We start from the raw sequence: 144,179 nt of genomic DNA on the forward strand, positions 1-144,179 counted from the left end.
AGTGGCACCTTAAAGACTAACAGATTTATTTGGGCATAAGCTTTCATGGGTAAAAAAACCCACTTCTTCAGATGCATGGCATCTTTATTCTTTAAGGTGCCACTGGACTCCTTGTTGTTTTTGTGTGAGAGAGAGACTGTTGTGCTGTGCAGAGCCAGGGCGGGGGCTGATGTCAGGGGTGTCCCACTCCCCCTGCCTCAGGACTGGTTGCTTCCGGTGGCTATCTCAATTTAGAGATTTGTTGGGGAGGTTTGTTCACTCTCCCCCACCGTACACACTCCCGCAACACACACTCTGTCTCTGTCTCCCCACACACACACATGCTCCCTGACGCACATGCTCCCCCCCTCCCATCACACACTTCTGTTGAAAAGCAGCTGGCAATCTAGTAGGATGTCCATGGGCCCTTGGCATGATGGGATTGAGAAAACTCTAACATGTGATGCTGTATCTGCCCCATGAGGCATTGCAAACCCTTCCCAAAGCACCCTATGGTCAGCTGCACAGTGGATAGCTACCCACAGTGCACTGCTCACTGTGTCAATGCAAGAGCTGCTAATGTGGATGCACTCTGCTGCTACAAGGAGCATACTGTGGACATACAAAAGCAGTTTAATCAAAGCATTTTAATTAAAGCAGAGTAACTTTTGGCGACAAAACTCTGCAGTGTAGACGTAGCCACAAACAGTCCAATCCATCTCCCACTGAAGTTTAATCAAGTAATTTTTGCCATCAATTCTAAGAAGTTCAGAGGCATCTCCCAGCTGATGCTGCTTATATCTTCTCTTCAATCTCTTGGGTCTCAGAGGAGACAACTTTGCCATCAATCACCTCCTCAACAACTGTCTTGATCTTCCTAATTTTATTTATTTCTGAAAATAAAATTGCAGAGTGCTAATTAAAACATTTATATTAAAAGAATAATACATTTTTAATGTTTACTTCAGTAGCTAGCTCTATACTTTTAGTTTTCCAGCCTGTTGAGCCAACATATTTAGAAGGACTCCCTTAATTCTCCATTGGTGTAATCAAGTGACACGTCAGGAAATTTGAAACACATATGAAAAAGAAAAGTTAAATTACTGATCATGTATAATTGTGCTCTTCAGTTTAACAGTGGGTTTAAGAATGAAAGTGCCATTTATTGTAAAATAGATACGGAGCATCTTCTTAAGTGTAAATGATATGCTAATTTCAGTCTGAAGTCAAAATTCTGGGTTTTCAGGTGTCATATTAGTAGAGTGCCTGCTGGTCATAGCTGGGGCAAATGGATGGATACACTTCCAGGTGTTGGAAAAAATCCCTCAGTATGGAAAAGAACAAACAAAATAGTACTGTCTAATTCATGTGTGGGCTGAGCCCAGTTCTAGGGTGGAAGTGGGGGAATACCTATGTAAAAGGGAAGCATGAAGGACAATGCATGTGATTTCTTGAAGAATATACAGCTGAACACAAGGAGGCGCCAGTCCCCTAAGTGTGAATTTGCAGAGGTGACACTAGTAGCTGATTTTTGACAGTAAATAAACTTTCTTTCTTGGTGTACAGAATATGGTTTCTCTAATTACTGAACATCCTGTACATCACCCAGAACTTTTTACAGAACATTGTTTTGAGTGAATCTTTTATTCCTCCTGAGCATATTTTGGTGCTTGGGTTTTGTACAAACTGAATAGTTCTAAGGTGCTTTTAACAGAAACATTACATTGAGAGTTATATAGTCAGACAATTGAATTGGCAATTTTGCTATAAGATTTCACTGATTTAATATTTGCATCTGAAAGACTTATCGCACCTCAATTTGTTTATATCAGCTTAATACATTTTAATGCATTTTAATGCAAATTAGTAGCAACCAAATATAAAAATATGAAAACAAAAATTTAAGTGACATACCAGTCTCAGGCTCTTCTATAGTAGATATCTCTGACTGGAAATGTCTGTTAAATATATGAATGAAACATAATTTGTAAATACAGGTGCTTATTACATTTAAGAAATGTTGAGATCATGATCTTTGTACATTTAATTTGTTCACTTAAGCCCCAATACAGCAAGGTACTTAAGCATGTGCTAAACATTGTTTTTCTTGTTAAATTCCTTGGATTAATCTCACTCACTTCTACAAACAGTTATCTCCAGAGGGAATGAAACAAAGCCTAAGTAAATGAACTTTGTGTCAGGTACTATGAGGAGGCTTATCGGATACTGAACCAATTAACTTCTTTAGTGGCCTGTAGAACAGGAGTGGGCAAACTATTGCCCGCGGGCCGGATCTGGCCCACCAGCTGTTTTAATCCGGGAAGCAGGGTCCGGGGCTGTTCCGCGCAGCTCCTGGAAGCAGCGGCATGTACTCCCTCTGCCTCCTACGCATTGGGGAAGCCAAGGGGCTCCGCTCCACATGCCGCTCCCACCCCAAGCGCTGCCCCCGTAGCTCCCATTGGCCAGGAACTCCATCTGTGGACGGGGCAGCGTGTAGCAGAGCTGCCTGGCTGCACCTCCGCATAGGAGCAGGAGAGGGGACATGCCGCTGTTTCCAGGGCCCACTTGAGGTAAGCGCTGCCCCCATACCGCAGCACCCTGCCCCAGCCCTGATCCCCCTCCTGCCCTCCAAACCCCTCATCCCCAGCCCCATCCCAGAGCCCGCAGCCCCAGCCAGAGCCCCCTCCTGCACTCTGAACTCCTCATTTCTGGCCCCACCCCCAAGCCCGCACCTCAACCCCAATTTCATGAGCGTTCATGTCCCACCATACAATATTAGATGTGGTTCTCAAGCCAAAAACTTTGCCCACCCCTGCTCTAGAATGTCCTCACTGTAGCTGAATGTGGTGACTGACTGTCAGCAGGAAAAAGAAGGCAGGACTCCTTGAAAAGTCCCTTCCACATTTGTGTTATGAGGAATGGAATGGAAAAGGGAGACAGACTTACCTGAGAGTAGCCAACGAGTCAACAGGAAGTGGCAAGACCAGTTGGGGGCACTGACCCGTCTTGTGCACCAGGGGAAAGGGGAGGGTATTTTTACCCCGTACATTCCAGAACACATACTTTCTCTGTCTTTCAATCATTGATCAGCAATAGTTATTGCAAGGAGGTGTGACAATGCAGTAATGGCTGCAGCCTGCTTTACTAAAGAGTGCCACATTGTTTTCAGACCCACTGGCTAAGTCCCAGATTGTCCCCATCCTCTCTCCCCATGCTGCTTTGCAGTGATATCCATGGTGCAAAGGATAATGAAGAGTGCTCTTGTGCTACCAATCAGGCTTCCCCAGAAGCTGAACAGTTAAGTGCCATAGCACATAGAGACATATTACCATATGCAATAAGAGTACTTGTAATTGATCATTTCACTGTTACTTTTTGTGGGGGAAGCATTTGTACTAATTTTTTTAAACACAAATATTTTTCTATTTTAGAGCATAATTACCTTCTCACTTAGCTTGTTTGTCTTTGGCTTTCATTTTCTTTAGTTTCAGCCAGACTTACCACCACCAGTAAAGTAACCAGTGTTAGCAGGAACAAATTTTGGCATGCAGAAGCATCCTTTATCCATTAATTTTATTGAATGCAGGTGTAATTCAACATCTGTCCTCTTTTTACCCCTAGGCAGCCTTTATAAAGAGTATTTAGGATAATTGCTGACTTGACATAAAACTGAACTAAACAACAGACTTCACAGATACTCAGTTCCTTACCTACTATCCTCTCCCTCCAGTAGGCGTCGGTATGTGGCAATCTCCATCTCTAACCGTATCTTTATGTCCAGGAGAGTACTGTACTCAGTACTCTGGCTCTCCATGTCAGCTCGAAGCTGCATTAGCTGTGCCTCTACATTGCCAATTGCAGCCTGTATTTGGGCAAGCTGTGAACCATAAAGTGCTTCCGTCTCAGCCAGTGTATCTTCTAAAGCCTTTTTCTACAGAAGGTGAAATAATAGAGGACTTACTTATTTGTGTTTTAAAATTATGTTTACATTAAAAGACCTTATAGTTTCTGTGTTTATCCAAACAACTATCTGTTAGAGATATTTCCGATGTTACATTTTAGATATGCTTTACCGTACTAAGCTGGGACTGCAATTCTATCTCCAGGCCCTGGAAGGTGCGTCTCAGATCTGTGATCTCCGTTTTTTTGGTTTGCAGTTGTTCAACGTTAATAGCGACTTCACGGTTCACTTCTTCTGTCTGAAAGACAATGGAAAAGAAGGTGTAAAGGCAGTGAACTTCAATTTTAAATCTAGACTGAACTCCTTGTGAGGAGGTGCTGCTGTTATGTGATCAGTGAGACTTTACCTGTTTATCAAAGCGGTTTTTGGCCTCTTGACGATTCTTTTCTGCCATGCTATCATATTGCTGTCGCATGTTTTCCATAATCTTGGCAAGATCAATGCTCGGAGCAGCATCCACCTCTACATTAACTGTGCCACCTAGCTGTTTACGCAGTTCACCAACTTCCTACAAACAATAGCGATTATAGATAATTCCATATTTATGAATATCAGTTAAACTTTTAAATAGGAAGAGAAATGTGTAGTCATGTTAAGACAGAAAGACAGAAACAAATTCAAAATGCATAGAAATAGGAGAGCTATAAAAGACTCTCAGTCACTTTACAAATATTAATTAAAGCCTCACAACACCCCGCTAATGTACTGTTTTTCCCATTTTATGGCAAGGAAAACTGAGATACACAGAGGTGAAATGATTTCCTCAAGGTCATAGTGAGCAGTGTCAGAACTGTGAATAGAGTGCAGGAGTCTTGGCTCCCAGTTATCTGGTTTTGCATTTAGTGGGGGCCCACAGAACTAAAGGATGTTCTTTAAAGGAAGACCATCACGCCTTAATTTTCAGAGCTTCTAAAGTATCATTTTTCTACACAGTTAGAAAGAATGTAGATATTAAAAATTTAGTACTATGACTTATGATTGCTAAGAGGAATCATTTTGTGTTATGGATTGTAACAAAGGAGGCCTAACCTATGTGACATAATTCAGGCTTTCTGTTAGCAACTAACAGAGTAGCAGGTTAATTCCAGATTTCAGTTATGTGATCCTACCTCTTGAAAAGAATGGGAGAAACCAAGATTGGTTAACAGTCATAGTTTTACCTTTTCACTTTATGTCTCAAATTATAAAGGTTATGTTTTTTCAGATTAACCGTGGAATTTTCATTATTCTGAACAAGATTTGCATGTGTAAATGTTTTCTGTGTGTCCTTGAGAAATGTGTAAATTCTAAACGACTTTCTCTGCTGCTCTCACCTCTCCATGGTTTTTCTTGAGGAAAGTCAGCTCTTCATTCAGACCTTCAATCTGTAGCTCTAAGTCTGCCTTTGATAAGGTCAAGTCATCAAGGACTCTGCGGAGTCCAGCAAGATCATTTTCCACATTTTGTTTGATTGCTAGCTCATTCTCATACCTGGAAAAGAAATGTTCATTCCAGCATTATTAATATATAATTACTAATGTGCAATTAATACATAATTACTATATTAATATGTAATTACTTATATGCTTTACTGTGATAAGCTAGGACTGTAGTTCTGTCTCAGAGAATCACTAACTATTACTGTCTCAGTCTGCAAATTGCCTTTTTACTGACTCTTTAGGGACAAACAGTTTAATTCTCAATTTTAACTCCAATAACTTTATTACTAAGACAAGATATACAAGTGTATATGTAGGGTTTCTCTGTAGGAATAGGGCAGGTGGGAGTTATGTAATGTATCTGTTTTGCATTACTATTCAATTTCAGTGATCTGAAGGGGTTCAGTTCCCTCCCTTTGCCAGAAGACCCTGCTGGCTTTTAAAGAGATCACTTGACTGACATGAGTGGGGAGGAGATCACATTAATTCATCATAGAAACTTACTTCATTCTAAAGTCATCAGAAGCCAGCTTGGCATTGTCAATCTGCAGGACAAGCCGGGCATTTTCCAGATGTGCAGCACCAATCTGGAAAAGAAGATGATAGATTGTCAAGTAATCTGGAGTTAGCAAACCAAACCAATATTTAAATGTTATAAAAACTTTGGATGACATTTTAAAATATGGAATCTGTGCCATCAATCAGATTGTTCTGTTTTCAGAAAATCTTGATATCTAGGAATATACATTCCTCTCTAATTTATGGTGTTAAGGGAAGCAAATCTAAGGTTCTTTGTACACTTCGGAGACTACACTATATGCTGTCAGCATAGCCCCTTAGACTAGATGAAGCCTACATTGACAGAAGGAGTTTTTCTTTCAGTGCAGTATGACGACCACCATAATGTTAGTTATGTCGATGGATGTGCATAGCTGTGTCTAGACTAGGGTCAGAGGGTTGTCAGCATAACTGCATTGGTCAGGGATGCAGTTTAACCTTGACCGATGTAGCTATCCCAATAACTTTTCTGTGTAGATCAAACCTAAGTAAAAGAATCTTCCAAAAGGAGTGGAAGGAGAAAGCAAGGACTCAGACATTTTCCTCCTTCCCTTCCCTGCTGAAGTCCCTCTCATTAACTGTGTGTGTTTAGAAGTCTGTGGGTCTACATAATGTGTCAAGGCTCTTGAGAATTTTGGAGTCTGAGAGCATCCACTTTGCATTGCATGCGCCACTCAAACACTGGTGGTTTTCTGAGAGTATTTAGTGCTGATAGAAGTAGGATTAATTCTCCTCTGTGGCTTCTCTTCCCCTTGGAGGGAGGAGGTGGAGCCAATTTACTAAAGGTAGGCGATGCCCTTTTCACAAAAGACCTGAGATCAAAAAGGATGGGACCTCATAGATCCTCAGTTTTTGTGTGTATACATGGCTATGTGCATCGCCATGCTCCACAAACTCATTGCCATAGGTGTAGGGGCAAAGATGTGGGTTTCTCTGTTTTCTCTACGGGTGGGTTTAAACATGAAGGAGAGTATATAGACCATAGCTAGGATAGTTCTCAAAGCTGATAAGAATGCAGGCAGGTCAGTAGCGGCAGTGAGAACTTGTTACTGTATGGGATGAACAAATGCCAGATGGAATGAATAAGAACTTGACTGTTTAAAAAAACCCAGTCAACATTTGTGCAACCCTGACCTGCACCCACTCAATCTCCAATGCACCTTTGCAAGCTTGATATCTCTGCACACCTGCAGTAGCTGTGTGTGCATGCAAATTAGGGTTTGTGTGTTCATTGCAGCTGTGTTCACTCAGATCAAGAATGTGCATACACATTTCTTCAAGTGCATTTTTGAAAATCTGGCTCTAATTTAGTATCAGACTTTTAGAATATCACAGAGTTGGAAGGGACCTCAGGAGGTCATCTAGTCCAACCCCCTGCTCAAAGCAGGACCAATCCCCAAACAGATTTGTGCCCCAGATCCCTAAATGGCCCCTTAAGGATTGAACTCACAACCCTGGATTTAGCAGGTCAATGCTCAAATCACTGAGCTATCCCTCCCCCTAATATGTATAATATAAAGTCTTCGTAATATGGTTATTGGATCTTTGTGTCTGCTCCAAAACCAAACATTCAGGTGTGCCTTAATATTCATAAAGCAGGAGGATTCCATTGTCCACTCACAAAGCTCTGTTTCATCCAACCCTGTCTATGTATTTTCCATGAAGTATATCTTTTTTATTGTTGACATTTTTGTCAAAAGACAAAGCAAATGAAGATAAAAAACAAAAACAAAAACAAACCATTGAAGCCCAGATTACGTTATGGAAAAAGGCATTCTAAACATTGAACTTCTAGTTGTTTGTGATTTGTGTCCCAGTCTTAAATATTGATTTATGTTATTACAAACTATAACCCTGTCTCTACAAAGAATGGTACGTGTATTGTTGACATTTTGCCATTGTTTCAAGCTTATCATTTTCAGAACTGGAGGAAGAAGAAAGAAAAGAAAACTACAAACTGTGAAAGACCAGGGAAGAGATATAAGACATAAAATAGAAGGAAAAATGTAAATAGCATTAGTGCATGTACCCACACATACATTATGTTTTAGTTTGTGTGTGTGTACACGCGCACACATGCATATTTCCCTGCTTCTGGTGGATTTCATTCCCATCTCTAGATACAACTAACGTGTTCCTGCCATGGCTTATTTTTATTCTAGATCTTATCTACGTCTGAAGACCAATTACTTTTTTTTGCCTTTGGAATGCACCAGATTGTACCACAGAGCAGGTGTTTTTTGTAAAGATTCCTGGAGTGGAAAATGCTTGGACTGTCACAAAGAAATTAGGGTCATTTATAAAATATATCTTGTAGGCTGGCCAAAAGGTATGATCCAGACCGCTTGACGCTGTAAACAAGAAAAAAAATTAAAGTCCATAGAAAAATTAAAACACAAACTGTGGGCAATGTTGAAGAGAGGCCTATCAAAATCTCAAGGCTCACATTTGCAATAGAAAAAAAAATGAAATGGATTGGGGAAACCGTGGCAGGGCAATGACTCACTGGAATGGCACCTCCTGCTGGTCATCCTGGGAATTAGCTCTGTCCACTCAGGAGCACCTGTCTCGCTTGCTGCTGGCCCCGTGTCCCTCCCAGACCCTGGTGCCCCTTCTCTTGGGGTTGTGCCCCCTGCAGTACGCAGAACTCTCACTGGGTCTCCTCTCCGCGCGGAACCCCCTATCCCCACCTCACCTCAGTCCTTGGCTACTGCCAGTCACCATCTAGCCCTCGCTCACTGGGGCAGACTGCAGTATAATTGCCACTCATCATTGGCAAGGAGGGTTTGGACCTGTTGCCTCTGCCTACCCTTGGGTTGCCTTCTGCAACCCCAGTACCTTTTAGCAAGGCCCAGGGCCGGCTCCAGGCCACAGCGCGCCAAGTGCATGCTTGGGGCGGCATGCCAGGGGGGTTGCTCTGCCAGTTGCCAAAAGGGCGGCAGGCGGCTCCGGTGGACCTCCCGCAGGTGTGCCTGCAGAGGGTCCGCTGGTCCCGCGGCTCCAGTGGAGCATCTGCAGGCACGCCTGCGGGAGGTCCACCGGAGCCGCGGGACCACCAGACCCCTAACAGGGAAGCCTGCAGGAGGGCCACCGGAGCCGCAGGACCACCGGATCCCCAACAGGGAAGCCTGCAGGAGGTCCACCGGAGCCGCGGGACCACCGGATCCCCCACAGGGAAGCCTGCAGGAGGTCCACCGGAGCCGCGGGACCACCGGATCCCCCACAGGGAAGCCTGCAGGAGGGCCACCGGAGCCGCGGGACCACCGGATCCCCCACAGGGAAGCCTGCAGGAGGGCCACCGGAGCCGCAGGACCGGCGAGCAGCAGAGCGCTCCTCGCGGCGTGCCGCCGTGCTTGGGGCAGTGAAATTGCTAGAGCCGGCCCTGGCAAGGCCTGCAGCCTGAGGGCTCCCCAGCTCCTCTGCCTTTTCCCCAGTCCTGCTTAACTCCCAGCAACCAGACCCATCCATCTCAACATCTAGAGAGAGACTGCCTGTGTGTTCAGCTTCTGGCCCCAGCCCCTTATAAGGGCCAGCTGGGCCTGATTAGGCGGGCCACAGCTGTGGCTGCTTTACTAATCATCCTAGCTGTCTCCACTGCAGCCCTCCTCCGGGCTGTTTTATCCCCTCCAGACAGGAGCGGGGTGAACACCCCACTACAGGAACCCATTTTTATTAAAATTTCTAAGAATTGTGTTTAAAAGGCAGGCCACTTTTTGAAAAACTTTTGAAACAGCTTCAGGAACATCAAAAACCATGATGTAAATGTTACATTATGTATGGTGTCATAAATGTGAATTGTTTATTTCCATAGTTTCCTCCCTCATCATGTCATAATCTTAGGAGCCACACATTCGGTTAGTGGTGATATTTTGACAAGGGAGATTTTTTTTGCAGGTATAAAGATGGAAGCTCATGAAGAATGCCTATAGGTCAGATATTGGAGAGACAAGGTTTGTAAATGAAAGCTGCATCTGGTTTGCTCAGTATAGTAGTCAGAAAGTGACTTCCCTCTATATCCACAATGAACTGGATTTTAAAATAAAGTTTAAAACCTTAATCCACATTGCTGAACATCTTGCTGTCAAAGACCATCTCTTTGGAATGTAATGTTTGTGACACTGGCAAAACAGGGCCCAATATGTAAAATTATGAGACATTTTCCTTTACTGCTACTTTAACAGTTGAAAAAAAGATTAAGTATTAATGTTTTTGTGTAAATAGTAAACAAAACGTTTAAATAAAAAATGACAACTGAAATTACTTGGGGAAATTAGAACAGGAGTACTTGTGGCACCTTAGAGACTAACAAATTTATTTCAGCATGAGCTTTCGTGAGCTACAGCTCACTTCTTCGGATGCATAGAATGGAACAAACAGACAGGAGATATTTATACATACAGAGAACATGAAAGTATGGGAAATTGAGGAGGTTAGTGAATTATGAAACAGCAAAGAGAACTTTAGATTTTTAGATTTCCTCAATAAACAGCACCTCCCAGGTAACAGCCATCTGTTTATTTACTGTTGTCCAGGTGTAAGAGAATAAGAGATTAGATTAAACACACACACACACACACACACACACACAAGAAAAAAAAATCTGAAAGTATTTGTGTGCAGGCCACAAATACATGGCAATCCATAGAGATAACCAAAATGCTATCTTTAATACTTCCTGTTGTGCATAGATAAATAAAATTAATGGATGCTCGGAGACCTTTTTAATAGACAATTTATGATGAGCTAAGAAAGGAATTTTACCATTTACGCTAAATTTCCTGCCTTTTGTAGGTATAAATCTGATCCTTAATGTCACTTTATCTTGTGTTTTTTTTAATTCAGTGATATTAAGAAAGATGTTACTTGTCATTGAATGTTTGGTGATCCAGTCATATGTTGATTATGGCAAACTGTAACAGCACTTTCAAAACCTTTAAAGACTTCTCTATACTTAGAACTTCTGAAATAATTTACATTAAGATGAAGGTAAGTGTCTTAACTTAGAGTGTCCGACTTTCAACAACATTGAGGAAAGAATTAAAAAGTTCTATATTCTCACACTCTGGTTGTGAGTGTGGCTAATTGGCTAGGGCAATATAATGAGAGGCAGGAGACATGTAGTTCTATCCTCACCCCTGCTCCTCCTCTGGTCTATGACTTAGAGCAAGTGACTTCACTTCTTTGTGCCTCAGCTGTAAAATAGGGATAATTATATCTTCTCTGGAAAGCCCCACTTTGAAATCTACAGCTGAAATACCCTATATTGTGTAATTACAGAAGAATTAATTCAGCCTTTATGATAGATTTTGGACTGTTTCCATAGACATTTTTATAGCATCTAAAATATGCAGTCAGTTTACTACATCACAATTTAACCTGAATCTTGCCAAAGTTAAATGGTTAATGAACCTACAGTGAAGCCACAGTGAATTGAAAAAAAAAAAATTCTACAGTTAGCTGACTCTCTTCATTCTCTTATCATTGGAGTACAGAAGCATATAAAGTTGCAAAATAAGGGATACTTTTATGATTTCTTACCTTGTTTTGGAGGTCTTCAATGGTTTTAAAATATGGACTGTGGTCGTGCCTTGTAGTTGAGGAGCTATTTGCATACCACTCCCTGATCTGCTTTTCGAGCTGGGAGTTGGCTTTTTCTAGAGAATGAACTTTCTCCAGATAGGAAGCCAAACGGTCATTCAGATTTTGCATGGTCAGTTTCTCATTTCCAGCAAGCAGGATGTCACTGCTGCTGGTGTTGAGCTGAAATCCACTGCCAAAGCCACCACCAAAGCCTCCTCCATAGTTAGTGCTGGTGGAAATGCGGGTGCCATAGCCACCAGCTCCCCCATAGACACTTGGCGCCTGATACTTTCGGATAGCTGTTTTCCTGTAGGTTGAACCACTTAGATTGGGTGCAGTAGGCTGGAAAATAGAGCTTGTACCAGTAAAGTGGTTTTGGCTCTGGAATGTCATTGGTGGTTTTTGTTTTAATTAACTAAAGCACCACAAGATTCAGAGCAGCTGGAGTGGAGAACACTGTATGCTTCTTGAACCTTTATACTTTATCTGAAAAAGAGGCATGACAGTTGTAAACTCCACCTCTGCTGACACACAGTTTAATTGGGTTCAGCACCACCAACTCTCAGCGTCTTGCCCCCATCATCTGAGTAATGTAACAGAACTTTAATTTGTTCATGTGTGCGCCAGGAAAAGTCCCCAGGTAGTGGGAGCATCTTTGTGATTTTTTTAGAGAAAAGGTAAAACACATTTAAGCTATTGAAAAATGTATTGCATTTTACCTGATGCCACAGTCTCATATCCCTTTTGAAAAAAAACAAAGGAAATACCTTTACTCCTGATTTGTAGATTATGGTATAAAAAAAGCAGAAGTGTGTTTATGTAACCAGGGGCATAAAACTTGGTTAGAGTCAATAATATATTTCTACTGACAAGGCAATAGTCACTGCCCAAGAGACTATTTAGAATAATAGTAGTATGTTTGTGTAAAAAAAATCTAATTAGACAAATTATTAGAAAGGTTACTTTTGTATTTACTGTGTTCATTTATTTTATAGTAAATGCAAAACAGTATTAACATTTAAAACAGACATTAAGCATTTGTGACATTAGCAAAGGTCAGGTATGTTACACATAAACATAATACTGGTTTTAAACAAGAAATTCTTACTATAATTTAAAAGGAACAGACTTTCACTACACTTGAAAATAAAAAGAATATTACCTTGTCATACAATGTAAGTAAATGCAACTTAAATAACTAGGCAAGAGCATTTGTAATCTTGTTTCTCACTTTCATTTCCGTAGCAGCAATTGAGCTATACTGAGGATTAAGTTTAGTCAAGTTATTTTATCTGTAGACATACTTACCTGCCCAGTTAAGCTGGTCTCTAGCACTTTTTGCACTCTTGTGTGGCTGAAGTTAAAGTGAAACAAATAAGCTTTCATTAACTATTCTTTTCATGTTTTATATGTTCAACAGATAAAAGTATATGTATTAATTTGAGCTGTATTTTGGCAACTACAGTAGGTTGTACTCTGTGTATTAATGATTAACATAAACTGATTATGTTGGTATGTTAGTAAAAACCGTTCTGCTTTTCCAGTACACTTGTTTCCTTTATTCAAAACATTGAAAAAATAATTTGCTTAAAAACCACATTTCTTTCCTCCAACCCACCCATGCACACGTATGCACACACTGTGTCCACTTGGCTATTTTCTACAGAAATTTGAAGATTTTAGATTCGTCCCTGTCATTTGATAGAATGGTTTTGTATCCAAATGTTGGTGATATTACATTTCTCCTCTGCACAGAATTGTTGTATCTCAAACAAACAATTAGCCCTTACAGAAAGATATGTTTGTATCATTCAGGACCAATAAAAAGGTAGGTTAGAGTTCGCAAATTACTTAGGTATCTGGCATCCTATGCACACTTTTACTTCCTTTGTTATAGATATATGATAAAAACAAAAGGTTTGTGTGCCAGTAACAAATATTTTCTAATTTGAAAAATGTATTTTTACTTGTACAGTTCCATTTCCATTTATTTGAACTAGAAGAACTACTAACACTGTTGCTGCTGATAAAGAGAGGCGGGGAAGAAAGGAATGTGGCTAGTGGGTTCAGGATTATGCAGATCCACTGACAACCTCATTTAGGGCAAATATGGAGACAGTAGCTGTGCTCTAATAGAAGGTGTGTGGAAGTTGCTGCTGTGGTTTTGGCTTATGGAGGAAGAAAGATTCTTTTGCCCCAGTATTGATGGAGTTCCCTTTTGTAAGGCCTGTTTTCTCTGGTGCTGTGCTAGGAACAGGGGCGAAATTCTGGCCCATTGAAGTTAATGGCAAAACTCTCATGGACTTCAGTGAGGCCAGGCTTTCACACCAGGATTTCTGCTTAAATGTCCCACATCCACTCAGGTGGTGAGTGAGTCCACAATGAGGGTATAGGGTCCGTTTTCTACTTTCACTGCAATGTGCACACAGAACTATCAGGTTTCTATAGAAGGAGACTGACTGTCTTTTAAATCCCATGATTAACCAATTACCAGAATCAGTGGGGCCTTGCTAATAGCAATGATCTTACTAGGTAAACAATTCTGTAAACTGTACATTGGGCACAGGTGCTTATGTGCCAAATACAGGGAGATAAAGTTAGGGAAGAAATGGGTTATTGAACAAATTTTGGTGTCTTCAGAACATGTATGGCGTAGGTACGCACAGAACAGACAGTAGCTCTAGAACCTCAGAGAATTGCAGTTACTTTACCTTATTAAGCAGAACAGTCAAAAAAGCACACTGGGCTTTCATAGTTTAAAGCAGCTGTACCAGATGCTTGTGCTCAGAGCTTGGCAGAGAAAGTGATGGAGCTTGTTATTCAAAACAGTCTCCTTGTTTTCCTGGTGTGGAGGAAAATGGGTAATAAGGCAGCTTCTTGGAGTTTGTAGAAAGGTTTAGGAAATTGCAATAAACTGTGATGGAATTAATTACATGGTCATGCATTAATTGTGACTAGTAGTTCAGGATGACAAGGGTTAACACCACTCCTTTGTGCAGTTGTGCATATATCAAGAAAGTGGCATGTGAAAAACTAGGTAATACCCTAGAGAATGCTATATAGGTTTTAATGAGTTACGAGGATATTATTCTATCAGTTGTTTCTGGTGACAACATAAACCACAAGAGTGAAGCCTAAGATGGATGAAATCATCATAAATTTGTTTGAGGAAGGAAGAGAAACTTTTCATCTGTTAAATGGCAAATTTAGCATAAAAAAAACAAAAGAAAAGGATACACCATTTTCTGTCTTTTTTAATTAACTTTGATAAACTAGTTGGGAAGTAAAACAATAACTACAACCAAAGACCTATTTGCTGCAGACCACAACAAGAAGTGTGAAGTGTTCTGCCTTAGAGGGGGATCCATTCAGGGTTACCTGTCAGATGTCTGTCTTATCCTTTGGGCACTGGGGCTGCTGTAGGCTTTCCCCTTGGTCCCTGTGATACTAATGGTCCTGAGGAAACTGAGGCAAGATCTAGGATTGATGATCATGATAGTCCCTGCATAGGCAAAGCAGTTCTGGTGTTTGGATATGGTGAATCTTTCAGTGCAATCCCCGATTACTTTGCCTGCTCTGTCTGACAGTCTCACAGAACCATGGTCACATCATACACCCAGGCCCAATATTATTACATCTGGCAGTCTCCTTTGACATGATCCATTTCACTAATATTGGAATATGTGCTAGCCCAGAAACAATTGGTACTTTCTTATCAGTTCTATAAGGGGCCATTTAGCAGCAATATCTGCACATTACTCTGCAATCCAGGGCAATACTGTATTTCTCATCCTCTTTATTCATGTTTTCCCTCAGTTTCAGAGCCTCTTCCCTCTTGGGACCTCCACACTGTAATAACTGTGTTGATGGGTCCCTACTTTGACCCCTTAGGTGGCATAGGGAGCAGGTTTCTATCAGTGAAGACTGCCTTTTTAGTAGCTATTACATAAGCTGGAAGGGTAGGGGAGATTCAGGTCTTCAAGGGAGGTCCCTCTTCTACAATGCTTCATAAGGACAAGGTTTCTGTTAGGCCTTATCTCAGATTTCTGGCCAAAGTTGTTTCAGAGTTCCATATGAACCAATTCATTCATCTCCCAGTTTTCTTCCCCAAACCTCAATCAGCCTGGGCAGAAGCTCAATTTCAGACACTTGAAACAGTAAGAGCAGCAAAGAGTCCTGTGGTCTCTTAAACCTGGGTCTCCCATACCACAGGTAAATGCTTAGGACACATCTCTTCCCTGGGCATCTCCTGTTGAGTAGCTTTGGTGCCTCCCTGCTTAGTGTGCAGGCTTTTGTGGATTATATTCTGAGATACCTATCACCCCCTATTCATTGTATAGGGATCCTTGACACTGTGGATCACAGTATCGTTCCAGTGAATTTCTAGGTGCCTAAGTCCCTTTGTGGATCTGGGCCTGTGTAACTTGCAAAGTTAGTTATTGCTCGAAATATGCAGAATACTTGATGCATTGTGTTCTTTAATTTGGATATTACAAGTGTCAAAGTCAGACTCAGGACTCACAGTTTGTCAGACCACTCTGTTTTATTAGTACAGCACTCTGCTAATAACACCCAGATAATGTGAGCACCATGCAAGACACAAGCTATCTTATTTATACAGATAAAAGGGCGAGAGCTTAACAAGATAATGTTCTTCTGTTAATGTTTCACCATTAGCTTAAATGGACTCATTGTTTATGCCTAATGTTTCTTTTCCTGACACCTGTATTTCAACATTTCATAAAGGTACATACAACATTTCTGTAATCCATTCTTATTTTTACAATATATTTCATTCTATTTTCATACAAGCCACTGCCAGACAATCAGTGGAATAATTAGCCAAGTGAAGTTATTATGACTCAAACACCTGCTGCACTCAAAATAAGGTCTCATAAGTATGAACTCTGTTATAGTAGCTTCTCCACTCCTCTCAGATTTAATGTTTTTAATAAACAGATAAAGATCTATTGCTGGTTTCCATAGTTACTGCCTAAGAGATTTGATTAGTTTACCTTGACTTCAACTCTCATAAATAGTCTTCCGTCATTTACACATACCAGTCACACACACAGAGGGTTGAAGTCCAAAGACAATTCACATTGATGAGGGCAGGACATCCCTGTATAAAAAGTTAACGTGATAATATTTTAAATGTTGTTCAGATTGGGTTGGAAAACTTTCAGACTTTGAAAATTGCACTTTATGTGATGATCAAAAAGTATGAGGGAAGTGCAGATTCTCAAAATGTACTTAAAATGTTTAAATTTAGGGCCAATCTGTGAAGGAAGCCACCAGAGAGCTAGCTATTGCTTCCTGATTCTCTGCCTGGCCCCAGGTGCAGGTTAGAGTAACCTAGGAGCTGCCAGAGCACAACAGTCCATTAAGGACAGCCTGCCAGCTAAACATAGGTAGAGCACAGTCCACTCTGACCACACCTCCTCCCTCTCCTTCTTCACCATTTAATATCTGCCCTCTACTATGAAATTGACGTCTTATTACTTGGGCCTTAAATGTCCTCATATCACCCCCTCCCCACATAGAGGCATAAAGAGTGGAGCAGGTGCAACCATCCCTCAGTTCCTTCACCAATACAGAATCCCGGAGGAGTAGGTCTCTGTAGTAGAAGGGAAGGAGGGCAGGTTGTGGAATCCATGTGGACAACACATCTCAAAGAACCACAGTTACTGTATTGTAAGTAACTGTTCTTTCCTCTTCTTGTGATTGTCCACATGGATTCCAGTCATTGTAACTAACAACCAGTTATCTGTTTACTTGGAGATGGACAGTAGGAGTCCTTTTTAAACAATGATTGCAAAGTAGTCCTACCAAAGCAGGCATCTGATCTGAGAATCTCTGCAAAACAGAAGTGTCGTGTAATGGTGTGGACTGAAATCAACATAGCTAATTTACAGTTTCATAAATAGCAATATTCTTCAAACAGGCAGCAGCAAAGGGTACCTGAGCTCTAGAGGAATGAGCCCTAATTTGGCTAGGTGGATCTAACCTGGCTAACTTATAACATGTTCTTAAAAATGAGGAGGCCCATTCTGAAATTGTCTGTGAAGATATGGCCTGACCCTCAACTCTTTCAGCAAAGGCCACAAAGAGGGGGTAGCTGTGTTCCTGAATGATTTTTTTCCTGTTGGTGGTATAATAATTCCTTTACTGTTTCAAGTATCAGAGGGGTGGCCGTGTTAGTCTGGATCTGTAAAAGCAGCAAAGAGTCCTGTGGCACCTTATAGATTAACAGACATTTTGGAGCATGAGCTTTTGTGGGTGAATACCCACTTCGTTGGATCCGAATGTACTTTGTAGGTTCGTCAATGGTTATTAGCCAGGATGGGCAGGAATGGTGTCCCAAGTCTCTGTTTGCCAGAAGCTGGGAATGAGCAACGGAGGATGGATCACTTGATGATTACCTGTTCTGTTCATTCTTTCTGGGGCATCTGGCACTGGCCACTGTCGGAAGACAAGATATTGGGCTAGATGGACCTTTGGTCTGATCCAATAGCGACGTTCTTATGTTCTTATATCACAGAAGCTAGATTAGCGGAGTAGCTCCTGCATTCAGAAATACCTTTACTCATTGAAAATTTATTTGGTGGTCTAATTATTGACCTCTTTGCATCTGGAAAAAGTTTAAAAAAAAAACCCACGAGTGGGCTGCAGCCCCTCTGTGTGTTGGGACCTGGGATGTGAGATTGTGAATGACCTTTTGCCAAGCTGGGCACAGTCTCTAGTATATGTCTTCCCATCTTTTCCACTTCTCCCCAGGACAGTGCAAAAGATGGGAAGGAAAGAGTGGCAGAGATACTTTTCATGCTTTGCTGGCTGAAGATACTATGGCTCTGAGGATTAACCTAGTGTAGGATCTTTGGGTGTCTAGAAGTCTGCTACGGCAAGACCAATCCTCCATCTCAGACCAGACTGGTTTAAAATGAATAGCTGGATGAAATGATTATTGCTTTAATAGACACTTCCCACCCCTCCTCCCCAAAAAATAAGTCAGCAAATAGCACTTGTTCTAATAGCTGTGTAGTGAGGCGGTCTGGCTCTCCGCCGCCCCAGAGGGGCATGAGCCTCTCTGGATGCTAAAGTGGGTGGAGCCAGCAAACTCTGTGCCTGCCCCTCAGCGGTCAGGGTGCAGGACAGAAAGTATAAAAACCCACCCCCAGAGCTCACTTGGCTCTCAGCCACCGGAGCAACCAGATGCTTGTGGTGTAGCTCCCGGTGGGGAGACCACGGCGATCAACAGCCAACCGATACCACCTGAAGCTAGCCCGAGCCCAGAGACACTGCCAGGCCTACCGTGTGCCAGTTACCCCGAGGAGTTGCCAAGCCTACTGTTCGCCAGCTATTCTGAGGAGCGTATGGTACTAGACCCCCTGTGGAGGACACCACTGTGACTCAGGTACCTCTAGAGGGGGAGGAAAGAAGTAGCCCGGGGGAACCCGACTCTAGTCTGGCTGCAGCACTGCCAGAGCCCGTGTCAGTGTGTTGCAGCCAGGATCCCCACTGACACAGCAGCGGGTCTTCTGCCGCTGCTAGGGCCCTGGGCTGGGATGCAGTGGAGTGGGTGGGCCTGCGTCCCCCCTGCCACCCAACTCGTGGGTGGCAGTCTCCCCCTCTCCCAGGCCTTTGGGGCCTACTACTGTTGTTGCCCCACCCTGATCCAGGGCCTGGGCCTGATAATACTGACTGTTTGCTCAGTCTCTGCCTGAGGGCCTGAGCTAGTGACTGTTTGTTGCCCCTCCCTGACTCAAGGCCTGGGGCCGACTAATACTAACTGTTTGCTGCAGGACCATGCTAATTCCCCAACACACCTGACCAATGCAGCGAGGTGGTCTGTCTCCCCGCCGGCTGGAGGGGGACAAGCCCCAGCCAACAAGCCTACAAGCTGGTGCAAAGTCCAGAGTTTAAGTACCATGTTAAACAAGTGAAACATAAAATTGAGTTCCTTCAGGAGGCTTTTATTTGGGTGTGAGTGTCCAACCAAAAAAGTCAAGTCTCTGTAGTATAATGTTCTCAGTGTGTTCAAGAAAGAAAACTTTTCTACAGATCCCAACATAAAATCTTTCTTAGGGCATCAACCCTTATTCCAGTCTTGCCAGGTAATAGAGTACAACATAGTAACCGTATTTTGCTTCTTACATTACAACCCAGGCTGAACTCCTGCAGGAGGTTTTATTGGTGGGAGTGTTGAAAACAAGATACTAAAAGTAATTCTTCCACTCAATTCACCACTGATAAGGCCTCAGCTGGAGTATGGTGTCTAGTTCTGGGCACCACGCTTCAGGAAAGTCCAGAGGAGAGCAACTAAATGATTAAAAGTCTAGAAAACATGATTCCTGAGGAAAGACTGAAAAAATTGGGTTTGTTCAGTTTAGAGAACAGAAGACTGAATGGGATATGATGACATTCTTCATTACATAGAAGGTTGTTATAAAGAAGAGTTGTCCAGTATATGCTGGCTAGCATATATTTATATATGTCATTAATAATATGTATTATCCGTACCATATGCATATTAGTAGGCATAAAGCACAATAGCATTAAGCATATCATGGCAGTTATATAGCCTAAATTGGCCTATACCTTTACTATAATCCTGTTGATTTATACTAAATATTCCAGAGCACCTTGCATTAGTAGAAATAAGCCTAGATAGGAAACCTGTCAGGATCAGGACATATGAGTATTTTACCATAGCAACAGGTTATTATCACAAGCCAAACTGGAATATCCCAAAAGAAGATGACAAGATATATGATTGTTCTACCCTTGTACAAACCTGGAAGTTGCCTTCACAGACCAATACCTGGAATGGTAGTTGTGATGGATTGGATCACAGAAAACCCCCTTGGGAACTACCAACTGATGTGCTGAGACTACTCCTGCCCCAGCTTTCCCTTCCAGCTTGGGACTTTAGAGCCCTGCCTTGTTTGAGCCAGACACGCTAGCCTGCTGCAGACACAGGTCCAGGTCTGAAGCACATCCCCCCAAAGCTGCAGGCTTAGCTGAAAACAACTTAAGAAGTGTACCTGTCTCCAGCACCCAGATGCCCAGTTCCCAATGGGGTCCAAACCCCAAATAAATCTGTTTTACCCTATATAAAGTTTATACAAGGTACACTCATAAATTGTTTGCCCTCTATAACACTGATAGAGATATGCACAGCTGTTGCCTCCCCTCCCCAGGTATTAATACATACTCTGGGTTAATTAATAAGTAAAAAGTGATTTTATTAAATACAAAAAGTAGGATTTAAGTGGTTCCAAGTAATAATAGACAGAACAAAGTGAATTACCAAACAAAATAAAATAAAACACGCAAGTCTATGCCTAATACAGTAAGAAAATTATTACAGATGAAATCTCACCCTCAGATGTTTCAATAAGCTTCTATCTGGACGCCTTCCAGTGTGGGCACCAGAGCCACCCAGAGGATTCAGGAGGCCTGGGGTCTTCGGCGATAATTCGGCAGCGGGGGAGTCCTTCCACTCTGGGACCTGCTGCTGAAGTGCCCTGAAGACCCGTGGCAGGGGCCACCCACTGCTGAATTACTGCTGAAGACCCGGCACTTCAGCCACAGGTGCTACTTCAGTGGTAATTCGGCGGTGGGGGATCCTTCCGCCCTGGAGCGGAAGGGCCCCTTGCCGCTCAATTACCAACAACAACCTGGAGCAGAAGAAGCTCCGGGGGCCCGGGCCCCACAAGAGTTTTTCAGGGCCTCCGGAGCAAATGAAGGATCCTGCTCCAGGGGCCCTGAAAAACTCTCACGGGGGCCCCTGCGGGTCCCAGGGCCTGGGGCAAATTGCCCCACTTGCCCTCCCTCCCCGGGTGGCCCTAGTGGGCACAATCCTTTCCCCTGGTACAGCTCTTGTTCCAGCTCAGGTGGTAGCTCGGAGATTTCTCATTATTGCAGCCCCCTTTGTTCTTATATATCTTTTGCATAAAGCGGGAATCCTTTGTCCCTCTCTGGGTTCCCACCTCTCCTTCTAAATGGAAAAGCACCAGGTTAAAGATGGATTCCAGTTCAGGTGACATGATCACATGTCACTGTAAGACTTCATTACCCACTTGCCAGCACACATGTATACAGAAGACTTACAAGTAAAACGGAGCCATCTACAGTCAATTGTCCTATAGGTGCTACAGTTGTATCCAAAACAAAGATAAGGAAAGTTAACAGAACAACAAGTTAAGGAACTGTGACAAACTGATGGTGTGAATTTTAGTGACCTGTAAAGAGATGTGTAACTTATAAAATCATTCTGTAAATATTACCAACTGAAATGGATATGGTCGGGAGCACAGCTTCTGCATAAGGTGAATGTAACAAATGAACGTAACATAGCTGCACAAGACAGTTTCCTGGAAGCTGCTATTGTATCAAACCTTTTTCCTGTACTACATTGTTGTTGGCTTATAGCAATAAACCTGACGTTGGTGTATTGGTCTCTTGTGTATATTTAATAACCAAAGTGTGGTCAAACAATTGATTAAGCAATTTTTCAGCAATGGTGATACATTGTTCTCCTTATCCACTGAGAACAGGATAAGAAGTAATGGATTATATGAGTCTGATATTTTTTGGGTGCAATTTTTTTATTTGCAAAGAATGTTCACAAAGTTCTGTTTCTGTGAACACAGTTATAATCACTGGGAGATAGTTTCCTTGCTCACAATTTCCCAGCCTGCCTTTCCAGTGAGTCCTGTGCCCCAAAGAACTCTTTCTCTGCTCCCTCTCAAGGCCATGTTCTTCACTGTTTCTCTTGCTCTGAAACGAGAGTAGTTCAAAGCACACTAGGAAACTGTTAGTGCCCAGCAGGAGGGTCCACGCAGACACTTAATTCACAGCAGGCTACTACAGGGTAGATTTACACCTCAGCTTGCTTCACACTAAACGTTCATGTAGACAAGGCCTCACACTCACACACACAGCTGCAACCAATCAGTCTTCCAGCTCCTGCATTTCCAGTCTGACCCCAGGGAGACCCTCGGCCCACGTGGCTCAGCTTCTTCTCAGGCCTTGCTGTGCTTCCAAGGCCTTGGGCAGTGGCTTCTATTATTTCATCTCTTACTGCATGTGATGGGATTTACAGACCCTACACAGAGACTAAGGAAGTGAAAGAGCAGCACTAGGCCAAGAAGGCTCTGCCCATCAGCAGCTGCAGAGCATGCTCCAGTTGGAGGATCTGCTTAAAGTCAAAAGGGAATTCTGACAGTCTAGCAATGAGAAGAGAGAAGGAAAGGCTGCCTGAAGGGAGAGAGCCAGTTTGCAGCTTCTGGAGACAGAGTGATTCACAGGAGAGGGGTCTGTCACTGTTGGTAACACCCCAGCTAAGAGAGTAGGCCTTGGCCCTTTTCCCCATTGCTTCCTGCTGAGAGACGATAGCTGAACTTTGGGAAGAGAACTGGAGAATACTTATTTGACCAACTGAGCTGCTGAAGTTGATTTGGAATTCTCTGCTAGGGTGGGGGTGGGGGCTGTCACCATGTCCCAAACTGAAAAGAGAGCGAGGGGGTTGAAGCAGCCCAGTGAAGGCTGATCAGGTGCACAAGGAAGAGGTTTCTGTGTCTCTCTCCCTTGGGCCCTGGGCTGGGACACAGTAGAGAGGAAGAGCCTGAGTCCCCCTGCTTTCTTCTCTCTTGCCCTTCCTGTCTGAGGAGTGATGGATCACAGCTTGACTGCTAGCCCACTGATCATCAGGGAAGCCTATCCCAGGACTTTGGGAGTGGAAAGACTGTCAAGCCATGGCCTGCCTGCAGGCCTCTGAGTGGACCCTGCTACAAATTGGTGGAAGGGCTATCTAGCCATGGTCTGTGCACTAGGCATGCTGGCCCCCAAGTGGAACCCACTACACTATACAAAGGGGCATTTCATTGCTCTTTCCATTTAGCCTGAATGAAGAGGGCTTAGTACACCAGGTGTGACTGATGGCAGCCATTAACACCTTCCAGCCTAATAGTACCATAAGATGATATGAAAAAAGTAGAGAATTATATTTAAGTAATATTGATCCTTTTTATCCTTATTTTGGTCCAGTTGTTTATCTTCATTGAAATTATTAAAATAGAGGAGCCTGATCCTCACAACTGTAGAAATTAGCAGTTACTCCACTGATGAACTATCTGAAGGCTGCCCCGTGTCATCTGGAGATCAGTGGAGTGTAGGAAAGTTCTGGTCATGCCCCTTCTGCTATAGTCCGATACCAGCAGCCATGATGGGCTGCGATACCAGTGATGAAATCCTGGCTCCATTGAAATCAATTGGAGTTTTGTCACAGATTTCAGTCAGACCAGGCTTTGCACCACCAAAGGACCCCCCTTACCTGGGGGATCCTTCCATGGGCTTTAGATTAGTAGCTACCAGCAGAGTGGCTCAAAGTAGTGTCACTGCAGCTGAGGCTTCGGGCCATAAAAACAGCAGTCCTGCCTCCTGGAATTAAAACATGCGCTCGCCTTTATTAGCTGTCTTTCTCTTCCTCCTGTCTCTGTCCACTTCATTTCTTTCTTTTTACTACTCCTTTTTTCTCTCCCATCAATCTCTTCTCTTTCTCCCCTGACCATTTCTCTCTCATCCTGGTGCATTTGTAGTAATAGTTATTTCTGACTCGAAAGGCAAATGGGAACATTAACAATACTGTTTATTAAGAGAAATTTAACTGCGGAAGCTGGCTACAGTTCAAACCACCAAAAGGAATTGAGAGTAAGTCAACCAATCAATGCAAATTCAAGTTAAGATGTATTACTTCATCAGAATAACTCTCATTGGGTGATTGGTGATCCTGAAGGTGGAACATTGTTTCTTAGCAACTTCTGAAAGTTTACAATTAAACCTTTTTGTGGGTGTTAATATACTACATGCTTCTGTCTTTTTCTCTCCCTCCCAGTAAGCTTCACTCCTGAATATTCCGTAAAAACAGGCCAAAGTTTCATATACAGCAACTACTTTCAGGGAAAGGAGCTGCATAGGCTGAGTGGTTTGTGTCTAGTGAAATAAGGTGTTCACAGAAACATTCAGAGATTATTTAATTTCCTGAAGAAATTTTACCTGGGTGACTGAAGTTAAGTATATTTTAGAAGGCAATGAGGATGACTCATGCAGGAGTCTGCTAACATGTGCGTGCCATTTAGTGTTACTCATCTAGTTACTAACCAACCCGCTGAAGTGCAAGAAAGGGGACACGCCTCTCCTCAGTCCTGTATTCATGCAAATCTTTGTGTGTAAAGTATGCTTTTCTTTTATTGTAAAGAGATAAAACAAAACCTGGCTGACTTTGGGAACTGATAATGGAGTATAGAACCTTTCATCTCAGCCTGTGATAGTTGCCCAGGTTGATCGTGTACAAAAGTCATGGCTCTCTGCTGCCTGTTAGTGGCCTGTGTGAAATGAGTTGCTGATCTCAGTCCACTTCTTAGGTTGGACTTTTGTATACTGAAGAACTTCACTGATGCAGTCTTGAATAGACTCCCTATGTAAATATGCATTCAGGGGAGAAGGGGTTCCTTGTTCAATATTGCAACATATCTCTTTGCAGTTCTCCTTCCACCTTTCTAAATCTCAGCATGGGAGAAGGTTTCTCTCTCTCTCAATATATACTAAGGTGGTTCTTACACAATGAGAAATGGTGCAGGAAAAAGCTTCTTAGGAAATAAGAGGCTATTTATAGTGTAGTTAAGACCTAATCACAAATATGGGTAGGGAACCGTTTGAGTAGGAACAGCAAACATGGTGGCTATTTGTTTTTCCTCTGAGTTAGGAATCGATCATCATGTGTTTCATATCGATTAGTATGCCACATATGGAGGGTAGCTGACATGCAACAAGAAAATGGCTATTTTATTATGCTATGTTTTATCCTTCTTTATCTGCTCTTTGCTGTAACACTATCTCTGGTGTACCATGGTTCCCAATCACCTGAAATCCTGTTCAAATTATTCTTACAATAAGCAGGGGGTTGGACTAGATGACCTCCTGAAGTCCCTTCCAACCCTGATATTCTATGATTTTGTGATTCTAATAATGACACTTCATACACTGATGTGGCATGGAGTGGGGCAGCTTAGATATGTAACAGTGCCAGCTCTGTAGCAATTTCCTATATATTTTATAGCAAGTTAACATGTAATACCAAGATAGTGTTCAGTTCTAATCTTCACCAAGTTATATGATTTTCAACTGCTTTAAATTAAATATTTGTACTGTGAGGTGAGGGGAGAAGAGAACTTGGGACACTTCTCTACCCTGTAAGCAAATTATGTCCCACATCTATGTTAGTCCAAATAGTGCATCCTCAAAATGCCACGTCTCTATCTAATGCTCAGAATGATTATTACTCGTGCCAGCTGTGATCAAGAAGTACCGTGTATTGAAGTAAATTAAGAACAAAGCGAGTGCCCTGCTCAATGGCAACTTCAGGAAGCAATAATCCATGTAGTTTATAGGGGCAGCTCTTCCTCTGAACATACAGACTAGGATGTATTGTTCAGAGCAGGACTGATGAGCGGTGGAGAAGCCGGTACAAATTACCGGGGCCTGGCGGTCCAGAAGGGAGCCCAGGGCCCGGCTTCCCTGGCTTCATCGGCCCTGTTTAGCCAGTCCGCCCTTGCCGGGGGACCCAAAAAGAAAATTTCACCGGGGCCTGAACCTGCTCTCCGCGGCCCTGGTTCAGAGTTCTGTGCTCTAAATTATCCAAGATAACAGAAATCCAAATCACTTGTATAAAATTGCTTTTTTGTAAAAGTAAGCAGAAGTTAGAGACAAAGATTAGCATAAATTGAATGTTTAAGTTAAAAAAACTGTGATAAGAGGTCTTCAGAGCCCCTGATAAAGTCATGGGATGGCATAATAATGAGCTGAAAAATTCTAGAAACAGGAGGAAATATTTGTAGTTGAAATCACCAAATGCAGTGCTGCAAGTGAACATCTGCACCACAGACAGAAGAGGCTGCCTTTTTTACCTTTGCTGTTCTTTTGAGACAGGGTCGGACTTCAGTGACAACAATAACAGCTTAGGGCATCTTAATTAATCTTTTCTCTTTTTCTTCAAAAAAAGGACAGTAAGTACCTGTTTTAATACCATCTACAAGAATGTCAAGCAGTGTTTTTTTTCTATAAAAGACTATGAAGCTAAAGGGAAAGGACCCTTGGACTGAGTCAGGGAATGAAGGAGGTTCACAAACATTTTAATTAGTATTTTGTTGTTGTTGGTTTTAACATCTATGGGTTTCTGCATGCTATTTGTGAGGTATAGGTATCAAAACCAAGTATTTTCCTTTTGGGACTTGTCCAAATCACTCTAACCCACTTGTTTTACATATATATTCATCACTAGAGTCCTCCGCATGTCTTCTTAAATCAGCCACTTGTGGTGTAATTAGGACATTATTTTACAGGAAGAAATCCATGCTGGGACTTGAACATGGCTAAGAAACCAGCTGCTTCCAGTTGAAGCAAATATACTTTGTCATGGTAATCTTATATATATTACTCATGTTTTTTACATCTTAAACATCTGTTCACACTATCCAGTAGACAAAGGGATTAAGGACTCTTACATCTAAATGTTTAAAGTGCTGTGAGAATTACCTTCATAATCTCAAACACTACATAAAAAGTGTTGAGTTTAAAGTACAAATATATTGCAATGATTTTGTAAGCAGCAGAAACAGCTATTATGTAGTCTGCAATTGTTTACGTATCATTGTGCACATTAGAAGCTGAATTAATGTTTACCAGTGGATTAGTCATTCCCTACTCTTTTTGGTAAGTGCCATGGTAGCCTTTAACTTCCATTTAGCAAAACCTCTAGAGATCAAAAGAAGTGACCTTTGTTAATACCTTATTTAGGGTACCTCCAACAGAGCAGAAAACTCACCCCAGTATTGCACTATGCAGCTTGTCTGCCTAAAGATCATGCATCTCTGAGATTGTTCTAAATATGTCTGCTTACTGTGAAATGGAGAAGTAAGGTCTGGACACTGATTATAGATACAACCACTGGGCAGATGTGAGTGACATTCTGCTCCCTCAAATAAAATGTTGCTGTGTCATTTGCTTTCTCATGCACCCCTCAAACATTTTTATTTTAAAACCTTTTGGAAGTCTGTGATGTCCTTCTCTTGGGCCATGCAGGCTTCCAGAAACCAGGTACTCACTCCAGTAACATTTTCAGAGATGGAGTGAGAAATATTTTGTTTCCTAGACACTGGTCAGTTTATGGTCCAGATGCTCTCTGAACCCCCAGCCCCACTGCACCACACCCTTTGTGTCACTCAAGCAGTGTAAAAGGGATTGCTCAGTAGATGTAGCTCCACTATAGCTGACATCTGCACCTCCTTCCCTTCCTACTTGTGGGGGCATGTCAGGGGCAAATAGAGATATATTAGTGGCTTAGCCAGAGTGTGATGTGCTCTGGGTATAATCAGCTGGTGGACAGTCCTTTGAGCAAGTGGAGTTGAGAGCAACCTGCATACTTCTCAAAATGTCACCAGGGCTGGTACAAAATTGGCCCGAGAAGATGGCTTCTTTGCTACAAGCAGTGGGGACTCAAGATGAAATTTCACTGTTAAGAATTGCTCCCTTTCCTCCAGAAATGTGGTCAGAAGGGCTTTTATTCTGTTGCTCCCATCAAGCAGGAAACAGATTTGAGGCCCACCTCCAATAGGACTGAATAATAATATTTATCTCCTATAGAACCTATCAAGAGAGAAGTACCATTAATTGACCGTGTCTCTTTTCTCAAAAGCTTAAGCTTGCTTCCTAATGTTCTCCTATCCAAATGTAGAAAAATTCATAGGAAAACTAGATAGTTCTGTAAACTGAATTTTTTTTGTATCTCTTGATCCCTAGTCATAGCTCAGAGCATTCCAGTCCAGGTCAGGGACCTCTTCTGATTCTTGTCTAATCTAATCTGACAAGTCTAATGTCAAGAGAATGGTAAAAAGCTAAATGAAAACATAAATATTTGCAAAATGGTGCATTGATCATACAAGTCATCCATGGACATAAATTAAATGTATCCTATGTGATGTGGAGTTTACCTAATATACTATATCTTTAGTGGAAAACTCATAAATTACCCATAAAGTCCAGACAATTGTTGGAACTGCTTTTACTTTAATTGTTTTTACTGCTTGTACGCCTTTGAGTTTATGAGGCACATTCAAAGCATTTTAGGAGGCCTTTTTCATTACATATAAAAGAAAGAGATACACCTGTCTTAGCATGGCATGCCTTGTTACTTTGTCAACCATGCACTGGTTTTCCATTAACAGGACCTTGAACCTCAATTATAAATCAGTTAGCACAGGCATCTGATGTGGCATTTTACAAACAACTAGTTGAGATCAGCAACCATAAGAGAGAAACATAGCTTGTGTATGCAGATCATGTCAGGTTAGCAATAAACTTTTTAAAAATTGCTAAATTTTACATTGAGGAATGAAATGTGATGAAACAGTGAAAAACCAGTTAGATCGTAAATTATTTCGGATACCACTAAGCCAAGTTGACAAATGAAGCCAGTAATTAAAATGATTCTGCTTTATAATTCAGAAAGTACAAGTTCTTAGCTGTGCTAGGGGTGTACAGGCCTCCCATTTTTTTCCTCTCCTTGTTTTCCAGTTGATAGAGTCTTCCTTTTTCCAAATGATTCATCCACAGGAATGGGCATCTCCCAGCAAACCTTCAGGGACTTTTGTAAATCGAGGGTGTGGACATCACTGAGTTTCAGTGTTCCAATTCTATTATAATAATGCTTCCTATTTCCTAATGTTATAAAGGTCTCATGTCTCTATTAACTGAATTTGAGCTATCCGGGGTGAGAGGGAGTCTGAGCTAATCACTAAGAATTTTATTTACAGGAAGTTCTAGTCTATCTTGACTCTTCAGTTTCAAAGTTTAAGTGATTCTATTTTCCTGTTTGCTCTTCTCTGCCTCCAGCAGCTAAAGTCAGTGGTAATTTCCATCTTCAGGTACACCGTCATCCAGTGCATTGAAGTTCCTTGTACATTCTAATCCTTACCTTTGACAGCTTGTCTTCCGTATTACAGAACGACTTGATGGGAAGGTTTTCAAAAGCCTCTCAGGATTTAAGAGGAATTAAGTTCGATGGACGCTAGCTTTTGAAAATCACCCCTGTTGTGTTCTGCAGGTGGTTGAAATGGCCATTCTCCATCTCAGATAGACTATCAGAATTACTTTCTAGAAAGAGAACATTAAATAAACCCACCTCAAGACCTGATATGACACTTTTCTTTAGTCAGTACCTATGAAAATCAAACCTTTTTTGCATAGCTGTTTTCACTACTTTCCTTGTAACTTTACTCACACAAGTAGTTCCACTTTCATATTTCCCATACTTTCCATGATAAAACTGATTGAAGTTAAACTGACTGGTCTGTAATTCACCGGGTGGTCCTTATTCCCCTTTTTTATAGATTGGCACTATATTTGCCCTCTTCCAGTCCTCTGGAATCTTTCCTTTCTTCCATGAGTTTTTGTAGATACACCTCTACCCTGATATAACACTGTCCTTGGGAGCCAAAAATTCTCACCGTGTTATAGGTGAAACCGCATTATATCGAACTTGCTTTGATCCATCAGAGCGCACAGCCTACCCCCACCCCACCCCTGCCAGGCGCTGCTTTACTGCGTTATATCCGAATTTGTGTTATATCAGGTCACGTTATATCAGGGTAGAGGTGTAATTGATAATAGCTCAGATAACTCCTTAGTCAGCTTCTAGGACGTATTTCATCTGGCCTAGTGACTTGAAGACATCTAATTTGTCTAAGTAATTTTTAACTTGTTCTTTCTCTGTTGTGGTCTCAGATCCTACCTCCTATTCACTGACATTCGCTATGTTAGACATCTAATTGCTACTGAACTTTTTGGTGGGAACTGAAACAAAGGAGTCAGTTAGCACATTTGCCGCTTCGACATTTTTTGTTATTGCCTTTCTCTCATTGAGTTACAGGCCTACCCTGTCCTTGATCTTTCTCTTGTATGTAATGCATTTGTAGAATGTTTTCTTGTTACCCTTTATGTCTCTAGCTAGTTTAATCTCATTTTGTGTCTTGGCCTTTTTAATTTTGTCCATATCTGCTTGTGTTGTTTGTTTATGTTCAGTTCATCCTTTGTAATTTGACCTAGTTTCTGCTTTTCGTAGGACTCTTTTTTAAGTTTCAGATCACTGAAGATCTCCTGGGTAAACTAGGGTGGTCACTTGCTATACTTCCTCTCTTTCCTATGCAGTGGGATAGTTTGCTCATGTGCCCTTAAATAACGTGTCTCTGAAAAACTGCCAACTCTCTCAAACGATTTTTCCCCTTAGACTTGCTTCCCATGGGATTTTATCTACCAACTCCCTGAGTTTGCTAAAGTCTGCCTTCTTGAAATCCATTGTCTTTATTGTGCTGTTTTCCCTCCAGTCATTCCTTAGAATCATGAATGCTGTCATTTCACAGTTAAAAGAAAACACAAACATAACACATATAGCCTTATATAGCATACATGAACATATCCTTAATTATGTTCCAGTTAATAATATAATACCTGTGTTTCACTTGAATTATAATAATCCTTTTTAAAATCAAACATTTTGTTAGCGAAATACATCCTGTGAAAAAATGATACTCAAATATTGCATAATAGAAATCATAAATATTGTAAACAATCATCTGTATTAGTATTACTCTGAAATCATGTAGTCCTGAATATTAAAATGTTGATAAGAAATATTAGTTAGACGTTTTAGAAATGTAAGCATACATACATTCACATAAAATTATTCTAATCTTAGGTCAAAAACAAAACAAATGCATTGAGATATTGATGATTTGAGCTCTGCTATTGTGCTCTGTGATACCACCAGGTTTAGCCAATAGAACTGTTGCTTTGTATTAAATGGTTGCACTCCTGTTCTATTTCTCATATAGTCGGAAATAATGCGTAGTCAATAGTAATGTATTTGTGTGACATAATTAATCTTTTCTGTGAGTCACTGGATGGGCCCCTTATGTAGCAGCAAGAGATCTGGGTTCCATTCCTTGCTCTGCCACTGGCCTATTATATGACAAGTCATTTCACCTCTCTGTGCCTCACTTTACCCATCAGTAAAATGAAGATAATACTATGTTGTTGTTCCTCCATTTGTCTCCCCTTGAGATATATGGATGAAAATCACTATTTAGATTATTTTTTAAAAAATGTCTACAAGTTTTTTAGTCTAAAGCTTGTGATTCCTTGGTTCTTGTTGGAGATTTCGGTGGTGCAAGGGGTGCTTAAAGCCAACACAGGCAGGCATCTAAGCATTCCCCCCGTGCAAGGGAATCCTTTGATAGCACAGAGCTGGTATAGCCACCTACTTTCCCCCATCCTTGACATAAGGGTTGGGAGGGTAACTATGGGACCAATCCAGACAGTATCATTTAGAGCAGACTTTAGGATTGGGGGAATTGAAAGGTAGTTTAAAAGAATCCAGAATTTTTGTTTAGAGTCAGCCCAGGTACATTCCAGCCCAGGTGCTTTATGTAACAGGCCTGGCTGGTTGGAGCTGCAGAACACTAAGGATTACAGCTTCAATTAGCCTAGAATCACCAATCCAGTATTACCAGTTTTACCCAATTTAGACAAAACATTAAGTAATTTGTTCAAGGCCCTTGGGATTCTTTCTGCAACCAGGCGTAGGGGTGATCACTAACTTGTCCTAACATGCCAGTAAGAAAGGGCTGGGTCATGGGGATTGGATTTAGTGCATTTTAGAAGAACATTTTTCCTACGTTTTTGAGACTTTCACCCTCTTTTGTGATCCTTGTGTCAGTGCAGTCTAAGCAACAGAATATATGTGCAAAGCCATTAAGGCTAAGGATGCGCAGGTATGAAGGAACACAATGTAATTTTCTCCCATTGACATAAGACTGGTCAGACCAGAACTGTTTTGTCTGGTGTGTATGTGTGCTGGGGAGTGCAAATCACATGCAGTTGCTCATGCTTCTCCATGCTGTCTCTCTTCTGTTGCTTCATTTTCCAGTCCTCCTGGCTGAATATTCACTTGTGTTGATTCTATTTGCCAGATCTCTGTTTATTATACTTCACTGTCATCTGTCCCATCACTGTCAGGATTTTCTCCTGATTTGGTGAATGTGCTGATGTGAAATGTAGGAACTGCAAGCCCTGGCCACAGAGATTGTTAGGCTCTCTTTCTCCTCATTACTAGAGTAGAGTTTGTTGAGAATAAATTTTTTCCTGCAATATTTTTTCTGAGAATGAATTGTTTTTGTTTTCATTGAAATTTTTCTTCAACATTTTAATGATTTTTGTTGAGGGGAAAAAATGAAAACCTTAAAACTGAAAATGTTTCAGTTTTTGGCAATCAAACACCCAAAATGTTCAGTTCTCAGTTGAAATTTTTTTGATGACCTCCACAAATTTTCACTGAAATCAAACATGTCCCATGTAAATTTCTGTTTTGATAAAAAAAAGCCATTTTTCATTTTAAAAAATGTCAAATTAAAATTTTTTAACCAGTTCAGCTCACTTGTTCATGAACTCCTAAAATAATATGATTGACCTTGATTCTATTCTTTGATATGTCAATAGACAACTATTTATCTGTCTGTGTTCTTATACAGCACTCATCAACATGGGATATGAGCTTCTGTTAGGAAGGCAAACAGTCAAGTGATGGGTTGGATTAATCAGATCACAGAGAAAATTTGGGAATTCAAAGACGGAGCCTGAAGGATGTATCTGGACAAACTCACTCTAAAATATAGATGAAAAAGAGGAATTTAATTATATTGACTGATGGAAGGAGGATTTTACAGGCAGATTTCTCTACAGTTGGTTTTCAAGAGAAAACACACATTTCCAGAATGGGCATTTCATTAAAATATACTTTGAAATAATGCTAAAAACAATATATTTAAAACCAGACATTTAAAAAGTTGTACACAGGAAACGCCTAATGTACCTTGTTTATATACTTGGCAGGTGTAGGATTTTGTGCACAGTGTCAACCCTTTTCTTTGATTATTATGATGATTGATGATGATGTTACCGTCCAGCTTCACACTTGCCCAAGACACACAAGGTTTTCAGGCCTCTTGGATCTGCCGCCCGCTAGTTTTTTAATGCAAAAAAACAACAACTACCAGTGAAAGTATTTGAATAGAGTTTATTACAGACAATGGGATTTATTGTAAAAGATAAAAGGTAATTGAGACTGACAGCAAAGGTGGAAAATAATTAAATTCACATTAAGTTACAGTCAGTTTGAACAACAATATGTCAGTTATAGAAGGAGGTCAGCAGACTCATGGCCCTGGTGAGAAATGTATAGCACATTCAGTACCAACATTCCCGAGTCATTTTCATTACCAAGCTTTTCTTCCATGTCTTGGGGGGAAAAGAATTTTTCTTTAAAAAAAGATAATGCCATCTAGCTCTTATATAACACTTTTCATCTGTGGCTCTCAAAGTGCTTTACAAAGAAGGTAAGTATTACTGTGCTAATTTTCCGCAGAGAGAAACTGAAGCACAGAGCATGAAAGAGATTTGCCCCAAGGCCACATATTAGGCCATTGGTAGAGCCAGGGCCTAGGATGTGCCTTGCTTCACATCTGCTGGTTGATTTCATTTATGGTGGAGGACACCACCTGCCCATTCACGCTGTCCTGCGTGATTGCTTTGATCTTTCCACTGGTCATTCCAGCGTGTTCTGAAGGGAAGTAAATAAGAGATTTATTAGGCAAGAGGAGTATTGAAAAGAAACCAAGCAGGGGAAAGTTTGCTTTTGTACATAGCTTATGGGCCAGATCCACAGATACGGTAAATTGTCATAGTTCTCTTGAAGCTGTTGGAGCTATTCTGATTTATATCAGCTAAAAATTTAATGCTATATGTTCATTGGCCCTGACCTGACGTAGCCATGAAGAGATTTTCTGAGGTACTATAGTTCATAAATAGGTTTATGGCATGTCATGTGGATGGTGAAATGTTTCTGTCTGAGTTGCTAGTCAAAAAAGCTCTGTATGTTTCACCTTTGGCTTGACATGGGAACATTCTTATGCTGTATATTTAAATTGGTATTGAATCAGGGTACAAACTGATTTCTAGTCTCTGATGCTGGTTTCTGACCCTGCTAGGGCTAAACTGTCAGCTGTAGCTTCCAGTTTTTCACTGTCACTTTGTGGACACAGCTATTTGCTCTTGCAAAACTTAGTATGCACCTTTTATGCAAAACAAACACAACCACTCAGTGCTTGCATATTGAATTTTGGACACCAATACACAAAGGCAGATTTTTTATATACACAGAATTGAGTGATAATAGACACATCCAGACAGTTCACCTTTAGGTTATCACATAAATAAAGATATTTGCCCACGTCTCTAGTCAAAGTGTCTTAATGTGTCTAAAAGAAATATGTGAAAAAGACAAAATTTTGTCTATAGATATGTGAGACAGCACTGACTTGCAGCCGGCCAAACAGCCCAAACTTACTGGCTCAACCAAAGGGGATGCTGCTTTTTAGCTTGCCTTGTGGAGCTGCTGTTCCTGTTGTGGACCAAGAGGGCCTGAGCTAGAGTCTTAGCTGTGGATGGTGTATTTCAGTAACTGGTGAAGTCTGTACCAAGAAATGGCTACAAGCTGGTGGACGCAGCAGCACACACTGAGGATATGTCTATGCTGCAACAAAAAGGTGTGATTGCAGCTCAGGTAGACATACCCATGCTATCTTTAATCTAGCTAGGACAGCTAAAAGTATCAGTGACGCTGCAGCAGGACTGGTTTAATTGCAAGCTCTTACAAGTGCACCCAATCCACTTGGGTATGTATTCATATTCCTAGCCCACATCTAGCTTCACTATTATTTTTAGCTGGGCTAGTTAAATTAAAGATAGTACAAGTGCCTACCTGAGCTGTAATCACACCTCCTATTGCAGTGTTGACAAACTGAGTGAAATTCACCCCTGCATGAGACATATGCACCAGTTAAACCATATCAAAATGTGGCTTAAGTGGGACTTAAGTTGTGCATAAGCTTTGCATAGACCCTCCACACAGGAATAAATTTCATCCAATGTGAATGTGATTAGTATTTACTCTAGAGAACAAAATAAGGAGTTTTTACCTTTAGTGCTTGATTCAAAGTTTTTTGTTATTCTGTAAAGATAATAAAATTAAGGTAAAATAAATGAATATTCTCAGTTCAAGTATCCATTCATATGTCCATCAGCGGTATTTCTAATGTGACCATCATGCCAATATCTAAAGGGCAAAAACAAAAACTGGCCACATGTATTTTTTACCATGAGGGATTTTGCTCTTCACTACTCTTGGGTCCAGCCATTTCTACTTCAAATGCCCTCCTTTGTTTTTTACTGTTGTTGCTTTTGAGGAAAAGTGTATCTTTCATCATGTCCTATAAATGGTTAGTGTTGGGCCCATTGTGGTTTCTGATAAGGAGTTCAGTATTTGGGAGGAGAGTGCTCTCTGGGAGTTTCAGCAGCAGAGCTGTGAATTACTATTACCTACACCTCTACCCCGATATAATGCGACCCAATATAACATGAATTCGGATATAACACGGTAAAGCAGTGCTCTGGGGGGGGGGGCGCGCTGCACACTCCGGTGGATCAAAGCAATTTCGATATAACATGGTTTCACCTGTAACACGGTAAGATTTTTTGGCTCCTGAGGACAGCGTTATGTTGAGGTAGAGGTGTACTAATAAACTTCCTCCATCTGGTTAGTTAATTCCCAGATCTCATGTGTTAGAAGCAAGTTGTGAATTTTAATTGACAGAACAAAGAACTGTGAGCTAAGAGGTTTCCAAATGCAGAGATTCATAGAGTCAAAGAGTGGCTAGACTAGATAATTCATTAGTGAGGGGCAAAACTTCAGAGATGCAGTATGGAGGCAATTGTGAATTTGGATGATTATTCAAAGCCTATTCAAACATATCTCCATTCTTCTCTTTAGACTGCAAATTGGGCTGGAAATAAAAAAATAATTTTAGGGAAATTTCCATCTTTTCCTGAGTCCAAATGAATCACATACAGTGTAAGAACATAGTAACAATTTTGTTTTAGTTAAATTTTAGTTAAATTTATAAATTTATATTTATATTTAGTTTATATATATATCTATATATATATATAGAGAGAGATGTAAACAAATTAACTCTAAATTATCACAGCCCCGAAGAATCTAGCCTAGGTGTTACACAGTACTCAGCACATTTCATTACAAGACTTTGAGATGCTTCAGCTAGTACAGGGTGAATTCTAGCTTTGTGTAATGCATTTCTCATGTCTATGTCTTGGTTTGCTTACCTATAAAATAGCATTAATTAAATGTACTTTCCTTCCTTGGGTATTGTGAATTTATTTTGTATATATTTCTAAAGTTCTCTGAGAGCCTGGGATAGAAGTTACTATACAAATACAAAATATCATAATAATTCAAGTATCCCAATTACTAGACACAAGAGCAATACATGCAGATATTTGTTAAATAAATGTAGTTAATCAAAATAATATTGATGCAAGTTTCACTGTGCAGTAAGTATCTGGGGGTCTTATTATGGTCCACACACATAAAAATACCAATGTTTACTACCATCTTCATGGTGCCCACAAATACTGATTAAACATAAATAAATATGTTACATAAACATAAAGACTCTCCTCTCCTCTACCCAAATTAGGTTAGCTTTGTCTTACCCGTCAGCATTTCCCTCCAGGAGCTGACGATAAGTAGAAATCTCCTTTTCCAGGCGGGTTTTGATCCCAAGGAGGATCTTATACTGATTGTTCTGGCACTTCATGTCTTGGCGGAGTTGACTCAGCTCTTCCTCGCAGTTAGAGATGAATTGTTGTATATTCTGGAGCTGAAATGTGTAGTGAGCCTGGGTCTCGGCCAAGGTACCTTCGAGGGCATATTTCTGAAAGAGCAGAAAATACCAAGACTAGTATCATTATTTATGAAGTGGCTACAGTGTATACTGTACAAAAATACCAGAAGGTGCGGTCCCTAACCGGAAGAGCTTCCAAATGTGAGGCTCTAGTCCTTCAAACATTTAAGTTATATGCATGATTACTCATGTAAGTAATCCCATTGAAATCAGTAGGATTACTCACATGAATAAAGTGTTGTATGTGCATAATTGCAGGAATGGAGCCTAAATCATCCCATCCCTGTTCTCTATGCTCAAAGGGTAACCGAGTCAGTCTTTAAGGAAATCTTGAAATGGCCTTTTGATCCCACCTGACTTGGACTCTGACAATCTCCATAATTATGCACAATCCTCACAAAAAGGTACACAAATGCATTTTTGCATTGTTGACTAATATATGCTGGCTAGCATATCTATCTATCTATCTATCTATCTATCTATCTATCTATCTATCTATCTATGCATTAAACAACAATAACATTAAGCACAAATATTGTAACAGTGATATACCTAAACTGACCTATACAATAATCCTGTTACCGTAGTCTAAGTATACCATAACTCTTGGCATTTGATTAGGTAGGCAGTTGGCACAAACAGAAATGAAACTTGCAAAATCAAAGTCCATTTGTTCTATGTCTTAGTACATGCTAGAGAAGTACCTTCATGGACCAGCACCTGGAATGCTAGTATAAAAAAAAAAAGATAAAGAAGGGACAGAAGAAGAAGTTAGAGAACTGAGACAAACGGATGAATTGGATTTTAGTGATGTGTAAAGAGATGTGTAACCTGTAAAATCATCATATAAATGATACTAGCTGAAAAGTATAACGTGGAGAGCACACCATCTATGTAACATGAATGTAACATCGCTACATAGTATAGCTCTTTGGAGCCTGGTATCATAGAATCTTTTTCCTGTACATATTAATAAACCCAACTGACACTGGTTATTTGGTCTCTAAAGTATATTTCATAATAAATCAAAGTGTGGTCAAACAATTGATTATTCTATTTATCAACAGCAGTAATGTAATAATAATACTTAGCACTTTTCTGGCCTGATTCACCACTGTGGTGCTTCACTTTTACAACAGTATAGCTCCTGTTTTAAATAGAATTACAGTGGCATAAAGCTGCATTCATACTGTGATCAGTCATGCCCTTCTCAGACATTAGCTATCATAATCAATCTGAAATTGGTGTCCACAAGGACTAAGTAAACATAAATAAATCTCAAGTTAAATTTTAGAAATATTTCCTCTTTCTGGATATAACTTTTTAATATGATCTTCAGAGGTCACATTTCTTTTTTCTTAATAACCTTTGCAAAAGTTATTAACATAACATTGACATATCCAGAAATTTTTTTTAGAAAGGTGAAATGTTAAGGTTATATTTGCAGCTCAATTATGATGATTCCTATGTGACTCTCTTTGTTTTTACAGTGGTCTAAAATGAAAAGGGAACAATAGGTTGACGCCAAATGTACATTTTATTATGTAATTAACTTTTTCTAAATTGAAAGATTATATCTGGGGTGTTAGCAAATCACAAAGGATAATTTTTATTAGTTTTAAAAAGGGAGGCAAATATACATGTTATACAATGGCATATCAGAATTTTTCTAACCTTAGATTATTGACTTTGGAAGTTACAGATTTCCACTCTCTGGAGTTGCAAAATACACTTTTATATTTTGTAAATGAGACATTTCTTCGATCATTTTGTCAGTTTTCCTCTTATTATACAGTATTACTCCAAGCTCTCCATGTCATGGACACAGGAGCTTTAATCTCTGGGAAATCTGAGGATAGGGTGACCAGACGTCCCGATAAAATTGAGACTGTCCCGATATTGAGCAGTTTGTCCCGCATCCTGACCACAGTACGGTCGGGACGCCTTTTGTCCCGATATTTTGTTTCGTGCACTGCGGCGAGTTTTTGTTTGGTTGTTTGTTTTTGATTAGGCAGTGGTAACAGGCAGGGGGAGCTCCTTTTCAATTGTTACATTCACCCGGCACACCCACGTCTTCGGCGGCATTTCAGCGGCGGATCCTTCACTCACTAATGGTCTTCGGCGGCAAGATTTATTACCCACCGCCAAAATGCCGCCAAAGACCTGGATGTGGTGAGTGTGACAATTGAAAAGGCGTTCCCCCTATGGCGATCCCGATATTTTGGAGTTGTCATCTGGTCACCCTATCGGAGGAATTCTTAAGATTTTCAGCCAATATTCTTCCTAGTGTGTGTGACTGTTGGTAGTAGGATTTCACATATCATCTCATGATCTTCCAAACCTGATATTTGGACCACTAGGAAAACTCCTCAGCCTTCCCCCTCCCCCTACTGGAGCACCTTGCTGGCTGGTTTCCAGGTCATCTCACTCATTTCTTCCTGTTCCTCCATGTGCAGTCACAAGAAGGGAAGTATCTAATGAATTTTCTACATGGTGGCGGTATAACAGCCTTCTTTGCAAGTGTCCATCAGTTTAAATATAGACAAAAGGGGCCACATTCTGCTTTCATTTATATATAACTCCACAGAAGTCAATGTAGTTGCATGGGTGTGAATGAGGGCAGAATTTGGATGAAAGTATGCATTCCTAGAGAACTTACTGGATAAAAAGTGACCTGCCATTGATTTCCCCAGAAGATACCTTGCTAAATTGTGCCTGCAACTCAATCTCCAAGGCCTGAAGGGTCCGCCTCAGGTTCTTGATTTCACTTTCATTGCTCTGTATTTCTTCTGGGCTGATATTTGCCGCTGGGGACACAGTTGCAGTCTGTGGAGCAAAAGTAGTTGAAAAGTTGACTGATAGTGGTCAATCTTTTATGCAAATAGGGCTCTGTGAAATCAGCAGAAGGAAGTTTTATGTATTCCTTTGTTACCTGCTCTTTGTACCAGACCAATAGGCCTTGGTGGTTCTTTTCAATAATGGCTTCATAATCCTTTCTTATCCCTGCTAAAATCTTGGCCAAATCTTCTTTCGGCACTGCATTCACTTGCACATTGACCTTGAAATCCTTTGATGAATGATGCGCCCCCATATCCTATTCATATTAGCAGAGAAGAGAAAATAAGTAGATACACCTTGTCCCCTTCGTTCCTATTTTCAGTAAGTAGCACTAAAAGATTAGTTTAATTATAGTGAATTAATTGTTATACACACAGTTAACGACTGCTTATCTCACACTAGTTTGATCTGGATAATCTTAAAACACACTGTGATTTAATTTAAAAAGAACAATCTATTTAAATTATTTTTTTTAAAGATTATTACTTTACACTTCCTGCAGAAAGACTTTCACCTACCTATGCTTTGTGGTCTCTTAACTTCTTAGTAAAAGCTTGTATTTTCATGCCACTTCTCTGTTCAGCCAGGAAAGTGCACTGCCTGCACTGACTCTCCATTTATAATAAGGGAACACACATCTATCTGGGTTTTAGCATTTACTCATCTGACTATTTATTTCAGATTCCAGACCCAATGTTTTGGAACACTATTTTATCATATGACACTGTGAGTAAATTATTGTGCAGAATCAGCTGCAACGAAGACAATCATGGAAGCTCCCAAACCATTAGGGAATTCTGACTGGCTGGAAAGGAAGTTGCTTTTATTCCTATTGCAAAATTCCATAATGGAAGAGTTCACTTCCTAAAAAATGTACGTGATTTTTGTTTGTCTACAGCACAATACATATTTAATCTGCAAAATGTACTACAAGCCATCAGGGCAGGTGTGGAGCCCTCTATGTAATAAGAATTCTGTGGGGTTTCTTTACAATGTAGATGGCAGATCCAATCAGTTTTACCTCACCAGTCTCACACTCATACCAGTCAAAAGATTAAACTCTTATAAGGGCTGCCTCATTCCAACCTGCAAACCCCTCCCCCACTTTCTTGCTTTGTAGGCATACTTAACAAAGAGCCTAGAGCTGGAAGTGTGCCTCCTTAGACAAGCTGTATATTCTGATATATTTATACCGAAACTTTTGAGCTGTGGCTATCCCCACTCGGTTGCTGGGCTTCTGTTCACCAGAGACTGGTGCAGACAATCTGCAAGCCCTATTGACTGCTCTTTTTAAAATTAATATTCTGTTGGTGAAAGATGTTCTACTGACCATCCTGGAGACTGAAGTCCTCTATACCTGCAAAACAGGTACAGCATGGACAAGAGCAGGCCAAACTTCCCCCAGGTCACCCAGTAACATGACTCCATGACATGACTTTAAACTGGAGAGACCACCTCTTGGGTGAGAAAATAGTTTGTTTTCCACTTGAGATGGATGATTTTCCAGATAAATTCAATTGTTTTTATGGATCTGCAAATTAGTCTGGCCACAATAAGAGCCAGTATATATCTTTATCTAAAATGTGACTCAAACCAGAGCTCAAAACTTTTTTGGGAGGTTCAGTAAAGTTTGATTAAATATTGTGGGTAGGTAATGTCATGGTGTATTTGACGTGGCCAGAACCAGCAGCCTGCTTCTGCTCCTGATGACTTCAGTGCATGTAGGACTGGGTCAGAGAACTCAACACAAAACGCAAAAAAACTTGTTTTCATACTATTTCTAGATGCAAGACACTTGAAAGAAGTATTGCCACATTTGGATGTTTATCTGAATAGAACTTGAAACCATCCAGATTCATTCAACTCTAATTGTAATTTCACCTTTCAGAGCATGCATAGTATTTATGAAACTATAGCCAAGTTTATAGGAGAAGACTAAAAATTCTGTGTAATTACTAGAGGAGCAGTCAAATGAAAACATATAATTACTGTGTAAACAACATAATTATAGCACAAGTCAAACAGGTTTGGTAAAATTCTCTTCAATGTAACGTAATCTCATGTTTTAAATACCATTTCCAAAAACACCCCCAGAAAAAGCAACACTCAAAGATATGATACTACAGCATTTGAAATGCAGATTGACTGGACATAGTAACGTCATTCTTGATTGTCCTGCTTCCAAAAATTGCTATAATATAGCTTATTAATATGTCTGGGTACACAAGTGAGTCAGCCAATGGAAGTGTGATTTTTTACCATCTTCCCTTTGGATTTCTGTTCCACTTTTTAAAAGATGATGATCACCGAGCAGGATACTTGGTACCTAGGTACTACAATGGATAACAACTAAGAACAACAATATAGCAGTCAGCATGAAAATGTCATGTTGTCAAGCAGTGGCACAGTGCTGTGTGGCAGTAGCAACATATACAACACAACAACAAAGCGAGAATTCAGAGTAGTAAGGTTTAATTGTCAAGGCTTACGAACATTAAGTACTGTCTATTTAGCTATGTTTAGAGCTTTGGAAAAGTAATTAGTTTTTACTTTGGAGGAATTTGTGCAAACATTTTCTTCAGTTTTGATCTGTATGTATTCATTCTTGCCCAAGTCTCTTTCAAACTTTCATTCTGAACTTTGGGTTCAGATGAAACCAAAATCTCAAAGCAAACCTCATTTGCAGAACTGACATATCCAGAGTATGAGGGTAAATCTGGGGGTGAACACACCAGTAACAATCATTTCATACCTTAGGAAACTCAATACAACATTTCTACTATCTGCTTTGCTGACCATAAGCATGAATGGTGCTGTATCAACTAATGATAATAATTATCTCAGTGGTTTTCATCTGCAGTCACTGCACAAATATTATCTAATTATTTCTCACACTATTCCTGTAGGATAGGCAAGTTTTATTATCTTTGTGTTACAGGTGGAGTAAATGAGAAGCAAACAGGCAAAATGAACTTTCCAAGGACATACCTGGGATTAGAATTAAAGAGGTCCAATCCTAATCCACTAGATCATGTGTAATGCAAACTGTGGATTGGACCCAACTCTCGTTGAAGTCAATGGAAAGAGTCCCATTGACTTCAGTGGGAGCACAAGTGGGCCATGAATTATCTGCCTCATTTATAGGATGTAGATATTACACAAACTGGTCCATTCATTAGCAAAACTGTATTAATTAGGATTTTAGGGTCTAGATTTCTCCTACCTTCTCATGGTCTTTCTTCCTGAGGATCTGCTCTTCCTGGATGCCTTCAATCTCCATTTCCAGATCTGTCGTGGCAATGGTCAGGTTGTCAAGTTCCTTACGCAGGTTCTCAACACTGATTTGCATTCCCTGCCTGAGAGACTGCTCCGCCTCATATCTTTACCAGGAAAAAGGAGGCAAAACATGCATGCTGAGAACAGATGAATTCATGAGTTCTCTATGAATAGCATCAAAGAAAAGCAAATGCTCAGGCAAATCACAAGAAAGTAGGCTCTTTTAAAAACATATTCTTTGCTATTTCTTAGAAATCCTTTAAAATGAAATGTCACCGAACCACTCCCCTATATGATAACGAGAAATGAACAAGACAGCATTTTCTTAATTTTCTTGTTTGTGACTAGCACAGCTCTAGAAACAGGGGTTTCAAAACTCAAAAAAAAATAATTGCTATTAGGGATTTTAAAACAGCATCTATAATGTAATGTCTCCTGCAGTTTGCCACAAAGTGATTGCCATACAAGCCAAGTGAAATCACTGTGTGTAAAAATTGCTTAAAAACTAGCTAGTAATATCCTTTAAAACTCTTCAAGTTAGCCACATTTAGGAAGTTGACACCTCCTGGGCAAAAAGAGCCCAGACAAAAACAACACTTGAAACTGCAGTTCTGGAACAGCCTTTGATTCTCTGATTGCTCCCCAATCTCAAATATAAGAGAAACCAAAATCTCTTCCTCGCTATAATTTTTGTGGGGTCAACTAATGTTTCACCAGACTCTCTTCAGAATGCAATAATCACACAGAAATCCTATACAGAACAACATTCCCTTCCATTTAAGAAGCTTCACAGTTCCAATTTTTAGTAGTTCTGCTCAATGAAATAGCTTGGTAACCAGTAATGAGTGATTCAGTTACTGTGGCAACCCCACCGTGGAGACCTGCAAAAGGTAGTGAGGGAGAGGGGCATGTAGGAGTCAGGAAGAATGAACTGAAGACCACAGGAGAGAGAATAATTTGGTTGAACTGGGGGAGAGGATGAGGTGCAGACCAGAGTTAATTTATATTCAGCCTTACCATCTCTACATACTTTTTATGATAAGAATTAAACACCTGCAGTAAAACTTGCTCTTCAGGCCCTGATGTATGAACATAAACAGAGTGACTTGTGATTGTTCAGCAGTCCTTTGTAATCTGAACATTAAGCTCTCATTCTTCTCTCTATTCCTTTTGCTATACATTCATTTTATTGATCAGATGTCACCAAAGAACTTCACCAGAAGCAAGTTTTATTATATTATCATGGACAAAGCCTGGATTTATTTCCTTTCACCCTTCTTACAAATATGAAGAAGCCAAGAAAGAACTTACTTGAGACTCAAATCTTCAGATGCTATTTTAGCATTATCAATATGCAGAAGAATACTGGCATTGGTGATCTTGCCATCCTCAATCTGTAAACCACAGACAGAGAGTTAAGTTCCCACAGATATGCCATATAGTGGATGTCTTTCGCTATTCTGCCATTCCTATTGTTTGAAGTGTGAATGGATTTAGAGTAAAATTTTCAAATGCACCTTAGTGACTTGGGCCCAGATCTCAAAGGTATTTAGATGTGTGTAACTCCTTAGGAGCCTAAGCCTCACTCTCAAAAGTGACTTAGGTGTTTAGGAACCTAAGTCTCACTAAATGTCATCTCTTGCCCATGTTAAGACTACCAGCAATGTGAAATTAGTTAGTGACAATTCCAAGCCTGCTGTAAAGGCAGTAAGTAAGAGCACTAGCTCATTTTACAGAAGATACTGGGCAAGCCATCAAAAGGTAATGGCTTTCAGTCTCCACCAACCTGGGGTAGGTTTGAACGCTGATATGAATGTGAAAGGCTCAGTATTCCGTCCCAAATCCTTAAAAGCAATCCATTCCCTTCAAACCATTCATTGAATATGTAATTAACATGAACTAAGAACTGTGACATATCAAGTCTTTTACTAATTAACAAGGAGGAGGAGAAAAGAGGTAATCACAGGGAAATTTCTCACTTCAGCCTTCGCTAAACACTTAGATGGCAATAAAAAGTGAAAATATTCCTAAAACAGAAATATCTTTATCCAGTGGTTTTTCAAATAAAACTTTCTGTACCTAGTCAGCAAGAAACCAGGAAAAATAAAACATGACAAAAATATTTTGAAGTGCTCCAACTTGACTTTTTAATAGAAAAATCAAGGTGTCCTTGGAATGCATTAATCAATCAATAGCACAAAATATACAGTACTGTATATTCCTGGCCAATTACAGCACATTTCAGGTTTTGCCCTAAGGCATAATGAAGGCCAGCTGAGAAGTACAATAATATCCTAAATGTTTGACAGCCTGGGGTTAGTTATTGCTGGCAGGGAAAAGAAATAAAGATAATAATTGACCCTATTTCCTGAGCTTTATAGATTATACTGTGGAAGAGCCTAATTGAGAGCCAATCCGAAAGCTCCATTAGTGTCTTGAGTTCTGTAGCCATTTTATAATATAGCAAATCAACAATCAAAATAATGACATTGTAAGGGCCTTAGTGTAAAAGAGACTCTGTCCATGGCATCTAAAAAGCAAAGAAGTGAAGGACTTAATCTGAAATATACTAAGTAGGATTTACTGTTATTGCACTGTGGACTGCTGAAGAATGCCAGTTAGGCTACATCCAGACTACCTGCCGTATCGGCTGGTTAAAATCGATTGCTCGGGGATCGATATATCGCGTCTCATCTAGACGCGATATATCGATCCCCGAGCGCGCTTATATCGATTCTGGAACTCCATCAACCCCAACGGAGTTGCAGAATCGACAGGGAGAGCTGCGAACATCGATCCCGCGCGGTGAGGACGGGTGAGTAATCCGATCCTAGGTATTCGACTTCAGCTACGTTATTCACGTAGCTGAAGTTGCATATCTAAGATCGATTTCCCCCCGTAGTGTGGACCAGCCCTTAGAATGCTAGCTGCTGCTGATTTTGGAATGCGGATATCTATCTGCTTAGAACTAGACCAAGCCTTTCCATTTGTTTTACTTTGACCATGAAACAGCTATAATTTAACAACTTTCCATTCCTAATGCCAACACTAAACCCTATTGTTTGAGGCTGTAAAGGTAGATTTAACAAAGTACTAGATAATATGCTGAAAGGCCTGTATCATTTGTACCATATGCATGGAGATGGGATCTGTTAGCTTAGGAAACTGCAAATTCCAGGTTTTATTGTAAGGAGGAATCTTGATTTTGAAGAGCATGCATCCACAGCTAAAATAGCAGTGAAGTCCTCAACAGTGAGGCATGGTCAGGCAGTAAATATTTGCAAGCAGTAGTGTAATACCATAACAATTTTACTGCTCTATGGATGTATGATGGATATTGATACAAGCTCTTTTTGGACCTATTCCACATTCAAACAGAAAATATGGGCACTTTGACTAATACATGATTAATTCATTATGATTAATACATATTTATTTCATTGTCACTCACAATGGTGGCAGTTACGAGGTTAGCTGGAGTTCCTTCCAAAATAAATAAAAATTCTGGATTAAAGCTGTCTGAGGTGCCCACTGTAAATAGCCATCTGCTATCCCACCTCCTCTATGAATGGTATATAAAATAATACATACTTGGTCTAAGAGGCTTGATGCTAGTAACTACTGAATAACTCACCTTAACTGTGAATGGTAGATACAAGAGTTATATTAGTGGTACAGTGCGTCCCTCACTTAGAGCTTTATCCTGATCAATCCTATGATTTGGGTCTTTTAATCTTTCTGAATCTCTCTTTTTTTTTTAAGAAAGGTTCTGGCATGGGTGAATTCTGTAGGTCTGGATTTTCCCCCTGAATCAGAACTTCCCTGGGCTTTCATACAAGATGTGAGAAAATCTGTTTAGCTGGAGACTAAGTATTTATCTCTGGTTTAGAGGGTTTTTTTTTCTTTTAAAATGAATTCACTGCTGAACTGACAGGCCTGGAAACTGATGACCTGTTTTTATCCTCAGAACAGGCCAAGGCAGCAGTAGAACTAGCTTTCCTTATGCGTTGCCTGGGGCCAGTGTCCCTCATCTTCTGCCTGAAGGAAACACCTTTAGCAGTGAGAAGGAATGTTTATTCAATCCCAGGCCTCCTTACCGTAAATCAGCAAAGGTGCCAGTTAATGCCAATGTCCAGGTATCTCTGGAAGAAAGTTCTGAAGGTCATAGGAAATCCTAAACATCCCCATTCCAACAAAAAGTGCCATTTAAAAACTAGTTAGCATTGTTGAGTAACTTTGCTTCTTGCCTTACATGGTCATGTAAAGTTAATTGTTCTGATTAGTCACAGGATGATTACTGAGTTAATTAGGTTTTATTATGTATGCATATTAATATTATTCTTACATTTTTAGATACATGAGTTTGAAAGACATATTGTTGAACGCTAATATGATATAGTGGTAGGAACCATAAATTCACTTTTTAGTTACAGTGAAAACATGCCAAAGAGTATTTGTCAGTGCTGTTTTCATAATTAGAATGGACATTTCATTTTTCTTTTCTATTAGGATATGATCATTATATGTCCCTCCTCCACCACCGCAGAAATCAATGAACGAAATACAAAGGTATCTCTAAGAATAGCCTGTGTGAATGTGTATTTCTGTTCATTCCATTACAAACGTGTTGTGAGCTCTTCTATGTTTCTGTTATTTCCTAAGGCATTGCAAAACCTATCCCCTTCAAAAGTGCTATATTGGGAATGTTGGAGTGTGATTTCAGGAATGATTTCAATACTTGTCTATAAATATCTTTGGTATAGCCAAAGCCTGCTGCAAGGAGCTTCTAGACAGGAGGAAGAACAGTTGTAGGTAATGGTTTCTATGTGGCATCTGCTGTCTGACTCATATTTCTAGACTGCGCACAAGACTTTTATGGTTTTTTGGTATAAAACCTACAAGATTTGAATTATTTGGAAGATTTGTAGTATCTTTGTCAGTGCTCCTAAGGAACATTCATGAATGACTTTTGCAGATTTTCTGAACTTTTAACCCCCCATTCTAGTTTCCACAATAGGCCAGTACTTTCCCTCGCTCCCATAGTCCTAGACAGTCCAATCTGCCGTTCTCCTCCTTTGAAATAAGGCAGTCTCTTCACTTTTCCTGCTTTACAATTTTTCTTTGTGTGATTTACCACATTGGGCATTTAATGGGAATGTTACGCAAGAAATTGCAGATTAGTTCACAAAGTCAGGTAAAAAAAAAAGAACATTTGACAGTATTTTAATTTCTATAATCACAAACATCTATAGACTCTGACACCTCTCTTTCCTTCCACCCTTTCCTATCCCCCTCCCACCTCCTTGAGTGCACAATGGACTTTTATGCACAGCTCTGGTAACCACTTTCATTAATGTTTCTAATATTTTATTTATGCTTCTGTAAAGTAGGGCTGTCAGCCTGAAGGAGTTCCCAGGTTCTACAGAGGGGGGATGCAGAATGGTGCAGCCAAATGCAGCTCTGACTTACCTGTCTTTGCATGTCAGTGATGTTTTGCTCATATTGGTTGAAGTCACGCTTCTTTTCATGAGACCTCTTCTTGTGCCACTCCGAGATACAGCTTTCCAGCTGAGCATTAGCTGCTTCCAGAAAACGTACCTTCTCCAGATAAGCAGCCAAACGGTCATTCAGGTTTTGCATGGTCTGTTTCTCATTCCCATTCAGAAAGATGCTATCCCCATGGCTCTTGCCAAAGGCTCCCCAAGATACCCCTGCTCCAGAGGAATGCCAGAGGGGCCTGGTGGAGGAAATGGAGACAGATGTGCCAATGGCCCCTCCACGTGCACTTGTAGATCTGTAGGAGCTTCCTAGCAGAGCCAAATCACACCCTGCACTACCCCTGTGGGATCCAGAAGAGAACTGGAAATGGCCTTGGCTGGAGTTCATGGTCACATCTATTAGGGATCTAACCCAACGTTTGACTTACTAGCACCAACTGAGCAGTTTCTCAACCTTCCCTAAGCTTTTTTATGCCTTTCCCTGTGGGAGTTTCCTTACGTGAATGACTGTAGCAACAGGATTGTGTCATCATTAAATATGTGTTTCCTCTTGGTCAATTCTGAACCATTTATGAGTCTGCATACACTGTTGTTATTTGGAACAACAACAGCATACCATGTTCAATTATTTTTCTTCTTTTTTCCCCTTCCTCTTATTATAACAGTAAGGTGCGGCTAGCTGCAGTAGGTGTGGAGCAGGATCAGCTCTGCCTGAGTCTAATCTCACAGTAAATATGTTGTGTTTTCCTGTCTATGGTGGGAAGAGTTTCTTGAATTACACAGATTACTAAAGGTCAGAACAGGGTTGGGTTTCCCATGTGTCTTTTTAATAAACAGACTTTTTAAAATATATATAAATGTCAGTATTTTTATAACAAGGTTTAGAATTTTAACTGCATGTTAAACAGCACCTCCTACAAAGCCGTTATGAATGTTTCTAAGAACAAAAAAGGGATAGATCCTCAAGTAGTATAAATGAATGACGCTAGGCTGTGACGAACTGGGAAAGTTCTTAATGTTTTCTCTGAATACTGTGTTGGTGCCTCAGTGTCCCCATGGCAGTTCTTAAGTATCTGGCAGAGCAAAGGGCCAGTGCACCTAAATGCCTGACACTCTGTCTCCTAGCAACTGATGGCCTGGGCCCCTCCTCTGCAAAGGTGCCAGCTGAAGGTGTTGGAGACAAAGGGATCAGGTGACCTCCTGGCCTGGGAAAGGGGCTGGGAGGGGTTGTTAGTCTGGAGCTGGCTGGGGTCAAGGGTGGAGGGCAGACCTGGGGGTCTGGCTCACTGCCCCCCAGAATGGACCCAGCCAAGGGGTCTGGTTCTCTGTATCTACAAGCTCTGTTTTAGACCCTGTTCCTGTCATCGAATACACCTCTGTTTTACTGGCTGGCTGAGAGTCACGTCTGACTGCAAAGTGGGGGTGCAGAACCCGGTGGCTTCCCCAGGACCCCGCTGGGGTGGGCTCGCTGTGGGAAGCACACGGAGGGGCAGAGGATGCTGAATGCTCCAAGGAGAGACCCAGGAGGTGAAGCCGTGTGAGCTTCTTGCCCTGAACAAGTCTGCTCCAAGGGAGAGGAGGCTCCCCAAAGTCCTGACTGGCTTGGTGGGGAGCAGTTCCAGAGCATCGCCCGGTGACTCCGTGACATAGGCCAGTTAACATCAGCTGGAGATCTGGCCCTGTGTTACTAATTGCTTTGCTGCTACATTCCACTTGTTCTTTCATTCTGTGCGGGACCAAAGGAGAAAGGCCTAATTTCCACTTAAATAGGAACTTCATATAACAGGTAGTGATGGGAAAATGTAAAAAGTTTGCAGTTTGAGATTGTGTAAGAGACACTGAAGAATGCTGAATGTTTTCTGATAAATTATGCTCTTTCAATGTATCCAAACATTTCAAAGACAATTTTTACAATTATCACAAGTGTTTCCAAGGTATTTACGTTTTTTAAAAAAATCATATATCAGGTTCATTTGTTCCCAAATTACTCTAAATGTTCCCCTTTACTGCACATTAGTTTTGATGACTTGCACTGAGAAATATATAAAACAACCAACTATTAAACTTCAACCAGGACACATAACTGACCCATTTGTTGGTACATTTTAGATAATATATTAAACTGTATAGCCAGGCAGCAGAGAAATCCATCTTTTTAAAAGCTACCCAGTGCTACTCCAGACCTGGGATCATATGGTGGCTGCTCTGATATATGATTTATTTTAGCTGAAACATAACCTTTATCTTGTCTACAGAATGGGGTGTGAACAATATCCTGGCAATTTCTGCTGCTATTTCAGTATTTCTGAATACGGAGGCATCGTGCTCTGGTAGTCTCAACAAAACATGGGAAGACAGAAACTCTTGTCTTCTATTTTAAGCTCTGCCACTGGCTTACTGCCTGATATTGGGCAAATCACAGTCCTTCTTTGTGCGTCAGCTTCTGCATCTAGTAACTTGAGAATGTAGTTTGTATTGTTTGTACACTGCTTTATGTGTATGTGTATGTGTTTGTGTGTGTATGTATGGGGAAATTCTGTTGCCTGTATTACACATCAGGTCAGACTAGATTATCACAGTGGTCCCTTCTGGCCTTGGACTCTCTGAATGCATGAGACCAGCTCCTCTTTGGGCACCTTCTTTTGAATATTAATGCCTAAGAAAATAATTGGTACTGGGCTGTGTTTTAACAGATTCCCATGTTCTTTTGCTTTTACTCTGGCATTATCTCATACATCAAAGCTACCACAGAAGTTTATTTTTTTCCTTAAAACTGCAGACAAACTCATTGTTGATGAAACCAAAACAACAACAACACTTGCCAAGATTTTCAGAAGAGACTAGTGGTTTTGAGTGCCTCAGTTTTTGAGTGTCCTATTTTAAGGGGTCTGATTTTCAGATTGTGGACGCTCAGCACTTTCTGAATGTCAAGCCCCTCTGAGGTGTCACAAGTTGAGCACTCAAAATTTGACATGCCCCAAATCACAATTTACTTTTGAAACCTTGGCTAATTGCTTTCTGAATGATCTTATGGTGAGTTCTTTTACAACAAGCTGTTCAAGTTTTACCTCAATGAAAAGAAACTATTAACATGCATCACATTCCTCTGACATACCAAAGCATTTGCTCATCTGTATTTATGCATCTGTTCTAAGAAGAGTGTCTATTATAGAACTAAGTGTTTTATCAACTAGCTTTTCTGTCTTTTCACAGGTGTATTGATACTAGAAAGAATAATGTTGTGTGGCCATAAAAATATATATAGTTGAGATCTACCTTCAAATTACTTCCTAAAGCCTTCCCCTTTATTATCTCTATGTTAATAATCACCCTCATTGTAGAACTATGAGTGAGAGAGAGGATTTAAATACAATACTCCTACTTGTCACATGGGCACTCTTCACTAAATTACATCCCTGCCTATCAGCACCTAGAACTGCCTCTCTTCTACTTCATTCTCAACTTTGTACTTCACACATTATCCTTAAGAAACTATTATTACATCATTATTTTGGATGTAATCATCAATTTATCTCCATTAATCTATCATGTGTTTAGACTTGCTCAGGAGGATTAAAATTTCATTTTGGTTTACTTAAATGTAACTTGCTTGGCAATTTCTAATCTAGCCTAAAGGAAAACAAGCCTCACTTCTCATTAGATCCTTAATAGACTTGTAAAAAATTCATGTGTTCTTGCTTAAAGGCTAGAATCACTTAAAGATTTTTCATTTGCCCTTATGAGACTCCTTTCTTGCCGTCGTTACAAGTTTAAGTATGTTTCTTTCCTCTTTCTCTCCATGTCTCTGTACATAATTTTACTTACAGAGCTTCAATGCTTTGCTTATGCTTTTGTCAGCTTCCTCTTCTCCAGAGGCTCCCAAACTGCAACAGGTTGATTACATAGTTCTGGTCCTCTTTATTTTCAGCTGCTAAATTTCATTAAAATAAGCTGTTAGACATTAAAAAGTCTGAAAACTCCTCCTCTACCACCATCTATTAAATAATCCTATGGATTGTCAATGATTACGTAGATGGTGAAAGAACTCATCTGTGCCTAAGCCATGTGTTGTAAATGCAAATAGCTCCTTTGGCGCTATGATAGCCCAGCTGGGATTCTATGGGCTTTGGACACATATCTTACTTGGTATCTCCCTCACATAGTCTTCCCATTCACCTCTGAGAAAAGACAAGATGAGCTGGTTTAATCTGTCCAAATATATTTATTTATGGTTGCTTTTTTGTTCTTTATTTTAGTAGCGTGCAGCAGAAGCACATACTGTGCTCCTAGCCTTAAAGTCAAAGAAAGATAAAGGTACTTATAACAGAGTGCAGAGGCCCTACTTGATTTTAAGAAAGCAAGAAATTAACTCTCAGCATATCTTTGACTTTTGTTCTGATTTCTGAGCCCTCTGTGATATTTTCCTACCATTTCTGACCCTCCCAAACACCTCTCTATTATTCTTTATTCCTTGGGTGTTAAGCTAAGACATTGTGATGGGGTGCTGTACTCAGCACTGGATGGCACTGCCCTGTGGCGGTTCTGTGGATTAGTTCTGCGAGGCTGACACTCCTTCCTGCAGTTGCCCTCTGGCTCTCTCTCCCAGTCTGCAGTTCCTTTCTTGTTCCAGGAGCTGCTGCTGCCTCATCATGGCTCAGCCTTTCAGCTCGGTTGCTGCATGGTTTCCACTTCCAGAGGTAGTCTTTCAAAGTCTCTTTCCATAAGTGGCATCAGGCATTCCTCACATCATCTGTCCTGATTATGTCACAGTGACTCCATCAGTCTTCATATCCACAGCCTGTAGCAATACCACTCTGCAGTGATTGGTAGGGGAACCCAGGCCCACCTTGTACTTTAGATTCCAGTTCAGGGCCCTGTAGTGAACAGTTAAGGTCTGCATCTACACCACCTTACTGCTCTCACCTCTGAACCTCTTCCTACTGTGCTTCTCCCTTCCCACAGGGAGAGGAACGGCAGGCTTCCTCGCTGCTACTTCCCCACACTAGTTCCAGCCTTCTAGCTTTATAAAAGTTCTGGTTATTCCCTCACCTTCTAATTAGCTTCATCCAGCCTAAATCTCTCCTGTTTGTAGCCTAACTGGAGGATTCTCTGCACCTTGAGCTCTTTAAACCACCATCTGAGGACTTCAATAACTCAGACATAGGTTAGGGGTTTGTTACAGGAGTGGGTGGGTGAGGTTCTGTGGCCTGCATTGTGCAGGAGGTCAGACTAGATGATTTGGGACCGGTTTTGGGATGGTTTTGGGACTGGTTCTGTTCAATATCTTCATCAACGATTTAGATGTTGGCATAGAAAGTACGCTTATTAAGTTTGCGGACGATACCAAACTGGGAGGGATTGCAACTGCTTTGGAGGACAGGGTCAAAATTCAAAATGATCTGGACAAATTGGAGAAATGGTCTGAGGTAAACAGGATGAAGTTCAATAAAGATAAATGCAAAGTGCTCCACCTAGGAAGGAACAATCAGTTTCACACATACAGAATGGGAAGAGACTGTCTAGGAAGGAGTATGGCAGAAAGAGATCTAGAGGTCATAGTAGACCACAAGCTTAATATGAGTCAACAGTGTGATACTGTTGCAAAAAAAGCAAACATGATTCTGGGATGCATTAACAGGTGTGTTGTAAACAAGACACGAGAAGTCATTCTTTGCTTTACTTTGCGCTGGTTAGGCCTCAACTGGAGTATTGTGTCCAGTTCTGGGCACCGCATTTCAAGAAAGATGTGGATAAATTGGAGAGGGTCCAGAGAAGAGCAACAAGAATGATTAAAGGTCTTGAGAACATGACCTATGAAGGAAGGCTGAAGGAAATGGGTTTGTTTAGTTTGGAAAAGAGAAGACTGAGAGGGGACATAATAGCAGTTTTCAGGTATCTAAAAGGGTGTCATCAGGAGGAGGGAGAAAACTTGTTTACCTTAGCCTCCAATGATAGAACAAGAAGCAATAGGCTTAAACTGCAGCAAGGGAGATTTAGGTTGGACATTAGGAAAAAATTCCTAACTGTCAGGGTAGTTAAACACTGGAATAGATTGCCTAGGGAAGTTGTGGAATCTCCATCTCTGGAGATATTTAAGAGTAGGTTAGATAAATGTCTATCAGGGATGGTCTAGACAGTATTTGGTCCTGCCATGAGGGCAGGGGACTGGACTCGATGACCTCTCGAGGTCCCTTCCAGTCCTAGAGTCTATGAGTCTATGAGTCTATCATAATGGTCCCTTCTGACCTTAAAGTCTATGAGTCTATGATTGGACCCACTTGGCCTAATGCAGCTCTTGCAGGGCCAGTGTGGGGAGTACACCCCATCACAAGGCTCTTTGAAAATGTACTCCTCATTCTCCATCGACCTGGTCCTTATTTCAGGTTAGGCTAAACAAATATAATAACACAGAAGCAAGAGAGTCGATGGAAAAGGCTGGCTGTACTAGGTACTCTGGTAATTCTTCTCACCAAATATTAGCTGTTAAATAGTGTATTCAGTCTGTGGTTCAAATAGCTCAGCTCCCTCACTTTGTTATATCAACAAGTGAAATGATGACTGATTTAAAATGTTGATTGATCTAATCGAACCCTCCCATGGACAATCAACATTACATACAGAGTCTTAGGGTATGTCTACTGAAAAAGGGAGTGAACAGTGAGGTGACAATGTTTTCAGATAATATTAAATTAGTCATGATAGGTAGCTCCAAAACTGACAGCAAAGAGTTACAAATGGATCACACAAAACTGGGTGACTGGGCAACAAAATGGCAGATGAAATTCAATGTTGATAAGTGCAAAGTAATGCACATTGGAAAAAATAATCCCAACTATACATACCAAATGATGGAGTCTAAATTAGCTGTTATTACTTAAGAATGAGATCTTGGAGTCATTGTGGATAGTTCTCTGAAAACATCTGGTCAGTCAAGAAAGCTAACAGAATTTTATAAACCCTGAGGAAAGGGATAGATAATAAGATAGAAAATATTATAATGCCACTATATAAATCCATGCTATGCCCACACCTTGAACACCACATGCAGCTCTGGTCTCCCCATTTCAAAACAAGATATATTACAACTGGAAAAGGTATAGAGAAGGGCAACAAAAAATGATTGGGGTAAAGAACAGTTTTCCTATGCGAAGAGATTAAAAAGATTGGGACTCTTCAGATTAGAAAAGAGACAACTAAGGGGGGATCTGATAGAGGTCTACAAAATCATGAACGGTGTGGAGAAAGTGAATAGGGAAGTGTTATTTACCCCTTCACATAACAGAAGAACCAAGGATTACCTAATGAAATTAATAGGCAACAGGTTTAAAACAAACATATGGAAGTACTTCTTCACATGCACAGTCAAACTGCGGGACTTGTTGCCAAGGGTTATTGTGAAAACCAAAAAAAGAATTAGATAAGTTCATGCAGGATTAGTCCATCAATGACTGTTAGCCAAGATGGTCAGGGACGCAACCCCATGCTCCGGGTTTCCCTGAATTGCTGACTGCCAGAAGCTGGAACTGGACCACAGGGGATGGATCACTTGATAATTGGCCTATTCTGTTCATGCCTTCTGAAGTATCTGGCACTGGCCACTGTTAGAAGACAGGATACTGATCTAGCTGGAACATTGGTCTGACCCAATACTTTTCTTAAGAGCCTTGGTGTGGGACCTTGTCAAAGGCTTTCTGAAAGTCCAGGTAGATTATATCAACTGGCACTCTTTTGTCCACATGCTTGTTGGCATCCTCAGAGAATTTTGATAGATTGGTGAGATATGATTTCCTAAATAAACATAAATCCCTCCACCAAACAACATCATCTCATCCATGCATTGAGATCCTGCAGTTCTGCTTGTCTAAGTGGCTCTGCATGTGGAACTGGAAGCATTTCAGAGAGTGGTAGCATGGAGGTCCTAAACTTTAATCTCTGACCTAGCAACCTAAATTTGGCCTCAAGGACCTCTCTCCTACCTTTCCCTGTGTCATTGTTATCTACACCTACCATGACCACCGGCTCCTTTCTAACATTACACGTAAGTCTGTCTAGATATCTTGAGAGATCCGCAACTTTTGCACCCGGTAGGCAATTCACCATGCAGTTCTCCTGGTCATCACAAACTCAACTATGTCTATTTCTAACAATCAAATCCTCTGTTACTGTTATTTGTTTCTTCCTGCTAATGAGGGTTCCCTCCCACAGAGAGGGATCCTCAGTGTGAGAGAATACTATGACATCGTCTGGAAGGAAGGTCTATATGGGATTGTTTCCCTCCTCTCCAACTTGATGTTCTTGGTTGTGAATCAAGTGGATACTATGTATATGTCAGATTATTAATAAATATATTAATAACACAGGTAACGTGAGCATCTTAATAGAATAGCCAAATCCTACATTTGGATGTTCAAATAAGCACTTAATACCTACATTATTTTTATGCATTAATTCAAGTATCTGAATGCAAGATTTAGATTGTTTATTAAAGAAAGGAACATAGATTTGAAAACGGAGCTTTTTCTATAGGAGTATTAGCTGCTTGTTTGCTTTGATATGGACCCTATACAAAAAAATTCATCTGGACATTTGGATCATGAGGTTACTGTTACTGGGACTAAAGAGCTGAGGATAAATAGGAGAGAATAAAAAGCCACCCAATTAATTCTGATAGCCTGCAGAAAAGATAGGTGGGGTAAGGGTTACCATTATGCAGGAAATATTAAATAATGTAGATAATATAATTCTCATTTTCATACAGTAAAGCAGATGTGGACATTAATCAAAACAAACAAACTCTTCAACAGATGTCTGGAAAACCCTTTATTAGTGAAATTGCTGTAGCATGCCAGGTATGACAAAGCAGTTGAAGAAGAAATGTGCACATTTGTACTGTACATACTGTCCCGAGTGCAGTATGTTCATTATGGTGGAATGAAGCCCTCGTAATATATACTTTGTGTTGCTTTTATATTGGGCCAGTTCTTGATTAAGAGACAAGATCTGCAATTTGGAATGAGCTATGTGTTTTTTGGCACTAGGTCCCAGGAACAGACACAGAGGAGTCTGGTTTGGGGCACTTTTCACTTACTGCCTCCTCCTCTTGTGGCTTTCTTCTGCCCTTTTCTGTCCTCTCTCCTCCTATGATATTCCTTCACCATTCCCATGTTAATACTAACTATTGACCCAACTGAATGTATACTAAGTGAACAAACACTGCCTCTCAACTCTCTGCCAGTCGCTTCAAATTCATATGCATTACGTTCACCATTTTAAAATAACGTGGTTGAATTGAAAAGACTGGTAGAGAGGGAGGAATTGGCACATTTGTGCACCTAATCAGCATTAAGTTAAGAGCAGAAGAGAAGATAGGAAGAAGAAATTCATTTAGGGAATAGAAAGAAATGAGCATCCCCCATGAAGCAACCTACCTCCCAGCCACTGCTCCCCGTACATTATTTTCCCATCAGCTGGAAAATGCTCCCAAGTACTATACCTAGAACAAGTTTCCCTCAAAAATCATCCTTACTTCCAAGAGTGATGTCCAGTTTTTAGTGTTCAAAATCTGGTTACTCATGATTTTTTATGACGACCTGAACATTTACAGGTTCCCAGAGGATGACAAGAGATGGGACCATTCTTTCTAGAAATAGTCCGGCATTTCTTTCTCTACGTGAGTGCAGGTCTGTGTATCTGCATGTGATTGCTCATATTCAGAGCTGCTACTCTCAATCAGAATGATGGGGTTGTCATTCCTTTCTATTGTCTTGCACAGGTGCTATCTTGAGATAGCATGCATCTGACGAAGTGGGTATTCACCCACAAAAGCTCATGCTCCAAAACGTTTGTTAGTCTATAAGGTGCCACAGGAATCTTCGCTGCTTTTATCTTGAGAGAGCAACTCAAACTGTCTTCTGACTTATGGATTTGAAAACTGGTTCATCAAAAATTCTGTTTTACCCATTGTACCACTTGGGGTCCCTGTATCCACATTAGTATTATATTAATTGTAACAATCTTACACGTCCAATGTTTGTCTCAACATGAACAAACAAAAACATCTTTACAGACTAAACTGAAACAACTGTCTTCAAGGGAGTTTGGTTTACATTAAAAAGTATTGAGAGCACCACCTACTGGTGAAAAATGTAGAACCGAAATGATTCTAAGTTGCTGTTTCAAAATGCAGGGATTAGTGTGGGAAGAGACTATACTTGTCCTGGATAAGGAAGTTTTCTATTCATTTGAATTCTTTACAGTTGAAATGTTTGTAAATGTGTTATTTTATATATGAGACAAGGTGAGTGAGGAAATATCTTTACTGGACCAACTTCAGTTGGTGAAAGAATCAAGCTTTTCTTCAGGAGCTCTTCTTCAGAAGTAAAAAGAACAGGAGTACTTGTGACTCACAAATTTATCTGAGCATAAGCTTTCATGGGCTACAGCCCACTTCATCAGATGCATAGACTGGAACATACAACAAGAAGATATTTATACATACAGAGAACATGAAAAGGTGGAAGTAGCCATACTGACTGTAAGAGGCCAATCAATTGAGATGAGCTATCATCAGCAGGAGAAAAAAAACTTTTGAAGTGATAATCGAGATGACCCATAGGAGGTGTGAGGATACTTAACATGGGGAAATAGAATAGTATCCTCACACCTTCTATGGGTCATCTTGATTATCACTTCAAAAGATTTTTTTTTGATGATGATGCTAGCTCATCTCAATTGATTGGCCTCTTACAGTCAGTATGGCTATTTCCACCAAGTTCATGGGCTTCGGAGGTATAAATGGTGGCCAAAATATTTATGGAGTGGAATAAACTTGAATTAATACAGAGTCAGTTCTTTTAAGGCTAGAACTTAGTCTGCAATAACTCTTATTGAAATGCATCTGAGATTTGCCTAAATAAGTCATCAATAAGGACTGCCAGATTTGGCTAGTAGTTCTAAATCCTGCTGCATACAATTAAAATATTTTAACCAGTACTTACATTTACTTGGTCCTGAAGCAACACTCAATGGTCTGCAATTCTCTGCATCAACCTTAGCATGTAGACTACCTAAAGCTGAACTGAAATGTTCAAGACAGTTGGACAGGTACAAACAAATGCAGCATGCTGTTGCTTCATATTAGAAGATTGATCAAATTCAGCTATTTTATAACAATTGTCTGTAATACAATTACACCCTTTTACAACTGGGATAAAGGTAACTTTTTATATTTTTATTCTGTTTGTTGAAGTTTCCAGTAATATCACTAGCAGTAGATACTGCTGTCACCGTTACCCATTCTTGATGAGGCATCCTTACCAAAGAAACAAATACAGGAACATTATGTAATACACTTTCATCCAGATTTTGCCGAGTTGCACAGGATTTAAACTTCCCTTTGTAGAGGTTTCTCAGAACTAGCAAAGAGCTTTGAATTTTCTTTTTAAAATTCTTCCCAGGTCATATTCCCATTCAGAGTACATCTTCTTTCTTTTGTGTGTATACATCATTGCATGTGTATAAACCATGTTGGGCACATAACATTTTAAATTGCTGAGGGCAATTTATCCACTTTTATAAAGAACTTCAGCATACTCAAACAAAAAACACTATTATCTAGTAAATACAAAATTACTGTTCTCTTTCTGAATTAAACTATTCTGACAGCAGATGGCACTAACAGCTAAGGTTTGTTGTCTGTTGTTTGCTGCACAAAATTAGTGATTGGTTAAAGGGAAGAGAGCTTAGAATTGCTGGCCAGAAATTAAAGCTATTTAGCTTAATCTAATCAAATGGCGATATGATCAGGGAAAACATGATTTCTTGATATCCAGTATAACTTGTCACTGATAACACTCATATCAAGTCTGCTCAATTTTCAAGTCCAAATGGGACTTCTGAGACTGACAGTTTTGTGTGTTAAGTCTAGTGTATAAAAGTTAAACTGCAGCCTTTCTGCTTCATACTCACAGTGGAGTCAGAACACGGCTAGCAGTGAGGCTGATGGTTCACGAGAATATACTCCATCTTACTCCAGGATCGCAATACTGATCTTTATACTGACACCAATGACTGCAGTTCTCTTCATCCTGCAGGCTGAATCTCACAATCTGACATCCAAGAGGACCATTTACTCACAATTTTGGTTCTCTATGCCAGATCAAAGTTCAGACAGCTCTTCCTCTACATTGCTCAACAGACACAGGAACTCTAGTAGCTGGTTGCTAGAATGAGTTACTGTTTCTGCCAAGGTACTTTGCAGAGCAGCATTCTGAGATGAAAAAGGAACATGAATGTAAGGAATATTATTATTTACGCAGGACAAGTCCCAAGCAACCAATATTGCCTGTTCTTTTTCTGAAGTTTACAGACAGATGTAGTCAGTTCTGTTGACTTCTAAATGTCTGGTTTTATAGATTAGAAAATTCCAGATGACCTGTGATATACTTTGCTTCTAACTACTTTTTGTGCAGTTGGCCTGCCCTGCTGCACTTAATTGGGAGGCCCTCCCTCTCAAAACGTGCGTTATTTTGAGAATGGGATAAATATCTACTAAGGACTAGGCTGAGACAGGTGAACTATCCTTACTTGTGTCCAGGGTCTGATTTAAAATCCATGTCATCAGAGATGAATGGCAAGTCCCTTATTCCCCTTGTGCCACAAAGCAACTTGTCAGTTAAAGGCTGGTTGCCATTTCAGTGTAAGAGTGTAAGTGTGTAAGTGTGTAAGAGTGCCATTTCAGTGTAAAATTCTCAGATATATAGATAAATATACAGCGACCAGTTATTCAGATCTTCTGCTGGAATACTGTGTCAGACATATCTGTTAATTCATTTTCAGAAATGTCAAAGGTATTGTGAGTGCTCTGAGTTTTACACATCATGCTGAGATGAGCCTGCAGGTCAATCTTTAGAGCAGATACAGCATATCCTAGCTAAATGATTTTGATCTGGCTGCACTGCATCTGTTGTCCACTGGTGATCACCTCTGTGTTCAGTTCCTCCATCTGAAATACAAATAAGACAAAAGGAAACAGTCAGACAATGGTGGCTCCACTTTACATGACAGTTGGGCATCCTTTGGGTTTGGAATTTTGTGGTGACTTGTCTGCCACAAAATACTCACCTAGGTACAAGTACCAGTTCTAAACTCAACACCAGTTCTTCTCAACTAAGTGTTGTACTGATATCTTATCTCCCCCTCGTTCAGATTGCATGAGGGGGTTGCATCCACTTCCATCCTGATTCTGTTACTGACCCGACAGCAAAGTGGATTAGCTTCTAGTAGAGCTGGAACAGTAAGAGAGTGAGTGTGATAAAGGGATCCATTCATCTGACTGCTCACCAAATGTCTCTTAGAAAGGCAGCCAAGGCCCACATAAATCAGAAATTATCCTTACATTCAGCTCTATTCAGTTCATTATGAATAAAACAAATAGCCAATATCTCATCTGTTTAGAGCATTCCACAAAATCCATTTTCCAGTGCTTAAACTGAATGAGGCAGCCATCTTTATCTCCCACCAGGAATTCATATATTTCATGGCCAGATGGGACCATTATGATCAGTTTGTTTGACCTGCATAGCACAGGCCATAGAATTTGAATTCATCTAAAAAAGACCCCAGATCTGTAAAAGATATATTTCAGAGATCCTTAAAAATGCAAGGAAACCCAGAGGAGTGCTTCTTTAGAGGCTCCATTCTCCAGAGAGACCAATCAACTAATGATTCTGAAAGAGCAAACACATTGTTTTGAGTGGCTTTACTCTGATTTAGTAAATTTCATCTAGGGATGTCAAAATTCTCCACAAAGTGCTTTAATTTGGGTCAGTCTGGATATGCAAGGGGAGGTTCTATAGCTATTTACAGAAACTAACATTTGGACCTTTGCCTGTTATGTCTTGTGAAATCTAGCTGGAAACACTGAGCCTGAACCTTTTCTCACAATGGAGTTATACTGATATAAAACTATTGTAAGTGAGGGAAGAATCAGGCCCCTTCCATCCATTATTAGAGAATGTTAATGGATTTAGTCAGAAGACCAGCAGTCCTCAAATGAACACCTTCTCCAGATGCTGGCAATCTCACCAGTTTTTACTTTGTCTGTAACATTCCTTTTTTAAGGAAAGATTATTTCAAAGAGTGTGGCAAGGTTATTTTGGCTTTATCTGGAGACCCTGAAGTATTTCTCATTAGATGTAGAAGCAACTGGAAGGGTCATCAAAAATTTGCAAATCTTCAACAGAACAGAAAACACATATGGAATATAATAGAAATGTAGATCCATAGAACCATAGAAATGTAGGGTAGGAACAGACCTCAAGAGGTCATCTAGACCATCCCCCTGCACTGAGGCAGGACCAAGTAAACTTAGACAATCCCTGACAGATGTTTGTCTAACCTGTTCTCTAAAAAACTGCAAAGATGGGGATTCCACAACCTCCCTTGGTAACTTATTCCAGTACTTAACTATCCTTATAGTCAGAAAGTTTTGCTAATATCTAATCTAAATCTCCTTTTCTGCAGATTATGGTGATTTCTTCTTGTTCTTCCTCTGTGAATGTAGAGAATAATTGATCACCATTCTCTTTACAACAGCCCTTAACATATTTTTAAAACTGCTATCAGGTCCCTCCTCACTCTTCTTTTTTGAACACTGAACGTGCCTAGTTTTTTAACCTTTCCACACCAGTCAGGTTTTCTAACCCTCTTTCCATTTTTATTGCTCTCCTCTGTACTCTCTCCAGTTTGTCCACATCCTTCTTAAAAGTGTGGTGCCCGAAACAGTTACCTCCTTTGTTTTACATGCAACCCTCCTGTTGATACACCCCAGAATAACACTAGCTTTTTGCAACTGTATCACATAGTTGGCTCATTTCAGTTTGTGAACAACAATGACTCCCAGATCCTTTTCTTCAGTAAATCACTGAGCAAAGAGATCAAACCTTCTGCAGTAGACTGGAGACCAAAAACAATCTTGCTTCTGATGTATGGAAATTCTATATTAATTGACAGTTTAAAATCCTTGTACATCTTTATGATCTTCAAAATTATAAACCCCATCCTAAGAGACAAAGCTACTTCATTTAGTGTTTCTTAATGTTAAAGTATAAAATATTCTATTCCCTAGAGCACATTTTGAAAAATGGAAAATCATGTATCTTTTGTGCCCTATTCATATTCCACTACAATCCAGGGGTATAGTTTGCAAAAGGTGTCTAAGTCCCATTTTCAGAAGAGATTTAACCACTTTGGGCCATATTTTCAAAGGTATTTAGGCATGTAAAAATGCAGATAGGTGCTTAGATTTTCCAAAGCATTTAAGATGCCTAAATCCCATAATAGGAGTTAGGAATCTAGGTGCTTTTCAGAATCCCACTGGGTTCCTATCTGCACTCTTAAGCATGTAAATACTTTTAAATCTAGCCCTAGGTGCTTTTGAAAATGTTACCCTTTATCTTATTGAAAGTAAATGGGTCATAGGCACCTGTGTCACTTTTGACAATGTGACTTAGGTTTCTAAGTTGCTTAGGCACTTTTGAAAATTTTACCCAGTAGAAGCAGGATAGGACCCTTAAATATTGAGTAAACAATTTGTTCCGCCTTGCCATTTTGTATATTTGGGCCTCTCATTCTACCATTATTTTGTTGAGGAATCTGCTATGGAACCATTTTGCCCACTGAAATCATTTAAACCATACATACAGTGTCAAATGATTATGAAATACGTACCAGAAACATACCGAAAGGAATGAATAACAATGGGAACCTAATTTGCTGTGTGAGAGAAATAAGGTTTATTAGAGTATAAGGGGAAAAATTCATTGCATCAAAGAAGATATAAAAGCACACAGAATAAAAGACAGGAAACACAATACAAGAGAAGTCTTGAAAGCAAAAACAAGCTAAAGTGAGAAGATCTTCAGCAAATTCCAGTGACCAGAAGTTCAGTTATAAGCCTTATTAGATTTCTTAGCAAAGGGTACAGAGTATGTTTCTTTTCTCAGTTTCCAGGCCCTGTCCTTGTCTGGATGCTTTGAATCAGTATGTCTGGTGCTGGGCATATTCAAATGTGGCAAATATTAGTGGAAATACAAGTTGCAGATACACAGGGTAGACAGACTGGAACACACATTGGTGCACAGGGATTACAGTAGGATGGACCTGGGTTTGGTTCAATCATTGGCAGACAGGGTCTATAGTGAGGGAGAAAAACTGGTGCACAGATTGATTCTGATGCACAGGCTGGCTTTGCAGATTGTTGAGCACATGGAGTTGTACTCCTTGGGTTACAGGGGTATTTCAGCAGCTTGGTAAAACAAAATATTTTGGATAGATTTAATATGAGGTAAATAGACTTTACAGAAGTTAATGTGAACTATGAAAAGAAAAGTGACAAGGAGTCCTGTGGCACCTTATAGACTAACAGAAGTATTGGAGCATAAGCTTTCATGGGTGAATACCCACTTCGTCAGATGCATGAAAAGAAAGCAACAAAGAATATATATTAAAACATTAAATCCGGAAAAATCTCAATTTTGACAAGTTAGATCCTTTTTCTTTTATATGTGTAAAGTAAAAAATAATATAGGGCAATCAGACAATGTCATTGTGCGAAGTCTTGAAAGGCAAGGGAATTTTCCTTTGGAATAGCTCACCTCGTCAGTCAGGATAAATAGTTTTCTTTTTGCTGAGCCCAGTTACAAATGGTCATTGAGCACCACCAACAGCACACAATTGGATCCCCCTGTTAGTGGAAGGGACAAAGAAAGGAGGGGGGAAATATATGGGAGAATCAGAGATGGAATTATGCAACTGGGGAAAATGGAGTGCGAAACACTATGAAACAATCAGCAATTGGAGACAGCAACTTCATCAGAAGGGTATGTGCTTTAGATAATTAAATGCTGCTTTCAGTTGATCCTTCATGCAACCATAAAACAATTCTTGAGAAAGCCTGAAAGATTTCCTGATAGGCACAGAAGATAAGCACTGGAATGGAAAGCTTCTTAATAAAATATTATTCAAGACTTTCCACTTTTAAAATATACTTTCATGTCCTGTGAGTTTCAGGTACTGTGGACGGGTACTTACTGCCAATAGGTTCATATAGATGTACCTGGTTTAACCAGCAATCATTTGTGGTATACATAACTTGCAGTCCCCTCCTACCAGCAGCTTGTGGTAAGCACTGATCTCACAATCCAGCTGATACTTGGCAGGGACCTTATTTTATACCTGTGTGAAACACCTTTGCATGCTGTTGGTACTATATAAATAGAAAAGTAATAATATTAATTAATATTAATTGATCCTCTTGTATGTGATTTAGAATTTGGACTGTTATAAGACCTTCTATGTACTAGGTACACTTAAGAAAATATTGAAAGAATGAAAGAGAAACTGGTTAGATACACTTAAAAAGTGAGAGGGAACCTTGGAGGGGAACACATTTTCACACTTTTTAAAAAAAAATTTCAACTGGAAAAATGTGCATGTGGGTTGGGGGTGAGGGAAGGGCAGTAAGAAAGAGAGGGAAAAGTAGTACTTCCAGTGGGGAAAAAAGGGAAAGAGTTTAAAAGAGGGACGGGGAGAGAAGTGGGAAACCCCCAAGATCAAAAGTTGAAACATTTCTCTTTTAAAGAACAAAATGTTTTAAATTTGATTTTGTTGTTCAAATTAAAATTTAAAATGAATTGAACATATCAGTTTTATATTTGAATTTTCTTTAAACATTACAATTTTTGAAAAAAAATTCCTTCAAAATGTTCTTGTGAGGAGAAACCCTGTTTTTCCATCAACTTTAGCGTGTAGTGACTCTGGAAACAAATGAAACATTCTGAGTGAGCACAGCCATAGATGTTAGAACTTAGTGTATTGAGGGAAAGTTATGCAATACACCAGATTTCTCTCTTACTCTTTATGAAAACTACCTGGTGATCACTGTCTTCCACATAGACAATCCACATCAGATGAGTATATGGGACTTCTGGTCACCCTTATCCAAAGGACTACTCCTCTAACAGTACAGTACCCCATAATGTTGTACTGCATGGTCAGTATTTGTTATGAGCCCAGCCCTGGTGTGGGTCAGTTGAAAAGGCAGTTGCTGAAATGCACTCTCTTGTTCGGGGAGCATCATTTTATCTTGATACAATCCGCTGGGTGCACGGAAGGTGAGTTCATGCAGTACCATTCTTAAGGCGTAAAAGATGGTGCAGTGACACACTGCCAGCCATATTGGGCAATGAGATTCTCACATTCTGAGCTAGAGTAAGACACAGATTGACCAAAATGCCAAACAATAATGAACCAATAGAACTGGACATTTCTTGTTACTGAACTATATCTTACGGATATTTATCAGATGTTTATTTTTCTTGCAATGAGAAAATATATTTCTTGTATCATACTTTGAAAAGGAAATTGTATAAATTTAATTGCTAAATTTAGAGTTTATTATGCTTTGCAATTTTGAAGTGTTGGCTTTAGTTTTTATTAGTGTTCACATTACGGTATTGTCTAGAGCCCCTAGTTGGACCCTATGTGGAATCAAATAAACTATTTTCTAATTTGTGTGTATTCAATGAACAAAACACACACACAGAAAGGAATGAATAGCAATGGTAACTAAGCTTTGCTGTGCCAAAGAAATGAAGTTTATTAGAAAATTCGCAAGGCAGATTTAGACTGCCTTAGGCACTGAAACAGAATCGGAGACAGGAAATGCAATACAAGTGGCAACAAAAAAGCAGAAGAATATGTTGAAATGGTAAGAAGTTCAGCACCTTCAAGAGAATAGGAGTGAGATTCGTAAAGCCAACTAGGGGATTTAGACACCCATTCCCATTAACTTCCCTTGGAAGTGTGCATCCAAAGCCATGAGGTAGCTATGGAAATCTTAGCCTAGGCTCTTCATGGTAAGTCTTGAGTATAGTGTATTTCTCTACCACCGTTCTGTGTCTTTGTCTTGATGCCTTAAATCAGTGTTTCTGCTGCTGAGGATTTTCAAATATGACAGATTTTAGTGGTAGCCCAGGTTACTGATGAACAGGGACTGCAGCCTGATAGACAGGCTGGTGCACAGGGATTGCAGCAGGCCAGAGCCAGGTTTGGTTCAATCATTGGAACACAGAGGCTGCAGTCAGGAGGAAAAGCTCATGCACAGATTGGTTCTGGTGCACAGTCTGGTTTGCAAACTGATGAGCAGATGGAGGTTGTACTTTCTGAGTTACAGGGGTAGTGAGGCAGCCTGGTAAAACAAAATCATTTTGGATAGATTTAATGTGAGGTGAATGGACTTTACAGAAATCATCGTGAAACAAAAAGTAAGCAATGTGAAAAATGTACAATAGAATGCTATATACTAAATCTAAATCTAGAGAACTCAACTTTGAGCAATTTGGATCCTTTCCTTTATATAGCTGAAGTTTTAAAAAGGGAAAGCTGGGCTGCCTTGGAGTGCAAGAGGATTTTCTTTTATAATTCATTTTAAGGTATGTCTACACTACAGCTGGAAGGTAGATACCCAGGGAGGCTAAAAATAGAAGAGAAGGCATGAGGGGCTAGCTGCCTTGAGTATGATCCCATATGAGACCCTACGTAGATACCTGGGTCAGCTAGCCCTTCCTGCTGCTTATATTGCTGCAGCTACATTTCTATTCTTATTGTGATAGCTAGATCAGACCTAGAGTGGGTATTTGCACTCAAGCCGGAAATGACACCTTCCTGCAACAGGGCAGACATACCCTTAGAGACATAACCTCAGCATCGAGGACAAGACTTCCTAATACGTACCTGCAGTCCTTTCCATCCAGAAGCCTCCAGTACGCACTGATTTCACAGTCCAGCTGGCACTTGGCATCCAGGAGGACCTTGTACTCGCAGTTTTGCTGTTCTATGTCAGATCAAAGTTCAGCTATTTGTGCCTCCCCACCGCTGATTAGGCACTGGAGCCCTGGTAGCTGGTTACTACAGCGAGTTTCTGTTTCTGCCAAGGTGTTTTACAGAGCAGCGTTCTGAGACGGGAAAAAATGTAAGTAAGGGATATTGTTATACATGCAAGCCAGGGCTTGCAAATATGAGTACCCGGTGTTTGCCTGTGGTTTGCAGACAAACCCACATACTCCTGTTCAATTCTCAGTATCCGGAATGTTCTAATCTATAAAAACTGATGATCTGTCACATGCCCTGTTTTTAATTACATCTTATGAAGATGAACTTAACTGGGAGGCTGCCTCTCTTAAAATATGCCTTATTCTGAGAATGGAATAAACATCCACTAAAGACTAGGCTGAGAAAGGTGAACTTTTCTGTCTAATTTCAAATCCATTCCAGGAGAGATGAAATGGCAGTGCCTTATTCTCCCTGTGCCCCAAAGCAACTTGTCACATATGTGTCTGAAGGATGGTTGCAATTGCAGTGTAGCAAAACTCTCAGATATACCAATAAATATACAGCCAACCGTTATTTCGGGCTTCCTCTACAGTGCTGTGTCATATATGCCTGTTAATTCATTTTCAGACATTCTAGAGATGTTGTGAATGCTCTGAGTGTTACACACCATACTGGTTTGGGCCTGCAGGTCAATTTCCAGAGCCTGAACTGTGTGTCTTAGCTCAGTGACCCATGTCTGGCAGCTCTGCAGGCTGTTCTCCACTGGAGATCACCTCCTTATTCAGTTCCTCTGTCTGAAATACAAACAAGGTGAAAGGAAACAATCAGAAAATGGTGGCTCCACTTTATAGGCAGTCTGGCCCCCTCTGGCTTTGGAATTTGATTTTGATTTGTCTACCATAAGATACCACCCGGGCACAGTACCAATCCTCAATTTCACACCGGTTCTTTTCAACTAAGATCTCATACTGATATCTTATCTCTCCCAGGACCTTGTTTAGTTCACATGATGGAGCTGCATCCACCTCCACATTGATTTGGTCACCAAGCTGACTGCGAAGTAGTTTGGCTTCCTGAGGAGATCAAAGAGTCAGAGGTTGAACAATACAGAAAGGATCTTTTCCTCTTATTGATCACCAAGCACCCTCTGAAATTTTCCTGACCCTCTTTGTGGTCTCTCCCTGCTTTCACTTTTCTATCAGAAATGATCCACGTTTTCAGATGTACTGAACCCAGTTCATTATGAATGCCAGTAGGCCCAGTACAGAAATAGAAGCGAATGCCCTAAACATTTTAAAACTGCCACCAAAATCCACTGTGTATCCCAAAGGGGAAACATAATATTCCTTCTTTGTGTGGCGGGGGGGGGGAGGAAATATTTTTGTGGAAATAACACCTTGTTATTGGCTTTGAGTGCAGTTAGTGTAGAGATGTGATGAACAGCCAGTTGAAATTCACACCTTTTCACCTCTCCTCTTTTTTATTTGGGGGGGGGAGGGGAGCAGTTGTCAGTGAGGTTATAGAGAAACTGTGTAGATTATAAATGTATTTGGGTCTATGTCAAGGGCAAGATTTGCTCAACCTTGGAACAATTTAGACAAATAATAGTGAAATATGTGTACGGAAAAAACTATTCAAAGAAGTATGAGGAGGAACTAATAGAAAGAGGTTAGAAGGGAACTCAGCCACCGAGGTATTGAAGAACATTATTCAAATAATGGCTGAGAGTAGGTGAATCACCTCTGCATTTTCTAAGCTTCTCTCTAGAGATATAACATTCCTTTATCTACTTTGTATTTAATAAATACCTGTCAGTTTTCATACCCTAGTCTGTTGCAAGTATTGCAAGTGCTTTGGAGGATAGGATTAAAATTCAAAATAAGTTTCATAAATTGGAGAAAAGGTCTGAAGTAAATAGGATGAAATTCAATAAGGACAAATGCAAAGTACTCCACTTAGGAAGGAAATGGGAAATGACTGCCTAGGAAAGAGTACTGCAGAAAGGGATCTGGGGGTCAAAGAGGATCACAAGCTAAATATGAGTCAACAGTGTAACGCTGTTGCAAAAAAAGCGAACATTATTCTGGAATGTATTAGCAGGAGTGTTGTAAGCAAAACATGAGAAGTAATTCTTCTGCTGTACTCTGCTCTGATTAGGCCTCAACTGGAGTATTGTGTCCAGTTCTGGGCACCACATTTCAGGATGGATGTGAACAAATTGGAGAGAGTCTAGAGAAGAACAACAAAAATGATTAAAGGTCTAGAAAACATGACCTATGAGGGAAGATTGGAAAAAAATGGGTTTGTTTAGTCTGGAAAATAGAAGACTGAGAGGGGACATAACAGTTTTCAAGTATGTAAAAGGTTGTTACAAGGAGGAGGAAGAAAAATTATTTGTCTTAACCTCCGAGGAAGGACAAGAAGCAATAGGCTTAAATTGCAGCAAGGGAGGTTTAAGTTGGACATTAGGAAAAACGTCCTAACTGTCAGGGTGATAAAGCACTAGAATACATTGCCTAGGGAGTTTGTGGAATTTCCATCATTGGAGATTTTTAAGATCAGGTTAGACAAACACCTCTCAGGAATGGTCTAGATAATTAGTCCTGCCACGAGTGCAGGGGACTGGACTAGATGACCTCTCAAGGTCCCTTCCAGTTCTATGATTCTATAATTCCTTGCAAATCTTGAGGGAGCCAAAGGATGGAATAAGGCCCTGAAGCTGAAATAAAAGATGTTGCACGACTTCAGTGATATGAAAATTTTACTCAGTCACACTAACAGGGATGTGGGCTGAGACTCATACACAGATGAAGACTTTGCATTTTAAGGATTACCCTAGTTCAACTATATGATGTTTGAGCCAACAATGACATGAAGGGAACCATCACCAGAGTAGTGAGGCAGCATGGTCAGTTGAAAACTGAGCTTATATGACTGGGTCATGGTAAAACAGATAGGGAATGACAAGAAACTGGGTACACTCTAGTTGATCAAACCCATTTAACAATTAATACTGCTTCACTACTGCAGTCTTACTCACCAGAAGAAGATGGAGACAGATTTCTCATAGCTGTTGACTAAGGTGGAGAAAGCTGTACAGAAGTCCTGGAATATTGAGAGAGCAAAGATAGCTGAGAAGCAAAAATGAAATGTCATTGATATGCCCTATGAGAGAAAGTGAGAGCCATAAATATATTCTCAAAGAACCATGAAAAAAACTGACAAATAAATATAGGGGTATGTCAGCCAGGTGGATGCAAAGAAAAAGTTGCAGAGGTAGAGGTTTAGATTGGATAGCAGGAAAAACTTTTTCACTAGGAGGGTGGTGAAGCACTGGAATGGGTTACCTAGGGAGGTGGTGGAATCTCCTTCCTTAGAGGTTTTTAAGGTCAGGCTTGACAAAGCCCTGGCTGGGATGATTTAGTTGGAGGTTGGTCCTGCTTTGAGCAGGGGGTTGGACTAGAGGACCTCCTGAGGTCCCTTCCAACCCTAATATTCTATGATTCTATTCTGAGATTCTATGAAAAAGACTTGGAACAAACCAGTCTTGCAAAAATACAAAACTAAACCTAAATGTAGAATGAGATCAATGGAAGAACGTGAATGAATTGCACCAAAACAGATACAATTAGTATGGTGCTCGCCTTGGCAATGGAAAATGAATGTTGTGGAAAATACTGAGAACTGCAGAAGCACACTCAGATTTCCAAGAGAAAATAAATGTTGTTCAAAAGATACATTGTGTTCTAAAAGCAGCTAGAATAAAGGCCACTGGGGTCAGAAACAATTAAATTGAGTCTGCTTTTACCAAGCAAAGAAAATACCATGGTTAGAGGGCAAAATTAGATTATGCTTTATTGGAAAATACCTAGAAAATAAACGGTGCTGTAGTGGTGGAACATCAAATCTATACACAAGTGCATGGGCAGCCCAACGAGAGGTGAGAACACTGAATACTCTACAAGTTAAATGATGGAAGGGGGATGGGGAAAGAGCAAAGAGGAGAGGGATGCACTGTGCTGTTGAAATATATTAACTTGAAAAATTGTATATGCTTCTGAGTGTCCAGGATTTAATGGTGTCCCTTCTGTATGATTGTTTGGACTGGTCCCTCGCTGTGGGCTGGCAGGGGCTAATAGCATTTTGATTGCAGTGTGATCAGGTCCTGTGGGAGGGAATGCTGTTACTTTTATATCAGTCCTTCTGGTTGATTGATTGCTTTGAAGGATTTACCGTTGACTCTTTGGAGGAGTTGTGAACAAGGAGACAAACGGGAAAATATTTTTTCAGATAAGCTAATGGAGCTGACATCCAGGAGAGGATTTGCAGTACCTTACTATTGCATCGGGTGTGGTAGGACATGGCCCAGGGCAAGAGGTGCAGGACATGGATCTAACATATGCCATCCCATGCTATCACACTTTCAGGACCCTAGGCTGGGATCCAGCAGAGCAGGAGGTCCTGGATCCCCCTAACAACCCCAAATTCCCCTACACCTAGCCCTAGGATGGGCAGGATTAGGGGATTATCAACAAAGAAGCTGATCCAGCTGAATACCATTCAGGGAGCTCAGAACACATTGAACTAAAAGGGAGATTGGAGCAGCAGGCTCTCACTACTAGGCCTGCTGACTGAACAGCCAGGCCTGCTACACAGTCCTTCAGTCCTTGTATAATTAGGACTCCATTGTCCCACTGTTCTCGGTCAGAGTACTGTTTATTAATCTGTCCCATAAATGGGAATATGCAGAGGACAATCAAAGGAGAAATGGAGGTTACTTACCTGTAACCAAGGTTCTTTGAGGTAGACTCTGCATAGTCACAGACCCCACCCGCCTTTCTCCACTACCTCAGAGTCCTGCTTTCCTATTTCAACGCTCCAAATGACATTATAGGGAAAAGGAACTTCCTGATCTGAAAGGGCATGTCTGTTTCTCCTTTTCAGGAAGTAATGAAGACTCCATATGAAAAGGTGCTAAGCAGGGCTTCAGCTGTTTGGAGGTGGTTATTATATTTGTCCTATTATGTCCCTAGTAAGCCATGGCATAAATGTTTAGTTCTTTAAATCTTTCCTCTTAAATCAGTTTGTCCAGTTCCTTGATCATTTTTTTCTTATTCTTTCCTAAATCCTTCCAGTTTCTGGATATCGTTCCTCCACTGAACTGGTGCCTAAAGGTATATCCCAGGGGCAATCTCAATATACAGGTATAAGCACTGAATATGAAGGGACTATTGCCTTCTTGCACCATGACCTAGTGCCTGTATGTATGCAGCCCCAAATCATACTGACATTTTGCTTCCAAATCACATTATAAGCTCATGTCTAGCTTGCGCTCCTCTATCATCCGTCTCTGTAAGCATTACTGCTTTCCAGGGTGCTCTCTCACCTTCACTACCTGTATTTTAGATGATTTCCCCAGACGTATTAACTATAGCCTAATTTTGTTTTATTTCTGCCGATGTATTATTAGGAGTAGTGTTGGGAACTTAATAGTATATAGAATTAGTCATCTCTCAGTTACTCCAAAAGCGTTCAGAATTAGAGACAATTGCAGGGGGATGTATAATGATAGTAATTTGGTTTGGATTGTCCTGGACACGTGACATGGGTGCCACACCTAACACACAAAACCATGTTGCTGATTATGAAAATTATTTAAACAAAAACTCAACATACATTTATTTCGAGCCAGGAGAGAAATTTTATTATCCAGACTCATACAATATAGTAAAGCTGCTGGTATGCAGTAAAACGAGCCCTTCACCTCAGGATTTAAGAACACATAGTCAGTGTAAAAGACAGAGAGGAAATTATAAGAAAGACACCAAGCTGTTGTGCACTGTTGGATTACACTGTTATGACTATATATTTATCATTTCCATTAGCATTTTCTAGTGTGCATACTGAACAGATTCCTTGTTACTCTGTTGGCAGGTATTTCATGATTCCCTTCTCAGATGCCTCCTGTCATTAGAGCTGGTACAATACAGGTGGTCACATGTTGGTGAAGGGAATCAGTATTTCCTATCCTGGGTCGAAATTACTTTTCCATCTACTGAATCTTCCACACTGATGCGAACCTTACTGCTGCTGCTGCTGCTAAAGGATGCTGTGATGAAGAGAAAGGGAAACAGTAATTACAACTGGGGAAATAAATATACATTCATAGAATGTTTTTCTCCCACTAGAAGCTTCCTTCACTCTCTTACTCTAAGTAAAGCTTACGTAATTTCCATATGAAAATTACATATAAAAATTGGCAGTACCTTACTGTTGGTATGACTCAGCAGAAGCCGATCAAGGGACAACCAGCTCTCCATAATTATTTAGGTTTCAGAGGTATGAGTACAAGTGATCAGGTGCCTACCAGTTTGCTAGACCAGAGATAAAATAATTTTGGTCCTAAAAAAGCTGTGGGGGCTCTGGAGACAGTATGATCAATCTTTGGGAGGAGAAATGGAGATACTGTCTGTAATCCCTCTAGTCAATAGAGGATGGGCTTGTTCAGTTCTATTTTGCCATAAGGATGGTGGTTGCATCTACCAACCTCACAACTAAATGTATTTTATTTCGTCTCTTTATTTCAAAATCCTCCTTACCATCCTTAGGGCTCCATCCCGACAGCCTGTGGAAGAGAAGAGATATGGGATTAAACTAATGAGTCCCACTGCAACTGTGCACTGCGCAGCAGATTCAATCCTACTGATGTAGTCTGACCACTGAACAGCCTCTAAGTTGGAACATGCAAATTTTGTGTACAAAAGATCAGCTGTGAAAAACTGCAGATGCAAAATGGAGGCTCTTTTGAAAATGTGGCCCTTAAATGACCATTCAGTAGTTACAGTGTTTTGGTTGTTATTGATCTTATTGCTTATCCTTTTTTGATAATTCTCAAGGTCCAGTAACAGTAAAGAACGTGAACAGCAGTCAGTACAGCTGTAGCTCTTTAGATTCCTATTCCCATTCTTGACATTTCTACATTTTTACTTCTCTTAAAATTTCATTATTTAAAAAAACAAAAACTAAGAGCTGATTTCCCCCTCAAAAGTAATGCTATGACTAGCATTAATGCCAGTTCTGTTTGTGGATGAGTCCCCAACAAGTGAAAAGTTTATTTAAGAAGTGTTCTACACACTGGAAACATGAGGAAATAGCTTAGAATGACACTGAATAACAGTGCATATTTTCCTCGTTCTATGGAGGAACCAGGGGTGTGACATTTACATGAGTAGTGAGAAGAGACTTTAACAGATGGTTCTATACTAATGGCAATGATTCCCATGCAGCAAGAAACATGCAGGACCTTTATCTATTGCTCATCTTATAGCTCATTATTTAATATGAGTCATTCCCACTTGCATAATTAACGTTTTCATTATCAGCTCATTTGCCTTTGAAGATGGACTTGCATTTTGGCAGCCTTTGGGGTTTTCCTGGACACCTATTGACAGCCCACAATAGGCCCAGTACCCAGTCAGTACAATTCAGAAATCTGCAGTAGTCCTGCTTGTAATGAGGCTCAAGTCCACTTAATTTCAGGGCAGATTCCATACATGACTGTTATAACATATGCCATGTTAACAAGATGATGTCATTCTCATTAGGGTTTTCTTTTGGACATAGTTACGTACTGGGAGTCCTGGCCTTCCAACAGACGGCGGTATGTGGCAATCTCCTGCTCTAATCTGGTTTTGATGTCCAGGAGCATCCTATACTCTTGGTTCTGCCGTTCCATGTCACATCGAAGCTCTGCCAGTTGCTCCTCAATGCTGGTGATCATGGCCTGAAGTTGTGCTAGCTGTGCACAGTATCTTCCTTCTGTCTCTGCCAAGCTGGCTTCCAATCCAGCTTTCTAATATAAAGCAAAGTTAAAGTGGGTTATCGTGCAGATTCATTCTGTAGTAGAGCAAGAGATCAAAGGGAGGCATGTCCTAATAGTGACTTATTGTGTGCATGGAACAGCCACGTACCATGCTCAGCTGGGATTGGAGTTCTATCTCCAGGCCCTGCAATGTGCGTCTCAGTTCTGTAATCTCGCTCTTGCTGGTATGTATCTGTTCGGTGCTGGTGGCTACTTCACGGTTCAGCTCCTCAGTCTGGTAGAAAAACAAATACAGTAAAAAATCAAATGCAAATTGGATTACCAAATGTTTTATTTCCCAAAAGGCAAGTACCGTTCTAATCACCATCGTGGTGCTGCTTGCTTTGGATCTGATTCCAAGCAGTGGTCCAATGGTGAAAAGAGGACTCTTAGTTTCTTACCTAATGCAGAAACTGATCAGCAAATGCAGGAGTGTTGCAAAGAAATAGGGGCCATGATGAGCTGCTAATGCATCAATTTTTTTGTTCTTTGGGATAGCCATACCTGTTTATAGAACCAGGCCTCAGCATCTCGACGGTTCTTATCAGCCAGCATTTCATATTGCTCTCTCATCTCAGCCAGGATACTGGTGAGATCAACCCCAGGAGCAGCATCCATCTCTACGCTGACCTTTCCACCCAGCTGATTGCTGTATTCTTTCATTTCCTACAGAGACATAAGGACACAAAAGAGATTATACTGTCTTCCCTTGTGCACTTTCTGCCCTGAGCAATCTATATAACTTAGCTGGGAAACGTGTGGTTTGAGTTATGGTTATTACATACCTCACTGCCTGCTACCCTTAATTCCCCATTTCATTTTAAATAGGCTCCTACAGCATGTGTAAATCCCTTATGCTTAACAATCCGTCCCAATTTGTAATTAGCTCAGACACTGTGATTTCCTTCCCCAGACTTGAAGATGAGCTCTGAGAAGCTCGAAAGCTTGTGCCTTTCTCCAACAGAATTTGGTCCAATAAAAGATATTACCTCGCTCCCTTGATACAGGTTGCAACATCCTCTGTTAAATTAGAAGTTTTTATTTTCTTTCGTTATATAGAATTTAACTTTAGTATGTATAATTTCTGTTGCATGTATTATAACTTTAATATCTTAACTCATGGGTTCTTTAGCAGTTACTTTTCATGAAGAAATTTATTCAGACACTGAATTTTTGTTTGAATATGTGGTTGAAGCTGAAATTTTTAAATGAAATATCTTGGTTACTTTGGATTAATGTTTATCTATGTATGTGATCTTTTTTTAAATAAAATGTCTGGAAAAGTCATTTTGTTTCTAAATGAATGGGAACATTTCATGTAACAAATGTTGTCTATGGAGTAATTTAAAAATTTCTGACCACATGCTCATGCATGTCAAAGCAGGTACACAACTCACATCTTTAACACAGTTTGGAATCAGAGGGATGTTAGCCTGGGGATTTGTTTTAAGGTTAAAAATATTTTATAAATCATCCAGTTGTGAAACTATCATTCCTGGAGGTATTTTTTGATCTCAAACTGAATTCTAAATGTGAATGGTTCTCCCCACTCCATGTTTAAAGCACTCACTTCCTCATGGTTTTTCTTGAGGAAAGCCAATTCTTCCTTCAGGTTTTCAATCTGCATCTCCAGATCAGCTCTGGACAGAGTCAGCTCATCCAAGACTCTACGCAGGCCATTGATGTCAGCCTCAACACTCTGGCGAAGGAACAACTCGTTCTCATATCTGCAATTTTAAAAAAAGAAACAGACATTTGAAAACGCCTGGCTTTGTATCCTATGTAATTATAAAAACAGGGAATCTTATGCCTGTTGTGTCAGAGAGGAACAGGACAACAGAAAGTCAGAAGAGAGACCAAAAATAGTAAGCTAGAATGTTTGTTCCAATTTTAAAGTATGCTATGCAAAAATTTGTGATAGCCATCTTGATCCTTTGTTGACATTTGACGCCATCATACCACCAAATAAATTGGCATTTTTGCCAATCCCAAGATGCCAGCACCTAATTACAACAGTGATTAGCACTCTAAGACAGACTGACAGACAGATCAGGATTTAGATGCAATGCCAGAACTGTATGTGGGAACTTACAAAATGTCCACCTACTGGGTTATCAGGCTGGTGCTCGTAAGCAGTAAGAAAATCACTATATTTAAAGAGGAAAACTTGAAAATAACAAATGTATTTGGACTTGAACTAGATTTCTGAAGTACAGATAAATATGAGCTTTATGGGTTTGTATAACTAGAAGGGGTTATTAACATCTATAAAAAAGATAATGGAAAATCCAGTTTTAGTGACCTGTCAGTTGTGAAGAAAGGTATATGCTGTTAGCTTTGCCCAGGCCACTACAAGAGAAAATATAATCCCAGAGCTACTTCATTGTAAGAGAAAGTAGTTGGTGGAATCTTAGTATCTTGACAGCAGTGCCCTGAAGACAAGCTCATTTCAGCAGCGTCCCTGAATGTCAGTAAACAGTCACTCTTTGGCTTTCCTATCTAGCTTTCCTCTCCTAATGCCTACATCCTCTGAGAGAGAATGAGTACAAGAAAGAGATTATCCCCCCATCCTATCATGCCACTTCTAACTGAAAGCAAATTTAGACCCTTTCTCATTTTAGTATCTTTAAGTGATAATTTTTTCAGTGAGAATGAACTGTACCAAAAGTTAATAACAGTACAGAAAGCTAAGACATGAGGTATAACAAAACAGGAAAACATCATGATTGGCTTGGTGTCATTGCTGATAACGTTTCTTCTCCCATTTCTTCCTTTAGCATATCTATTCTTTTGCCAGGACTTTCTCTTGTAAATGATAAGGGAGAAAATTCCATCCCTAAACTTGTAAGCAGCGGTTGGGAATCCATACTCTCTGCTACTATGATGAGATATTCAGCTTCAGAAATATTCATTTGAGACAGAGAGCAAAATTAACTTACTTCAGTCTGAAATCATCTGCAGCCAGCCTAGCATTGTCAATCTCCAAAATGACTCTGGAATTGTCAATAGTAGCTGCAAGAATCTGGCAATTGGGAGACAGAAAAAAGATTCCTGTGAATAATGGTGAAAAATGACTGTACAGGGATGGGCGAACTTTTTGGCCTGAGAGCCACATCTGGAGATGGAAATTGTATGGTGGGTCATGAATACTCACAAAACTGGGGCTTGGGATCCAGGAGGAAGTGAAGGTTCCGTCTGGGGGTGTGGGCTCTGGAGTGGGGCCAGAAATGAGGAGTTCAGGATGTGGGAGGGGGCTCCAGGCTGGGGCAGAGGGTTGGGATGCTGGAGAGGATGAGGGCTCCGGCTGAAGGTGAGGGCTCTAGGGTGGGGCCAGGGATGAGGGGTTTGGGATGCAGGAAGGGGCTGTGGACTGGGGGTGGAGCAGAGGGGTTCGAAGTATGAAAAGGGGCTCTGGGCTGAGTCAGAGGGTTGTGGTGTGGGAGAGGTTAGATAGTTGCAGATAGTAAATAGCTACTGAGACATGAAAAGCAGTAAAGAAGGGAGAAGGATTGAATCTGGGTGATAAGTCATTAATCAAAACATGATTTAGGGATTCCAGAAAAACATATTTCATTATATCACCCTTACTCCACACCGTACTATTCATAGCTTATACATGGAAAAATAAAAAAAAGCTAAACATTATTCATATTCTAAACATGGATCCGGGAGCTGAGTGGATAAAGTTTAAAGTATTGTGTCACATTTTGTTACCATCTTAGAGCTTTCAATTAACATTAAAAAGCCTCCATTTTCAACGTGAGACTTTTATTTCAATACAATAAACAGCAATAGCTGTTCCCTTCTTTTCTGCTGGAGTGTTTTTATCCACAATACATTTACTCTTTTGGAAAGAAATTATGACTTTGTAATTCTTTCTAATTGGTTTAAAAAGTTGGAATGTGCAATTCACTAATAACAACAAATTGCTGTAACAATCCCTTCTAAATATGAATGACATACCTTGTCTCGGAGTTCATCGATTATCTTGTAATAAGGACTGTAGTCACGGTCTGGACTAGTGGGACCTTGGTTCTTATACCAGTCTCGGATTTTGATTTCTAGATCAGTATTTGCTTGCTCCAGAGCTCGCACCTTGTCCAGATAGGATGCCAGACGATCGTTCAGGTTCTGCATAGTTACCTTTTCGTTTCCAGATAGGAGGCCTCCATCACCACCAACCAAGCCACCACCAAAGTCATAAACACCACCAAAGCCACCACCAACACCTCCTCCAAAGCAACCACCAGCATCTCCTCCAAAGCCAGAATAAAAGCCACTACTTCCTCCATAGCCCCCACCAAAGCCAGAACCATATCCAGCCCCATAGCTACTCCCCAAGCCACCACCATATCCACTTCCAGAGGAGACGTATCTAGTGGAAGAGACAGAAACACCCCTGCCACCAGATCCTCCATGGATACTTGGGGCTCTGTAGGATCCTCCCACTCGGACTGAAGAAACACGAGAGGAGCCACTGCCCCCACCCCCCAGACCACCACCATAGTTAGAAGAGGTGCTCTTCATAAAGGAAGTAGCCATGGCAGCAGCACTGAAGGATCTGGTGTCAGTTACTCAGCTTGGCCTAAGAGAAGAGAGTAAGTCTTTCCACTGTAGTGGTGCTCCATTTATACCAACCACAGTGGGTGTTATGTGACAAACCCACTCTCCAACCCTCTCCCAAAAGATCTCCACCCTTAAGGATTATGCCAGGTTATAATAATTTTGCTTACTAACACAGCTGGCTGTACATCCCGAGGAGTGGGACTTTTTTTCTTCAGTTAAACAAAAGGTATGATTCAGGATGAATGCATGTTTGTTTTTTCTTGAGGCTACAGTTCTGACACTTGGATTATGTTTTACTTTTTTTTACATTCAAGAAAAGAAAAACCAAGTGAGTTTGATCACACCCAATTTATGCATTAACGAAAACCACTGTAGTCACTTTAAGAAAAAGTCTTCCACAAAAGTGAAGTTTGTTTTATATGAAATTCCACAATCATTTAAAATGCATCTTTAGCAGCTTATCTATTGCTGCTGCTTGTCCTCCCACCCCTTTTAACAAAATAAATCAATCATGGTTTGTTTCCATCAAGACTTTGGAATCAGCTACTTTTTTATTTCTATTCTTTGCTCAGAATCATCCTTAAGGGTTTGGAACCTCAACATTTAAGACATAAATTCATAATCCTGCTGATGTGTGAATCTCAAATGAACAGTGATCAATGACCAGGAGACAGTATTCATAGTTATTAAAATAACTGAATAATTATTGGGAGGTAACAGTCAAGAGAAAACAAAAGAACGAGGATGATACGAGATGAGCGAAGAGTAATTAAAAGGCTACTGCAAAGAAGAGGTGGCAGAGCTTCCCGCTGCTAATTGTTGTGAAGGCTAAACATACTGGATAGAACATTAAACAGAAAGTTTCAGTCAGATAGAAGTTAATGTTTTAATGGTGATATCCACTTGGAAACTGAACACATTTCTGAAAATGAAGGTGCAATCAATATCAAATTGATATCTTAAAAATCACAGCCTAAGGAGTACCTATCAGAAATTATCTTAAGATATTAGTCCTGCATTAAAAGCAGAGGAGTAAACTATGTGTCCCTTTCAGTCCTAACAATTCTCTGATGAAATTCCACAACACAGATCAATCATCTGTTAGTGTAATTGTGCAACATGAACTGAATGCTGTTAAGAAACATCTTTACTTCCTCTGTGGACAGGATGAGACTGAACTTGTGAGATTTATGATGCAATTATTATTTGTTCTATCCTGCTAGAGAGTGTGTGTGTGTGTGTTGAGAGGGAGAGAGAGAGAATGGAAACAAAGTAGCATTGCTCTTAAAACCCCTTTCCCCCCTGCCCTGCATCCCTTTTGTCGCGCTTGAATGACAGTTTCCAAGCAGATTGTTTTTCAGATGAAAGCAGTGTTTTTTATTGGCAACTGGGGGTTAGCATGAGGAGTAGTAGGACATATTACAAGTCAGAATTGTAAGTTTAGGGAGCTGGGAATACTGCCAGTCAGGACTTACTGGCATTGGCAGTGATGTATACGGAGCCAAGTACTGGAAGCAGAGGTTGTACTGTAGGATCTGATGTGTATTGACAGGGAGAAATTTTTCCTGGCCTTCACTTCATAAGCACCAAATGTACATTTAAATCAAACATTTAAAGAAGAACAACAAATGTTACGTGTTTGCTGGCAACATCAATAAAAGAGGTTTCTGTCTATCACAGTTGCCGAATTGGATAAAGATAAATACATTGGACAATGAGATGGGAGGTTTCAGATTAACTGTCCTCAGTATCAAGGTATCACCAGAAAGACATGCACTGGGAACCAAGAACTATATCAACTGCCCCTCTTTGATCCACACCTTAACCATCTGCTTATGCTACTGCCCTCTCACAGTCTGTTTTTTCACCTTTCCTACTCTAGAGAAGAGGCAGTGTATTTCCAAACGTTTCAAACTGACCTTGGAATTAAGCCATGGAGGCTTAGCCTTGCCATGGGCTTGATTGATAGTTTTTAGTAGCTTGCCAAACCTATATATCACCAAGTCTTTAGTGTCTTAAAGAACAAGTTTCAACAAACTCTTCTAACAGTGAAGAATGTTCCATAAACCCCTATAATGTAAGCATGCTGAAACTTACACGCTACTAGGCTCAGTTTAACTCCTACTGATCCTCTAATAAGCAAGGTCAAATTCTGTTTCACTAAAATCCTGGGTTTCAACAGAAGCCTTTGTGGAAAATATCATAGATTTTAAAGGGATACTGGACAGATTTTTCATAATTTTAAATCTTTTTTGCACTTACTGTTCATAATAACCCCTTTGGGAGCTTAAGAATGAAATATGCTTTACTGATTTTATTTGACTCCGTGCACACGCTAGATTGTTATTGGACAGGATCTCATGAACAGTAGGTAGCAGATGCAGCCGAAAAAATGAAAGCAATCTGATGGCAAAACAGCTTAATTTATTCTCCTATAACATAACTCAGAAGAGCAGCCTGACAGAGAGTCAGATGTTTTTATTCCTCCTTCTGGAACATTGAGCCTGAATTTTCAGGGCATATTTCACGTGATCAAGATCCTGCAATCCCAAAAGGGCACAGCAGTTGCAGATCTCAGCCCTTTCCATCTTTCCATCTTCTTCTTCTTGATTTGTCTTTCATTTTAAATGACAAGGCCAGCTTTGTTCCAATAGTTTATAATATTTTTCTCTATATTATTTGTAATATTTTCTTACCAAAGGTGCCAAAAACCTGTGAATTTGGGAGAAGTTCAGTTCTGGATCAAGTCTTTACAGCATGAACCAACTGCTGTTTCTTACCGAGGCTTTCACAATATAGTTCATTTCAGTGAGTCCTAGTCTGAGTGTTTCTTCTTCTTATGAAAGAAAAATGATCAAATTGTCCACAATGAGTGCAGATTGCTGATAAACAATTTGTGTGTATCTATACTTCACAATTCACATTCTGTTGGTTACTTTCATAAGCCTCATAATATTATTACTGGCTCTTGTTTGGATTACTTCTCTAACTAGCCAATATATTATTTTACAGTCAAATAGACAGTGTGAAATTAATTGGCTTTTGTCAAATTGAGCTAAGATGTTGCTTTTCTTGAGTATTCAGATTGGTAAAACTTGAAAAATCAAAAGTTACTTTGGCTAATCAAAGTTCATTTTTGAATTTGAATAAATATTCACTGAATTCACACCCCCCCCCCAATATTAGCTCAGCTCTAGATCTAGCTGTGAATCCTGATATTAACAAATGTGGGTTTCTTTTTCTAGAGACTATTTCTGTTTGTTACTCTTGTTGTATGAACCACTGAAACAATTCTTTACATTTCCCCAAACATTGACTTCTCCCTGTTTCACCACCCTCCTATGTTCAAATAAACCTTTCTTTGAGGTCAGTGGAGCGACACCGTTTTATACCAGCTGAAATCTAGTTCACTGTCTTGTTCATCCAGCACTTTTCTGCAGCTGGGTATGAAGTGGAAATGACTCTACTTAGGGAGTCACAGCAGAGCCTCCCATCCACTGAGATGGTAGGAGCTGTATTGAGCTTGCCACTTGTGGTCTTTGCACACTTCATACTAACCTTTCCCTAAGATTTTATACCTCATGACTTGACCCTTACACTCAGTACTGTGCCTCTGCAAATGAGGAATTCCAAACTAAGCTGTGTATAAACTACTTCATTTGTCCTGTCTTGGCAGAGCTTTGTTGGCAAACGTACTCTGGCATGTCTGCACTTTGCAAACTCTGTTATTGTCATAGTTTTGTTAATGGATTTCTAAAAAAGAGTAGCCTGTCAGCTCATGCAGACAAAGAGTTCCATTCAGAAAGAGGCTTGTTTGTCACTCTGACCTACCCAGCCTTTGTGTGGTCAAACCATAACGATTCATCACATACCCTTGAAGGGGAGGCTGTCTATTTCTGAATGAACTGAGAGCCAAACTTCAGATTTAAGATGACACTATCTGAATGATTTTACATTGAATATTTCACCTGAAAACTTCCAGTACAGTAAGAGTATGTGCCCAGGAGCGGCGCCAGGGTTTTTGGCGCCCTAGGCGGGGGTCCTTCCACGCTCCCGGTCGGCAGCAATTCTGCGGAGGAGGGGTCCTTCTGCGCTCCCGTCTTCGGGGCACTTCAGCGGCGGGTCCCGGAGCAAGTGAAGGACCCACCGCAGAATTGCCGCTGAAGACCCGGAGCGCGGAAGGGCCCCCCGCCACTGAATTGCCGCCGAGGATGGCAAAATGCCACTCCCCCAAATCCTGGTGCCCTAAGCGACCACCTAGGTCGCCTAAATGGAAGCGCCGGTCCTGTATGTGCCAATATTTTCAAATTTTGGTGCTTAAAATTAGGCACTAAAATCCATATTTTGGTGCCTAAATAAAGGTGGCCTGATTTTCAGGGCTGCTGAGCATCTGCAGGTTGGGCTTCAATAAAATTTGTGAATATTTAGCACCTCTAAAAATCAGGACATTCCTTTACATGATTAAATGTCCATTTAGTACCTAACTTTAGATACTGAAATTTGAAAATGTTGGCTGTAGGATGTCCATGCAGGAAAGTGTCCCCATACATCTTACTTTCTACCCTGTAGCATTTAATTACACAAACGATGCATGCTAGAAATACTCAGCCTCATGAGTCCACATAATGCAAAGCACTTTGAGGGTTAAGCATTTTTCACATATTGTTTTAACTATTGCAATGCCAAAGAACCTGACTTACTGTGTAAGCATGTAACTTGCTGTAAGCTAACTAATGTCAGTACTCTATTGGGACACCCTTTCTGTTCAGACACTTGGAATAAAGGGTACTCTGACAAAAATTACAAACCTGCATGGAATGGGCTCCTGTGTGTAGCCTTTGGAGAATAAAGACAGAACTGGAGATCTTTGCTGTTCTGGAATGATTCCAGATGTAACCACTGAGTTTAGGAGACAAGGGATTTGCAATTTGATATGAAACATTTGTTAGAAAGTGAGTCAGCAACTTTGAATGAGAGGTACAGAAGCCTCTTTGTGTTTGATGTGTTACAGTCTGCTCCCACAGGCAGATGTGAAATATAAAGGTATACTGTTTTAGAACAAGCTTCATCTCTACCAAAGCTAATGCTTTTATTCATGATTGCAATACTCCCAGCTCTTCTGATTCTGTGCTCACCTCCAGCTCTGCCAAGGCACCTCAGTGCAACTTCTGTTCCTGTCTTAGTCTCCCCCTCACTCCTCTGCCTTTGTCAATGCACCTCAGTCCTGATCTGCATGGGTAGGATTCTGTGGTGGGGTCAAGAGGTGTTTTCATTATTTCCCCCCCTGTGGTTACTTTTCATTCAGACAACTTTCTAATGTGATCTTGTCAGATTCCAATAAATTAAGCAGGGACAAGCTGTGTCAGTACTTGGGAAGAAATCTCCAAGGAATACCCAGGGTGCTGCAGGAAATGATGTTGGCAATTCCCATGAGTCACTACCAAATTAATGAATCAGTATGGTGTTGTTAGGTAATAAAGCAAGTCCTCACTCACCTCTCCAGCACCCGAGTTCGTGCGGAGTTGGTATGGGGCACACAATTCTGTCAGAGACCAGACACCAATGCGTTGATCAACGGGCTCACACTATCCTTAGCTCTCAAAGCTTTAGATTAAGTGTGGCCCCTTTATTAGGGGTGAGCATCAATATTTATACACAGAAGTAAACAAAGTGATTAACAAAAGATAATGGTCATGCATAATCAATCAATATTTTACAGGAAAAGCAAGTTTAACAAGTAAATGCATAGAGATAAAGGCTAATGGCTACTTAATAAAGGGGGTGTCATGAGTAGTTTGCAGGTCAGTGCTTTGTTCGATAAAGGGTTCAGAAAGGATTATGCAGAGACGGCCAGTCTGGGTGTGTTTTGGCTCCCCAAAGTTCACCAAAAGTTTAGACCCAACATTCCTCCATTTGTAGCTTTGAGATAACTATTAATCAAAAAGCTACACCCTATTTCAAGATCTCAAGGGCCGCTTGGCAATTTTAGCCTGGGCCAATTTGAAGAGAGTAAGGCTTTTAGCTGAAGTGGGAAAAGAATAAACTGACTTACATGAGTTTATGAGGGAGGGGACACACTGAATACAGCAACACAGTATTATAAGGACTACTATGGCCCCAACAACACCCACCAAGAGGTTTTTAACCCACCCAAGTCCGGGCAGCCAATTCCATAAGGCTCCCCACCAATCATAAGGTGGCTGGCCAGAGGAGTAGTTTTTAGCCATTTCCCTTAGGTGTTTGGTACGTTGAAAAGTGTCAGAGTAGGTGTCATTTACAAAAACACAGCATTCTTCATTTATGAGGGCGCAAGTTTTTCCCTGGGCTGCTAACATCATATCTAAAGCCATTTTGTTTTGCAAAGCTAACTGGCGCAGCTGGGACATTTTCCCGGCCTGATTTTTAAATAGGGTTGCAGTTTTATTTGTCAAAGATTCTAATAGTCCCTGTAGGTGGATGATAGCACCCTTCAAGCTAGTGTGACCAGCCCACCGCTGCCAGGACAAACCATCACGGAGATTAATATTTTTGTCAGTTTCACGGATGTTACGAACGTGGGGAAAATGAGGGGGAGTGAGGGAGATGCGAGAAGGCGGTGCTAGCCATGCCAAATAACATGACCCTGCCCAATTAGGGGAGAGAAAATAATAAGCCTTGGGCCCGCACACCCAGTATGTTTCATATAATGCGTTTTGGGTATTTTATTTTTTAAAGTAGGAGGTAACCCACCACCCGTTGTACCACTGTTTCCCTGGTAACGCAGAGGGGTCGTTGTGTGAACTGCAGAGGCACAATTTGGTAGTGTTGTCCTTAAAGGGCAGTGTAGTACTGCTTGAGCAGTTGTAGAAGGCAATTGTGTATTCTTTAACAATTAGTTGGACACCCTCGAGATCTGAGCAGGGCTTTTTAAAAACTGACTCTGAAAACCTGCCCCTCCATGAAAAAGTTGAAAAGGTTGGATCGGGGTGAGGGATTCACATATGGGATAAGTGGGATGCGCAAGGCTTGAAGCCAAGATTTTTACTAAAGGCGGTGCCATTAAAATATATGTTGCATTTGCTTGTTTCCAGAAAAGTTGACCCTTTTTCTTTAACAAAACACAGTGATCCTGTTTGATTGGTTACCCTGAGATATTTGTTAATTGGCACTTCTGTTTTGTCCCATGTAAGATTGGGTTGGACTGGATCTTTTATTCTAGTCGGTGGCATTCAAGTCATATTAGCAGTGGTTAGGGGAATGGGTGTGAAGGGGAGTCCCTGTGCTGCATTTACTGGAAATTGAGTACATACCCAGCAATCACTTTTATTTCCTAAAATACGAGTTTTAACCTCGTGGGAATATCTAATAAAAGCATTATTTTCATAAGCAGAAAATAAACTAAAAAAGCATAAAAAAAACCATACAGTTGTCAGAATAAAGGGTCCTCTCATTTTTTTCGAGTCAATTTAAGTCTAATGTCTGAGAGAGGTAAGCTGGTCCACTGGTCGAAGGCAGTGTCCTCAGTGGTGACAAGAGCTGCTGGTCCGTCACTGTGGTCCACTACGGCTGGCTTGACGTGGGAGTGGTGGATCCAAGATTTGCGTCCTTCCAGGAACACTGCAGTCTGGGTTGTCAAAAGAACCTGGTGGGGTCCAGTAAACCTTGGCTGGAGGGTGTCGTCACGAACGAACTTTTTGGCCCAGATGAAGTCCCCTGGTTGGAACGGGTGGATTTGTTCCTCCAGCGGCACGGTCTGGGAAAACTGCGAGGCTTTCCAAAGGGTACGAAGGTGAGCCTGTAGGGAGAGAAACTGACACGCGGTCATATGATCCCCTCCCAATAGTGAAACATCAGCACGTGGTAGCGCCCCGCCTTTGAAAGGGGGGTGTCCATAGAGCAGTTCAAAGGGGGATAATCCCAATGCGCGGGTTGGGCGAGTACGAAGGTGAAACAGGACCAAGGGAAGTACCTGAGGCCACTTTAATCCTGTTTCCTGACAGTATTTAGCCAATGTAAACTTAAGTTCCCTATTCATACGCTCAACTTTCCCGCTAGACTGGGGGTGGTAGGGTGTATGAAAGGAGTGTGAAATGCCCAGTCCTTGTTCTAAACGGCCAAGGACATGACCAGTAAAGTGAGGTCCGCGATCTGAGTCGAGCACAAGAGGGATGCCAAAACGGGGTACAATATCTCTAAGGAGAATCTTCGCCACTGTGGCAGCAGTACAATTAGCAGTAGGAAAAACTTCGACCCAGGAAGTCAGAGGGCAAACCAAAACAAGGAGGTGCTTTTTCCCAAAAGCCTTTGGCATATCTGCAAAGTCAATTTGAAGATGTTGAAATGGAGCAGCAGGCGGAGGTTTTCCACCCTTAATTTTGTTAAGAGGCGGAGCAGGTCCATTACGCTGACATGTGCTGCATGCTTTCACTATTGATAGGCAATAGGGTTGAATGCCTGGAGCATACCAAAAGCGAGCGATAGTGTCCACGAGGGCGTGCGTGCCGTAGTGACCCCCTTTATCATGGTGCCAGCGAACTGCCACGGGGTATGTGGAGCGAGGGAGGCAGGCTCTGCCATCTGGCATAAGCCAGGTCCCTTTGACCAGAGTGGCCCCGAGGCTCTCCCACGATTGTAGTTCAGCAGCGGGTACTGGTACGGGGTGCGGTGGAGTAAAGGAGGAGGTTGCAATAGCCAATGTGGGCATGGCTAAAGGTAAGGTGGCAGCCTTCTTGGCGGAGGCGTCAGCCAGGGCATTCCCACGGGTAACGGGGCTACTATCTTTAGTATGGGCCCGGCAGTGAACTACAGCCAGGACAGAGGGTTTTTGGAGGGCGTCCAAAAGCTTGTGGATGAGGGGGAGGTGCTGAATGGGTTTACCGGCAGCTGTCTGGAAACCTCGAAACTTCCAGAGGTGGATATGACAATGCACAACTCCAAAAGCATATTTGCTATCAGTAAAAATGGTAACGGTCTTACCAGCGGCCAACTGGCAAGCTCGGGCCAGGGCATAGAGTTCAGCGGCTTGGGCTCCCCAGTTGCCTGGCAGTGAGGCGGCCTCTTGAATGTCCCATTCAGAGGTGACAGCATAACCAGTGAAACGCTTGCCATCAACATAGAAGGAGCTTCCGTCCGAGAAGAGGATGCAATCGGGGTTGTCCAGTGGCACGTCAAACAGGTTGTCTCTTATCTGTAAGATGCTGTAAACTACTTCCACACAGTCGTGCTGATCCTGGAGGACTGGCAGGTCAGGAAGCAAGGTAGCTGGATTAAGGGGTCCACACCTTTCAAAAATTAGGTTAGTGTCTTCTAAGAGTTCGGCCTCTAGCTGTTGCTGACGATGGGCCGAAAAGACTTGGGTTGTGCCCCTACGCAGAAGGGCTGACAAGGCATGAGAGGTCCAAACCGTGGTAAAATGACCCAGGGTTAGGCTCTTTGCCTTTGTGATCAGCAGGGCAGCTGCTGCCAGAGTCCGGGTGCAGGATGGGGTTCCCTGAGCGACAGGGTCGATTTGCTGAGAGTAAAAAGCAAGCGGGAAATGGTGGGGCCCGCTCAGCTGGGTAAGGACACCACTAGCAATTCCGCCCCTCTCGTGGACAAAAAGGTGAAAGGGTTTGCTGTAATTGGGGGGGCGGAGAGACATGGAGGAGGCCACACTGTCCTTCAGTAACTGAAAGGCTTGAATAGTGTCCGGGGACCACTGCAAAGGGTCAGGAGCAAGGTTAGCAGTGAGTCGGTGGAGCGGTTTGCTTAACTCCCCGCAGGACGGCAACCAGGGGCGACAGAAGCCAATTAATCCTAAGAAACCTCGAAGTTGTTTCTTGGTGTTCGGTAGAGGGCAGTTTTGAATAGTCTTTATGCGGGCTGGGTCCATCTGTCTTCCCTCTGGGGTTAACATGAAGCCCAGATATTGGACCTTCTGTGAGACCCACTGAATCTTTTTAGGGTCTACCTTGTGGCCTCTGGTGTGTAGGTATAATAAAAGTGCCTTACCATCGATGCGGAGGGCAGCTTCTTCGCGATTACCTAATAGGATGTCATCTACGTATAGGACCAGTGTGGATCCCTGCGGACTGGTGAAACCTTCCAAGTCGTGGCGGAGGCACTGGCTGAAAATCGTGGGGCTGTCTCTGTAGCCTTGAGGAAGTCGTTGCCAGACATAACTTTGTCCCTCCCAGGTGAAACCAAAGAGATACTGAGAGTCTGGGTGCACAGGAATGCTGAAAAAAGCTGATTTTAAGTCAATAACAGTGAACCACTCAGCATCCCAGGGGATTTGGCTGATGATAGTAGCTGGGTCAGGAACTACTGCATGAAGAGGGACCACATACTGATTAACAACTCGTAGATCCTGTACAAAGCGCCAACGAACAGGGTCTCCGTCCTTTTTAGGAGGCTTTTTGACAGGCAGTATAGGGGTGTTACAGGGAGTGCGCTGAGGGCGGACTAGCTTTTGTGCAATGAATCCCTCGATAATGGGGCGGATGCCCTCCCGGGCTTCCAGCGACAGGGGGTATTGAGGGACTGACGGGGGGGTTAAGGAAGGCTTCACCTGAATCCTTACGGGCTCTGCCGAAAGGAGCAGGCCAACATCAGTGTCAGAAATTCCCCAGAGGGTTGAAGGCAAGTCAGTGAGGTCAGGGGAGAGAGAGGGGGGTGTTTCCCAATTACCCTGAGTAGGGGCCGAATCTCCTAACACTGTCATCAATAATCCTACCCCTTCAGGAGTGCAGGTTAAAGTAGCCTCAAGCTTACAGAGTAAATCCCGGCCCATCAAAGGGATCGGACAAGCTGGGGAAAAAAGAAAACGGTGAGGAAAACATTTATCAGCATAAATAACATTCAAAGGCAAAGTGAGTTCCAGAGACTGTGGGTTGCCCTCCACCCCAGTCGCAGTTTTAACCTCAGAGGATAGCCAGGGAGAGGGGGCATGATTTAAAAGAGAGAAAGTAGCCCCAGTATCAATGAGGAAAGAGACAGGCAGTCCCTGGACTGAAAGGGTTAAACGAGGCTCTTTGCTGGGAGGGGAGAAAGTGAGAAAGGAGCCGGCTAAAGACATTAAGGAAATAAGACCATCACATTGTTTGCCTTCGCCCCCGGGGTACCGTCATTGAGGAGGCTGAGTTTGCTGCGGCTGCTGCTGTTTCCCGTAGTTGATCCAGGCCTGGGGAATGGGCTGAGCTGGTGGTGCAGGGGTGTATTCCTCACTTGTGTAAGCATCTGCGGATGCAACCAGACCCTCTGGGCGTCCCCAGGGGCATTCACGTTTAAAGTGACCGGGCTGTCCGCACTGAAAACAATTTCCTGATGGCTGGGGTCGCCAGGACCCTCTTCCCCGAGCACCCTGGAATCCCCTGCCACGGCCACGGCCTTTGCCTTGAACACCGCCGTGAAAAGCTAAAGCCATCAGCTTATATTCTTCCTTTTTCTCTTTCTTTTTACTACTTTCCCTTTCTTTCTCCCAGGCAAAATCAGCTACGTCCAACACTGAAGTGACTGACTCACCTCCCCAACCAGGGCGAAACTTTAAGAAGTAATCCCTTACAGGGGGCACCGACTGATTCACAAAAAATGAAATAAGAGTAGGGTGGTCTGCTTCTCTCTCAGGATCCATCTGAGTGAACATTCGGGCCCCCTCCAATAGCCTCGACCAGAACTTTCTGGGCGGCTCATCAGATTCCTGCCGAATCTGCATGAACTTAGCCTGATTAGGCGAGCGGCGAGCCATTTCCTTGAGTCTCTCTAACAATCGCTCTCGATCTGTTCGCAGCTGAGTCAGCCTTGGCTGAGTCCAGTCTAGGGGATTCCAGCCAGCGGCCAGATCCCGCCTATCCATCCAAGTATGATTAGCTGCATTGCTATCTCCCCATGTCCTTTCTGCCATCCACAATCTACTACGTTTCTCTCCGGTCAAAACTCTACTTAACAACTGATCCACATCCGTATAAGTAGGATTATAACTTAAAAACAATCTTTCTAGAAGTTCTATGATCTTTCGGGGATTTTCCCCAAAAGACCCTGACAACTGTCCCCACTCTTTCAAGTCCCATTCTAGCCATCCTTTATATTCCACAATATTAGCATGTTGTAACCGTCCATCATTGCCCATATAAGGTTGATCGTGCACCTGTAAAGGCATCTCTCTAACTATACTTTTATTACTCGCAAGAGATTTGACGGGGACATCCTCTGGGCTATCCTCAGGGGGGGGGCATGCACCCTGCCGTACCTGCTTGGACATTAGCCTAGTAACCACTCCTCCCGAGGTTTGCCCCTCCATTTCCTCCTCATCCTTCTGCAGAAATTCCAATCTGGTATCCTGCAGATTCCCCTCTGCTACAAGGAGAGAGTTCCCCTGCGGAGGAATAGGGGCAGGTGCAGAGGGGACCAGCTGACGAGTCAAAACACGCCGTGGTCTACACCCTTCATCGAAATAACCTGGAGGGGGTTCACTCTCGGGAGAGTACCTGACTGCCATAATTTTTAAAGATTTCCACAGCTCTGCTGCTGTGTCCCAACAAAACCAGTAACATAACTGTCCCGGATGGTCTTTTTCGATCTGGCTCTTTACTCCTCTTAAGGCAGCCTGTTCGAAAGAGCCATACGAAGGCCACCTCATCTCCGGGTCGGCCAATACCGCGGTATACCCAGTCCAATTCCTTACACATAGTGTGTACAACTTCTTTCTAGACATTCCTGTCTGTACTGGGAGTTTCCCTTCGTTCCATAACTTATTTACAATCCCCAACGGACTCTCAAGAGGCACGCTAGTCCCTTGACCCATGGTGTCTGACAGGAGCCCTCCAACTGGCGTTTACCCTGCTGTCCAGTACACGACCCCTCAATATTGAATTGGCTGGGAGAAATCTCCTGTGGCGCCTTGCCAATTCATATATGAGTGGTCTGACCACTGGACAGAGGTACCGCACCAGAAGGAATCCCGGACGAGCCCCCAAATTGTTAGGTAATAAAGCAAGTCCTCACTCACCTCTCCAGCACCCGAGTTCGTGCGGAGTTGGTATGGGGCACACAATTCTGTCAGAGACCAGACACCAATGCGTTGATCAACGGGCTCACACTATCCTTAGCTCTCAAAGCTTTAGATTAAGTGTGGCCCCTTTATTAGGGGTGAGCATCAATATTTATACACAGAAGTAAACAAAGTGATTAACAAAAGATAATGGTCATGCATAATCAATCAATATTTTACAGGAAAAGCAAGTTTAACAAGTAAATGCATAGAGATAAAGGCTAATGGCTACTTAATAAAGGGGGTGTCATGAGTAGTTTGCAGGTCAGTGCTTTGTTCGATAAAGGGTTCAGAAAGGATTATGCAGAGACGGCCAGTCTGGGTGTGTTTTGGCTCCCCAAAGTTCACCAAAAGTTTAGACCCAACAGTGTTTGCCCCCATGATTAAAAGGGTTTGCTCACACTTTGTGGATGAGATTCATGGTCTTGGGATACTTCTGGATACTCAGATACTCTCACAATCCCAGGTACTGTATTAGCCAGATGTGCCATTTCTCGTCCGTGCTTGGCACAGAGAATGTAGCTGTTCTCTCTAAGGTGGAAGTTGTCACAGTGCTCCGTGCCTTTGCCACCTGCAGATTAGAATTACTGCCATGCTACACTTGAACACCATTCTGAAACTAACATTGATGCAAAATGCTTTGGTTGGTTTACTTATCAGTGCTAATTAGAGGGGATGTGTTACATCAACACTGCAGAGGTTGAACTGGCTTCCTGGTCACTTCCCAATACAATTCAAAGTGCTGATAATAACCTTTAAATCCCTGCATACTTTGGGACCCAAGAGCTTTCCTTTCTCCCCATATCCTACTGCAATGTTGAGATCTGCCTCTGTGGTTTTATTCAGAGTCCTTATTAGAGGTAAACATCAATGCTGGTAGCTGAATGTTTTAAACAGAGATGCCTCAACTATTGAATTCACTTCCTACTTTGCTCTAACAAACTGCAAATGTATGCATTTTAAGGGCACATCTAAATCTGTGTGTTTGCTTGAGATTTTGTCTGAATGGGTAAGATGGGTGTTTTTTTATTTAGGGCTATGTGTGAGGTTGAGTTAATAGGTTTTGGCTGACATTGGTCAACTCATCATAAGGTTTTTAATAAAATTATTATTATAGTTCTTGTTATTTATCTAGCAATTACATTGCACTAGAAACCAGAGGCCTGATTTAGGATCAGGGCCTCATTATGTCACGTGCTGTACAACCACATAACAAGTGACAGTGTCTGCCTCAAATAGTCTCTGCACATGTGACTGAAATGACTAATTGGCACATTTAAAAAAAAAAAGCAAACAGGAAATTTAGAAAAAACATTCTTCACTTTCTTTCCAAAACTGTTGGATACTATTGCTCTGTGCTGTTAACCAGCTGATATATATCTGTAATTAATTAAATTATCTCTGTTTATTATCTCTATTTTCAGCACTCTGTTAAGTTTGTAAAATGCTCTGGGAAACTTCAAGATGAAAGCAGTATGTAATGTACAATATTACTTCGTAGTAGATTTATCTCTTCATTTTACTTCAGCTACCATTAAAAATGCATAATTTCAATGTTTTTTTAAAAAGCCTCTTTTAGAGATGAGAGTAAGAACACCAGATTCATTTCACAACCATCTGAGTCTCTTTTTAGAGATTTGAAAACAGGTCTCACTCTCCAGCCCTGGAAAAGCTAGTTTGCTAACATCTGTTTGTCTAATTGTAACTTCTGAACTGTGTATCTTCCCTAGCTAACCTCATTCTTCTGCAGAATGGCTAGAAACAATTTTCAGAAAAATGTACATAAAAGTGCTATTAATTCCAAGAGGGTTACCCCCTCTTACTTCTCTGCTAAATTCTGCTCGGACTGTGACTCAAGCCCTGGACAAGAAAGCAGGGCAACTCCCCACTGTGAGCAAGTAGAGGGAGAGGAGGGAGCCCTGGCTTACTTGCTGACCAGAGTATCTGGGTGGGTGCTCAGAGAAGAATTCTTTATTTCATAAAAAATGCAGAAGTATTTTACTCCTTCCCCAGAGCAATCGGAAGGAGGGGAAACATTGTTACCCTCTGAGACACAATTTGCAATTTGGTCTGTTCCTAGGGGATACAGCTGTGCATTGCTCCTTACTCAGGGCCCATTGTAAAGCAACTCTTCAGCCCTTGATGACTAATCAATAACATGGCCATCATGATACTTGGAGATGCGGATGTGTTATACTACCGGTAGGCATATACTCTGAGTATTTTGCATGTTGAGCTGCCTTTTAACATGAAGCCAATAAGGATGCCACTGGTTTATAGACTCATAGACTCATAGACTCATAGGTCAGAAGGGACCAATCTGATCATCTAGTCTGACCTCCTGCACAAGGCAGGCCACAGAACCCCACCCATCCTATTTTATAACAACCCCTATCCCAGGACCGAGTTATTGAAATCCTCAAAAATGGTTTGAAGACCTCAAGCTGCAGAGACACCACCAGCAAGCGACCCGTGCCCTACGCTGCAGGGGAAGGCGAAAAACCTCCAGGGCACCTGCCAATCCGCCCTGGAGGAAAATTCCTTCCCGACCCCAAATATGGCGATCAGCTAAACCCTGAGCATGTGGGCAAGAGTCACCAGCTAGCACCCAAGAAGGAATTCTCCGCAGCCACTCAGTACCCATCGCATGTAACATCTCCCCGCAGACCATTGAGCAGACCTGTCTGGTGGTAATTCAAGATCAATTGCCCAAATTAACGATCCTATCATAACATCCCCTCCATATACTTATCAAGCTTTGTCTTAAAGCCAGGAAAGTCTTTTGCCCCTACTACTTCCCTCGGAAGGCTTTTCCAGAACTTCACTCCCCTAATGGTCAGAAACCTTCGTCTAATTTCAAGTCTAAACTTCCTAATATCCAGTTTATACCCATTCGTCCTCGTGGCTACATTAGTACTAAACTTAAATAATTCCTCTCCCTCCCTAACGTTAACCCCCTTGATATATTTATATAGGGCGAGCATATCCCCCCTCAGCCTTCTTTTGGCCAGGCTAAACAAGCCAAGCTCTTTGAGTCTCCTTTCATAAGGCAGTACTGGAGCACGGCCAGGAGGGTCTGCCGGTCCGTGGGGGCGGGAGAGGCGGCCGGACCCGGGGGGGCCGGCTTGGAGGGAGCGGACTCCCCTCGGCTCCCCGGAGCCCCCACCGCCACCGCCTCCCCCTCCGCCGGCGCCGTGGTGGGGGGAGCGGCGGGCGGGGGAGCCGAAGGGGGCTGCGGCAGGACACCCCCGTCCGGGTCCGGCTTCACCACCACTTCAGCCGGCTCCTCAGGTTTATGTCAAAACCCCGGTCATAACATACAGTTTCCAAAGCAATGGCTGCGAATGAAATTTGATACTTGGGGGACTGAACAATTCTCTTCAGTGCCTCGACTTTGATAAATCTTTAGGAGACTTTGGAATGAAAATTGTGTCCTTTGACTCTGAAAAGACATCAGCTCTTCTGCTTCTTTGAACTACTTTATTTTGTTTTTTAAGTTGTTGTTTTTTTCTGTGAATCTATAACTCTGGTTAATTCCTGCCTCTTAGGGGGTCTGGGTGAAGGAAATGCAGGAATGCAGAGGGTTAACATTGGGGAAGATTGCAGAAATCTGACTTAATTCTGTGTGGATCACTGACTGAAATTTCTCAGATCTCTGTATTCTGTTGCACTCATGATGCTTTATCAGTGAAAAACTTTATGGGATGGAATATCCTTCAAAACTAAAGCTAGGTCCCAGCTTAAAGGCTCCAGAATTCTAGGTCACAAAGCCAGCTTGATTAGAACATACCATGGCTTATACTGATTGCTATTTGCAGAAATCAATGAGCCTTAATAACCTCAATAAGGCTACCACAGCACTATTTGATGGTTGCTAATGTTGTAGAACAGGGGTAGGCGACCTGTGGCATGAAGGTGGCAAGCGAGCTGATTTTCAGTGGCACTCACACTACCCGGGACCTGGCCACCGCTCTGGGGAGCTCTGCATTTTAATTTAATTTTAAATGAAGCTTCTTAAACATTTTAAAAACCTTATTTACTTGACATACAACAATAATTAAGTTATATATTATAGACTTATAGAAAGAGACCTTCTAAAAATGTTAAATGTATTACTGGCATGCGAAACCTTAAATCAGAGTGAATAAATGAAGACTCGGCACAGCACTTCTGAAAGGTTGCCCACCTCTGTTGTAGAACAACCAAGTAAATATCAGTGCCAACTCAGCAAGCATGCAGTGTGGCAAATGATGAACCAGTTTTGTGCTCCTGTCTGGGAAGCTGGAAAGCTTTGCAGTCAGGCATTGGAGACTACTACCATTCACTCTAAATGACTTTGGGTCTGATACTGCAAGATATTAGCACTGTCTCTAGTGTGCTGAGTCTGCTTAATTCCTGTTGAACTCAATGGAAGTTGAGGGTGCTCATATCTTGCAGAAGATGCTCAGTATGTTGTAGGATAGGATCAGGCCTTTTACAATGGCACAGTTATGTTGTTGTCAGTATTCAGAGACTGAAGGTTTGTTGCTATTGGATGCGGATTGGATATGCATTTGCCACTTAACGGGGTATGGAGTAGAGGTTTATTTTTAGTTTGAGAATAAATGTGTTTGAACATACAGTGCATGAAAAGATTTTACATAACTTTCCATCTTGAGGGATCCTATATGTTTCTATTTGATCTCACTCCATTGACATACTTTTGACATACTTTATTCTCCACCCATGAACACCGGTTCCCTCTCACCATGTTTTTACCAAGAGTACTTTAATAGTCCTTTTCAGTTGGCCACAGCCATTGCTATTCATAATAATATCTATTCAGTATATCACAATAAACAGACAGAAGTAAAGCTTGCATAAATCAGATGATTTTATTAGACAGTAGAAACAGCAAAGATAGTAGTAAAAGAGAACTGGAAATGTAAGAACAGCTAACCCAGTTCATAAACGTATCACTAATAAGTGGCCCTATTCTATCTTGATCATTGTGTGGTCTAGAATTTCTTAGAAGTGAATATCTCAAAGCACTACTGTCTGTCTGTAATGGCACCCTTTGGTTCCTGCTTGTCTGGTGCTTTTATTCTTCGAGAGTAAGATAGTCCGAGTCTCTTCAGTAGTTCTTTCCATCAGCCACCTTGTCTTTTTTGCTGCTGCTTTGAGAGCCTGCAGTAAATAAGGAGGTAAAGAACAACGATTACACAGGTGAAAACAGCTTCAGCAGGTGGAGAGAAAAGTTTAGCTCCAACCTCCACTCTCAATCCTCCCTCTCAGAACTTTTCTTTGTAATATCATTGAATTTGAAGCATGTGTCACTTCCACAGTATTTTGCAAGATACTGTGGACGCAAGAACATTCACAGCAAATTCTCCTTAAATATGTGCATAATAATTCTGAACGGGTCAGTCTTGAATTTCTTCATAGTCCTCTCACCCATAGGAATAACTATGTGCTTGGCTGTGTATATAGGCATTTATTGTGCTTAGATACTTCCCCCCCACATACACCTTTAGTATCTTGCTGTGACTATATAAAGATCCCTAGCAAGGAGCTGTAATCTGTTAAAAATTTCTAACTAGACTGAATGGCATTCATTGTTTGAATTCTATCAGTCACAGGGAGTAATGTAGGGTTGCCAACGTTCTGATTTCCCTTTCCCTTCCCCCTGCCCTGCCCTGAGACCCCACCCCTGTTCCGTCCTGCTCTCAACTCACTCCAATGCCCATCCCTCCGTCACTCACTCTCCCCCCACCTTCACTTACTTGCTCATTTTCACCAGGCTGGGGCAGGGGGTTAGGGTGCAGGATGGGGTGAGAGCTCCAGCTGGGGTTGCAGGCTCTGGGGTGGGGCTGGGAATGAGGGATTTGGGGTATAGGAGGGGCTCCAGACTGGGGTGTGGGGGTTGGAGTGCAGGGGGTTGAGGGCTCTGACTAGGGGTGCGGGCTCCAGAGTGGGGCCAGAAATGAGGGGTTCAGGGTGCAGGAGGGGGATTCAGGCTAGGGAGTGGGTTGGAGTGTGGGGCTCCAGCTGGAGGTGCGGGCACTGGGGTGGGGCTGGGGATGAGGGTGGGGAAGGGGCATGGCAGGGGGCAGGGCAAGGTTGTTCGGTTTTGTGCAATTAGAAAGTTGGCAACCCTAGAGGGGGTGTGGGGTGAAGGCTTTAGGAGGGAATTTGGATGTAGGAGGGGACTCAAGGCTGGGCAGGGGGTTGGGGTGTGGGAGGGGGCGCATGCTCCAGGCAGCACTTACCTCAGGCGGGTCCCTGAAGCGGCCAGCAGGTGCCTGTGGCTCCTATGTACAGGGGTGGCCAGGGAGGCTTCACGCGCAGCCCTTGCCTGCAGGCGCTGCCTCTGCAGCTCCCATTGGCCACGGTTCCAGGCCAATGGAAGCTGCGGAGCCGGCTCTTGGGGCAGGGGCAGCATGCAGAGCCTCCTTGGCTGCTCCTGTGCCTAGGAGCCGCAGGGACAGTGGCGGACAATTCTGGGAGCCATGCGGAGTCAGGGCAGGCAGGGAGCCTGCCTTAGCCCCACTACACCTTTAACAGCCCAGTCAGCAGTACTGACCGGAGCCGCCAAGGTCCCTTTTTGACCAGGCGTTCCAGTTGAAGACTGGACCTGTGACATAGGCACCAAGATGGATACCACTCATCAATAGAGTCTTCTTTTTATAAAATAAAAAATACTCTGCCTTTTAAAGGTTCCCATAAAGAGAAATAATCCTTACCAGCAGTTCCATAAAGGGTCCAAAACATCCTGTGGCACAAAGAGAAAATAATTATAGCAAAGAACAATCACAAATATCAAGTGTTGGATGAGAGGCAGATATGAAAAAGTCAAATCTCTCTATCAGGCACCCTTTTCAGCATCAGGAAAGAGAGTTTATCTCCTTGCTGGCTCCTGTACTGACTCTTCTGCTCCTTAGCTCAGGGAAGAGGAAACCATAGAAAATATGTCAGAAAAGGACAGAAGTGGCAAAGAGGATTCTGGAACTAAGGAAATAAATTAAATACGAGAAATTTAAGAATCTGTCCAACCCCAAATGGTTTTTCATGTTCCAGAATATGAGGAATGTTTTCCCTTTGGTGCCACACATGAACTGAGAGAAGGCTATGGCATCATATCTGGGGTAAAGTTAGACTGCTGTTTGAAATTAGCTAGATAACTGGGTCTGCATTCAAATCCCTCCTTAAGATTCACTTCCACCATGATGCCTAAAAGAAAAGAACCAGCTGTGAATATTTGGAGATAATCTATTTAATTTATAAAACAACACTAACAACATTGTGTTATTAAGACATTGTGTAACTATGGTGTAGGCATTGCTGGAAACAAATAATAAATTAACTAGAAATAATTAATAAAAATAATAAATAATTAATGTAGATATATATAATGCAAACTATTAATTCCCATCTGCACAACATTGGTAGGATCATTGACATTTGCAGATTTGTCATGTATCCTGGAAATGTTGTCCACTGGACATTTTAGAGTCTGCGAGTGTATTTTAAACTGAACATACTGTGGTGCAGAGTTACCACAGATGTATCATGATAGTGTAATAACCCTCAAACGTCTTTTGCAGTGAGTATAGTTACGTACTAGGAGTCATGGCCTTCCAGCAGCTGGCGGTAAGTGGCAATCTCCTGCTCCAGACGGGTCTTGATGTCCATGAGTATCTTGTAGTCACTATTCTGCCGCTCCATATCAGCTCGAAGGTCGGTCAGCTGTGCCTCAAAGTTTCCAATCAGGTGCTGGATCTGTGCCAGCTGGGCACCATAGCGATTCTCAGTGTCTGCCAAGGTGCCTTCCAAGGCAGCTTTCTGAGAATAGAGAAGTTGGAAGAAAAAAATTCAAAGGCTGTCACCAAATACAGGATTGGTCTTTAGAAAGGGAACACCTTTGATTAGAGGTCACTTATCACTATATCTTTCCTAGCAGGGATTTATAAATTGCAAACCTTGGGAGAAATTGCCACATACCATGCTAAGCTGGGACTGAAGCTCTATCTCCAGGCTTTGGAGGGTGCGTCTCAGATCTGTGATTTCAGTCTTGCTGGTCTGCAGCTGTTCAGTATTGATGGCTACTTCTTGGTTCAGCTCTTCAATCTGAAGCAGGGAAAACATTTGAAAACTGGAGCAGTTTTCTGAAGATCATGAAAGGCTGTAGGAGCCCTTTTCTTACAAGAGGTTTGAAATTCTTTTCTTCTGTCTTGTATTGTTTTATTTTTTTTTACCTTGCTATTGAACCAAGTTTCAGCATCCTTCCTGTTCTTCTCAGCCATGACTTCATACTGGTCTCTCATGTCAGCCAGGACCTTGGTCAGATCAATACCTGGAGCAGAGTCAACCTCAACACTGACTTGGCCACCTGTTTGCCCACCCAGGGCTTTCATTTCCTATAGTAACATTGCAGAGAAAGACACAAGAAGGCACAAGCATTAGTGAAAGACGCTACTAATCTCTCTTGAATTCAGCCACTCTCCTCAAGGGCTAACCTCTGATTGACCATTCTCAAATATTTGCAGGTGGGAGGCTTTATTTACCCAATCTATAAAGAAGCTTTTTATATTCTATTAGAAAGCCCAACATAACTGAGAAATTTCAGATTCCCTCCTACATATCAGTCATCTTTTTCCTACTGCTATTTTCAAATGTATACTTTGGGTTCTTTACCTCCTCATGGTTCTTCTTTAGGTAAGCCAGCTCCTCCTTCAGACTTTCTATCTGCATCTCCAGGTCAGTTCTGGCCAGGGTCAGCTCATCCAGGACTCTTCGCAGGCCACTGATGTCAGCCTCAACACTCATGCGCAGCGCCTGCTCTGTTTCATACCTTCAAAAAAGCAGACAAAAACAGAACAACACCAAGAGTTATTAAAATCTAGAACAAGGGGCAAATAGTATTTATTACCATTTGTGTTTGACTTTGACTTAAGTTTTCTTCATCATATAACAAAGCCCTATATTTGTAATAATGAATCTATCCCAAATCTTTGCACATAGGTTTATATGAGCAGTATAACTTACGTGACATGTACAGCACTGCTCTAATTTAATGTATGGAATTTAATGATACACCTCTACCTCAATATAACACTGTCCTAGGGAGCCAAAAACTCTTACCGCTTTATAGGTGAAACCGTGTTATATTGAACTTGCTTTGATCCGCCGGAGTGCGCAGCCCTGCAACCCCCCAGAGCGCAGTTTTGCCACGTTATATCCGAATTCGTGTTATATCGTGTTGCGTTATATCAAGGTAGCGGTGTATTACTTTAATAGAGCAAGACATTGTGCCAGAAGGTGTTGTGTGATCTCCCCTCTACACTCTATACAGGTACCTTGTAGGATGCTATACTACAGTGTTTCTAATCCTTATAAAGCTCCTTAGATGGCTCTGCAGAGTCATTTTCAGCATCCTCATTATTGTAGCTATTATTAACTTTGTTGAATTGTGTCATGATTTTATAGACTGGTGTTTGCTAACATATAGGAGGAGGTCCACCCAACCCATTAAGGTTGGTTGATTGAGCCAGGTACATTGTGAAACCCATATTATATATTGGCGATATCCATTTTCAGACCATATTTTTATTGTCTAGTTTTAATGCATGGGCTTTAGTGACATTCCTTTTGCTTTTCCAAATAATAATAACATGAATATCTGCCTGCCTTTCAGTTAGGGTTGCCAACTTTCTAATCACACACCACCAAAAACCCCTGCCCCGCTCCTTCTCTGAGGCCCCACCCCCACTCGCTCCATCCCCCTTCCCCTCCATCACTCGCTGTCCCCCACCCTCACTCACTTTTTCTGGGCTGGGGCAGGGGATTGGGGTGCAGGAGGGAGGTGACAGCTCCAGCTGGGGGTCTGGGCTCTGGGTGGGGCCAGGGATTTGGGGTTTGGGAAAGGGCTCTGGGCAGGGGTTGGGGTGCGGGGAGGTAGGCTCTGGGCTGGGGGTGCAGGCTCTGAGTGGGGCCAGAAATTAGGGGTTCAGGGTGTGGAAGAGGGCTCTGGGCTAGGGCAGGGGATGAAGGGTTTGGGGTGCAGGAGGGGGCTGGGGCAGGGTGTTCGGGGGGGGTGCAGGCTCCGGGAGGGAGTTTGGGTGTTGGAGGGGACTCTGGGCTGGGGCAGGGGGGTTGAGGTGCAGGCTCCTGGCGGCACTTACCATAGCTCCCAGGAATCAGCTGCCAGGTTCCTGCAGCCTCTAGATGCATGGGTGGCCAGGGAGACTCTGCTAGCTGCTCTCATGCCCACAGGCGCCACCCCCACAGCTCCCATTGGTTATGGTTCCTGGCCAATGGGAACTGCGGAGCCGGCCCTCAGGGTGAGTGCAGTGCGCGGTGCCTTCCTGGCCATCCATGAGCCATGGGGCTGCAGGGACCTGGTGGCTGCTTCCGGGAGACATGGGGAGCTATGGCTGGCAGGGAGTCTGCCTTAGCCCTGGGCCCCCAATGCACCACTGACTGGACTTTTAATGACCCAGTTGTGGTGCTGACTGGAGCCACCAGGGTCCCTTTTTAACTGGGCATTCCAGTCCAAAACTGGACGCCTGGCAACCCGACTTTCAGTATGTATCTCCTTGCCTTAGAGGAATTTACTCACTTGGTTTTGAAGTCATCAGCAGCCAGCCTGGCATTATCAATCTGCAGAACAATCTTGGAGTTGTCAATAGTGGCAGCAAGAATCTGGAAAAAGCCAAGTGGCACAGCGTGAGTCACGGTCTAGGCTGAAATGACCGTATGCCTCCATTCATGCCTCCATTCCACTCCAAAGTAGGCCTGTCTCTCTTTGATCAAGGGCAGTAGGGTCTTCGGTTAACATACTGGACAAAATTAATCTCTGATGTAACTCCACTCAAGACTGTGAAGTTACACCAGGAATGGATTTGCCCCTTTCTTTGTGTGATCTGCCGTTATGGATCTACCCATCAGTTTCTGAGATGTAGCATGTAGATCAAGAAATGGCTCCTCCTCTGGGCAGGCTCACTGAATTCCACTGACATGGTCAGAGTTAACCCTACCCCAGGATTAAAGAGCCACAAGGAGACAGAGGTGCTGAGCAAAGGAAGTCTGCTGAGTCTTCCCGGCCAGAAATTCTGCTCAGGAGGCTTTTATCTGTGTTAGCCTGACCTGAGATTTGAGGGTTCATATTACTTTTATATAAATAAAAACAAATTATGCCTTTGTATATAACTCTATAATGGAACACAATATCATAATAATAATAATATATGAAAATTCTATATCACATTTCTATAGAATTTGAATGTATTGTATCTCCTAGCCTAATCATACAGCAGGTTCCCCGGCTCCAGAATGCTGAGTGAGTCCTGTAACACACCATGAAGAGAGAGTTCTGTTTACTTAAAACTTTTTCCCTGTGTACCTTACCTGACAAATGTACTTTTTTGGGCCACCTTATGTGGAGTTGGGAAGGAATTTTCCCCCAGGTCAGATTAGTGGGGACCTTGGCAGGGTTTCACCTTTCTCTGCGGTGTGTGGACGCAAGTCACTTGCCAGAATTATCTGGATATATGTCACTTTATCATTTCCCTTCCATTGCAGGGCCTTGGGCTTTGGCATCTCCAGTTCTGTGCCTGTGGCACATAATAGTCTGTTCTTTTGTGGGCTGTAATACTTTGCTGTAATTTCGATGGTTGAGTTTAGTGTGTGGATTTTGGGTGGTGGTGGTGGCCTGTGGTTTATGGAAGATCATACTAGTTGATCTGGTAGTCTCTTGTGGCCTTACATTCTATGACTATCAGAAATCAATAGGTCACCTGGAAAGCAGCAGAAGCTGTTGACTCTCATGAGTGGGGAATAAAGAGCAAGAGCCCAGGAGATTTCAAATGAGAGAATCTAATTCCAGCTCTTCTTTTTCGGAGGTTCACTTCCCAGATCAGTACAGTGTGAGTGAGGCAAGCCCAAGGGAAAGGAAACTATGTGGGTGGGGTCATGAACTCCACACTAAGCTCTGAAAAATAAACTTTAGGTTTTCTCATGAGACTGAGTGTGTACATAGTTCAATCAGCAATCGTGTTGTCTTCTAAGGCGTGTACCACACTTAAACAAACTGTTGTTGTGCATTAATGGATTTGCTGAGGCAGAATAAATCCTGTATTGTATGCACTTAATTTAGTTAATGTCGGCTTTTTCTTTTTTCATTAAGTAACATATTTGAACACTTCTTCAAAGTTCAAGCTCAGGAGGTGAAATAAAAAGGGTTAAAAAAATCTCAGTTTCATGTGTTAAAATTCTGAAGTGCTCCAGTTCACATTTGCAAACCCCTGTATTTGGTCAGTTCTTATTTTAACCGTAAATATCAACTCAGAGATAGTCATCTTTTCTGATAACTGTTAAAGCAGTGCACGTACTGGCTGTCCAGAGTCTTCAACAAAAGTGTATGATTGGTCAGTGACTGCAGAGATAGACAGATGCCTACAGTAGTTCGACAAGATTTAAATTGAAAGATGACTTTTTTTTTTTTTTTGGTATGCCAAATTCATTCCAAAAACAAATTGATACGACCTCGTTAACTTCAGTAGGAATTACGTTCACTTACATCAAGGCTAAATTTGGTACAATAATTGTGCAGAATTAATTGAGAAAAACGTAAAGACTTTACTAGTGTTTTCAGGGGCATTGAGCAAATGTATTTGTGGATTTGTGGGAGTTAGTGGAGCCCTCAAATCATTTCACCATTGACTATTAAAGGTGTCACTTGTGCACATTTTATTAGTTAACAATTTTAATAGCAGATACATTTCATACTGGGCATTGTCATTGTCCATCCCTTCTGATTCATTACATACTCACATCACCCTTCTGTTCTCCCATAATCCACCATTCCTTTTGGCTGATTTTCTATTGAGGCTTTTCTTTTAATTTCTTACTAAATTTCAGAAATGTAATTGAGGCTGAATTTGTCTTTCATTGTTACTGGAAACTACATAATAAAACATTTATCATTATTTACAGATAATAATGTTTTTCTTTCATCTGCTAATAATAGTCACATGATATATATGCTGTTTTAACAAATATTTGGGTCTATCCTTAGATGCTTTTTAATAAACTTTAACACCTACCTTGTCTCGAAGATCGTCAATAGTCTTGTAATATAGGCTATAGTCACGGGCTGGTCCTGGTCCTTGTTTCTGGTACCAGTCTCGGATTTTTACTTCTAGCTCAGAATTTGTCTCTTCCAGAGTACGTACTTTTTCCAGGTAGGTCGCCAGGCGGTCATTCAGGTTCTGCATAGTTGTCTTTTCATTTCCAGAAAGGAGGCCATCACCACCACCAAAGCTGCCACCAAAGCCACCGTACAAACCACCACCATATCCACCACCAAGGCCACCTCCTACCCCAGAAGAGACAAACCGAGCCGTAGAGACAGAAATACCCCTGCCACCAGATCCTCCATGGATACTTGGAGCCCTGAAGGAACCTACAGCCTGACCAAGTGAGGAACCACTAATATTACCTAACCCAGAAGAAGTTATTTGCTTCGAGCTGTAAGTGGACATGGTGAGTAGATAGCAAGGATCCAACTCTAAGCACAGTTCACACAGTTTGTGCTCTTGAAGCAGGAGTGAAAGATTCTTTCTCTGACCTGGTGTCTTTTATGCCTTTATGCCTGTGACAATGGGAGTTGTCCATAGAACATGATATGTAAACCCTGTGGAATTCAGCTGTAAGCCTTTTGCCAACACTGAAATTCTTCTTATTGGTCAGTCGATATGAAGTGGGCTGTGTTTCTTTGCCAAGTACTTTCAGACATACCAGATTTCTTTTTTTTCTCCCTTCTCTTCCTCTTCAGACAAAAGGTGTGATTCACAGTATGTGGCTCTTTGCTCAAAGAGATATTTGTGACTCTAGAATGCTAGTTTACTTATACTGAAACAAAAGACCCTTTAGCACACTCCCCTTCTGCACTGTACAGTGCCTCTATTCTGAAAACTGTCCTTAGGTAATTTCAGAAGAAGGATTATAATACATAGTAATGCTGTTAGTGGCTGCTAGGCTGTTAATAGAGCCTTGTATAGACGGAGCCCAGATGACAAACAGCACTGTGAGAAGAGAGCTTTGGAAAAATAAATTCCCACACTTACCCAACTTTTTCATTACTTCTCCTATAAAATTCTTCGTTCAAAGGAAAATTTCTCAAACGCTGGTTCTTTGCTCTCAGTTTCTTCTAGGAGTACCACAGGACAAAGTTTTTGATGGTAGGAAGGGCTTACATGAAAATATTTGTTTCTTTTCATAATATGACAGTCTCTTTCAGTGAGCCATGGTTTGATTTTTTCCCCCTAACCCTAATTCATAGAATCATAGAATTGTAAGTCTGGAAGGGGCCTTGAGAGGTCTCTAGTCCAGTCCCCTGCACTCCTGGCAGGACTAAGTATTATCTAGACCATCCCTGACAGGTGTTTGTGTAACCTGCTCTTAAAAATCTCCAATGATGGAGATTCCACCACCTCCCTAGGCAATTTATCCCACTGCTTAATCACCCTGACAGTTAGGAAGTTTTTCCTAATGTTTTTCAGCTAGTCCTTTAACCTTCACTCTCACAGCATTTCTGGGTTGAGCAGCAGAGTGACAGGTGCATGATTATAAACTCGTCCTTTCACTTAGCAAAGGGAATGACTGCCACTGAAAGCAGGGGAATAGGAGCAGGTGGAGCAGTATCCCTTACTCCTGTAGTCTTTGACATTAATGAAAACAATATTTCTAAAATGTGTAAAAATCCTTTATTTTCCAAGATGAATTGGCCAGAAAAGTCTTGCTGTTGGTGCTTCTGACTTATCTACAAGAACCCTTACAGCTGGGCCTATCTTTGTCCTTTGTTTGCTTCTCTTTCTTTAGTTGTTTCCCCTCAGCCCATCAAGAAATGTTACTTATAGAGTGGCAGGAGCAAAGCAGCCCACCAGCGTTTTACATTGCTGTAGAACAATCCTGTTAGTACCAGTGCAGGATGGGAGCAGCCCTTCCAAGAACAGAGGAGCATTGCACCATCTGGAAATACTTCCACTATGGACAACACTCCTCAGCACCCACCAGCAGCCCTGCGGATCAGGGCCTCCCCCTTCCCCCAGGGCCTTGGGCCTCACCGATCAGCTCCTCCTCCTCCCTTCCAGCGCCTCCCGCCCACTGTGGATCAGCTGTTCAGGACCACGTAGGAGGTGCTGGGCGAGGAGGAGCATGGGCAGGAAGAGGCAGGGGAGAGGGTGGAAAGAGGCGGGGTGGGGGGTGAGGAAGGGGCAGGGACTTAGGGGAAGGAGTGGAATGGGAGCAGGGCCTGTGGTGGAGCAGGGGCAAGAAGAGGTAGGGAAGGGATGGAGTGAGGGTAGGACTGGGGTGGATCAGGGATCGAGCACCCCCTGGCAACTAAGAAAGATGGTGCCTCTGCTCCTTGGGTACAATCCGAACAATACAAAAATAAGAAAATGAGAGCTAAGCCAAACAAGATACCAACTCCAACTCAGTGCCTGTGGATAATCCTCACGTACACAGTGAAATGCAGCAGGTGTTTAAAAGTGCCCAGCAGTGTTACATGCAACTTGTTCAAATAGCTCCTCTGACTGAAAACTTCAGGCCAAATTTACATAGAGAGAGTGTAAATATTCAAGTTGCAAAGTAGAAATTGCAGGTCACCTGGACCACCAAGTTTTTTTTTTCTTCCAAAAAGTTCTATGCACAGGCAGTGGCAGTGCAAGCTTTCCTCACATTGCTCTTTCAACCCTGCTATGAAAGTAACTCATCTGGGAGAGCAGAGTTTCCATGCTTCACATTTACTCAATGCTTGGCCTCTCTTCTGGGTCTTAAGGAAGCACTAAGATACTACCGTGCAATTAGAGCCAATTCTAATAGTATTTGTTATGCCCCCTAGGAACTGCACTGAGACCACCAATTCATTTAATAAAGACCATGATCAGACATCAGATGGTAATGATTTTTAGTCACCAGTTACAGGGGCAGCTCTAGGGATTTAGCCGCCCCAAGCACGACAGGCAGGCTGCCTTCAGAAGTCCGAAGCTGCGGGACCAGCGGACCCTCCGCAGGCAAGCAGCTGAAGGCAGCCTGCCTGCTGCCCTTGCGATGACCGGCAGAGCACCCCCTGCGGCTTGCCACCCCAAGCATGCACTTGGCCTGCTGGGACCTGGAGCTGCCCCTGACCAGTTAGTACCTATGACCAACAGATGAGGAACTCCATACTCCATTATTGTCCCATGTGTCATCTATACCATTAAAAAACTCTAGCAAAAAGAATTTTCTGTCTCAAGAGCTGGGCTCTTCAAAGTTTCACTATATTGATCAACAAGTTAGACTTGTTTAATGGTACCAGCAGTTCTGTGCACAATTTCTTCACCAAGTCTTGAGACTCAGTTTCCAGAGGACAGAAATTTGAATGAACAGATAAATAGCTTGCAGCTAGGAGCTACAGTCCAATTTAACAAAGGCTTGTATGCTAGCTGGGCTTATCTTCTTTCTTCTTGTTTCCTTGTATATGTCTTTTTTTAAACATGTCACAGGATAAATCACAGAGTGTAATCTATTGTTTTCAGGCATTGTTGTTTTCAAAGTTTGTGATTTGCACTTACATTTAATATGAGAAGTGTCCACTTCAGCGTCTGGGTTGTATAGTCCTGTTGGCAAATGTGTGACAAACATCAGACTACCCATCCTAAAAATGCCTACTATATCCTGGATAGAGCTGGCTGTTAATGGCCATTTCTGAGATATGGTGACGAGACAATTGAGGCACTCCCATATTTTGCCATGCTGTCTGTTTGAGAGATCCGTATTTCCAGCACAAGTTCCTTTAAACCTAAATGTGGGCACTCACTCTGCCTCTAATTCCTTTGTTTTAAAAGGCCAGAATATAAAAAAAGCAATGCAATATTTATTCCTTTCCAAAATATATTGTTATGCCAACATCACAGCAGAGTACTTTAGGTGACAAACATAGACACAAACCCATGGATTCTTTGTTTTCAAGTCTCCTTCACACTGTTAGAAGGTAAGTAGCCCTGAAGAATACCATAGGGATGACCTTTTGCCTCTTCATCATTACAAACCTCCCTCTCTATTTATCTACTTAAATGGCACAGTATCTGAGAGTTTCCATTTCCTCTTGAACTTTTTACTAGTCTAGGTTGTCTACTACCCTGGTATCATGCCATCCTGTCATTCATTAGAACTCACCACAATTTGTTGCACACATCATGGTGGACAATTTTGTCACATTGCTTTCAATCATGGATGTTTTAACCCCTGCTCCAAGTGAACATCAGAGGGAGCCGTGGAAGTTGGCAGCTCTAATTTTAGACCTCCATGATATCAAATAATGTGGACTTTCAATTGGAATTAATTGCCTAACTACTGTTTTCTCCTTGGAAAGGTTGCTAAGTGACATATCACAATCTCTTGTAATGTATCATATGGTTATTGGGGAGTGAAGTGGTGTCACCACTACTGGTCTTTAGCTCTTCTATGCAAATATTCTACAATGGAGGAGGGGTCTAAAATAAAACAAGGTGGATGTAATGAACATTAAAGCAGAAGCCACATCTTGGAGTGCTTTGTAAGAACTGGCTTCCAGCAAACTATGCTGATAAGTGGTGTGAGAAAGAGGCTCTCCATTCCCAGTCCTCTGCTTGGGAATTTTTTTTTTGTATGTGAATTTAGTGCTTATAAAGTGGTGAACTGAGAGGACTGATTCATAAATTCATTCATAAATTCACAGTTTCAGGCCAAAAGAGTCCAATAAATGATCTAGTCTGACCTTCTGAATAACACAGGCCATTAAATTTCACCCTCTTACCCTGTATTGAGCCCAGAGCTATACTTATCCAGGTCATCCCACTTGCTGTTTTTGAATATTGGCATGACAACAGCACTCTTCCAGTCTTCTGGCATTTCCCCTGTATTCCAAGATTTATTAAAAAATTAACAACAGTGAACCAGAGAGATCCTCAGCCAAATCCTGCAGACTCTTAGGTGAATATTATATGGGCCTGCTGATGTAGATATCAATTAACATCTTCCTCTGTTACTACTGGACTGGAAAGTACATCATCCTCGTGTGATTCAAGTACATTATCATGCTTTTTTCAAAATATTGAACAGAAATATTTGTTGAACATTTTTGCCTTTTCTGCATCATTATAAACAGTTTTACTGTCTCCATTTAGTAATGCTCATAATCCTACCATTGCTAGGATTTCTTTTGTTCCTAATATACATAAAAAATTTCTTATTGGCCCTAGGCCTGCCAGCCATGGATATTTCTTAATGTCTTTAGTGTCTCTTATCAATTTTCTATACTTCATAATTTCTAATTTGTATTGAAGGTTGTTTCCCCTTTTTTCCAGTTGCTATATAGTGCTTTTTCATTTCTAATTGCTGTTTTCACTTCACCAGTGAACCAGCAGTGGCTTGGTGATAATACATAAAGAGCAAATATCTGCACATCATCTGACAGTTCATACAAGGCATCTGATAGTGATATGGTCACTCTAGAGCAGTATTTCCCAAAGGTGGGTCCCAACCCACCAGTGAGTTGTGGGAAAGGTGTATATGTGCGACCATATCCAGGGCTGGATTAACCCATCACTGGCCTTGGCCTCGGCAAACATACACTTCTCCCAGTGCAGAGAGGAAGCCTGGTGCGGTGGGGTAGGTTGGAGTGTGAGTCCATCTGGTACTTACCCCCCAGCAGCAGGCCTGGCTTTCTGCTCCAGGTGACCTGGCACAGGGGGTCACAGCACCAAAATTGAGTGACACTGTGATTCTGTGCATCACATCACAACACTCAGACTGGGGAGCCAGGACCAGCTTGACAAAGCCCTGGCTGGGATGATTTAATTGGGGTTGGTCCTGTTTGTGGGTTGGACTAGATGACCTCCAGAGGTCTCTTCCAACCCCCAATCTTCTATGATTCTAATACCAGCCCCATAGGACAGAAGCTGCCATAGAAACCCCCTCTCTCCTCTCCACACTGGGCCAGGATTACAGTTGTGGTACCAGGGTGGAGAGTGCATATATATAATGGTGGGTTGCAAAAAAAGACAACTAGCAGTTGGTGGGCTACCTTAGTAAAAAGTTTGGGAAACACTGCTCTAGAGACAGCACAGTCGAATTCCTTTCTCTCAATATGGGTGGCTGTGTTCACACAGCTCTCCCAGGCTTGGGATATAAATATAGAATAGCCTTTAGAAAGAAACACAGATGACAATTTTGTCTGCAGAAGTTCTGAGTGTCCTGCTCAGCCCAGGGCAGGAAAAACCTGCCCAACAGGTAACTGATCCAAATTTTCTCAGGAGGTGAAATGTTCATCTCAACATGTTAGAGTATCTGCATGAACAGAGAGGAAAACAATTTGTAGCTACAGCAATTTTCCTGTGTTATATGGTCATTGTGAATGCTGAAGTGTGTAGTTAGAGCATAAAGTGGCATCAAAGAAATTTTGGATCTGTCATTGCCCAGTGATGAAGTTTCATGAAGGAGTTCCATCAACTCTCTGCCTTTTCCACCTAAATGTTCAGTGGAACAACTGGGCAGCCATGCCACTCTACACCCCCTCTCATGTCAGACACCACATCCTCAGGAGAAACCAAGCCAGGGACAAATAGGAGCTTCAATAATTTTAGGATTTAAAATATAAATGATGACACACAAACAAACAAAACAAAATAATATCAAGGTGCACTAACCAAAGCAACCACATGATCTTGTTGTAACTTCTGTCTCCTGTCCCTGTACTCCCTTGAAGCTAGAGTCTTAGCTGTTAAGTCCACTTTTGATTATTTACATAAGAACGGCCATACTGGGTCGGACCAATGGTCCATCTAGGCCAGTATCCTGTCTTCCGACAGTGGCCAGTGCCAGGTGCCCCAGAGGGAATGAACAGAACAGGGAATCAGCAAGTGATCCATCCCCTGCCGCCCATTCCCAGCTTCTGGCAAACAGGCTAGGAACACCATTCCTGCCCATCCTGGCTAATAGCCATTGATGGACCAATCCTCCATGAACTTATCTAGTTCTTTTTTTAACCCTGTTATAGTCTTGGTCTTCACAACATCCTCTGGCAAAGAGTTACGCATATGTGGTGCAAAGTGAACTTAAAAAGGCTGGAGATGGCTAGGAGAGAATTCCCTCTGTGCAGGAGAACTGTCCACCAGTGGAAAGATGGCAGCAGCTCAGGGTCAGGAACCCAACTTCAATCAGTGAAGAATCTTCTCCTCAGTGTTTGGAACCAGCCCTCATCTTTGACATCTTAGATGTTAAATTATTGGGAGTGGACATTGTCTTTTACTTGTCTGTAAAGCAACATACACATATGGTACAATATGAAATTAATTATCATCATTAAGGTCGTGCTCTGGCAGCCTTCCCGGATTCTTGATTCACTGAGATCTCAAATACAGACATTAATTGCCCAGATAAGGCAACAGAAGAATATTAATAGTGTAGTATAGTCAGATTAGCTCTGGCTCAGGTCATAGGAACTAACCATTGCACCATGGCTACACCGCAGATACTACTGCAGCAAAATACTTCTAAAATATCCCAGTGTAGATGTACCTTTACTGTGATCATCCTTAAAGTTTCTGGGTGCCTCAGTATGAGGAGAGTCTAAGATTCCATTTAGGTTCTGAGATTTTATCTCTTTTGCTGTGATGGCCACATGAATTCACTTTTTGCAGCACTCCCCAAGCCTGGCTGTGCTGACAGTTGCAGTTCAGTTTATTCAGTTGATCTAATTTGCCTAAATGCATGGAGAAATGCTTCACAGGCCTACTGAACTTTGAGAACCTAAGCAAAACTTTATCCTGTCCCTATCCTGCCTTTTGATCACTGCTGCATTTTTTGTGACGTATAATTCTTCTTCGAGTGATTGCTCATGTGTATTCCACAATAGGTGTGCGTGCTCGCCACGGGCACCGGTGCCAGAAGTTTTTCCCCTAGCAATACTCATAGGGGAGCACCCCAGCGACCCCTGGAGTGGTGCCTCCATGGTGCAGTATAAGGGGTGCTGTGTGCTCCCCCCACTCTCAGTTCCTTCTTGCCACTGGTGAAGGTGCTTCAGAGCTGCTCTGCTCCAGCTTTGCTGTAGCTCGTCCCCAGAGCTGCTTGACCATTCAGTGTGTGGTACCTGTAGATAGTTAGTTGTTTAGTTTAGCTAGAGTGCCCGGGCCAGGGCATGCCCCATGTCCTGGGTTTTAAGTCGTGAGACATTTGTAGGTGATCTATGCCAGTGAGTGATCCACACATGGACTGTCTACGCTGTTTGGGGGAAACCCATCTCAGTGATTGCTGCAAGATTTGCAAGTCTTTTAAGCCTCAGACCAACAGAGAAAGGGACATTAGGCTCTGGACTATTCTGATGGAGTCAGTGCTGACCCCAGCTCCGGCACGCAGCTCCGAGTTGGCACCAGGCACCGTGGTGTCAGTGTGTGGTGACCCTTCAGTGCCATTGACTAGTTGACACCGCTCCCCGTCCACGGGGTACGCCAAGAAGGTTAGGAAGAGGCCTTCTTCACCGCGGCACCAGAGTAAACCCAGGACAGAGACTAGACCCATGATGAGTGGGGATGGAGCCCGTGACTGTAGCAGCCACATAGAGTTTGTGAGCCATGCTGCTGCACAGACCACCTCATTGTTGCTCCAAAGAGGAACAGTTCCCTACCCTCATCATGTGCTATCAACTGTAACCTACACACTAAGGATTAGAGGTGAGGCATGGCACACTGATTCTCTAGGTTTCAGACTCAAATGCTCCTTCATTTTTTGTTCCTTTCAATTTCTTGTTGGAAATAACACACAGTAAAAGGAGCTAGTCTGAGGCTCTTTATGACTAGGCATTAGGCAAATGACTATATAAAATGCAATCCTTAGGGCTTCTTGTCTGCGTATCTCAGCATATCCCATCATTAATCATTCACTTGCAAATCTCCACCATGTTTGCATACTCCATGTAGGTGCCAACAAATTCAAAGAGAAGAATGTTTACATGTGTCAAAGGCAGGTTCCAACACATACATGCGCAACCGTTAATAAACTGGTAAGAAACATTTATCAAGATGATTTTCTAGGTGAAGAATATACTGTATCATTATGTCTGCTGAATTTGATTTTGGGTTACCTTTCACTGGTGTGGAGGATGAAGCACATAAACCCTGTCCCCAATTTGTAATTGGCTTGCTAATTACAAAACCAGTTTCTCCTCCCTTGGTCTTCACACCTCAACTGCTAGAACAGGGCCTCATCCTCCCTGATTGAACTACCTCATTATCTCTAGCTTGCCTGCATATATATACCTGCCCCTGGAAATTTCCACTACATGCATCTGACGAAGTGGGTATTCATCCACAAAAGCTCATGCTCCAAAACGTCTGTTAGTCTATAAGGTGCCACAGGACTCTTTGCTGCTTTTACAGATCCAGACTAACACGGCTACTCCTCTGATACCTGTCCCCACAGAGAATGAAGCAATGTCTGCTCTTTTTATCTCCCTGCACTGTTTCTTAGTTCTAACTAAGGACAACTTCCAGATCTAAATATCACTTTTCCATTGTAAGTAAAACCATATTTTAGGATACACAGCAATCTGCTATATTGTAACCTTCCCAATATTACTAGGCAGCCAATAAGAAAGAAGTAGAAAGAGATAATTTTGACAAATGAGGAGATTGTGGCTAGGTGAAGGATGTACAGAATGTGAGAGAGACAAATACTTCAAGTAGATGGGCTGGTAGATCTAATAGTCTATACAAATTGATGCATAGATACTCTGAACAGATAGAATGAGAGCAGAGACAGAGAGATGCTGTATAAAGGCCTCTTTTAGAGAAAACTCCAAGAATAGTGTCCCGTATTATCCAGGGACCTAATTCTTCCAGTTCAGGAAAGAAAAGATGATCCCGTGGTTAAGACACTCACTGAAGAATTGCAAGACGAGGGGTGAATTCTCTGCTGCGCCACACACTTCCTGTTTGACCTTGGGGCATGTCACCTAACCTGTCTTTGCTATAATGGCACTTTCCTGTTTCACAAGGGTGTTGTGAGGAGAAGTACATTAAAGATTGTGACGCACTCAGAAACTGTGATAATAGGGACCATATAAGTACCTAGAATAAATAGATATGTGAAATTCTCATTAACCGCACTGGGAGAATTGGGCTTCAGGCTGTATTATACCAGGGCATTTCAAGGCAGGTTAAAACCGATACAATATAGTTTCACACTGTGCTCTACAGGGCCAGGGGCAGAAACTGATCAGTGGTCAGTTTGAACATGAATTGCAAGATTTTCAAAGCTATTTAGGTGCCTAAATATGTGGCTAGAGGGATTTTCAAAAGCATCTAAACCAGGAGTGGGCAAACTTTTTGGTCTGAGGGCCGCATCGAGTTTCGTAAATTGTATGGAGGGATGGTTAGGGGAGGGGGTTGTAGCTCGGCACCCACCTCCTATCTGTCCACCCCGGGACTCCTGCCCCATCCAACCCCCTACTCGTTCCCTGAAGGCCCTCCTGCGACCCCTACCCCATCCACACATTCCCGCTCCCTGTCCCCTGACCACCCCCAGACCTCCGCTGCCCAATCTAACCCCTCCTCTCATTCCTGACAGCCCGCCTGGGGCTCCTGACTGATCCAACCATCCCTCCTCCCTGTCCCCTGACTGTCCCCTGCCACCCCATCCAACCCCCCTCCTTCCTGACTGCCCCCTCAGACCCCTAGCCCATTCAACTCTCTGTTCCCCCCCGACTGCCCCAACCCCTATCCACATTCCCGCCCCCGACCACCACCCCGAACTCCTCTGCCCTCTCTCCAACCCCCCTGCTCCATGACCCCTTAACCGCACTGCCTGGAGCACCGGTGGTGGACAGCGCTGCAGCCTTGATGCCTGGCTGGAGCCAGGCCACGCCGCCGCCACCACCACGCAGCACAGAGACTAGGTCAGGTCCAGCTCTGCAGCTGCGCTGCCCAGAGCATGGCGGTGGAGCCAGAGAGCTGAGGCTGCAAGGAAGGAGAACAGCAGGGAAGGGCCCGGGGCTAGCCTCCCAGGCCAGGAGTTCGGGGGGCCAGGCAGGACAATCCGGCCCACGGGCCATAGTTTGCCCACTTCTGAACTAAACAGATTAAGTGCCTAACTCCCACTGAAAGTTAGTGGGGCGCAGGGGTTGTCTACGTGACGGAACAAAGTGCATTAGAGGTATGCGATTTGTAAAGAGTTCTAATGTGCTGGCGCACTCTAAAAAGTACCTAGTTTGCATTCATGTATTTAATGTTGTTCTAAAATGAATTTCCAAACAGAATGATTAAAAATCATGTGGAGAGAAAGGAGCTGGTGCTATGATCAGTGAAAAATAAGTCCCTGAATTTTTCTTATACATCTTGTATAATCTGTCCTCTGCTGCGTAAATACTGGCATGGATGTGCTGAGGCTGGAGACTATTATTAGGAGCCAGACTTCTGAAACAAACATGTTGATTTGTCCCAGAAGTCAGGTTTCAGCAAGCATCAAGAAGTAAAACCTGCTTGGAGGAAGCTGCCAGAGCCAATTAGATTAAACCTTTCCAGGGCTGCAGGGAACTCAACAAACATTTTGCATGGTTCACATGTCAATTACAACCCTGTCCTGAGTCATTTAGAGCAGAAGCCCAAAATCAAAAAATCTGAGTATGGGGGAAGTGACCTGCAGGGCTGTAGTTCTCTTCTGCCTTTTACTCCTCCACCATCCCCATTAGTTGCATTTCACAACTTTTTATATCTCTGTTAATTGTAACCTGATTGCACATTCATCAGGTAGGAGACAGACCACAACCTCGCTGGACCTGGGCATTGCGCTGAGGACAGGAATGCATAGTCATGTAGGATCAGAAGCAGCTGCAAACTTTTCATGTCCAGAATGGTTTGATGATGACTTCTCTGCATCTCTAAGATATTGCAGACAGAGCTGGTAGTGCTGCCTGTTAGTAAGGTTGCATGATACTTCCCATTATAAGACCCATTTGCAGTTGCATATTATTTTGCCAAGCTTAAGTAGTTCAACAGTTTCCAAGAATGAGACCAGGGAAAAACATGGCCCATGTTAAAAAAATTATGGCAACCATTTCTCTGAAGAGTTCTAGAATTCTAACGCTTCCATGGTTTGGAGCAGGGAAATGTGGCGCTGGGGGTGGGAGGGGAAAGGGGGCCCTAAACTGAATGAAGCAAGGGTCCTGTGCAAAAAATAGTATGTGGCTATGTAATAAAGATTATATCATAATGCATACACAAAAAGGAGCCGAATTAAGGTGCACAGGAAGCCTGAATTCTGGAATTTCCAATTTTTCAAGTGCTTGATTTTGCAATCTTAATAACATTCTTTTAACATATTTTTGTGTGCAATATAGAATCATAGAATCATACAAATGTAGGGCTGGAAAAATACTTTTAGGCTGGGATTTTGAAAAGAGCCTAAGGGAGTAGGGAGCTCTTGTCCCATTGAATATTCCTGGGATTTGGGCAGCTAAAATAAGCAGAAACTAAAAAAGCCTATGTGGACACAGAGGAAAGCAAAATAGGCAAGGAGGGATGCTTGCTAAAACAGCATGTGGGGAGATCTTGCACAGATTTGATTAGCTAATGGTTGTAAAATATTTTGAGGATTCAATGTGCCATGTAAGTGCTATATTATTGTTTATTATTATTATTTATTTGTATTCTGGTAGTACCATTCAGGACCATGTTCAAAAGTGTGCAAGACATTACACAAATATACAGGTAGGTGAGAACAGGCCGCTATGCCGGAAAGCAAGGATGTCTCTTCAGGTCTTTGTTCTCATAGCAGCTGGTCAGGTGCTGGGACAAGGCACACTGCAGCCCGGGTATTCACCTGACCAATCTGGCAACACAAGTACAAGGTAGGGAAGGTGGCATTACTAATCATTCTAATCCTTCTCTGCGTATCTGGAAGAGTGTTCCATTTTTTAAAGAAGCATGCAGAAAAATGTTGAAGAATTTATTTATATATGCCAACAGGGTGCAAGTCAGACACCCAATTGGATCACAGTATAGATGCCTTCCTGAGTTGCCTGGCTACATTAACTCTAGCTGAAACTTGGATGTATGTGGGAGTCTCTGGAGAGATTGTCCACTTTACAGTCTCTTTATAGTTTGTTCGTTAAACCCTAAAATCTACCCTCTGTTAAGCAAATAACTTCAGCTGCTTCTGGTGCTGCTGCCCCTAAATGCAGCTGCCTGGAAACCCTTGAAAAGGTGTGGTTTAGCACTCCTTAAAAATACTATTGTGGAATTAACCAAAAATGCAAATGCTAAATTTTGCTTAAATGTCAAATTTCCACCTGAAAGTAATTTATTTTTATTTTCTCTATGTGAGAGATTATTATGGGTTTATGGACCTCTCTTGGCCCCTGGTAGATTTGTGTCTGGGGCAGTGAAAGGCAGAGTAAAACTTCAATTTGTGTGGTAGGCTCTCTATCATCAGGCTGTGGGACAGGTTTGACCCGAGATCATAAATGCTGTAGGAACAAATAGGTTTACCTGATTTGAAATGCCTCTGATGCACCCTCGTGTTAGTTCAACCAGGCAAGACTACATTCCAGTCAAAAGATATTCCCTGCAGCCAGCCACTCTTCTGTACCTCTGAGTGTAGGTTCATAGATAATGGCTATTAGAATTAATTACAGGGTGCATACAGTTCTCTCTAGGCACTACTAAACAAGCTTTTAGAAGTCATCTTATGTGGACCTGAAATTGCCTATTCGGTGCACCAGTCATAAAGGAGCATTGTCTCTTGAGGTTTGTTTTAATGATGGGCTAATTTTAAGAAGGTCCCAAATTGTTTGGATTTGTACTCAGAATTGTGGATGCTTAGCTTGAAATTTAACAAAAATAATTTTCATATAAGAATTCCTGTACTTCCTTAGTTTGACTATTATCATGTTTATTATTTATATTGATATAATACATATTTAAAATACTATATGAGCAGCTTTCCTTGCAGTATTTTGTTTCCAGTGTTTCTTGTCAAAAGCATGGAGAGTCACAAAGATCTTTTTTAAGTAACCAAGTTGTTTGGAAGGGGGAGTTGCCTCAAAAAAGGCTTATCTGGCATTCTGTGAGGAGATTAGACCAGACTATGATTTTATCCAGATCAGCTCATGATTGTCTAGTCATATATTTGGAAATGCAGACAAATTCTGGAATGATCTGTTTGTCAGCTCATAGAAAATTTCTCTCTCCTATGCAAACAGCAAAAAATTGAATTTGAGTTACAGTTGGATAGTGGGAGTATGAGACATTGTAGGAATTTAAGGTTAGATTTTCCAAAGAGACTTCAATGAAGGATCGGAATACACACCCCTAGTTACTACACAATCATCTGTGCATGGAAGGATATCTCCGTTGATACAAATTTCTTATGCTGACTTGCAGAAAGGCAGTCTGCAGGCATAGTTTTCCATGACCAATACAGTGGATTTCCTCCTTGCACACGTCTGCTGGACGTTATTATATTAACACTGGCAATTGTGCCAAACCAGAGAATTACTAAAAAGCCTACGTTAAATTCTGCTGCCTAGGGTAGGGCTTGGTAAGGAATACAAACCACTTTCATCTCACTAATCATGACATTACTATTCTATCATTCTTTCTTGACTAAAACTGACCCCTGCATGTAAGATTTTCATGTCTATAGCTAGATCCCAGAGATGGCAATTTCAGAAAGCCATTTTCTCCCCAAAAAATATTTTAATGGAAAATTTTCCATCAGCTGTAGTCATCATTTTGTGATAGAGTAGCATAGCATCATTACTTTATCTCAGCCTTGAAGATATGGTATTTTGAGATGCTTTTAATGCAAGATGGAAGTCAGCTGTCAAAATCAGGGGTATCTCATTAAATTAGGATGGACAGTGACCCTGTTTGAAATTTCATTGGTTCTCTAAAATTTTCCCATAAAAGTTTTAATGGTAATTTTTAACTATTAATGGGTTTGTATCCCTCTCTCATCTTCAGTTCCCACAGATGTTGGATATACAGCCAGCATAAATTGCCTATCATTGAAGTCGCTGCAGAAGTATGCTTTGTATTCTATAGCTATGTGCTTTGTGCCCTCATAGACCCTTCAAACGAATTGCACTCTCTTGAGTGAACACAGCGTTTCCTACAAAACAAAGTATAGCCATTTTCAGTGCAATATATAGGAGGTAATAGCCAGGAACCATACTGGGGATGTCTCTTCATTCACCAACTTGTGTTGGCCCCTCTAAGAGAAAAATCAGGTCTCCCAAGTTCTTCTTGGCAAGTTTATCCTTAATGTCTATTTGCTGTAAGCTAAATCTGGGGTTACAGTCTCGTTTCAGTCTTTGGGGGAGATCCTCAGGTGGTGTAAATCAGATTCAGAGGAGCTATGCTAATTTACACCAGCTGAGGATCTGTCCCTCAGTGTTTAGCCTGATTTTCATGCTCTGAGATCAGCAGACTGTAGTGGCCCGAAAGCGTATTGTGCTGCATGGAGCAGCAATGCTGTCAGAGTCACAGAGGAGAAGATAGTTGTCTGCTACAGGGAAAGAGAGAGGAATATAATCTGTGCCAACTCATGAACAGGTGGCAGTCTGGTACCTCACCGAGCTGAACCCTTATGCACTCAGGATAAGGCACTGGGTTCTTATCTTTGTTTTCTCCTCTTCAGTTAGCACGTTACCCACAGGATCATGTATTATCACATTCCACAGACATGGCCTCATCTGCTTTCCTGCATGTTTCTGTTATACAAGCAGAGATTATTAATTCCCAGATTCCAGAAAAACAAACACACTTGAAGGTTGAAATTTAGAGTCTCTCCTCCCTTGGAGACAGTAACAACATAACACAAAGCAACAGTAACAAATGTAGTCCTCTCCTGAGGACTACATTATAAACACATGACAGATCCATTAAACCTCATTCTTAATAAAAGTGCCCTCATTTTTAAATTGACAGTATCAGGCTCCCCCTCATTTTATGATTGCGCACCTCTGTCAGTATGTAGGTGAGCTGGCCACAAGGACAGAATAACATGCATGCTAAATCAAGTGCACACAAACACAGCACTGGCAAACTCTGGCTTCAGTTAGAGCTCCTGGCTCCTTATGGAATGATCTGAAAAGATTGAGAGACAATCGTGCCTAAATAACCAGAACTTCCTCTAATTCTCTCCCTTGTTCTTTATTGCCAGTGTCATTTCCATTATCGTTTTTTCTGTGAATGTCCATCTGCTCCTTCTGTTTATTCCCCCATTTGAAATCACAACACTGCAGTTGTGAAAAATGTATCAATTTTATTAGTATATTTTGTATTAAAAGCCAATGTTTTCATGAGCTTATATGTGAATTTTCTCAGAAGCAATTTGTTCCTCCATTTCTGTTCATCAAACAGATTAGTGAAATTTCACCCTGAAAGAAATAGCAAGTGCATGTTTACACACTTGTTCAGGGTTAGAATAAATTATTTTCATAAACAACTTTCACCACATTTGCTAATGAAAAATAAGCTCTTACTTTTTGTGGAAAATAGCAATTAATTCAGAGAGAAACAACAAAATGTTCTTGGTTTGAGGAACTGGTTAAGAAATTTTTTCTCTGGTCTATTTCAGAATCATTTATTTGTGATATCATCAACTTCCTAGCAAAAAAGTGTGATGTCTTAACAGAGAATTATGCCTTTATGTGGGGAAGAAGCAGCAGGAGCTGAGTTTTTTAAATGTTTCAAAACTTATTTTGTTCATATACTGGCCAAAGTGTGGAGAGGATGGGAGTGGGTTGGTTAGGATCAGGAACTAGAGGGCATGTTTTCTGGGAGGTTAAGGGCACATATTCGTGGAGGAAAAAGGTCACAGGGTGTGTGAAAGACTGTTGTATCTTGAGGATACAGAATAAGGAGCTGGTAGAAGCTTCATAGTCTTTTAATGGTAGCTATTACGATGTTACTTTCATGAGGCTGTCCCTTTCTCTAAATGTGAATGATGGTCCCTCAGCCTGTGAAGCTTGGGACTATATTAAAGAGTTTGCGTTGTAAATTTTCTGTGCTTGCCACTAGAGGATGCCACATGAGCATACTGTGTGATTGGCTATGCTAAAGAGGACGTCTTCCAGCAGAAAAAAGGAGATACTCAAGTGTATACTCAAGTACATAGAACTACTTTAAGCCAGGAAAAAACATATTGAAACAAACACCTGAAAGCTGGGAGTTCAAGCTGTATTTCCTGTCTGAGCTGAGTTCACGCCATTGTGTCTTGATACAGCAGCAGACAAATTATACCCAGTCACACCATGCCATAAGAATTTAGCCATGATGGCTTGAGTGATACCAAAAATGGGTGGGATCAGGTGAGCCACCTGGATACAATTGTGAAGATAGTTTCTTTCAGTCACAGATAATAAAATGATATGCTAAGTTGTTTACGGGTATGTCCAGCAATGAGCTTTTCTTCCTGTTTCACAAGTAATTAATTCAGCAGAGTTTAAGTAGGGATCACAATCATGGTTCCAGAGACAGCCTAAAAAACAAGCCTGTGAACTCTAATTTCCTGGGTTTTAGAACATTCTTAATGCTTAAACCAATCATCAGCTGAGGTCAGAAAGACATTGCACCCCAAGGTATAGTATAATTAGGTAATATAACTTGGTATAATCTGGAGGTTTTAGATCTTTCTCTGATGTATTCAGGACTGGCCACTGTCAGAGACAGAACAGAGGACTAGATAGACCATTGGCCCTATGTGCTTTGTACTGTGGGGACATGAGAATGCTTCTGTGTCTTAAAGGTGGGTTTCTTTGTTCAATCATATAAACCTCTCTTCTTTTCTAAGCAAAGGATTCTGGTTGTCTCCTCACTTCTTGTGTTCAATAACGAGAAGCATGCTTTGGAATGTAAATGTTCCAAATTTACTATGAAACTGAATTTCCCAGACATCCCCTATTTCCTCCCTCTAGATGTCACTCTTGTGTCTAATAACAGTATTTTTCTTCTAGTCTAGTAATTTTATTCATACATTGTCAGACTGATGTTATTACATGACAGCTTTCTGTGGGAAAGTGTAATTGGCCCAACTTTGTATACCATTTATAGCTTGGTCTTAGTAGCTGAGTTGGAATATTGATAAAAATTTTGTTAAATTAGATCACTTCCCAGACACAGGTTTCTAATTTTCATAAGAAAGAAGTAGTTTTGTTAGAGAATGTTTTTCAGCAAATGGTAAGTAACCAATCATGGTACAGACTGACTTAATTGACAGTGATTGGATGAAAAGAGCATTATAGAGTGGAAGACACAGGTAGCATGATAGGCTGGGAAGTGTCCCATCTGAACTGTTCTGTTAGCATCGATAGTGCTGCACAACTACTTGCTCTTTGCATATGTATGCAGCAAATGCCCTGGATGCACTCTTACTTTGTCCTTGGGGCTGTTAAGAGAGTCTTGGAATGGAAGATACCAGTATTGCTGCTTAGTCCTAACATTTTCTTGTCTGTCGTGGGGAAAGACAGAGAAAATTATTAGTTTGCATGATGGGGAAATCAAATCTATCCTGCAGCACTGGGCTGTGAAATGTATCACGTTAGCAAAATGGCAGGAGAAAAAACTCAAATCCAAGTTTAGAAATACTTTAGAACAGGATTTCTGAAACTGGGGTCCACAGACCCCTGGGGGTCCACAAAGGTACTCCAGGGGGTCCACGAGTCATGTCCAGGGCCAGTGACCCTGCTGATCAACTCCTCCCCCTCCCTCCCAGTGCCTCCTGCATGCCATGGAACAGCTGAACGGGGGGCTTGGGTGTTCCCAAAAAAATTTAAACAAAATAGGGGTCCTCGGGTTGCTAAAGTTTCAGAAATGCTGCTCTAGAACTTTCTCACTAATTGTAATTGTATGTATCCAATTGAAAAGAAAGAGAAAATCCCATCCATAAGTCTAATTAAATGTCTTTTAGGTTTCCTAGAAAGGAAAGAATTTTTTTTTCATATTTTAATCTCCAACTTTCGCTTAACTGGCCCTCTTCACACCCTTTCTTAGCTTTTCAGACCTGGAGTCTTCCCAGCCTCAGGTCCAACCTTTGAGTCTAATTAAATGGGTTTGAGTGTTCAGAGGAAGTGTAATCCATTGCCTGAGTTTGTATTAAAGGTTCCCTTCTGTGCCCCATCCACAGAATATATCTAGGGAGGTGGTGGAATCTCCATCCTTAGAGGTTTCTAAGGCTCGGCTTGACAAAGCCCTGGCTGGGATGATTTAGTTGGGGTTGGTCCTGCTTTGAGCAGGGAGTTGGACTAGATGACCTCCTGAGTTTCTATGATGATATGAGGAGTTACAGTCCTCAGCTAGGGAGCTTTAGCTCAAGCTATAGCACCTCACTGTGCTTTTAAGTCTGGAAGTCCCCTGTATAATCCTGAGTGTGTTGGCCAGATGACAGCTCTCACACAAGGAAGTGTGTGTGTGTGTGTGTATAGATATGGAAGAAGCGGGTAGCATGATAGGCTGGGAAGTGTCCCATCTGAACTGTTCTGTTAGCATCAGCAGTGCTGTACAACTGTTTTCTCTTTGCCTGTGTGTGCAGCAAATGCACTGGGTGCACTAATGGGTCTGGACATTAAAGGCCTGGGATCAGCTCCCACAGTGACCTTCACCTTCCTTACTCCAGGGCCCCAGTCTGCAATTCTTCCCGAACCACCTATCTGTTTCTCCTCCAGTCCTCATCATCATTTCTCTTCTATCATTTAGCCCTGTCCTCGCTGGACTTTCTGCTCCAATTCTGCTGCATGTCCTCTCGTCACCCACGGGCTCTCCCCAGCAGGCCAGACCTCCTTTGCCAGGACAACGGACGAGTCCTTCATCCTCAGCTCCAGAAGCTCCACCTCACAGCCTGGTTCCTTCATGGTTCCAAACCCATGAACTAGCCTGTTCTGACCAGGTCCAATATGTCCTCTTGCACAGTAGGAGAGACTTCACTCGTAAAACCTACCTTCAGAAGTGGAAGCGTTTCGTTCTTTGGTGCTCGTGTAACCATTTAGCACCCAACAACGTGACCCTCCCTAACATTCTAGACTACCTCCTGAAACTAAAACAGGACGGACTCTCGCTCAGCTCCATCAAAGTGCACCTGGCGGCGCTTACCACCTTCTGTGACCTATTGGATGGGTACTCACTCTTTACACACCCCACCATTAAACGCTTTCTCGCTGGCCTGCAGAATCTTTACCCTGAAATTCACCCAACAGTGGCTACATGGAATCTTCACCTCGTAGTTCATGCCCTCATGAAACCTCCATTTGAGCTGTTGGCTACCTCCTCTCACCTCCATATGTCCATGAAGGTGGCTTTCCTAGTCGCCATGACATCAGCGAGGAGAGTTGGTGAAATGAGTGCCCTCATGGCCCACCCTCCCTACACAATCTTCTCCAAGGATAAAGTCACTTTGAGACCACATCCTAAATTTCTTCCTAAGGTGGTGTCAGCCTTCCACCTCAACCAACCTATATACTTACCTACTTTCTATCCCAAACCTCACAAAACTCCACAGGAAGCAACCCTGCATACTCTCGACGTGAGGAGAGCAATTGCCTTTTATTTAGACAGGACTAAAATATTTTGCAAGTCTCCATGACTCTTTGTTTTCATTGCCGAAAGATCAAAGGGCACGGCTATCTCTAAACAACGTCTATCCAAGTGGATGTCTGACTGCATCAGATCCTGTTACCGTGCGAAGAATCTTCAACCGCCCGATAACATTAGAACTCATTCCACTAGAGCCATGTCGGCATCCATTGCCTTCTTACACAACGTTCCCATTCCTGATATCTGCAAGGCAGCTACATGGTCATCTGAACACACGTTTGCAAAACACTATGCTCTCACGCAAGACACCACGGCAGACACAATAGTAGACCATACAGTACTATCTTCAGTACTCCCTGCCGCATCTCCAAAGTCCCACCAACCTTAGTGGGTACTGCTACACATTCACCCAGAGTGGAGCACCCACAGGGACAGCACTCGAAAAAGAAGAAAAAGTTTCTCACCTTGCAGTAACTGAGGTTCTTCGAGATGTGTGTCCCTGTGGGTGCTCCACTCCCCGCCCTCCTCCCCTCTACTTTGGAGTACTAGGATGACTCTCCACGGTAGAGAAGGAACTGAGGAGGGTGTGGGGCGCACGCACTCAGGAAGATTCCAACTAGATGGGAGATACCATCTGGGTGCGTGCACCCCAACCAGGCACTGCTACCGAAAATCTCCGATCGACAGCACCAGGACGCACCGTCACCTAGAGTGGAGCACCCACAGGGACACACATCTCGAAGAACCTCAGTTACCTCAAGGTGAGTAACTTTCTCTTAAGAGACTTACTGGTACGCAGGGCTGGAGTCCTAAGCAGTGGGGGGGGCCCTCAACCAGAAGGGGTGGGGCCTCAACTGGAAGAAGTGGGGGCTTTAAATCCCTAGGCTCTTTAAATCGAGATTTAAAGGACCTGGGGCTCCAGCTGCGGTAGGCAGTGGCTGGGAGTGCTGGGGCTCTCAGCCGCTGCCACTACCCCGGGGCTCCAGCGGCCATTTAAAGGGCCCGGGGCCCTGGCTGCCGCTACCATGGTGGAGCCCAGGGCCCTTTAAATTGCCTCTGGAGCCCCAGGGCTCACGACTGCTACCCAGGGCTCTGGCAGCGGGGCTCTGGCAGCGATTTAAAGGGCCAGGGGCTCCAGCTGCTGTCTGAAGCCCAGGGACCTTTTAAATTGCTGGCCTGGGGAAACTGCCCCCTGCCGGTACGGTCAGCTGTATACCGGCTCTTGCTGGTATGCCGTCCTGTACCGGCTTACTTTCACCTCTAATTTTAGTGTAGTTAATAAGAATTAGCTGTAGCGTGTATTTGGGTAAGATCTGGAATATTCATTAACCTGGAAGGTAATGTGTCTGATCCTTTGGGATTGGTAGAACTTTTTTGTATGATGAATCAAGATTTTCAGTAATCCTCAACATATTTGACTTGGGTGTCTTGGTGGAGACCTGAGGCTGGGTTGCTTTAAAGGAACTGTGTTGTTGTCTTCTGGGTAACCGGTGAGGTATTATAGAAGTTGTTTTGTGCTGGCTTGGTAAATCTAAGTATTGGAATATCCACCAGCTTTGGGGATTGTCTGCCACATTCTTTGCAGTTCACCCTAATTGAGTGACCTCAGTTGGGTCCCCTGGGACTCCAGTCACAGGGGCCCACAAATATGTTTGCGCCAGGCCCACAAAAGGTTAATCCGGTCCTGCTTTCTGGTGGTAAAGCATTCTCTACTTCGTTATCAAATTACAAATGCTGTGCAAATGGTTTTCACAAATGTGTATAAATAAGCTTTTCTGTCTGTTTTCACATGTACGCTAGTTAACAGAGACAGTGGAAATGATACCATCAGTGGTAACATCTCAGAAGGAACTTTACAAAGCCCCTAGAATAAGGTCTATGCAATAACAAGCCAGAATATTATCCTTCCCTGAGTACTCAATCGATACTGACATTTCAGGGAAGAAACTGATAGCCAGCTGTGTTAAAAAAGACATTCTCTCCATGTTCTAATATAGGATGGGAAATTGGGATGCCCTGCGTAAGTTTTACCTCATCCTCTGATGTGTGCTGTCCGGGTACTGTCAGACACAGGATACTGGACAAAACAGATAATTGCTTTCTTCCAACATGAGAATTCTTTTTTCCTTGAGGGAGACTGTTTCTTGGTTTCTATATTACAGAATTATCCTCTTTTCTGAGAAGGAGATTCACATGCAGCCATCTCTGTGTGTCTGAGGGACCAAGACATGCTTTGGAATTTGCGATATTTACAATAAAACTGGCTTCCCTTGACTTCCCCCATTCTCTCCCTGTAGCTATCGATTTTGAGTTTGTTTAACAGTATTTTCTCTTCAGGTCCCATAGTTTTATTGAGTCATGCAGGATCCCAGGGGGATACAACCTCAGATTCAAAAAGGTTTTCGTTAGGGAAGAAACAGAAAATAATAATGAGAGGGAAGCCCTGCAAAAGATCCCAGTTCTTATTGGCTCTATATAGATCCATCCTCTTCTGCAGCAGGTTAATTGGGTGATGATAATTACCAATTAGGTAACAAATTCATTTCATGTGGCTTTTTTCACTTTTAAAATCTACAGTTATGGTATTTCTGTTTGTATTTGGCTAAATCATTTGGGATTATGAATGATTTTTCTTGTCTTCTTCCTTTTTCTTTTAAATTGAATGTTTCTGTACAAACTGATCACTAGATTCCATGTTTTCAAGTTTACACTGTACAGTTTTATTCATTCAAGATCTCACAAAGCCAAAACTGGATCAGTGCTTAAATCTCACATCTGGGCTGTATCATTACTCAGATCTCATTGAGTCATGGCCAGCTGGTGTTAGTTGTGAATGTTTAGAGCCACTATTCAGGGTGGTGACTAGGGGCAAATAGTACGGAAGTAAGAGTTTGTGTAAGTCAGTCTTGTATTCACCCCAACCATCACGCTGTCCTGGGTCACTGTTATCTCTGCAGACTGGACCAGCACTGATTTCTCACAGTCTTGATTCACTTAGTTGGGTGATCTTATGGAATCTGTTCTAGATTGGCACTAAGAACTTAAGAATGGCTATACTGGGTCAAGCCAATGGTCTATCAAGTCTAGTATCCTATCTTCTGACAGCGGCCTGTGCCAGATACCTCAGAGGGAATGAACAGAACAGGGCAATTGTTGATGTTGAGAATTCCAATATTGAGTCATCTATTCCCAGCTTCTGGCAGTTTGAGTTTTAGGAACACCCAGAGTTAATAGCCATTGATGTTCCTGCGTGAACTTATCTAATTCTTTTTTGAACCCAGTTATGCTTTTGGTCTTCACAATAAGCCCTGGCAACAAGTTCTGCAGTTTGACTGTGCATGTGAAGAAGTGCTTCCATATGTTCGTTTTAAACCTCCATGAATTTATTCAATTCTTTTTTGAACCCAGTTATATTTTTGGCCTTCACAGCATCCCCTGGTAGTGAATTCCACAGGGAGACCTGCCTTGTGTGAAGCAGTACTTCCTTATGCTTGTTTATTTATTATTTGCTGAGTGCCATAGGAGTAGTTGGTTCATTACTAAAAGATGAAGACATGGTGCCAGCCCCAAGGAGTTTACAATCTACACTGAACAATCAGAAAAAGACAAGTGTGAAATGCACTGGATAATCTGGGATTGAAGTACATGAGTGCTAAGAGATGCAGATGTATTTTCTCTCAATTTATTTCTTTTGCTTTAAGTATAACACCTTCAGCTACTGCAATGTATAACTGACCCATTCCTATATACTCTGTGTGAGGATGGATTGGTATTTGCATCTGAATTGGATACCAACAAAAAGTGTGTTAAAGGAAAATACTTCCCAGACATGGGTTTCTGATTGCATCAAGCAGAAATAAAGTTTTATTAGAGACATTTTTAATGGAAGGCAGATTATCAACCTTGGTACAGATTGTCAGAACATTACAGAATGGAATTACAGAATGGAAAAAGCAGGGAGCAATAAGCAGGAAAGTAGACCATCTGAATAGCTCTGATGGACCTCTATGGATAGATGGCAGCAGAACTGAATAACTATTAGGAACATTTCTCCTTGCTCTTTGTTTAGGCTTGCAGGAAATGTGGTGAGTTCACTCTAGCTTTGTCTGAAGTTGCTCAAATGGATGGTGTTTGGCTGGAGGATCATTGACATGTCTGGTTAATCAAAGGATTTTCTTGAGTATGCTGTTGAGAGAGAGAGAAGGAGCCATTACTTTGTTTAGTGGGGTGGGGGAATCTCTTTGCACTACGTTTAACACACAGAAAACAGGCTGGGGACAAATGCTAGGATGGCTGTAGGTACTCCAGAACTTTATTACAAATTTTTATTTTTGATGCGGTTCTGCAGAAAGTAAATGAGATGAAGAAAATCAGCTGTGCTTGTAATTAAAGATTTGAAGAATTGTGTTAGGCTTGAAGTAAAATATTGCAATCATCTAACCAGATATAGATGAAAAGGGTGTTTTTGGCCAACAGTGCCATCAGGAACAATTTGGAGTCGAAAAACACTCCCAAATTGCAAACTTCCTCTGCAGCTTGGGCAGAAACTTTCCCTCTGTACTTTTGAGATCCCACTCAACCAACTAATATCATTATTGCCATGTCCAAATTGAACCTCATCCTGCTCACTCTCATTGAGGCTCTGTGACACCTAGATAATGGAAAAGAAAGAGTATTTGGGTCTGATTAAAAATGAGGTACAGAGCAGTGCAGTGTATCAGGTGCATATCAATGATACTGCAGTCTCACCAACAGCCTCATGTATGCTTTGAAGAAAAAAGAGACTTAATAAAACATTGCAGTGTTCCCCACACAAGGAATCCTTTGAGCCAAATGAGCAATTAGCCTACTGTTTGAATTAGAGTGTAAAGAACAAGGAAACAATTATCCTTAAAACAAGTTCTTACCGTAGATTTCACCAGACTTGGATGGCTGAGAAGAGGAGTGGCCCTGGGTAGATGAATAGGAGTGGGAAGAACTACTACTACCTCCTGAAATTCTCTCTCCTCCTCCAGTTATACCACATAATTTTCCTCCTGATCCTCCTGTTCCATCCCCTGAGTAACTTTCACCTTTTCTTACTGTGCTACCTCCAGCATAATGGACACTACTTTCTCTTGTTTCTGTTCTGCCTCCTGATCCTCCACCTCCAGTGAAACTTCCTCCTTTTCCTCCCCCTGTGCTACTTCCATAAGTAAGGCTACTTCCTCCGGTTCTGCCTCCTGATCCTCCACCTCCAATGACTCTTCCTCCTGAAGAAATGCCACCTCCTTCTCGTGAAACACTGTAAAAGGAAAAGAGAAAAGTGAATTAAACAACAAATCATTTCACAAAAGATGCATGGAAGCCTGACCAGCACTCTTCTTCCTGTCCATTACCCAGCACCCTCAACCCCCAGGGCCAGTGCAGATCATCAAGAAAATGACACTCAAATTCATCCCCCCACCAACCTCAAATCCACAGGTTGAATTTTCCCATGGCCCTGCTCAGAGATTTTTTGCCGGATTTGGTTCTGCTGCCCCACCAGTTCTGAAAGCCTACTGTGTCACTGGTATCCAAAATTGAAATGCATAAAGCTAACTAATTTTTGCTTGTTTCATGGTATGGGTTAAGACCAATCAGAATTAAGGACAGGTCAGGTAGGACTGCTTCATGTATTATTATTCAGAATTAAGGACTGCTTCAGGTAAAATAAAAAATAACCTGAATTTTCACCAGAACCTCAAACTAAAATTCTTTTCTATTTTCACTGTTCCCTCTGTACTTCCTAGCTTTTTCTAGAATCAAAAATAGCAAACGAATGGGAAAAGGGCTCTTTTCATGGTATTTCTTGCCCAGCCCAAAGTAGTACAGCAGAAGAACAATTTTTAAATTATAATTTTACTCATAAGATTTCTATTCCAATTCTAAAATCCAAGAATGCCATGAGTTTTGGAGCACCTTATGGTTTATGAAACAAATCTCCAAATATGTGGAGGATCACTCAGTGGCATGAAATTAGGCCCCTTTCCTTGCAGGTTTTGTGACTGCAGAATCTGTTGTACCAGTTCTTCACACTGCATGATTCTCTTTGCTCCTCAGTACATAATTCACACTCAGGAATTACCAGCTTTGAAGTTTCATGTAATGCCCTGATATCTCAATAGTTTACATACCTAATGTCTTGATTTCCTTCATCAAGTAGATGCCGGTACTGAGCGATCTCCTGTTCCAGCTGGTTCTTGATACCAAGGAGCAGCCTGTACTCTTGATTCTGATTATCTATTTCACATCGGATACTTGCCAGTTCTTCTTCCACAGAGACAATCAGGTTCTGGAGCTGTTGCAGCTGTAGGTTGTAGCGACCTTCTGTGTCAGCCAAGGAGGACTGCAAAGACTGTACCTGAGAATTGAATAGGAAGAACAGGGTCTGTAGGAATGTAGCAAGTTTAACCTATTTTGATGCAGAAAACTGGGATTCTCCAGGGCAAAAAGAATAAGGCAAATCCTTCACAGCAACAGGTGTACCAGCACTAACTGTGGCTGGTCTCCCATCATGCGTGTAATCCATATGTCCTGTTTCATTTGTGAGATACAGAAGCAAATGCTGTTACATACCGTGCTGAGGTGGGACTGCAGCTCGATTTCCAAGTTCTGATATTCACGTCTCAGCTCTGCGACCTGTTTGTTGCCTGACTCTATGCCCTGACCACTCAAGTGGACTTCGTGATGAACTTCTGCAATCTGAAAAATGCAAATACACAATCAAGATGTTTTCGCTGTAATTACAGGGTGAATATGGTGAATTTATCATCATGAAAGCATCTACAAAAATAAGTAAATCTGGCTAGAGACTGAATGAGTTGGTGAGGTTCTGTGGCCTGCAATGTGCAGGAAGTCACACTGGTTGATCATAATGGTCTCTTCTGACCTTAAAGTCTATGAGTCTGAGTCTATGAATAATGTAAACTGGGCTGTGTAAACTTTCCACACACATTTCTGCAGTGCCAGTGCACCCCAGGCCTGGTTTGAATTTCCCTTGCTGTTTAATACAGGGATTCCACATATATACTGGTTCACCTCAGGAAAATGTGGTCTAGATAAAATTACTAAATGGTGGATGCACAACTGATTGAAAGACCGTACTTAGAGAGTAGCTATCAATGATTCACTGTTAAATTTGGATGGTGTATGTAGTAGGTTCTTCAGGGGTCAATCCTGGATCCAGTGCTGTTCAATATTTTCATTAGTGACTTGGATAAAGGAGTGGAAGGAGTGCTTATAAAATCCGCAGGGGACACCAAGCTGAGAAGAATTGTATGAGGAATAACTGTTTAGATGGTGGTACTGCTGAAAAATATCTGGGAGTTCTGGTGGATAGCAAATTGAACCTGAGTCAACAATGTGGTGCATCTGTGAAAAAGGGCTAATATCATTCTGGAGTGTATTAACAGAGCGTTCTATGTTAGACATGGGAGGTAATTGTCTCATTCTACTCTGCACTGTTGAGGCCCCAGCCAGAGAACTGTGTCCAATTCTGGATGCCCCACTTTAGGAAAGACAGGACAAATTTGAAAGAATGCAAAGGACAGTATCAAAAATGGTTAAAGGTTTGGAAAACCTGACCTCTGAGGAAAGGTTAACAAAAACTGGGCATGCTTTATCTTAAGAAAAGGAATCTTGAAGGAAGACATGATATCAGTCTTCAAATATGTTAAGGGCTGTGGTAAAAAATGATCAATTGTTCTCCCTGTCCTCTGGAAGTAGGACAAGAAGTAATTGGCTTAATTTGCAGCAAGGGAAGTTTAGTTTAGATGTTAGGAAAAACTTTCTAACTATAAGGGCAGTTAAGCTGTGGAACAGGCTTCCAAGGGAAGTTGTAGAATTCCTATCATTGAAGGGTTTTAAAAACAGGTTGGACAAACACCTGTCAGGGATGGTCTAGGTTCACTTGGTCCTGCCATAGGTGCAGAGGGCTGGACTTAACTTCTCAAGGTCCTTTCCAGCCCCACATTTCTATGATTCTGTGAATTCTAGCTCGCAGCAAACCCTTTCGCTCCAATTCTGAACTTCTCGTGCTAAACTGTCAGCATAATTTAAAGATGATCTGCATTAAATAACATGTGAACAATTGTCCTACCACTATTATACTTGTGTGTGCTAGCAAAGTATGTCAAGTCTTTTTGTGAGAGATATAGTTATAGCTACTGCAACTTACCTTGGTTTCATACCATTTTTCCACCTCTCTACGGTTGTTCTCAATGATTTGCTCATATTCTCTTCTCAAGTCATTTAGTATTTCTGTCAGATCTTCGCCTGGAGCAGCATTGACCTCCACACTAACATCACCACTGATCTGTACATGCAGTCCTTTACTTTCCTGCAATGAAAACCCAGGCCCCCCGAAAACAAATACCTCATTCTGAGCTCATATTTTAGCAAAGAAGATTTGGAAGACAACCCTCCCACTGCCAACTCAACCCTTTCTCATGTGGCCAGATTCTGACATTCACCCTTTATGTCTCACAAGACCCTCCTCTGTCATATGCCAGGAGAGGAACAGGATCCACACCTTTGACTCCCTAGTTAAGCTACACAATGGCCAACACTGTTTTAGTCTGTGAAAGGGCCAGTTTTGTATGCTCAGCCCCAACTCTGCCTCCTGTGGGGTGTTTGATTTGCAGTGTGTTGCGGACCTTGCATGTTGAGTGTTCATTATGGTAGTCAGTTAATGCATCACACTTCTTCCATGAAAAATATTTTCACAAGAAGCTTAAATATTTCCTTGTGGCTTTTACATACATGAAATCTATTGTTTTCTTCCCTGGCTTCACCAGTGAATTGAATTTGGGAAATGAAAGCTGCTCATTTCCCTAATCTAGTTTGGTCTAACGTTCAAAGTAGATTTCACCTAGCCATCCCTTAAGTCAGTGAGAGCGGTGGGCAATCAGCTCTGAAAATCAGACCCAGGATGTCTCAAGCTGGACACTCAAAATCAAAAATTTGGCAACTAGTAGCCAAGGAAACTCTTTGAATATTGAATTTTCATTAATTATTATTTTAAGGGGGGATTTTACCTCCTCGTGGTTTTTCTTGAGAGAAATCAGTTCCTCCTTCAGGGTTTCAAACTCTAACTCCAGGTCAGACCTGGTTAGGGTTAGCTGGTCCAACAGGGGGCGTAAGCCATTAATATCACTCTCCACATTCTGGCGGAGACCCAGTTCAGTCTCATATCTAAACCACAGAGAAGAAAGTCAGTAACAGCGGTGCCAGAGGAATACTAGGTCCGTACTAGCACTGTCAGGTTTGTTTATGAACAGGTCCTCATCACCCAGTTGCCTTTTTCTACCTTATTTTAATCTCTTTGCTTATTCCTGATTCTCTTTGCATTTATATTGACTTTACACTGTTTTCATCCCATTGGCTGCAATGGAGCTACTCCTAATTAACACCGGTGTAGGTGAGTGCAGGCTCAGACACACAGCACTTCCTGACCATCTGACCTATTAGTTCAATGTCATGGACTGGATTTTTAGTACTCCTTCCTCAGTCTTTTCCATGTTCCCACTCACTGTCGGTATTGTACAGATATCACCTACCAGTGTCTCCTGTTTTCAGTGAGGAATCATCAATTTTTTGTTCAGTTACCGTGTAAAACAGGGTCAGATCCTCAGTGGGTAAAAATAAGCAAAATCCCATTGTTGTCAATGGCGCTACGCTGATTTATACCAGCTGAGGATCTGATCCTACATTCATAATACCTAAGAAACACAAGAAAAATTGTGGGTAACAACGAACTGAAGTCCTTGGAATGCCCCTGTTCTAAAGCATCTCTAGAGAAAAATGATAGTGTAACTCATAAAAACCCAGTGGTTGCTGGAGTACTTCTCTTTCCAATAACTGTTCTGTCATGTAGTTAGAAGTAAAATACTGTAACCCCCTGTAAGAATTGCTTTGGATAGTGGATTCATGGAACTGATGTGAAGAGGTGGAAATGACTGGGTCAGGCAGGAAGGAAGAGAGCTACTCACTTCAGTTTAAAGTCTTCAATAGTCATCCTAGTGTTATCAATGTTCAGAACGACCTTGTTAAGCTCCACAGATGAACTAACAATCTGAAAAAGAGGTGACAGATCACATTCAGCCCTGCAGTCTCTTTTGTCTGACACAGAGAAAAAGGGAGCAAACAAGTGCAGTATCATATATAAATAGTGTGGGAGAATCCAAAGATCTGAGAAAAAAGTGTCTGTTGCTTCTTTTTCACCTGCAAGGCAAATGCCATGGTGCTCTTCCTATGAAAATCAGTCTTGGAAGATGTATATATTAATGAGACATTCACTGCACTAATGATTTACATCTCTTGTAAAACATGTAAAACCTTGTTTAAGAGAATAATTAAACAAACATCCCATAACCCGCAAAATAACAGTGCAAAAAAAAAACATTATTACAATTGCATGTAACAACAGGTGCATTCAAATAAAGGATACTGGAATATTCGTACATCTTGGAGGTCTAACTTCGGTTCTGTGTAAAGATTAGAAACTAGGCTCATCTTGTGGCCTATCCTACACACCCACACGGGGCCATAATGCACACACCCTGTGCTGGCTATTCACATTGCAGATAGCAGGACAAGATTGGGAAGTAACCTTTGCAGAGTCACTCCACCATCTCCCATGCAAGTGAGTGAGGTATGGGCAGGTAGGGAAACTGGGAATGAGTGGAACAATGATCAGGCCCCTATAATGTGCTGGATATCAGTTAGTATCTGACTACTTTCTACACTTAGAGTTCTCTTCCTTTTATTGACAAGACCCACAACACTTTAATTCATTGCCATGATGTCAAAAGCATGTAATTTTATGTTTGGGCTTTTTATCACCAAAAATAGCATTGAGAGAGAAAATAGCATTGACAAGATGACATTTGGAAAACTTTTGCTTTTTGTCATCTAAACTGTGAAGATTATGTATGAAAGATTAAGTATGAATATATTTAGTAATATATTTAGTAATATATACATCTATAGTTATAGAGAGAGTTATATTATAATATATACACAGGTATATAGATATAGATAGGACTATTCTGTATGCTGTCAAATATGATTTAATGTTTGTGGTATGAGTTAATTATTTACGTTCAAAGTTTGTTATTCAGTCCTGTACCTTAGGTTGGTATCAGTTATTTATAAGTTCTTCAGAATAAACTTTGAAAACAATTTTTTTCCAAATGCCTGGTTAGAGCTAATTAGATCACTGAAATATTTATTATTTTATTTTAGGAAAAAGTCTTTTCATACTTCAGGAGAGAAGCTTGATAATTGTTGTTACATCAGACTAACAGCATTGTTCTTTTACTTGTTATATTTAAGAATATTTTATTAAAACATCCTAGTTCCAACTTCACCTATAAGGAATATTTTTCATTAACTCAGATTAGTAAATTTTTCCCCGTGAACCATGACTAAAATCTATTTGTCTTTTTAAAAACGTTGTTCTGTTAAGAAAAGTGTCCATTATAAATGGATTACAAGTGTATTGATATCCTCACAAAAGAGTTTTTTATAATGGTCTTCATTTGTGTCTGCAATATGTATTGCAAGTGGCACACATAGTGATGCCTAAAGTTAAGATTGCCTGATGCTTTCCTGTACAAGACTGTTTTAGTTGCTTATAACTTTACCAAACGTTACGAGAATTTTTCCATGCCAGGTGTCTACTTCAGGTTGTTTTGCTTTTTATCTCCCGCCTTGCGGCGTGCGCAGCCTGGGCAGCGAGGATTGGAAGCAGCGTGACAGCTGGCTGCAGGGTCCTCCTCCACCCCTACAGCTGCAGCCTGCTACGTCTCCAGCCATGCTGCTGGAGTCCCAGCACTACTGGCTGCTTTCCAGGTGAGTCAGGGGCAACAGGTGGGATTCCAACAGCAAGGAAGGAGAAGCAGCAGGCTGCAGCTGTAGGGATGAGCAGAGCAGGAGCTCTGAGCCGGCAGCCAGTCACCCTACTGCTTCCTCCCTCCTACCGCACGGAGATTGGAGGATGCCCCTGCTTGCCCCTCGGCTTGTGCATGCCAGAGTCCCGCCTCCTTTTAAAAATATATAATTTAGCAGAATCAGTTCAGCTATTTCTCTAGACAAGGTTAGGTAAAATACAATGTTTTGTCTATGTAAAAAAAAAAAAAGCTCTTTCTAATGTTTTGTTGAGTTTTAGCACCTCCATCTTTTGGAACAGAGACTCAGAATTTGGTAGGAGGGTGTGCCCTGGCATAAAGGACATGCCTTTTGCTGACCCTGTAAAATCAGTCCAAAACTGGCCAAGTTATGAGCCTGTGAAAATCTGAGATTGCACATGCTTGGTAGATACTTGTTAGAGTTTAGTAAAACCTCCGAAGATTCCATCTGTACAGGTAACCTTAATGCTGGCATGTCCTAATTTTTGATTGCTTGTATGTAATCTCATACTACATGAAATATTTTACGTGCTGTCTGCCTAAGTAGCTGTGCATAGTCTCAAAGAGAAGCCTTTATAATTAATAAAACTTGTCTGAAAAATAATAGCTTACCTGATTGTTAAGGTCTTCAATTTCTTTATAATAGCGACTAAAGTCCTTTGATGTAACAATTGGACCTTGCCTCTGATACCATTCCCTGATTAAATTCTCAAGATTAGCATTTTCTTCTTCCAAAGCTCGCACCTTACGCAGGTAAGAAGCCAGGCGGTCATTAAGGTTCTGCATGGTCAGCTTTTCATTGTTGGAAAGGATGCCAGTATCATCACCACCAAAGCCACCACCTCCACCAAAGCCACCAACCCCACCAAAGCCACCAACCCCACCAAAGCCACCTCCATAACCGCCATCAAATCCCCCGTAGCCACAACTTGATCCAAAGCCCCCTCCATAACTACCACCAACTATTCCCCCTCCACAACTGCCACTGCTTATTCCTCCTCCATAACCACCACTGCTTATTCCCACTCCGTAACCACATCTGGAACCTCCTCCACCATAACTTCTACCAGAAAAGCTTCCACCACTGGTTATCTTTCTAGTAGAGCTTGAAGAATGCCCACCACCACCTCCACTAGAGATACGTCCTCCACCGCCACCTCCAGCAACTGAAGAAGAGGTAATCGTAGTCTTAGTGCTACGACTCATAGTGATAGCAGTTAAGCGTCCAACCCAAAGCCCAAGTTTAGTTGCACAGCCTGATAAAGACTCAGACTGTAAATTTTTGATGTCCTCTGATTTCTATTTATACCTTACACATTGGGTGTCACCATTAGGGTGTTTCCTCTTCCCAGGGCATTTGGTAACCAAATTGTTGATGCCAAGAAAAGTTTGCCAAAGGGATTTTTTAATATCAAGACAATCAAGGACACATTGCTGATTTTTTTCAGTGTATCTTTGTTGGAGACAAAAAAAATGTAATTGCAGTGGGATGGATGTATTAATGTGGATCTCTGTGTTAGATAGTTCAGTGCAGTGCCTTGCCTCACTCATCTCATTTGCACCTCTTTCATCATAGCAAGAAGGTTTCTGTAATACAATAAACTGCAAAAGGCAACTACTGAATAGTGTCTCTCTGGCATAATTGGTCAATAAAGTTCTTTTCCAAATTCCATTTCCCTGTATGAAATAGAGAAAATTAATCCTAAAGCCCTCAGATTCATGTTGAGTATTTATTTATTCTTCCATTTTGTTTGCTTTGATTGTTGTAATTAACTATAGTTATAGAATGTTTCAGTTCTCTTTTATATTTTCATATTCTGTATATTTCCATTTTCATTCTGCTCTTATTTTTGTCTCAGTGGATAAAACATTGCAATATATTTTTACTACTGAAGCTATTTAACTTGTCTGGAGTGTGTGTGTTTTTGCTACAACAATCCCGGTATCAAGACAGTTATTATACGTATCTGAAGTCTATTCCAAACAGTGCATCTGTATTAATATTTTTAAATCATCAACTTTTCTTTATGAAGAAAACTATACTACAGGTCTCAGAATGTTACAGAGAAAGAATAAATTACAGTTTATTTGCAGCAAAGAGTTCTTCAGCATGTATCTCTTTAACTATTCTTATCTAGGAGAGGGATATTCAATATGAAATCATAATAAAATCAATTGTACTATAACGTTATTATAAAATCAGTTGCAGTGCGGTGAGAAGCTGTATTAAGCTGAAGAGTTTTCATAAACCATAGTGCTGAAAGGTCTTAGTGTGGTAGAAAGTGTCAATTCCATCTATTGTTAGAGTGTTATTCTCTTAGTAAAGAGATCTTAGAGAGTCTGAAATAGTATCCAGGGAAAACGTTGGAAGTCCCATAACTTGAATCAATTAAAATTATACTGGACAAAGCACTAGCAAAGATACTTTATGGAAGAATCTTGCTCTGATCCTAAAGGGGTAAGGACCGTATGGCCTATAGGTCTTTTCTATCTTAAATTTCGAAATTCTGTGCTAAAGTAGGGAATCAAAAGGTGTGGGTAGCTTCAAAAATTCTCCAAGCATGCTTGTTGTAGCAGTCTGTGGAGAGGCAGTACCCCCAAACAATCCTAATATTTTCACTGAGTGTTTGGACACCAGCCCTGTTTCTGAGAAAGCTAAAAGAGTATTCTGAGCATTGTCATGGAAATGGCCAACCAACACTGAATATAACAGCTTGCTTCCAGAATCAGTCACCTCCAAAAAGCATTTGTCTGATGGTATGAATTGTTGTTAATTGATTGATTAACTTTTTCTTTTGCCAGATCCAGAACCTCAACCCCACTGCAGCCCAGAAGTCTGTTCTTGTGAGAGTTCCAGCCCATATTTGTATACATACGAGGTTTAGTAAATTCAGGTCAACATCCAAACCCTGGATTGCTTATTTGAAATCGGCCTCTAAACATTGTAAAATTCACCTATCAGTGCTCTTGTGATCTTCCTCATGGGAATTAAACCTCAGAGGACCACAAATCCCCTGGCAGCTGTGGTTTGAGGAAACTGGACTGTTTTTGCACTATCGAGTGTTGGATATTACTGAATTATTTTTAACACTATCCTGCCTTTGTGATATTTTGTGATTGCTGGTTTAGTGAGTTGTGATTCTGTTGTGAGATTTAGCAACTGGTATGGAACAGTATTTTCACCCCATACTCCACCAGCTAAGAGCACAGTGAGACACGCCTAGAGTGTCATCATCATTTGTCCTTGTATCTCTGATGGCTTGTTTTGCAAGCTCTCTATGGATTTGCAAATGTTACCCTGACTATGCAACCTATTTGATTTATTGCAGTCACTTCTCACGAATTGACATCTGTCACAATGTGCAAGGTTCTTTTTCAAGATTTCTTTCTGCGTCTTCGTTTCTGGCTGCTTTAACAAATCATTATACAACATTTTCTTTCTCAGCCCACTAGGTGCCATCTGGGGACATGTCCTGTCCGATAAAGCTGTGCATCTGTGTTTCCTTGATTGCGCTTTATGCATTCTCTTTGCAGAAGCTCACTGTTTATGATTTTATCTTGCCATTTGTTATAATGGTGAGGAAATATTTTATTCTCCTTGATGAGATGGTAACTTGTCCTTGTTTCACAAATGGAAAGCAAGGTGGCAACCTACAACAGAGTAAATGTAGACTTTGTTTTTTTGTGTGATACCTTACTGGTGCCTGACTGAAAGATGCAATTTGCCATATGCAAAATGTCTTTTCTGTGTCTTTTTTTATGCAGGTAGCATATTTTTGGTTAGTGAGGGCCGTCTTTGACAAAATTCCATAAGGTAACTGAAATCAGTTATCATGCTGAGTTTCCCACTCACTCTAGTGCTATGTCTTACATATGCTTTCCCAGGCGCAGGCTAGTACATTACTTTCATTTTATCAGACCTATTTTACATACATTGGGTTGGTAATGAACTGAAGGTTCTCTGGAGTGTGTGCAACAAGAGCAAAAGTATTTGCATCAAGTTCTCTAAAATAACCTGATCACTTTTATGGAGGCTTTCAGTCTGCTCAAGTTAAAGAACCTGCATCCTTTCCCCTCCTCCTGTCCTATATGATGTATTTTAGGTTGAAAGCTCCTCAGGGCAAGGTTTTGTCTTACTGCCAGTCTAGACATGCCCAGCACATTTGGAGGGGCTGTAAAATAATAATAAATTATAAAGATTTTTAAATATTTTAAATTCTTTCCTCACAATATAAACTGGATACATAATGCTAAAAACATGAATAATTTCACAATTAAGTATTTAATATAATTA

The 144,179-nt window shown here is 41.6% G+C and overlaps 5 protein-coding genes across 5 annotated transcripts; all 5 read right to left on the bottom strand.

Annotated features, from left to right (window-relative positions):
- Positions 1–335: 335 nt before the first annotated feature.
- LOC127040711 (keratin, type I cytoskeletal 19-like) lies at positions 336–14,296 on the bottom strand. Its single transcript, XM_050935236.1, has 10 exons — positions 14,208–14,296; positions 12,805–12,850; positions 11,455–11,982; positions 5,863–5,945; positions 5,254–5,410; positions 4,287–4,448; positions 4,053–4,178; positions 3,690–3,910; positions 1,894–1,937; positions 336–872 (listed from the first exon to the last, which is right to left on the bottom strand). Exons 3-10 carry the CDS (start codon positions 11,887–11,889, stop codon positions 775–777), a joined length of 1,326 nt encoding a protein of 441 aa, XP_050791193.1. The 5' UTR covers positions 11,890–11,982; positions 12,805–12,850; positions 14,208–14,296; the 3' UTR covers positions 336–774.
- Positions 14,297–33,665: 19,369 nt separating this feature from the next.
- Positions 33,666–49,430, bottom strand: KRT23 (keratin 23). The gene is made up of 8 exons (XM_050935238.1): positions 49,014–49,430; positions 44,856–44,938; positions 43,492–43,648; positions 40,363–40,524; positions 40,131–40,256; positions 37,240–37,460; positions 35,646–35,677; positions 33,666–34,228 (listed from the first exon to the last, which is right to left on the bottom strand). The coding sequence occupies exons 1-8, from the start codon at positions 49,428–49,430 to the stop codon at positions 34,125–34,127; spliced, it is 1,302 nt and encodes a 433-aa protein (XP_050791195.1). The 3' UTR covers positions 33,666–34,124.
- Positions 49,431–74,676: 25,246 nt separating this feature from the next.
- LOC127040710 (keratin, type I cytoskeletal 15-like) lies at positions 74,677–81,338 on the bottom strand. Its single transcript, XM_050935235.1, has 8 exons — positions 80,760–81,338; positions 79,736–79,818; positions 78,367–78,523; positions 77,301–77,462; positions 76,906–77,031; positions 76,567–76,787; positions 75,535–75,560; positions 74,677–75,044 (listed from the first exon to the last, which is right to left on the bottom strand). The coding sequence occupies exons 1-8, from the start codon at positions 81,336–81,338 to the stop codon at positions 74,950–74,952; spliced, it is 1,449 nt and encodes a 482-aa protein (XP_050791192.1). The 3' UTR covers positions 74,677–74,949.
- Positions 81,339–99,217: 17,879 nt separating this feature from the next.
- On the bottom strand, positions 99,218–108,026 carry LOC127040713 (keratin, type I cytoskeletal 19-like). The gene is made up of 8 exons (XM_050935239.1): positions 107,451–108,026; positions 104,966–105,048; positions 103,042–103,198; positions 102,603–102,764; positions 102,349–102,474; positions 101,969–102,189; positions 101,091–101,119; positions 99,218–99,534 (listed from the first exon to the last, which is right to left on the bottom strand). Coding segments are annotated over exons 1-7 (1,188 nt in total). The 5' UTR covers positions 107,889–108,026; the 3' UTR covers positions 99,218–99,534; positions 101,091–101,118.
- A 24,088-nt stretch (positions 108,027–132,114) lies between these two features.
- LOC127040705 (keratin, type I cytoskeletal 15-like) lies at positions 132,115–141,091 on the bottom strand. The gene is made up of 8 exons (XM_050935221.1): positions 140,498–141,091; positions 137,966–138,048; positions 137,012–137,168; positions 136,153–136,314; positions 134,553–134,678; positions 134,111–134,337; positions 132,863–133,239; positions 132,115–132,140 (listed from the first exon to the last, which is right to left on the bottom strand). The coding sequence occupies exons 1-8, from the start codon at positions 141,089–141,091 to the stop codon at positions 132,115–132,117; spliced, it is 1,752 nt and encodes a 583-aa protein (XP_050791178.1).
- Positions 141,092–144,179: the final 3,088 nt, after the last annotated feature.

Source organism: Gopherus flavomarginatus, chromosome 25 (assembly GCF_025201925.1).
Source record: "Gopherus flavomarginatus isolate rGopFla2 chromosome 25, rGopFla2.mat.asm, whole genome shotgun sequence".
Taxonomy (NCBI): Eukaryota; Metazoa; Chordata; order Testudines; family Testudinidae; genus Gopherus; species Gopherus flavomarginatus.

Coding starts and splice junctions, on each gene's coding strand:
- LOC127040705 (XM_050935221.1), bottom strand. CDS start 141,091: ATGAGTCGTAGCACTAAGACTACGATTACCTCTTCTTCAGTTGCTGGA. Junction 137,169..137,965: donor ATTGAAGACTTTAAACTGAA/GTGAGTAGCTCT, acceptor TCTGTGGTTTAG/ATATGAGACTGAACTGGGTC. Junction 136,315..137,011: donor TCAAGAAAAACCACGAGGAG/GTAAAATCCCCC, acceptor TTTTCATTGCAG/GAAAGTAAAGGACTGCATGT.
- LOC127040713 (XM_050935239.1), bottom strand. CDS start 107,888: ATGTCCACTTACAGCTCGAAGCAAATAACTTCTTCTGGGTTAGGTAAT. Junction 105,049..107,450: donor TTGACGATCTTCGAGACAAG/GTAGGTGTTAAA, acceptor GGCTTTTTCCAG/ATTCTTGCTGCCACTATTGA. Junction 102,475..102,602: donor AAACTTGGTTCAATAGCAAG/GTAAAAAAAAAT, acceptor TCCCTGCTTCAG/ATTGAAGAGCTGAACCAAGA.
- LOC127040711 (XM_050935236.1), bottom strand. CDS start 11,889: ATGACATTCCAGAGCCAAAACCACTTTACTGGTACAAGCTCTATTTTC. Junction 4,179..4,286: donor AAAACCGCTTTGATAAACAG/GTAAAGTCTCAC, acceptor ATTGTCTTTCAG/ACAGAAGAAGTGAACCGTGA. Junction 3,911..4,052: donor TGCAGTCCCAGCTTAGTACG/GTAAAGCATATC, acceptor CACCTTCTGTAG/AAAAAGGCTTTAGAAGATAC.
- KRT23 (XM_050935238.1), bottom strand. CDS start 49,430: ATGAACTCCAGCCAAGGCCATTTCCAGTTCTCTTCTGGATCCCACAGG. Junction 40,257..40,362: donor TGGTCTGGTACAAAGAGCAG/GTAACAAAGGAA, acceptor TTTGCTCCACAG/ACTGCAACTGTGTCCCCAGC. Junction 35,678..37,239: donor CTGGAGGGAAATGCTGACGG/GTAAGACAAAGC, acceptor TTATCTTTACAG/AATAACAAAAAACTTTGAAT.
- LOC127040710 (XM_050935235.1), bottom strand. CDS start 81,338: ATGGCTACTTCCTTTATGAAGAGCACCTCTTCTAACTATGGTGGTGGT. Junction 79,819..80,759: donor TCGATGAACTCCGAGACAAG/GTATGTCATTCA, acceptor CCCAATTGCCAG/ATTCTTGCAGCTACTATTGA. Junction 76,788..76,905: donor TCCAATCCCAGCTGAGCATG/GTACGTGGCTGT, acceptor GCTTTATATTAG/AAAGCTGGATTGGAAGCCAG.